The following is a 121,623-nucleotide window of genomic DNA, read 5'->3' as shown; positions in this document are numbered from 1 at the left end:
AGAACATGAGATGAATGAAAAAGACCCGAGTAGACTGGATGGAACCCAAAATGGCTTCTTGGTGGTGAGTGCGCCAGGCCTGGGGAAGAGGTGGTAGAGGGCAGGGTCTGGAAGAAGCAGGAAGCCACTGTGCTGTAGAAGCAGGTAGGCCCGGGGAATGGTGCAGTGAGGCTGGGTGCACAGGAGGAGAGCCGAGAGCCCTCGTCTGGTGGCTAAATTCAGACAAGAACCTGCTTTACTGCCTCAGTTCCCCCACAGCCAGCCCTAGGCCCCGTGATGAGTCGAGCAAAAGGTGGACCAGTGACCCAAGCCCGGAAAAACTGAAAGGTCATAGTATCCACGTCCTAGCCTCTGGGCGGGAGAACCTGGAGTCTTAGTCAGCGGCAGCTGCTCCAGACGTGCTGCTGTCCTGAGTCCACAGCCACAGTCCACGGCGGGTCAAGCTCTCCGCTGCCTCCTCTGCGCTAAGGTTGTCCTAAATCGTGGCACAGGTCCTTCTGTTAATTGTCCCTAAGGCGGTGACCTTTGGCAAGAAAGAAGGCCGGAAATTACCACCCAGAGAAGCCTAGAGGCAGATCTTCAATTCAGCTACTCAGAGCCCTCAGACCCAGCCGCTGTCTCGGGCTCCTCCTGACGTGTCTGCCTTCCTGTGCCAGCTGTCTGCCCTCCCCACTCTCTACCAGAGCCCACCCCCTCACTTTCTGTGCTGGGATTTGTCACTGATTGACAGTGAAATGTCCAATTCCTCCAGGAAAACCCCAGCCCCTACCCAGAGCTCTCAACCAGTAACTGGAGACCTCAGTTTGTTTTCCAGAATCTGGGTCATTCACTGGCCAGGAATAATACACGTGTAGGCTGTCAAAGCCCAGCTCAGGTTGAGCAGAGTTCCGTGCAGTTCGGTCCAGTCCTCTGCAACCACTTCCTGCTGAAGAAAGAAGTGGGATCTCCACATCCCTCTGGCCAGCTTCACGGGCCCAGCCCCCCACCTCCTGTGAGCACCTGTTTGGATACGAACACACTGTCTGTCTCACACACACGGTTGTGAGAATAAGTAGTCATTTTCCAGGACTGGTGCAGCTACCCTTTCATGAAAGAAACATACTGGCAGAGATGCAGCAATGTCCGCTTTATAGAAAAGGACCCTTTCTAATGCCAAGCTTCTTGAGCTCCTTGGAGCTGCAGCACCTCCGAACAGTTTCAGAAGAGGGTCTTGGCTTTTATATCACTAAAAGAATCCATAAGGTAATGCTCTTCTCTGGTCACAGGGCTGGATTGCGTTTCCTGGGCCCTCCTGGTTGGATGAGGCCACGTGAGGCCATTCCGGCCGATGAGTTGTCAGCCAGAGGGAAGGGGATCAATTCTGGGCTGAGACAGTTCATTGCTGGGGGTGCCTCTCCCAGTTCTGCTTCTCCTAACTCTGCTGCTGTGGAAGCCTGTGTTGAGATAAAGCTTTGTCAGGCCTTGACAGCCCCCCACCAACCCACGTTGTACATTTAGTGGGAAGTTTGGGAATTTGGGGGGTTTTGTTACCTCCCATCACCTAACCTAGCTGGACTGATACACCACACCACTCCCATTACCACCCTTCAGCCATCTCTGCAGGAGGAATTTAATCCAAGCTCAGAGCCTCATTACGGAAGTCCAGCTCTAAGGGGGACGATCATGGGAAATCTTTCTGTCGCTTACATGTAGCCTCAGAGGTCATGGCCTTTTCCTTGTTACTTTAGTTTTGATAATAATAGTAATAGCTGCTATTTATTAATTATTTACTGTGTGCCAGGCATAGGGCTTGGCTTTTCACATATAGTATTTCATACACTCTTCTGGGCAACTTGAAGACTGCACTCACCAACGTTGTCAATGACCTAATGGCTAGCCTGAGGGATGTTCAGTGGTCCTCCCTGATACCTCTGTGGCCTGTCTTCCCAGTGACCCCAACTTCTTTTTTCTCCTTCTTTTCCGTTCAATGTGCTGGGTGCTGGGCCTGGTGCTGGAGACAGTGGTGAATAAGACCAAGACAGCCCTGCCCTCGTGGAGCTTAAAGTCTAGTTGGGGAGACGGATGAGTCAGCAGATGATTACCACTTGGTGTGATAAGAGCTAAAATAGTGCTAGATCAGGAGGCCTAAGGAACTTTTGGAGGGAGCCCATAACCCAGCCTGGGGGGTCAGGGGCCTGAAGAAGGGTAGGTGAAAGTGAGAAGAAAGAATGGTCCATGGGTAAGAGACAGCATTAGCAACAGTGGGGAGATTGGAGCCTGGTCCAAGGCAGTAGATAAGTATGGCTAGGAGTTGAGCAGGGAATGTGGAGAGATGAGGCTGGAGGGTTAGGCCAAATCAGATCATGTGAGAGCTAGAAAGGCTCCAGTAAGAATTGGAGCGCCATCAAAAGGCTGTGAGCAAGAGAAGTAACACCTTCAGATTTGCAGTTGAAAATGATCCCTGAACCTCTTTCCTCATCTATAAAATGGGATAAGAGTAGCACAGTAGAGCTGTCTGGAGAATTAAATGAGATGATGCATGCAAACAGTTCTTGGCACATAGGTTATTATTCATTCAGCTAAGAGATCCCTTCCATCGTGACGCCTTGCACGTAGCTCTGCATTGGCTGTAATTGCATTCTGTTATAACTATTATTTACTTATGCAGCTCTCTCTCAAACTGAGAACTGAAATAATCAAGGGAAAAGACCATGTCCCAATCCTGTCTATGTTTCCCGTTCCCAGCATATAAGCCTAGCACCTGTTAGGCTCTTGGTGAGTGCCAGACAAGGACTGAAGGGTGAAAAACACCTCAAAGGGGAAAACGGGAGGGGTGGAGGGAACAGGACTTACGGCGTTCGACCACAAGAGGGCGCGCTATGTTCCCACGAGAGAGCCGGGCTGCTGCTGGGCAAGGCTGTGCTCTCGGCCTCCAGCACAAATCACCGCAAAGGACCTTTCTCTAAAGAAGCCCAGGGCAGAAAAGGTTGCTTTCTCAGGTCAAATGAGTAGGGAGTAATAAAATAGAAGTGTTTTGAAAAGTTTATTGTAGCCGCCGCTAGGCGTTAGTTAGGGGGTTGGGTGTTTTTTAACTGGAAAAGCAAAATGCCGCCTTTTCCTGAGCGCTTAGATATTTGTGGAAGTGGGTGGATTGCATATCTATATGAGGGATTCGCGTGGGCTTGCACCCCGAACCCGAAGTTAGCAAACATTCACAGTCTGAGTCACTCATCAGGACTGGAAACCCACCAGACCCCCTGAGGGAAAGCAGGTGCGTGGAATTCAGGACAGGTGAATCAGACCCCTTTGGGAGGAAAGGAATGCGTTGAAAGCTACCCGGACAATCTCAGGGAAGGCAAGTGAAGGAGATTCAGGGAGGGAGCGGGGAAAGGAAGGAGTGTAAGAGGAAAGGGAATAACGGGCCTCTGGGGAGGGAGGGGTTAACCCGGGCTAGGCGCAGAGGAGGAAAGCGCGTGGTGACGCCCGGGAGGCGGGCTCTCGGCGAGGCCTCTCGAAAACACCAGGCCGCTCCGGGTAAACAACGTGTTAAGGGGGTGGGCCCAGGGGCAGCCACGTGCCGGGGCGAGAGGCTACTGGCTCTCCCGGAGTTGTTTGTGAGCCGTCATTGGCAACGTCGGGGCGCCGCGACGAGCCGATTGGCCGGGATTCGGAGACCCGTCAGGGCCAGGGTGGGGTGTAGGCGGCTGCTGCGGCGCTGGGCCCACCTGGGCCGAACGGAGCGCCAGCGCTACCCGGGCGGGGACCGGAGCCCGAGCCCGAGGCGCGGCCGCCGCCGCCGCCATGCGCTGGGTCCGCGCGCTGCTGAAGAATGCGTCCCTGGCAGGGGCGCCCAAGTACATCGAGCACTTCAGCAAGTTCTCCCCGTCCCCGCTCTCCATGAAGCAGTTTCTGGACTTCGGTACAAGTGGGCGGGAGGCGGCTGGCAGCGAGGGCCCGCGGGGGGTGGAGGTGGAGTGAAGGAGTCCTGGCCATGAAGGATTAACGAGGAGGGTAAGGGAGGCCGAGTGACAGGGAAGGTTTGCTTGCAGGGGTCCAGACAGGAAAGGGTTAACGGGGAGGAAGGGGCCGGCCGCCGGGCTTGAAAGGGTTAAGGGCACCGTTACTGAAGAGACTGAACTGTTAGCAGGAAGGGGGGGGGGGCACTGAGAAGGAAGGGTCCAAGATGTCTTCCCGGGCTTTGTGAGGGGTCTTGGAGAGGAAGGGGCAGTGAGGCGGTGACGTTGGAGCAGGAGGGTGTAACCAGGCACTAAAGGGTTACTGGGGGTTGTCCTGTCGACTCTAAAAGTGAAGGTCAGAGAGGAGATGAGGGGGATGCTGGTGGGGGTAACAAGGCAGCACTGGGAGGCGCAGCCATCTGGAAGGAGACCTGCGCGGGGGTGGGCGCGGAGGGGTCGTTTGGGGGAGGGGGCTCTCTCAGATGAGTCAACAGGAGTGAGGCCCTGGCCGGTCCACCTCCGCGCACTGAAGGAGCTGGCTCCCAGCTGTCCTAGAGGGCAAGGACACTTGCAGATCACATCTGCTGTGGCCTGGCCGCCTTACCCCAGCTGGGCAGGGGTCCGGGGCACCATGAGATGGAGCCAGGTAGCTTGTACCTACCCATCCTTGGCTGCCCCCCTGGGATCCTGGGCCAGGGTCGCCTACCATCAGTGTTCTGGGGGTGGCAAGGCTGTGCCAACGTCGGGACTGAAACAGGCATTGTGTGGACCCTGTCTGTTCACACATGGTGCCAGCTGGAGATCAGGGGGGGTTGCCCGGGTCTCTCAAGAGTTGAGGAGACAGAGCGTGGCTTAGGTTACAGCTGTGTCACTGGTGGGACGGGGCGGGGAGGTGGCAGCCATGATACAGGGCATCTGTTCCCCAAGACTTGTCCGCCTACCCCCCTCCCTGTTTGAGCTCCGCCCATGTAGGAAAGCCTCCTGAGCCCACTCCCAGCCCCCAGCATCTGTCCAGTCCAGACTGGACCCCAGTTAACAGAACTGTCACAGGAGGGAGGGGCTCACAGTAGAGTTTGGTCCCCCACTTGGAGTTCAGTGAGGGAAACAGACCTTCAGAAGGATGGTGACATGCACTGGATGACAGTTAAAAGCGGAACCTGGACTTAGAACCCAGGTTTCCTGACTCTAGGCCATGGCCTCATTCAGTCCTCTACTCCCTCTTCATTTTCAAGCCAGACCAAGGATCAAAGTATTTGGGCCCCGGTTCTCAGGCCCTGTCTACCTCACAGGTGGGCGGGCATTAACATAGGGCAGCTCTACAGTGGGCATAAAGACCAGCTGGGCCAGAGATGACACTGGGACCCTGCAGCTGCGGTGGTCCGAGCATAGCTCCCCTCAGCCAGAGGGAGCTCATCCCAAGGTAGGGATGGATTTCCCAGGCCCTTCTGCCCACCTGGATCAACCCCCCCGAAGTGAGTATCTACTAGGAGGGAAAGAAAGAGAAGTGAATAACTGGGGCTGGAGGCAGCTCCCTGTGGGCCCAGGGTGGCCCTTTTCCCTGTGGTTGAAGGCAAGCAGGGTTCAGCTGGGGGTGAGGAGAGGATGCAACCTCTCTAAGGGTTAGGCTGGGTGGTGTGGTGGTCAGTGCAGGGGGGGGGTCAGGAAAGACTCCTTGTCCCATGCCTCCATCTCTTCTCTTCTGAACCCTCAAGGAAATAAAGGATGTAGTGACCTGACCCCGCCCCCACCCCCAAGATGTCCTCTGGCTCCAGTGCTTTGTAACTCTGTGAGCTCACCCTTCCCTCTCCCACCAGGGTCCAGCAATGCCTGTGAGAAAACCTCATTCACCTTCCTCAGGCAGGAGTTGCCCGTGCGCCTGGCCAACATCATGAAAGAAATCAACCTGCTTCCCGACCGGGTGCTGAGCACACCCTCGGTGCAGCTGGTACAGAGCTGGTGAGACCCCTGAATAGGTCCCCGCACCTCCCACCCCATTGTCAGATGCCCCCTGCTCCCAGGAACCTTGAGGGAGGCGGGGAAAGAGGAGAGGCACAGGGACTCGGAGAGGTAGGGGGGTTCCTGCGGTCAAGTGGGAATGTTAGGCCAGAGCAGGGACTCAGATCAAGCTCGTGGCCTCCATGTCTAGGGGACACAGCCCTATACTCACCACCCTCCGTTCTCTGGAAACACAGGATCCACCTAGGAAACCATCATTTTCACAGCCCCAAACCCAAATCAGGCTAATGTCGGCATTTGCCACCAGCCCTGGTCCTGAAAATCTGGCACCTGTTGGGTAGTATTTACCTGAGGCAACTTTGTGGGAAGCAGACACCGGAAGAAGCTAACCTTCAAATTATATAATCCAAACACGTCAGCGTGTTTTGGATGTTGGAAAACACTGGAATAGATGCAAGGATGGCTCAGTACCAACTCCAGAGAGCTTTGGATGGGCAAAGACCAAAGGTTTATTGCACAGAGCAGCAGTAGCAGAGAGAAATCCTCAGTAAAGTTTACTCAGAAACTCTGTCCAGGGATAAGTACCTGAATGCCATTAGCCAGAGGCCAGTCACATGGAGAAGGAGCAAGAATTTGCTGTGTAACTGGGTGTGTAAATGCGTCATCATGGCTGATCTTCAGTGGCGTGTGTGCAGAAATCTTGCCCTTGCTTCTGGCGGTGGCAGGTGTGGTGTGACTGTGGTTTCCTTTCGGATTCGCGGCATCCGCACCTACTTCGAGCCCAGTGCCGTGTTAGGTTAAACAGGCAGCAGCGGCCCTCAGGGAGCCTGTGATCGCACGGGGGGAGTAGAAGAGGGCAAGCTAAGAGCTACACAGTGGCAGGAGCAGGAAGCCGCTGAAAAGTTAGCTCTATTTAAATTAAAAGCGAAGTGTTATTTTAAAATAACATTGATTGGGTTTTTGCCCCTCGTTGCGGAAGTATGACATGTTCACGTTGACACCTGGAGAACACAGAAAAGTAGATAAAAGGGAATGCCAACCACTACCCTCCACCCCTTAACCACACACTGTTAAGGTTTTGTAAGTGCCCTTTATTGGTGCCCTTCCAGCTTTTTTCTATGCATGAATATGCATATGCGTGACTTACTCTAATTAAATGAGGAGAAGGTAAGGAAGGACCAGGTACATGATGTGTGCACAGTGAATTTCAGTTGAATCAGAAAGTTGTGGGGCAGTTGAAATGGACGCAGAGAGGAGGTGACGTGTCACTTGGCCTTACAGGGTGCCTAACTGAACCCTGACCTAGAAGGGAGGGAAGGGCATTCCAGGCCAAAGGAACTGCTTGTGCAAAGGTGCAGAGGCCGGAGAGGGCCCGGCTGGGGCATCTGAGCGCTCACTTTGTGGATACAGTGCTGTTACTGCAAGCGGTGAAGGTGGACGGGGGGACAGAGGGCAGAGCCTGATTTGCACGTGGCCCAACAAGGTCACCCCTCGCTGGGCCCTGTCCCTTAGAGGTCCAAGACCTCTGAGCCAACTGGCATTTCCTGCCATCGGGCAGTGTGGAAGGCATGGGGAGGGACGGAAGGTACCATCTGTTCTCCCCAGCCCTCCTCCGGCTGAGTCACCTGGCTGCCTCTCCAGCTGGTCCCTGACTCCAGGCCCCTCCCTGGACACCGTGTTCCTAGAAGAGTCAGGGGATGTGGGGAGGGAGGGCAGGGAGCTGCTGAACTGCCCGCGATGCCCCCGAGGCCCCCAGAGTCCCTTCCTGAAACGCGGTTACACATGTCGGGGGGCTTGGCCTGACGTTTTTCTTCCCTCAGAGCTGGGAAGTAATGTCCAGCAGCAGCAGGAGGGAGTGAAGTTAGACAAAAGGGAAGACTTCCCAGTGCATGACTCACTTAGAGGGGAGCAGGCCAAGGTATTGCTAGAGTGTGCTGTCACACTGAAGAGACGGCCTGCTGAGACTGTTCCCGGAGAATGGGCATCAGCTGCTGCAAGAGAGACTGTGGTCTGAGGGAAGGAAGGACTCTCTGAGGCGGCTGCCTGTGAGAGAGGGCAGACCTCCCTATCTGGGGGAACCCCCTTGCCAGCTTGGATGATGGAGGCGGTGGAGGTGGGTAGAGTTTGCAGGAGAGGAGGGGGACGACCTATCAGAGAGCCTGGCAAGAGGCCCGCTAGCCTCAGAGTCTGATGAGTGAGGAGCAAAACCTCCCCTTTGGAAATGGACAAGCCCTGAGCACCTGCTCTCTGGAGGAGCAGAGGTAATAGTTAATCTGTGGCAACAGCTAATGGAGTTTCTATTCAGCTGGGGAAAGGTTCCAGGCAGGAATCACTGTGGGCAAGTGGAGAATTCCTGGCTCTAAACAAACCTGATGTATTATTTCAACCGGACAGACTTGGTGTTGTGGGAACCTGTTTTGGAAGTGACTGGAAGGTAGAGGAAAGCCCTGGGTGGTGGCGCCGGCATGCCTGACTCTGAGGCTTGGCTTTGCTGCTTGCTAGACACTTAATGTTTGGTCAACCACGTGGCCCCTCTGAGCCTCGGCTTCCTCATCTGTAAAATGGGGATCCGTTCTGTTGCTAAGGGTCAGATGCCACTGCTGGATGTGAAAGTACACGGAACTCTCTAAGCGTGAGTGATGTCTGCGAGCTTCTGGCAACAGCACCTCCGGGACAAAGACGATGTGCTGTGGCAGAGGTTCTCTTCACAGCGTAGTAATAATAATGATGACGATGACAGAAGCAGACATGCCTGGAGCCGTTCTAAGCGTGTCCACGTATTAACTCATTTAACTTCACAACAGCCTGATGAAGTAGGCCTTGTTCTTATCCCCATTTTGTAGACGAGGAAACTGAGGTTCAGAGAGAGTAAGAAACTTGTCTGAGCTCATTCAGGTAATAACTGGCAGAGCCAGGATCCCAGCCCAGGCTCTGTGATCTGGAGGCTGCGTTCCTGAAGGGAAAGGAGAGAACCGCGTTCTGGGACAGTGACCAGGAGTCAGAGATTTCTAAGCTCGCAGAGCAAGTCAGTGGGAAAGTAGATTTTCTTTACAGAGAGGGTTTGATGGCTAGTATTGTGGGGGCACAGAGGGGTAACCTTGCCTCCTCTCAGGAGAGAAAGACAGCCTGAGGAAGGGCGTGGAGTCGGTGGGGATGTACTTTGAGAAAAGGGAGGGTTGAGTGATGACTGCAGAGTAGAATCAAACGACAGCGAGTCCCTCCTGTCACCAGTAGAGCCTTGGCAGGGCTGCAGGGAAGGGGGTGGCAGGGGGTATCACCAGCACCTTCTATGAACTTCTCTTGCGTCAGCAAGTATGTAGACCCCAAACCCAGTCCTTGCCCTTGAAAAGAATGACCACCTCACAGGTTCCGGGCGCCCAGGGCCAAACCCTGCCATTGAATCCCTCAGCCACCACTTAGGTAATCAGAATGGAGACCGGGCACCAGCATCGTCTCCTCTAATCCGCGCCTGCTGCTACGAAGCCCACTTCACACACGGGAACCTGAGTGGCACCGCCAGCAATGGGACCCAGGTCGGCCTGGCTCAGGGCCGTGCCCATCACCCCTCCACAAACAGCTTCCAGATAGATGGAGGACACGTCTGCCCCCCTCCCCTCCTCGCAGGGCCTTTGCCTTGTTCACACCCCTGGTCCCCAGCGGCTGTGGACACTAGTACGTGGTGCACACACACCCGCAGGCGCCCAGACTCACACATGCTTACCACTCCTCTGCCCCCACGCAAGGCTGCACACGCCTCCTCCCCAGCTGCCGGGCACTCATTCCGACACCCACGCTCACACGCTCACACACGCGCGCACACACACACGCTCACACACGCGCACCCACACACACAAGCGCACACGCACACACATGCTCACACCCACGCTCTCACACGCGCGCGCGCACACACACACGCTCACACACACACCCACGCTCACACAGACGCGCGCGCGCACACACACACGCTCACACACGCGCACCCACACACTCACACACACACACGCTGTCTCGCTCCCTCCTCTCTCCGTTTTCCACTCCCAGCTCCTAAATCCAGGGCTCTGGAATGGCTGGAAAGCCCCAGAGGCAGGGTTTGGGGCTTCCACATTACCTCGGTGGAGGGGAGGGGAAGGAAGCTCTAGATCTCACCCAGGAAGTCCTGGGCGGCCTTGTTTACTGTTGGGGTCGGCAGGCCAGGCCTTCCCTAGGGCGTCACATTGGCCCCACTGCCTGCTCTGCCAGGCCCGGGGCAGGCTGCGCATCTGTCATTGCACCACTGGTCCAGACCAGTGTCCAAGCCCAGCTCTTTCTCTGGCCCTCGGGGGTGGGCAGCCCAGGAGCCAGCGTCACTCCTTCCCCAGCGTCTTTCCCTGTTTAGGACCAAGATCTGGCCCAGGGCTGAGGTCTGGTCTGCCAGGCCCTTGGGGGGCTTCAGGCCAGAGTCAAGGTTCCCCTGGGAGAATCTTTGTCATCCTCTCCTCTTCCTTCCAAGAGTACACTCAGGACCACTGCCCTGAAGGAATGGCCCTGCGAGGGGGGCAGGCAGGGATTCTAAACCCTGCTTCACAGTCAGGAGACGGAGGCCCGAGGCTGCCGCTCTCCCCAGAGCCCTGCCCGCAGGCGCTGCTCGTTGCCAGTCCATCCTGGTGCCCTTTGTTCTACTTCACTGGCCACGTGACAGCGCCCTATGGTTCATTAGGCAGCCCCAGAGGGGCGGGGCCCGCAGCGAGAGCGCTCACCCTACCCTCGCCCCCGCTCCTGGCCAAGCTGGTCAGGGGCCCCTAGCTCTCTCTGCTTACCCCAGGGTCTTGGGAAGGGGTTCCAGGGCCCCCACCCCTCAGCTGGTCTCCTCGCTCTCCTCTCTCTGCCTGTCGCCACCATTGCATACTCGCAGGTTCTCCTCCCAAATCCCCTCTCCCTCTAAGAATCCCATGAGCCTGACGCTTTCTTCTGGGTGTGGTCAAGGAATGAGGGATAACACAGGCCTGTGAGAGAGGATCCCAGCTCTGCATGTTAACTTCCTCATCTGTAAAATGGGTCTAGCGGTAGCACCCCCCCAACACACAGGGTCACTGTGGAGGTCGAAGTAGGGGAACACAGAGCAGAGCCCTGGCACAAGGCCGGCGCCAGTAGATGCTGGGCCGCCTTCACCATCAGCATCGCTGTTGGGACCGGTGTAGACAGTGAGCACTTGACCGTGTGGTGTAGACTTGGCATCAGACAGACCTGGGTTGGAATCCCAGCGCGAATGCTTACTGTGTGGCCTGGGGCATATTACCTGCCCTCTCTGAGCTGGTTTCCTTGTCTGCAAAAGGGGGGAAATACCACATGCTCATGAAGGCTGCCGGGAGATGAGAGACCCTGTGTAGACTCTGAGCTCTAACAGTCACTGGGTAAGTGTCGTCTGTTCTTATTCTCCAGGGAGCCTGCGGTGAGGCCGAAGGAGGGCCGCTCTGTCTGCTGGGGCTGCGGGGGTACTGAGGGGGAGCTGATCTCCTCTGCTGTCGGCTCCGCCTACCAGTGACTACGCCACCTCTTGCCAGGCGTCGTGCCGGGCCCTGGGTGGGGAGGGCAGGCAGGCGCAGCAGGGCGAGCACGGCCCCATTCCTGCCATCAGTGGCCGTCCAGAGCGTGACAGATTCAGACATGGTGTGATTCCGAGTCTTTGCCCAGTACAACCAAGAGAAGTGTGTCGTGTGCCGCCTGGGGACCCAGAGGGTGCACTCAGCTGTTGACAGTGTCTGAACCACTGTTCGAAACAAGAGCAAACGTTTAGAGAGTGCTCACTGTTTGCTGGGCACCGTGTTAATTATCACATTTAATTCTCACCAGAAAGCAGTGACAGCAGTAGGTCCAAAACCCTTCCTTTTCTGATGAGGAAACTCAGGCCCAGAGAGGTTCCATGACTTACCCAGAGCCACGCAGCTCAAAGTGGAAAAACCCAGCCAGGAACTCGGCAGAGCCAGCTTCAAAGCTAGCCCTTTTACCCTCTTCTCTACTGGTTTAAGCAGCAGAGGGGAGAGTAGCAGCTAGTGGGTGGAGGGGGCAGGGCACTCCAGGCAGAGGGAACCGCAGGCCCCACGGGCTGAGCACTTCGAGCAGCCAGCACTGTACAGTGGCAGGTGCGCTGGAGGCCGGTCTTCACTATACTACCTCCCAGCTGTGGAGCTGCTTCAGGCCTCAGTTGAGGAGACTGTGAAATGGGGCTAATTACTGCCGTTCTTACCTGTCAGGGTCAAAGCACTGTGTACCTGGGAATGCTTCCGACTGTGGTGGGGGCCTCTTCTAGAGACACTGTTAGGCCCCGGGGGCCCTCCCCCCCCCCCCCCCCGCCCTGGTCAGAGCTCTCGGTGGCCCCTCCTTCCTGCCGGCTGGAAGTGTTTCTGCCGGAGAGAGGCTCAGCTCTCCGCCTTCCCCAGGAGAATGGGCTGTCGCGGGCTGAGGCGTTAGCAGGGAAGCAGTGGCATCCTGCCTCGCAGTAGGGGCGGGGGGGACAGTGGCTCCAGGTTGGCACCATCTGGGCAGCCCGGGTCGCTTCAGGCTCTCCGTGGGCCCCAGCCCTACCCAGTGTCAGAGCTGGGCATGCCCACCCCACCCCGAGTCCTTCCCACCCACCATTTACAATCCAGTTCCCTAGGAGCCTGCACAGCTCCTGGTGCCTGGAGTCGGGAGTATAAGGCTGTCATCTTCCTCCCGGAACCCCTGCTCTGGGAGAGCTCTGGGCCTCCCTGAACCCCTGCTCTGGGAGAGCTCTGGGCTGGCCACTCTGCCCCCGTGCCCGTGGGATGCAGAAACAACCCTGCGGGACAAACACTAAGATCTGCTTCCACGACGGGCCCTGGGGAGCTAAGTGCCTCGCCCCAGCCTGCCCTCACTGCTGGTCTCGGGCAAGGCCCCTCTCCGGTCTGGGCCTCAGTCTCCTAATCCGGGAGACCTGTGGGTGGGGTGGTCACCAAACCCCCTTTGAGGACTGGTATTCTAGGATGTCAAGCAGAGGCGCTCTAGGTACCAACAAATTAGAGACTTTCTTGCATAACTCGCGGTGTCGTTGGGGAGACTCACGTACGGAGGGAGCAGAGTGAGAGAACCCACGCGGCCCAGCTCTGGGCGGCGCCCACTGGAGGCGCAGGACAGAAGCAGGGTCAGCAGAGTCAGGTGTGCCGGGGCCCGGCCTGGGGCTGAGGCGTCCCCCGCCCCCTCCCGCACACAGGTATGTCCAGAGTCTCCTGGACATCATGGAGTTCCTGGACAAGGACCCTGAGGACCATCGGACCTTGAGCCAGTGAGTGAGGCCTCGGCTGGGGGCGGGAGGGCAGGTGTGGGCCACGGCCCCGGGGGCAGAAATGCCAGCGGGATGAAGGAAATGCCCCCACCCTCAGGGGTGTCCAGTCTGAGGGAGCAGACAGCCCCCGATCCTTGGTGTGCCCTGAGTCTGATGGGGGGACCCAGGCCCCGCCCCTGTGGAGCTCCCAGGCCGTCAGGCAGGCGGTGGGAGATTTGGGGTGGGCTTCCGGAGGAGTGGGCTGGGGAGAGTCGAGTGGGTGAAGGCACCATGGAGAGAAGCGGGGTGCTTCTGAGGGTGTCCCAGGGCTGGGGCAGGGTGAGGGCCAACGTGTACCCCCATCGCAGGTTCACCGACGCCCTGGTCACCATCCGGAACCGCCACAATGACGTGGTGCCCACCATGGCGCAGGGCGTGCTGGAGTACAAGGACGCCTACGGCGACGACCCCGTCTCCAACCAGAACATCCAGTACTTCCTGGACCGCTTCTACCTCAGCCGCATCTCCATCCGCATGCTGATCAACCAGCACAGTGAGCGGGCGCGGGGCCAGTCGCTGTTCGCATGTTTACAGAAGGCAAAACCGCGTCGCCTCTTTGCGCGGCGTTCGTAAAAGTCTCTTTACGTTAGGACACAGGTGGTTGTCTGGTGTTTCTTACTCCAGGAGTATTAACTATGATTGTTGAGAAATCGTAGCCAGTCATTAATTACACAAGAAGGTAAAAATTATTTTTAAATGTCTAGCAAAAGAGAAGACTAAATATAACGTACAATGTATGGGGAGGAAACTTCTGAGAAGACTTGCGTCAGGCCTACAAAGGTCCAAGACTGGCCTGGGCCAGGGCTGGAGGGGTCAGGGGTCAGGGCGGAGAGGGTGGGGGGGTGTGGCATCAGGGTCAGAAGTGTCAGAAGTAGAGGTGGAGCACTGGAGAACGGGGGGGGGAGGGAGCGCTGGGGTTGTGTGGCCCCGCTAACCACGCCCGCCCTCCCCGCCCGCAGCCTTGATCTTTGACGGCAGCACCAACCCAGCCCACCCCAAACACATCGGCAGCATCGACCCCAACTGCAGCGTCTCTGAGGTGGTGAAAGGTGAGCTGTCCCCACCGTGCCTGGCCCACCGTGGGGCCACCGTGCCTGGCCCACAGAGGAGCCCCACAGCCCACAGTGATCCCCCAATCTTACCTGGCCAGACGGTGACCCATTCCCCAGTGGGTGGGGGCCACGTCCCCATGGGTTCAGTGTTGGTGCCAAGAGGACTGCCTGCTGGGGAGAGGTCACCCCATTCCCTGATGACCCCTCTCTTCTCTCAGATGCCTACGACATGGCCAAGCTCCTGTGTGACAAGTATTACATGGCCTCACCTGACCTGGAGATCCAGGAGATCAATGGTGAGGGAGTGAGGCTGTGTGTCTGCCTGTCTGTCTGTCTAAGCGCTGGGCACATGGGAGAGGAAAGTGAGGTGGGACTCAGGAAATGAACTGTTACCTGGATGAGGGAGAAGCAGAGCTATTATTGTATTATTATTATTAATTTATCTGGTAAATATTTATTAAGCAGTAAACACAACAGTCAAGGTCCCCGTTCCCACGGAGCTTACATTCTCGGTACTGGGGAGGTTGGGGAATGGGACCTTTAACCAATGAACAAATAACAAACAAGATAACTTCAGGTCATGATAAGTGACAGGAAGGAAACACAATGGGGTAACGTGACAGTGATGGATAGGAGCAGTGTATTAGGTGGGATATGAGTTTGGCTGTCTTCCCAAAATGCAAAAACTGGTTTAATTTGAGAGAGAGGTTTCCGTCTCCCCAGCCCCTGGGGTAGAATGGTGAAAGCTGGCTACCCACCCTCATGTCTCAGTTCCAGCCTGGAGAAGGGGAAAGAGGATGTAGAAGGCAGGGCCTAAGAGCTGAACACAGCACTTTCCTACGTCTCCCAGCTGCAAGGGAGGCTGGGAATTTAGTCTCTAGCTGGGTAGTCACGTGCTAGTCAAAACTTCAGGGGAGGGAGGCATCTATTACTAAAAGGAGAAAGGGAATAACGGATACAAGAGGATGGCTACAAGGGTCCTACTTTGGATGGGGTAGTCAAGGACCAGAAGGAACAGTGTGGTGGGGTTAGGAGATTAAAGGGGTGATGGGTGGGAGAGAGGCTAGGCATGCAGGGCCAGTGGACCACAGACAGGAGCTGGGATTTTGAGAACAGCAGAAAGCCACCGGAGGTTTGAAGCCCGGTGATGACAGGATCTGAGTAACGTTCTAAAGATACTTAAAGGGGGCTTCCCTGGCGGCACAATGGTTAAGACTCCGTGCTCCCAATGCAGGGGGCCCAGGTTCGATCCCTGGTCAGGGAACTAGATCCCACATGCATGTCGCAACTAAGGAGCCTGTGAGCCGCAACTAAGGAGCCCACCTGCCAAAACGAAGACCCAGTGCAACCAAATAAATATTAAAGAAAAAAAAAAGATATTTAGAGGTTGGAGGAGGCAGGAGAGGACACAGGAAGACCAGTTAGGAGGTCACTGCAGATTCAGGCAAGGGGAAGGGAAGGCAGCAGAGAGGAAAAGAAGGGGGTGAACTGGATAAATACCTTGGAGGTGCAGGGGTGAGGAGGATCAGGGCCTCTACCCTCCCCTCCACCCACCTGCTCCTCAGCCACCCTGGCCTGTGGGCCAGAAACCTGAGGTGTTCACGCCTCTGTGCCTGGAAGTCGCACTGCCCACATCCTAGTCTTTCCTTAAGACCTGGATCAAGTCCTCCTCCTCTGAAAAGCCTTCCCGGACTTCCCAGGAAGAGTTAGGCACCGCCTGCCCCAGGTGTGCCTCTAAATTGCTCTGTTTGAATCACTTGGCAGAAACCAAAGGGCAGAGACAGGCCGCTTTACTTCAGGATCCCTGGGGTCAAGCCCAGGGCCTAGCACACAGCTCTGGGCACAACACCTAATGTGAAAGTCAGTTGTGCGTTTCTCTGTCTAGACTTGAATTTCTGAGAGGGTAGGATTGAATTTTATGCAACTTTATGTCTCCACTGCTCAGCACAGGGCCCGAGTTTCCTTCATTCATTGATCCACTCACATTTACTGAGCTGCTGCTACATGCAAAGCTCTGTGCCAGGCACCAGGAGGAGACACTCAGTCTATAAAACCAAGAAAACTCTCCAGGATAGAGTGATTCTTGGGAAGTAGGATGCTGGTGTCAAAATCACCTGGGCAGCCCCCTCCCCTCTCCTCTGGGTGAAAAGGCTCTACAGGGGATTCTGGTATCAAGGTGAACGCTAGTAGGCTACATTTAGGATAGACAGATATTATTTGGGTGGATGAATGATGGATAGATGGGTAGATAAACAGTGGATGAATGGAAGGATGGATCTGTACTTTGAATGAATGGATAGATGGGAAAGAGATGTTTGAACAGATACATAGATCGAGGGACAATTGGATGGTTGGGTGGACATTGAATGGGTAGATAGAGGAACGAATAGATATTGAATGGATATGACTATGAATGGATGGATAATGGATGGCTGGACGGACAGACAGACACTGTACAATGGATGGATATTATACAGAGAGAGAGATGGATGAATGGACACTGAATGAATGGCTAGACGGATGAACGAATGAGCAGATGGATGGACGATGGAGGGACAGTGGTTGGTGGTTGAGTGCTGGGTGCTGGATGCTGGTGAATGAATGCTGAATGCTGACCTCCTGACAATTTCCTGATCTGTGGTTTGGACTTCCCTGGCAGCATCCAACTCCAAACAGCCAATTCACATGGTCTGTGTCCCCTCCCACCTCTACCACATGCTTTTTGAACTCTTCAAGGTGAGGAGGCTGGGGGATGGTCCTTTGTGGGGGGTGGGAGTGGTGGGGTCTAGGTTGCTCTCACTGTGTCTTACCCCTTTTCCACCACAGAATGCCATGCGAGCGACTGTGGAAAGCCATGAATCCAGCCTCACTCTCCCACCTCTCAAGGTCATGGTGGCCTTGGGCGAGGAAGATCTTTCCATCAAAGTATGTGACCCTTGACTTTGGGGACCAGAGAGCAGTGGTGTGGAGACTTCCCTCCTGCCAGGACATGGGCTGAGGGAAGCCCCTGGGGGTGAGGAAGATCTGAGAAGGTCGGGTGGGGTGTGGAGAGAACGGAGGTCTGGAGACCCTGACGTGCCCCACGCCCCCCAGATGAGTGACCGAGGTGGGGGTGTTCCCTTGAGGAAGATTGAGCGCCTCTTCAGCTACATGTACTCCACGGCCCCCACGCCTCAGCCCGGCACCGGGGGCACCCCACTGGTGAGACGGCTTCTCTCTGGCTCCCCCCACTGGCCTCCTGAAGGATGCCTGTTGGCCTTCGGGTCTCTTATCAAATTGTCACTCTTGCCCATCTCTCGCTTCCCTACCTCCCATGGTCCCTCCGTCCTTGTGTGGCTGTGTGTGAGTCTGAGTCTGGGCCTCCCTGCTCTTCCTGTCTCTCCCAGCCTGTACCTACCTACCTATCTGTGGGTGTCTTCTGTCTGTCACTGTTGCTCAACTCTCCCTTCCCCTCTCTCTCTCCACAAGTAACTACCTCTCTCTTGGAGTTGTTCAGCTTACCAACACCTCCCTGTCCGTTCCCAGCAGAGTAGGCAGAGCTGGGTGTGGGAAATTGAGACAGAGAGGTGCCCCGTGACCTGCCCAGACCCCTGGCTACCAGTCCCGAGCCCCTCTCCCTGCCCTGCTTACTGCTCCCCACCCGCCCCATGCTCCGCAGCCTTCCTCCCTCTGCCAGACCGATTTCCTTTATCCCACGGTCCCCACCTTGCCTCAGAGCTGTCCCTTTCTCATGTCCCCTCCCCACCCCAGTTCTGGGAGTCCCCGTGCACGACCCCAGCTTGGCCCTCCTCACTCAGCACATCGGGTCCCTGCAGTTCCAGGAAGCCCAGGGCCAGTGTCTCCTCACGCTCCCTTCTCACCCCCTTGCAGGCTGGCTTCGGGTATGGGCTCCCTATTTCCCGCCTGTATGCCAAGTACTTCCAGGGGGACCTGCAGCTCTTCTCCATGGAGGGCTTTGGGACCGACGCTGTCATCTATCTCAAGGTGAGTGCCCCTGCCTGCAGAGTCTGGCTGGGGGAGTTTGCTGATAGGTCGGGCCTGTTATTAGGTTTCTTTTCCATCCCTCCAACCTTTTCCTGATTCCAAACTGAGAATCAGAGCGAAGCTATAGTTCCCAGCCACCAGGCACTCCTAAGTTGGCAGGCAGTTTCAGGGAGTCTGTGGTTTGCATGAGTAAGACCCTGTTCTGGGAACCCTTGACTTGCTAGACTCAGAAGGAAACAGGGTGGGGGGGCGCTTCCCTGGTGGCACAGTGGTTGAGAGTCCGCCTGCCGATGCAGGGGACACGGGTTCATGCCCCGGTCCGGGAAGATCCCACATGCCGCGGAGCGGCTGGGCCCGTGAGCCATGGCCGCTGAGCCTGCACGTCTGGAGCCTGTGCTCCGCAACAGGAGAGGCCACAACAGTGAGAGGCCCGTGTACTGCAAGAAAAAAAAAAAAAAAAAAGGAAAGGGGGGACCACAGATAACTCCTGATTCAGCTCAGGGGGAGACTGAGGCCCAGAGCTGGTGACCTTGTTCAGGGTCACAGAGCCTGGCCTCCTTCCTATCCCTCCCTGACCTTTAAGTGAACAGCCTTCTTGAATGGGCAGGAGCGAGCCACGGAAGGGACAGACCCTCTCATGGGTCTTTCCGGGTTAGTCATCTCAGCCCGTGTTTGGCACTTGGCTGGGCTAACATGTGGGCCACAGTCAGTGGCCACCAGAGTGTACCGGGGCAAGGCTGGAGTGCCGAGGAGGGGGCAAGGCGCAGGGAAGCAGGAGAGGCTGACCCTGATGCCGTCCAGGCCCTGTCCACGGACTCGGTGGAACGCCTGCCCGTCTACAACAAGTCAGCCTGGCGCCACTACCAGACCATCCAGGAGGCCGGCGATTGGTGTGTGCCCAGCACAGAGCCCAAGAACACGTCCACGTACCGTGTCAGCTAGAGGCCGCCCCACTCATCTGCGCCCAGGAGGATGGACTGCTGTCTCTGCATCCGGCCACCATGGTGACCCTCCCTGTCCCCACCCCAGGTTGGGGGAGGCTCTCCCTGATGACCAGCTTCTTGTCTCTGTGGAAATCACTGCGGTGACCGGTCTGTGGTGGCCCCTAAGTGCCAATCTCTGTCCCTGTGGAGACTCCTAGGGGATCTCCCTGGGTCCAGTCTCTGTGGGCAATGCCTGAGGATTGGGGGATGCCTCCACCCTGATAGGGTGTCCCAGAGATACATGTCCATGGCATTCTTTCTCTCTGAGCCCAGAGCTGCCACTTCTCTGCTGGGGGTCCTAGGTCCCCCTCACTGCCTTCCACAGCCCTGGCCTTCCAAGTGGACACCCCTGCTTGCCTTATTCCCTTGGCCCGTGCCGGTACCCTGGCCCTGGTCTGGTGTCAGTGTTAGGAAGGGGCCAGGTACCCGCCACATCTGGCATAGTGGGAGGGGACCCTTGGTTGGGGACCTGGTCCTACAGTCTCTTCCTCCACTGAGTTTAAGGTCAAAGTTAGGGGGGAGGGGTTTCTCACCTGGGGCTCACCCCTAAAGCCGAGGAGCCTGGGAGGACCCAGAGCTTGGCCGTCCAGCCAAGCTGCTTGAAGCCTGCAGGTGGCCCCAGCGATGTTTCTGCCGCCGCCCGAGCCCTTCCCCTGCATGTCCTCACATGCGTCCACCTGCCTGCCACACACGGTCCCCCACCGAGCTCCAGACCCCAGTTCCCACTGTGCCCGCGTGTGCTTGGGGTGGCTTTCTCCCTAGAACGTTGTGTGTACATAGCTAGTTTTATAGCCCTTTCCCTTAGCACACAGGGGGTTAAAGTTGTGTGCTCCTCCCAGTGGCTGTGATGGTGACAGTGACATCCACAGTAAAGAGGAGATCAAATGAGACTGCAGCCCTGCTGCTTTCCTGGGGGAGGGAGATCCTCACGTATAAACGCATACAGACTGCAGCCCCTGTGACCAACACATGACGCGCTCGGGACACCTGATCCCGGCTCAGGACATGGTTCAGTGCGTGCCGAGTGTAACAGCGGCCACAGCTGTCCATTCAGAGCACTTGACGGTGCGGCACCCAGGGACGGGACTGTGGCCTCCCACATTCGGGGCCCAGCCCAACCCCCCAGCTGGGGCAGACAGAAAGGTCACTGGCACGTCGTAAGTGTTTATTGAAATAAACTGAGTACCGCCTCCCCCTTCACATGCAGGTGGGCACCCAGATAACTCCTGATGGCTTCAAGGACCTGGGAACTTTTCACCTTCCCCACTGGCCCCTCCTCTGGGCCCAGATGGTACTGATGCCCCCATATCTCAGTCCCCTCTCTGAAGCTCCTCTCCCGGCACAGATAGCAGAGAGGAGGAAAGGACTGAGACCCAGGAATAGGGGTAGCCCTCAGGCCACAGCGCCTGGGCTGGAACGAGGGGAGCAGGCATGCATCGGGTCCTGTCCACCGCTCCAGACGGATGGGAGGAGGAGGGAGGTCTCTAATCAGAGGCCGCTGGCCTCATTGTTAACTCCGGCCAGCGCTCCAGAAGCTGGGCTCGCCGCTGGCCAGCACCGTAGCCGCACGCTCCCTCCCTACAAGGACAGATGGCTTGCTCTGGGCTGCTGGGGTGGACTCCGCCCCCACCCAGGGAGCCGGCCCCACCCCTCCCTGTGGCCCAGGAACCGGAGCCCGCGCTGTCTGCCAGTTCTGGAACCCACTGAGGCCTCGCTAGGGACCAGGGCAGATGGGGGACGGCTGATGGACCTCTCCAGTTTAGCAGCCTCCGGGGGACCTCCCAGATTCTGCCTCTCTGGCTGGGATGAGGATTCGCCAGTTCAGGACCATCTAGGCATTGGTAGGGGGTGTCTTCCGTGGCCACCAGCTCCCAAGTTTGCTCTGTCCTCAGGGAGGGCCCAGGTGGCCCCTGAGGGAGCAGCAGAAGTGGGCCCAGCTTGGAGAGTGGGTCAAAGACCAGGCTTTGGGCCTCAGGAGGGGCAGACCTGCAAGGGCATTATCTCAACAGAGACCCACAGGACAGGGACAGGGAAAAGGAGGAGCTTTGCCTCCTCCCTTCCTTCTGAAGTCCTCGCAGAGATGATGTGGGGTAGTCATGCTGCTTTCTCTGCCCTCCTGTTGAGGAGTGCAGACTGGGAGCCCACCTTGCATGCAACGTGCTGCAGGCCCACCAGCCTCCCTGCGGAGCAGAACGGGCTCTCCTGACCCAGTCACCTGGGAGAGCTGGCAAGGAGCTGCTCTATCTACCTGCTCCTGCAGAGATGCCCGGCCCACCTGAGCCCAGGGCTTCTGGTAGGTAAGCAGGCCGCCTAACTCACTGCTGGTCCCAGGACCACCACGGCCTGAGGGCAGAGGGTCGGAATGACTCAGGCACTTCTGGGCTCCCAGACTTGCTTCAGCCCTGGCTTCTCTGCCCATAATCTGCCACTTCCCCCAGGAACCCTGTGCCAGACGAGTCCTTGAAATGGGGTTTATTACTGGGTCCTCCCCCTGGGGTCTCCCTTTCTGAGGAATCTGGGTCCAGATAGAAGACAGGGTGAGAGGGCTGTTCCTCCTGAGAGCATGGGGCCAGGCCCCACTTCCCCGGGCGGCCTGTGCCCTCAGAGCCCAGCAGCTGCCCGCCCGTGTCCCTAGCTCCTCTTGGCCGTCTGCTCCCTGCGCCGGAGCTTCTCACGCTGCCGCGCAGCCTTCTCCTGGGCCTTGCGCTCCTTCTCAGCGGCCGCTGCCAGCTCCTTCAACTTCCGCTTCACTAGCGCCCGGTCATGTGAGTTGCTGAGCCCCAGGCTCTGGGGGAGGAATCCAAGGGTGAGGGGAAGAGCCCCGGAGCCACCCAGGCCTGGCCAACCCAAGCCCCGGGTTCTCTGTGCCCCAGGTGTATTCTATCCGGAGCTCTTGCCAGCCCTCAGCCTCCGCCTCCCAGACTTGCTGATGGATCAGAACCCTCAGGGCAAGAATTTGGAATGGGAGTGACTGGGAGAGATGAGGGTAGAGGGTTGGCTCCCATATTCCTCCACTCAGGATTTCAGCCTTGGCATGACCCTGCCTGATCCCCTGAGGCCCAGAGACGGGGAGCAAAATGTCCAAGGTCACACAGCTAGTCAGTAGCTGAGTCCCCTCTCCATCCCAGAGACTTCCTGGGGGACTCTTTGCACCACCGCTTCCCCAAGCAGCTCAGCAGCGGGTGCACAACAGGCCAGAAGCCCCCTGCCACCGCCCCCCACCCCCCCGCCCCGACTCGTTCCCTCCCACAACCACCAGCCTCCAAGATTCTTAGTCTTGGAGACTAAGACTCCAAGAATCAGGTGAGATGACCGCGGGAGACTGATTAGAGTGAAGAGTCAGAGGATAGGCTAGTCCTCAAGGTCAGAGGTCAACCTGGAGACTTGGGCTGGAGCTTGAAGGTCAAACTGAGGAATTGGGCTGGAGTCAGACTGGGAACCCAGACTAGAGAGCGGCGATCAGGCCGGGGATCTTGCCTAGAGGTCAGAGGCCAGGGCAGTGGTCTTAACGGGAGTGGAAAGGTCAGGATGAGGGGATCCTAATTCTTGAAGGTTGCCTCAGGCTCTGGCTGGGTCGTGGTCCTCGTACTCTGACCCACCTTCAGTTTGCTTCCATCCAGCTGCAGTAGCTGCGGCCCATCCACCTGCCTCGCAGCAAACTCAGCAGCGTACTGCTCCAGGTTGAGGCTGTGCAGCCACTGGCCCACCTGCTGACTGGTCCAGTGGTAGATGGTGGGGAGAGGTTCATCCAGAAACTGGGGCGGAGACCAAGGAGCGTGAGGGGGGAAGGCGTGGCCCGTGGCCCGCACACCTGGCTGCGTCAGACGTCAGGGCCTGCTTACCTCATCCGAAGACTGGGACAGTGTGTGGTAGGGGTAGGAACACTTGGCCGCCTGCCGGGGACCACTTGGAATCTTGGGGCTGCTGCTGGGGGGTGTGGAGTCATCACTCAGAGTGGATTCCTAGACAGGAGGGGGGCACGCTGCTGAGGAGAGAGCTCACCTCCAAGCGCAAGGCAGTCACCCCCGACCCTCCAGCCCCATCCAGAGGAAGCTGAAGCCCAGGGCTGGGCACCAGGAGTTGCTCAGGGCCCTCGCAGTGAGCCAGGAGCTAGGCGGCCACGCAGGGCGCGGCAACCCGTGCGAGACATCGCATCTGAGGCCTCTGGGAGGACGTGGGGCTAGAACTGAGCCAGGCGGAGTAGTTAGCAGGAATGGAGGAGGTCAGACTGGTGTCGCTTTCTAGACAGCGGACTGGGATTCCCTCGCACTGGGTCGGACGTCTCTGCCTTGTGCCTCCCCAGCATGGCCTCTAGCACCCTGGCTCGTAAAAACCTGGTTAGATGTCTTTGTCCTCACTGGACTGTGAGCTCTGTGAGGGCCTGGGCTGTGTCTGTTCACCAGGGCCCAGCACAAGGGAAGGAAGAAAGGGAGGGATCCCTTCTCCCCTGAATTTCCAGTTTTCTGATCTCTGACCAGGCTGCACATAAGGAACAGAATCACAGAACAAGCACAGGGCTGGGAGTCATAGCGCCTGGCACCTAAATCCAACTGAGTCTGTAGGCACATGCCTTCAGTCTGGGCTTGCATTTGCTCATCTGTACAATGGGGGTGAGTGTGTCTGCCTCCCCCACTTCACTGAGCCTTTGTGAGAGTAAAGCAAAAACATGCGCTCAGAGCTTTGTAGACCGCGGAGTCCCGGGGAACGTAAACAGTTGCCCGTTCTTGCTTCTGCTACTCGGTCTCACTTCTCCCACAGCTAGTGCACTTTCTGAGCACTAGCTAGGTTGGGGTCCTGTTCATCTCTGCTTCCCCCAAGCATCACCACACCACACACGTAGCCCAGCTCCTAAGACAGGACATGGGGCCAGAACTGAGCCAGGCAGGAGAGTTAGCAGGGATAGAGGAGCACTCAGGCCGGGTGTGTACTAGGGGATCCTGGAGGCAGCAATGAACGAATCAATGAAGGAGCCACTCAGCATATAAACAAGTGAATGAGCGAATGCCTGAACTCAGAAACTGGATGAATTAATGGATCACGGAATGGCTCCATGGACAGACAGATGGACTCCAGGAATGCCTGGATCCCAGCCCAAGCCAGGGGGAAGTATGTCTTCATGTCACCTGAGTCTGGGGGCCAGTATGGGAGCCAGAGGGCCACAGACTCACCTGAGAAGCTGACTTCTTAGGGCTGAAGCGCTCGTGTTTAGGGGAGCAGGCCGGGGAGGTGGTGCTGCCAGCACACGCCGAGCCCTTGCCACTGTCTGTGAACCAGGAAAAGGGCAGGAACGGGGAGCCCCCTGACCTGCCGGACCCCTCCACCGACTCCCTGTGGAGAGAGCGCCCTGCATGGGTGTGGGCACCAAGGCAAGGGCTGGGGCCCCCAGGGAGCTGGGGGCAAAAGCTGCGGCTGAGGGGCTGTGGGTACCTCTTACCTGCTGCCCATGGACAGACGGTTGCTGCCCTTCTCCTTCCGGCTCTTGCTAGTGGAGGCTCGGCGTAAGGTGACCCTGTGGGGAGGGCGAGGGGGAGTGGGACAGTGCTGCCCACTGTGCTACCCCCATCCCCAAGCCTTTGTTCTTGGCCCCTCTTCCACTCACCCCAGGTCCAGGAACTTGCGGCGAGTCTTCTTATCCAGGCCGATGGTAGGGCTGGCGGGCTCAGGTGGGCTGGCATCCCGGCTGTCATCTTTTGTGGAAGAGAAGGAAGAAAATAGCCTGGGTGGTGGCTTGTCTGCCTCTTCCAGCTGCCAGTGAGGTGGTAGGAATTCTCTCGACTTAGAATCAGGTAACCTGGCTCTGGTGCCCTTCACTAGCTGTGTGACCTAGGACAAGTTACTACCTTCTGAGCTTCCTGCATCTCAAATACGAGGATAATGACACTGCCTGTTTCATGAGACCTAATAAGATGTTGATGAAAGCCTTAGACAAACCATAAACCACGCTGAAAACGTAGGGACCACTGCTGTTTACTGTTAATTTTATCTTGTCCAACTTGTAGCCAACCTTCTAATCTTGGCTCACATGTCACTTCCTCAGAGAAGCCTTCCAGGATGCTCCCAACTGCTCCCAGGATGCTTTCACGCTGATATATGCTCTCCCACCCCGCGCACTGTTTTCTCACATAGCACTTAATACACCTTGTAACTATACGTTTAATCAATGGATGATTTGATTGTTTCTGCTCGAACCTATAAGCCCCGTGAGGACGAGAACTGCATCTGCTTGCTCTTCTGTGTCAGTGCCCAGCAGTGCCTGGCACATATTAAGGCGCTCGGGAAATGAGTGAAAGAACCGTGGTCTTTATTCCCCACCTTCCCCAGCCACCCTGCCCCTCGGATCCCGCCACGCACTTCGGCGCCCAAGGGACCTCTTGCCAGCAGGGGGCGCCGCGCCGGCCGCCGCTCACCTTCGCTGTGCGGCTCGGCGCGGGGATGGCGGCGCACGAAGCTGGGCGAGCTGTCAGACGAGGGCGCGGAGCGCGGCGGCGAGCAGGAGGCGGCGGCCAGGCCCTCGTGCGAGGCGGCGTTGTGCAGGGGTCGGTAGCGTGCGAGCGGCGAGGGCGGCGGCTCGTCCTCGTCCAGGCTGCGCCGCAACCCCGGGGGCTCCAGGCAGAAGGAGCTCCCGGCTGGGGACCCCGGGCCCGAGTGCAGAGGTGAGCGCAGCCGGTGCAGGGGGCTCCCGCAGCCATCGGTCACCTGGGGAAGGGGCAGCCGCTCACCGCCAACCCTCCTCCCCTCTTCCCGGAGGGGAGCGCGGGCTCCTAGGTCCTTCCGGGACTTGGAGGGAGGGTTTCCTCGTGCCTTGGGCCGAGAGGTGGCTGGGCAGTGAGAGGTGGGAAACGGGACTTCCGGTCACATGGGCTGGGGCTGGATCCCGCCTCCTTCACTTACTAACTGTGTGACTTTGTTAGTGAACCTCTCAGAGCCTCAATTTCGTTGTCTGGAAGATGGGGATAATACCTTCCTTGAAAGGATGAGATGAGCCGGAATTGAACTGCAGCTAATATTTGTTAGCCTTATTATGTCAGAAGTCTAGGGGTGTGGTTTCCCTGGAAGAGTGGTTTGGAGGGACTATCCAGGAGCAAGAAGGGTGGGTTGGGGTATGTGCGATTGGGTGGATTGCCCCAACCTTGCCTCCGGGCCCATCGGAGCCTTCACCATCCTCTGCAGAGCTGGCACTGTCCCGAAGCCTCGAGCGGGAGGGCCTGTGTCTCCGGCCCTTGGCCAGTAGCTGGGCTCGGGCCTTGTGTAAACTGCTGTCCAGTCTGACGGTCTCTGGCACAGCCAAGTCCAGGTCTGCAAACCAGGGAAGAGGGGCAGAGACCAGACACATGAGGACAGCAATCCCGGAGGCCCACCTCAAGTGGCCACCTGTACTCACACCCAGGCATTCAACAAATGTCTCCAAGTGCAGGGCACTGATAGTCCTATGAGATGGAGAGCTGGGTCTTTCACAGTCTCGCAGGGAGCTGGACATATCAGCTCATACATACAGTGTGTGATGGAACCTCTCACGGGCAGAGGACAGGATGGCTCTGTTTGGATGGGTTGGAGGAGGAAACACCAAAGCTGGGTCTTAAGGTCTGGATGGGAGTTTACAAGAGAGGAGGGTGGCAAAACTGGTATATGCAGTCCTGGGAGGAAGGGAAGCTGGGGGCGGGCACCTCCAGGGCAATGGGAGGGCAGGTTTGTGGAGGGAAGGACTGGAGGATGAGGCCGGAGAGAGCATGGTTGTAACTGCTACCACTGAGGAAGCGCCCACTACACGCCAGGACATACATACAACACCTTGTCTACCTAGAACAACCCGCAGGCTAGGCACAGCTGCTAGGGACATTTCACAGCTGAGCAAACTGAGGATCAGAGAGGTTAAGTCTCTTGACTGAGGCCAGCAGCTAGCAGTGGGCTGGGATTTGAGCCTGGCTAGTCTAGCTCCAGAGATTGGCCCTCCTGGGGACACTGGCTTGCTGTGCCACACTCAAGGTCATGCTCAGAGACAGCACTGCTGAGCATCTAGAGGGCTCACAGGTAACTGGAGCAGAGGGACCCCCAAAAGCCAGCGGTGGTGGCAGAGAGGAAAGCCTACAGACCCCTGAAGGCTGTCTCTCCCGTCCTGGGGTCCGTGGCCCAGGGCTAGGTCCTGGATGAGGACATGGCGGAAGAGTAGGCAAACCCAACAGATTATGCATAGACCCTCCTGCTCCAAGTTTCACTTTCCGTTTGCTCCACCAGAGAATGCAACCTTCACTCTGCAGTGACCCTGAGCTTCTCCAGGCAGAACAGGTTCTTCCCAGACCTCAGCATGGGTTAAGACCTTTCTTCACCACTCCACCCCTCATGATCTCAGGGACCCCATCCCATCACTCAAGGCCCTGCCTTGCCTGCTCCTCTTTCCCTTGTCTGCAGACACCCCCTAAGCCACCCCAGTGGCTGAACTACTACCTATACCTATTTCCAACTCTGACCCCTCCCCTGAATTCCAAGTCTGGTCACCTCAGCACCTGCCAGGGAACTTACCATGTCAGAATCACCCAAGGACCTCAAACTCAGCCCATCAAACGAACCCACCACCTTGCCTCAAACTGGTTCTCTGTCCCTGGCTCACTGAAAGGCCCCACTGTCCACCCAGTCACTCCTCTCAGACCCAGTTGGTAATTCATGTGTCCAGCTGCCTACTTGACACCTCCACTTGGATGTCCAATGGGCATCTTCAACGTATATGTCACAATTGGACACCTGACCTCCCTACCCCCTAAGCTGCCCGGTCTGCCCAGCTCAGTGAATGGCGTCTCCATCCTTGCAGCTGCTCAGGCCAAACCCCTGGAGTCACCCGTGATTCCTCCCTCTCCCTCTCACCCTGCAAACTGATCCGTCCACAATTCCTGTTAGCTCTACTTTGGAAATATATCTAGACATGCTGAAATATTTATGGTGAAATGACATGATGTTTTGGGTTAGGTTCAAAATAATCCAGGAGACTAGGAGTGGAGAGTGGAAGGGGATGTAGATGAAACAAGACTATCCATGAGTTGATGATGGTTGAGGTTGAGATGAGTACGTAAGCGTATGATGGGGTACATTGTGCTAGTCTCTCTACTTTTGACTTCCCACAGTAAAATATTGTGTATATGTGTCTATACACATGCACTTACATACATGTATACATGTGGGGAGAAGGAGGAGGGGAGAGGAAAGGAGAGGGAGAACACACAGCATTCCTGGTCTAGGTCACTACTACCTCTTGCCTCCATTATTACAGATCATCCCGGCTGGTCTTCCCTCCTCCTCCCTTTCCCATTTACGGCCTAATTTCAACCCGGCAGCCAGAGTGATCCTGATAAAACATGTCAGCCCAGGTCACGCCTCCCTCCGCTCAGAACCCTCCAGTGACTTCCATCTCTCACAGAGTAAGAAGCCGAGTTCTTACCACGGCCTCCAGACTCAGGCAGCTCAGCGACTCTCTCCCTCTTCTTCCCTCTGCTCCAGCCACCCTGGCCTCCTGGCTCTTCCTTACACCAGCTATCCTGCACCTCAGGGCCTTTGCACTTCCTCTTCCCTTTCCTGCAAGGCTCTTGCCACAGATTTCTGCACAGTTCTCTCTCTCACCTCCTTCAAGTCTCTGCTTAAATGCTTTCTCTCACTGAGAGACCACCCAATTTAGAATACCCCCCAAACCCCCACTGCTAAATTTTTTCCTATATCATTTGTCATCCTCTGGCATACCATATATTTTACTAATTTAGTTTATTGTCTCTCCACCCATTAAAACGTCAGCTCCGTGAAGGCAGACGTTTCTCTCTTTTGTTCATTGCACTAACACAGGCATAGAATAGTGTGTGTGTGAGAGAGTGTATGTGTATATGAGTGTTCTGAGCGTTTTACAGTTACTAGCTCCTTTAAACCTCCCCACAACCCAAGGAGGAAGCGACTCCAAGAACCCCCAGGGCAGCCTTCATTTGCCCGAGGGTTAGGGCTGGTGAAGAGCAGGCCAGGGTCATAGGCCTTCGGGCTCCGGCTCCAGGGCTCCGTGTGTAACCACCAAGCCCTCTCTACGTCCTCTGAGGCAGAGATGGGAGTGACTTGTGAGTCCAACCCCTCACCTTACAGGCCCTTACTTTCCTTGGAGAGGAAAGTTTGGCCCAGGGTGCAGAGGGAGTTAAGGACAGTAGGCAGGGCTCCTGGAAGGGAGCTCATGAGCCTCCTCGACCCGTCCAGCGCGCAGCTGGTGCCCAGCCGCCCTGGGCCGTGGAGAAGGGCTCTCTGCACCTGAATCTGGGCCACATCAAAACCATGGTCATCTTACCGTGGAGGGTCTAGGGAGCAAAGGAACTCCTAAGGGGCTTGGGGCTTTTTGAGGCAAGGTGGGGCCAGCCTCTCCTCTGGTCCCTTACTCTACCAGGCCCTCATCACCTTGTCCATCCCTCCCACCATCTTGCTCTCCCTCTCCCTCTCTCCCTGGGAGTTAGCCCGGCCCTGGGCAGTGGGAAGTCATGAATATTTCATCGCCTTTCTCTTCAGGAAGGCTGCCAGGCAGGCAGCTACCTCAGCAGGTCAGGGAGAAGGAAAACAGGAAGGGTCGGGGGTGGGGGAGCGGAGGCCAAAAAGCCCAAGGAACGGGGAGCTCGCCTCTGCCAGGCCAGGGGTCAGGCTGGGCCTGCGTGGGGATGGAGAGACTCAGAGTCTGAGGCCCAGAGACAGTTCGAGGCTGGGGGCGTCCCCGAGGCAAAGCCTCCATGCACAGGCCCCAGGGAGGCCAGGCCGGGAAGCAGTTCCCCAGGAGCCAGGAGGCAGCAGTTCCGGCGGGCGGCGTTGGCATTGCCGGGGCCTGTGGCAGCCACAGGGGAGAGAGAGGTGAGCGGGGAAGTGGGAGGAGGAGAGGGCAAGGAAGGCAGAGATGAGAGGCAGGGGTGGAGAAACTGGAGGCCCTGTGGCATTCCACAGCTAGGAGCCCCTCCCAGCTGAGAGTCCTGAGGGCTGCATACGCGAGCTTTCTGCCTCCACCGCGAACTTTCTGCCTCCACCGCGAGCTTTCTGCCTCCACCGCGTCCTCCACCCAACCCAGCTGGTAAACAGCCTTTCCACCCCAGTGCATGCTGGGAACTGTGCCCCGTCAGTGGTCTTTCTCTAATCCACACAATAGAAAGGCTGCAGGGGGTAAATGATGGAGTGGGGGGGTGTCCATGCACCCCAGTGAGAACACAGGGGGGTCGGTCTGGGGGTGCCCCGAGGGTGTAGATGCTGAGTGTGTGTTATGCATTTTTGATTTCCCTGCACATCCATGCAGATGAGGTCCCTTATTTATGCAGCTCGGAGGTAACCTGTGTCACCTGCGCTGGGGAATACTGGTGTACATACGGCACAGTGGCTGCCAGCAGGGAGTTAGGCAGTCTGGAGTTTTAGTCCCAGCTCTGCCACTAACTTGCAGTGTGATCTTTAAAGCAAGTCACTTCTGTGCTCCGTGTCCTAGGCATAGGACAAGTGGGCACACTCCTTAGCCTTGTTGTGAGGGTTAAATGATACAGTGCATGTGAAATGGGGGTGCTAGCCTAGTACCTGGCATGAGACAAGCACTTAATAAATGGGGACCCTTATTATCATCGTGTTGTAATTGGATATCTACTCAGATAATGGTGACAAAAAATCAGGCTGTAAGGCCAAAATACACACACACACACACACACACACACACACACACTGAAGTTACCAGGACTCCTCTCCCCCAAGGCCCGATAGCCTTGGCTAGAGATAGAGCCAAACAGAACTTACCGAAAACCTCATCCGCAGGTTCTCGGAGCTTTGAAGAAGCCATGACTCAAGAGAGCTGGGAGGACAAGAGGAGAAAGAGGAGAAGAAGACCATGGATAAGAGGTTCAGGTTGGTGCAGGCAAGGGAGCTGCCAACGGCTACCTGCTCCTAGCCTTCCGGCCCTCACCTCTCCTTACAACTCTTTCTCTGGCCCCTGAAAGAGAAATCATCTGAACCACAGCCCAGATGGTTGGGGCAGGCAGGAGGTAGAAGCGAGTCCAGGGTATAGACACAGGCTGTCCTGCAGCCCGGGTCCAAGCTGATTTGCTGAGTGCCTGCACACGGGTCACTGAACTTCTCTCCCCGTCACTGTCTTGGGCCCTTCCGTCATTAGCATTCCCTAAAAGCTTTTAATCATCATAAGCTGTCCAATATCAAATCTGGGAGAAATCTTGGAGACTATTAAATCCAATCCTCTCATTTTACAAATAAAGAAACAGACAGGAGAATGACTGATCTAAGATCGCATAGTAAGTTAATGGCAAGATCAAAATGAGAACCCAGGTTCTTCCATCCACCCACCTACTTACGTCCCTACTTATCCATGCATCTACTTGCCTATTCACCGTCCACTCATTCACCCATCCATCAAGATAGATAGTCCAAACATCTATCTTTCCAGCCACCCATCCATCCACCATCCGCCCCGTCCAACCATCCACCCATTTTTACATCCGTCAATTTATACCATCCACCCATCCATCTTCCCATCCATCACCCAGTCCTGCCTCCCCCCACTCTCATCACTGGTGCACTCACCACCTGTCTTCCTGAACATGAGCTGTTCAGGAAGCTGGCATCATCAACAGGGCCACTGTTCTTGACAAAGTCACAGTTCTCACAGTTCAAGACAGACTCACAGATGCAGAAGGGTATAAAGAGTACCCATAGCAGAACAGTGTAGAGCAAAATCTCTATGATGCATCAGATAATGTTCTGGGAAGACATATGGATGGACAGGGGTTTGGTTTTGTTTGTGGGAAGTAAGAAAGGGAGGGCAGGTGGGAAAGCAGGATATATGTAGCCGGAACAATTTGGGCAGGCTTCCTAGCAGATGTAGGATTGCAGCATCCCTAAACCAAAGCCTGGGTGTCAGAGAAGCAGGGGAATATCAGATGAGGGGAGAAGGAGGAAGCTCAGGGTCAGGGGCATGCTGCATGCCTGGGACGTAATCTCCAATTACTTCTAACACTCAGGTCCCCATGAGAAGGGCAGAGCACTGCATTAGACCACCCATTTGACGGGTGTGGGAAAGCTACCTCATGCCTGCTTGGTCTTTTCCGATTCTCCTCTTCTGTTATTACATAGATTCATCGCACTGTGAACTGTCCAGGCTCGGGACTCTTAGTGTCCCCACTTTACAGATGGGAAAACTGAGATGCAGGAGCTAAGAGGCAGAACTCGACCTTGACCACAGTCTCCTGCCCCTCAGCTCTATCCTGGGTGGTGATCTGCAGTTTGGGAACCTGCTCATGAGGAAAGAACACTGCTGGGAGAAGGGACAGGGGTAGAGGTAAGGGAGCTGGTCCATAACCGCTAGGACCGGATACGCTTCAAAGCTACCTCCACCCCAGGCTCTGCGGGTGCTTGGGGCTGCAAGCAGGAAATGAGGTATGAGAAGGAGCCAGGGATGTGGGCCCTCCAGGAACCCTCCTGCCATTCTTCAACCCTGGGTGCTAGTAACAGAGAAGTTCTAGAACCTCTCTTCCTGTCCTGAAGGGGTAGATGGGAAGAGAGGCTGCCCCTAAGAATGAACTAAATTCCCTCCTTCAATCACAAAGCTCATCTGACCAGGACCTAGCTGCCACCTCCTCCAGAAAGCTGTCCCAGATAGCCCTCACTCCTCTCATTTGTCTATATAATTTCTAAATCCACTCTTCCCCACTACTAGGAAATGAGTAATTTTTCATACTTCGTTGATTCCCTAACTGGGTCATATCTCTGCCACATCAGATGGGAGCTCCTGAGGAGAAGGGGCAGTATTCCCCATCAGAAGAGGGAATCTCTGAAGATAAGAACTGCCTCTCCCATCAGAATGGAGGTTCCCTGAGGGTGCTTCCTCTCTTAGACCACCTGAGAATGGAGAGCCCATGTGCTCTTTATTCAAGGTCCCAGTTTAGGGTGGAGACCCTCTTGTGGATGCCATCCTCTTTCAGGTATGCTCTGGGGTGGGCTGGGGCCTCCAGCTCACATCAGTGCCGAATGAATTCTGATTCAGCACAAACCGCTTTCTTCAACTAACTCCCTGGGGGGTGTATGGGGGACCCTTCCTACGCTGTCCCTTGGGGAACTCTGGGAAGCATGACATAAGAATGTCACCAGGCCCTTCCCACCCCCCCTTCCAACACTGAACCTTGGTAAATTAGACATCCCCCCCATTTACACTCCTACAACATTACACTCCTACACACACACACACACACACACACACACACACACACACACGCCACACTCATACATGCACATTCAAACCAGGTAACCACTACAAGGTAGAAATGAACCTGTTCTCTGGATGCAGTCTGGGCTCTGACTCTACCAGGCCACTCCTTCCTCCCCAAACTTCCCAATTCCCGGAGAAGAACACCAATAACTTTTGACCCTTCCCTATGAGAAAGGGAGGCAGGTGAACTCTAAGTTTCCTGGGACCCAGGGGAAGGAGAAAGACAAAGAAAGGGTACACAAGCCCTGGAGAGGAAATGGGGAGCAGGACAGAGACAGGTTGGTGGAGAGTCAGTCTACAGAGCTGCAGAGGAAGAAAGAGCAAGAAGGAGATGAGCCTGAGAGCAGCGGCGGCAGCGGGGCCAGGGGAAGAAGCAGTAGAGACAGGGCTCCAGCAGCCCTGAGTGAGGCCCAGGGGAGGGGTGCAGAAGGGCAGAATCGGCTGCCAGGAGAGAGGCGGCCCTCAGTGGGGAAGGAAAGAGGAAAGGGGCCCTGGAAGAGGAGAAGGAGCCCGAGAAAGAAGTGCAACTGGGGAGGGATGGTTGGGAGAGGAGGCTGGGGCAGGGGGAGGCAGTGTGGAGCTAGAGAAAGGGGCGACCCCCTCCCATAAGGCCCAAGCTGGGGGCATCCAGCAAGCACCGCTGGAGATGGGGTGGGGGTGGAGGACAGGGCACCTTCTGCACTCTCGGGGCCCCTATTGCCCAATCAGAGCCAAGTGGCTAGTTCTGTCCGATCCATTAGTCCAACTCCGCACCAGGCAAGAAGGGGTTAAGCTCTCCCCCCTCCCCCAACACCAGTTTTTTAAAAAAATTAATCTCTCCGGACCTCGGGCAAAGGGAGAGGATTAGGGACACAAATCCTATCTCCACCCCATCTCCTAACGGCCCAGAACCCTAGCTCTGTGCGGGCCGCCCTAGGGACAGGGGAAGAAAGGTCCTTGTCTCTTCGCCCTATCCAACCCCACTCGGGTTCCCACCGCAAGCCGGAGACCCCCCCAGCTCCGCTTCCCCGTCCAACTTGGGGCTCTTGGGGTCCCAATACCTCACCTCCAGCATCTGTCATCTTCAGCGTCCGGCGCCTCAGAATCCCCTCAGGCCCATGGTGTTTGGGGCTGGGGCCAGGCGGGAGAGGGGCGGGGGACAGTCACCCCGGCCTCGGGGGGCTCCGGGCTGGCTCCATCCGCTCCATCCCGGGAGTAGGGGTAGGGGTCAGCGAGGGGGGTCTTGGAGCCGGAGGGAATGTGGGGGTGGGGGTGGGGGAGTTCGGAGAGAGAAGGAGAAGGTTTGCAGGAAGCAGGAGGCACGGCGGGAGGGGCTGGACCAGGAGACCTGACGGGAGGATGCTCCGTGCGTGTGTGTGCGTGTGTGTGCGAGTGTGTGTGTGTGAGTGTGTGTGTGTGTGAGAGAGAGAGAGGAGAGGAGACGAGAGGAGACGAGAGGAGAGGAGACGAGAGAAGAGAAGAGAGAGGGAGGGAGAGAGAGAGAGAGAAACCGTCTCCCCGCCCCGCCCGGCTGGACGCGGGGTCCCCCGCCTGGCAGGCGGATACTCTTAGCGTCGTGTCAACGGGGATCCGCGGGGGGTCCCCAGGGAAGGGGCGATGAGGGGGCGCGTGGCGGGGAGGCCGGGCGCCCGGGAGACAAAGAACGGGAGGGAGGGAGGGAGGGAGGGGCGGAGGCAGCGGGAGCACGGGGGAGGGAGGAGGCGGCCCCGGCTGGCGGAGCCGGGCGAGGGGATTCTAGTTACCGCTACTTCTCGGCCCGCGGGAGTCGGGGCGGGTGTGAGCGGACGGAGATGCGGCCCCACCTTAGGACCTACGGGGCTTCTGCCTCCTTTGCAAGGCCTGTGAGGGCTCCTGATTCATCCATTCAACAGAAGCCCACAGAGCAGTCGGATGCGCCGAGGCCCGAGGGGACCGTGGAGAGCAGAGCCGACCCGGTCCGGGCCGTCGTGGCTCTCGCAGCGTTGTCAGGGGGACAGACGAGTGGGGAGGCCCTCAAGAGAGCGGGTGCTGTGAGCCTTGGTTCACAGAGGACACTTCAGCGCGGGGAGAGCACACCAGAGGGAGCCAGGCCTCGCCCGGGGGCGGGTGAGGACCGGGGCGGGGGGCTGTGTGTGGAAGTGATCCAGGAGGATTCCCGGAGGAGGTGACCTGTTGGCTACTTCTGCAGGCCAGGCCAGGGTAGAAGTGCTAGGGGGACTTGTGGGGGTGGGGAGGAAAGGAGAGGAAGATGAAGGATGGGGGGGGGCTTGCACTTTATCCTACCAGCCACAGGGGAAAAAGTAACAGAGGAGTGAGGGGCTCTGATCTGCATTTTAGGAAGAACCCCTCGGCTCCTTTGGAGAAGGCTGCCTGAAGGCTGGGGCACCGCTCATGAGGCTGTTGAGAGGTGACGGCAGTGGGCACGAAGATCAAAGATCGTGATGAGGAAGATTAAGGATGTAGAATTGAAGAAACTGACAGGATTTGGGGACTGGCTGGCCACAGAAGGAGAAGGAGGGGTCTAGATGACTGCAGGCCTTGGCTGGAGGCCCCGTAGGTGGAGGGGGCGTGGGGGGATGAGGTCAGACTTGGACCTGGTGAGCTGGAGGTGGTGGCAGGCCAGCCAGGGGAGAGAATACGATAATCAACAGCTAGCTACGGTCCCGAGATGGTGCAGGGGATGCCAGACACTGTGCTAGGCACTTTTCTCAGATGATTTATGTCACCCTCACGATAAACCCATGAGGTAGGTGTTTCTGTTACCCCCTTTGTCTGTTCAAGAGCAAGTGGTGAGGTTGGGCAAGGGGGTCCAGAGCCCAGGGGAGCAGTGTGCAGTCTGTAGGGATAGAGTTCCCCGATGGCCAAAGTCTCTGCAGTCCCAGGTCTCTGAGGGGCTCTGGGAGGTGGCATGTTGAGCCCGGATGGTCTTAGGACCATGGGTAAGGACAGAATTCATAACCTTTAGGGGCTGAAGATCCAATGAGATCGTGGGAGTTGTGGCATCTCTGGGTGTCTTTAGAATCTGCTGGCAGCCATGGGTTGCTGGCTGGACTGTGGAGATCTGGGGAGGGAGTGGTGACTCTGGAGGTGTTATCGGGGCTGTGTCTGGGAAACACAGTTTGTGGGCATTTGGTGAAATCTGGGTGGTAGGCTGGAGTGAGGGATTGACTATATAGCCCCCGTAGGGAGTGGGGAGATGATAGGTATGTAATGTCAATGTTGGGGGCACATTCTATGGGAGGGTGCCTATAGACCATAAGACTCAGGAGGACCCCCTAAATTTCTGGGAGCTGGGAAACTCCCCTCATCTGATTTCCCTCCCTTATGGCGAATGTTGGGGCTGTGGCAAACCTACGCAAGCTCCTAAGAACTGGGGAGGGGGCAGGGCAGGGCTGGGGTAACGCCTCACACAGGCTTGCCCATGGCTACTTGACATAGCTCACAGGTGAGTCACCTCTCAGGCCTGAGGAACTCGCAAAGCCACACACACCGTCCCCAGCCACGCACCACACTCAGGCTTTGACTTGGGCTACTTTCCAAAGGGATTCCACCTTTTGGAACATACGGGGTGCAAGCCCCTCACCTAATACACAGGACAGACGGGGGCAGGACCCCACCCTGGATGCTCTGCTCTGGTCAGATCAACAGAAGCCCTCATCACAACCCCCGTGTCTGCCTCGCCACCCAGGAAGATCCAGCCACTTCACTCCTTGGGACCTTTTTTTTATTTTAATGAATTTATTTATTTTTGGCCGCGTTGGGTCTTCGTTGCTGCGTGCGGGCTTTCTCTAGTTGTGGCGAGTGGGGGCTACTCTTCGTTGCAGTGCGTGGGTTTCTCATCACAGTGACTTCTCTTGTTGCGGAGCACAGGCTCCAGGTGCGCAGGCGTCAGTAGTCGTAACACGCGGTCTCAGCAGTTGTGGCTCATGGGCTCTAGGGCACAGGCTCAGTAGTTGTGGCGCATGGGCTTAGTTGCTTCGCAACACGTGGGATCTTCCCGGACCAGGGCTCGAACCCGGGTCCCCTGCATTGGCAGTCGGATTCTCAACCACTCTGCCACCAGGGAAGTCCTCCTTGGGTCTTCTTGGCCAGGTTGCCTGAGCAGGGCCCAAGTCACCTGTAACTCTGGAGATATGACCTGTGACCTTGTGGTTTGGTGGTTTCTGATCCTGGGATTCAGCCACCTGGATTTGTCTTCCCAGCAGTGTTCCAAGGAAGATCCACTTGTAAGAGAAAACGCCTAGAGGCATGGCCACCATCTCCAGGTTCCCAGGTGATCTTAGGTGGGTGGCAGAATTGGACTGGTTATATATGGCCCTGAGGTGTAGAACTAGGATTTTTGGAATGAAGCTATGGGAAGCCAGAATTTGGCTTGACATGAAGGAGACTTGTGTGACAGAGCCATCCAGAAGGGAGTGGCCACCCCAGGAGCCGACTGCCACTGGGAGTTCTGGTAGAGGCCACTCGTCTCGGGTTTGTCAGGGACCCACCAAAGTGACTTTGAAGGGCCCTAATGTTGGGACTTCCATTCTTTAGGGCAAAGGGGACTGTGAGAATCCTCTTGGTGGCCGGGCCACTGAACACAAGTGTCTTGTACTTTTTTCTCACACATAGCACACAGCTCCCAGAGCAAGGAGAGGCCCCACTGCCCCCTGCTCTCATCTCTGTCTGGGATTTCACTGAAGTTTGTCCCTGGAACCCTGGCATCTGGACTCCCAGACCCGTTGGTATTAGAACTGGCGAGTTAGCAACCAAACCTGCTGGCACAGAGCAGAGGTCTAGGACTACTTAAGGCCTCTCTGGCTACTGCCAGAGGGAATCTCTAGAACCCAGGCGACAAAATTGCTCTGACATATCATCTCCCACCCCCAGCTGCACCTCCAGAAAACTAGGGGCTGGGTATCCCCATCAGGTTACACTTCTCAGGGGAGGGACTCAGGGTTCACCTTACTATATCTAACCCATCCTTTGAATTCCATCAGAGACCTTGAAAAAGAGGAAAGCGATGAGCCTAAGGAAAGCTCTAGAAACGCCAGCCCTGCCCGGAAGGGATGGGGGGCGGTGGGGGGATGGTGGCAGATGGAGTTTGCGGGAACAAGCGTTCTCAGTATAAAGATCCTCAGGGTCAGAGGTAGCACTAGCGGGAGACCACTGGGCTCAGACTGGCATCTCTGCCCCCCACCCCCTCCTGCGAATCAAGAAACCAGGCAGCAAGGCTCTGGGGGCTGCTTTTATGGGGACGACCTGACAGAGGGCATGGTCCGTACAAAACCGGGAACAATACATACATATATATATTATATACAGAGACGCAGTCCTGTGGAAGGCGGGACAGAGGTGGCCCCGGCCGGAGAAACCAGAAGCACCCCCCCACGGCCCCGCCCACCCAGCCCCGCCCCCTCCATCTGCTGAGGCCGAGGAGGTGAAGTGCACGGGCCCAGGCACTGAGACAGCCAGCTCCTTCGGGGGTAGGCGCACGTCTGGGGGCAGGAAGTGGGTGCTGAGAAATACTGATCGATGGCATGGTCTATTTACAGGGGACGAGGAAAAGCCAAAATGGATGGAACAAGCGTCGTTTTTTAAAAAAAGAACAAAAACCCAGGCTGAGGCAGGGGCATGAGGAAGAGGCAGAATGAGAGATGTCATCTGAAAGGGGAGGGGACCTGGGGTGAGGGTCTCACCTCCCTTGGTCCAAGCCCCAATTTGGGGTTAAAGTGGGGAAACGGAGTCGATTTCACTTAGAAAGCAGGCTGCCAGCAGGGCAGCCCTGGTCTCCAAAAAGATGAAAAGTAGTAAAATTTTGCCCTCCAGTCAAAACATTGGAAAACTGTGGGTGTGGGTGGGGTGAGGCTGAAACTCTGCCATGTTGGTACAAGGCTTCCAGGTGTGGCCCTGCGTAGGGCAGGACAGGGCCTGGCTCTCCAGTGACAAATGTTCCCCTTGCCTAAAACCAGGCCCCCTAAGCTGACCTCCTGTCCTCCCGCTCATTCCCAAGCTTGGCCAGGAAACCTGGTCCCCAAAGAGGCCGCAGAACAGTTCCAGGAAGAGGTTATGGCTATTTGGCACCTGGGGGAGGGGAGGCACAAGGAGAGACTGAGGGCTGCTGCCCGGAGCAAAGAGGGAGCTGGACATCAGGTGTCCCGGACTCTCCCCTTTTCACGCAGGATACGTGAGAAATCAGTGCAGGGCCAGGCCCAGCCTCCAGGCTCTGGGTAGACGCTACCCATCCTGGGAGGGCAGACAGGGATGGGAGGAGAGGTGTAGAGGCAACCCCTCCCAGCAGGAGGGTCAGGATGCAACAGAACAGCACGATGACGGGGGAGCGGGGAAGGGACAGGAAGGTAGACTCAAGTCAAGAGGCCCAGGGGCCGCCTAGGAGCCCCGTGAGCAGGGAGCAGCCTCCAGGTGGTGAGATGCTGGGAGAGCCCCCGGCCCCTTTCCAGTCCAGAGACAAAGGCTGGAGGTTGTAACGTCTGGCAGTTTGGTCTGCAGGTCCTCGTGTCCATCCACCACCCAGGCCAGCCCGTGGCATCCCATGGCCTCTGTGCCTCAGCCCCAAAGGCTAGAAGGAGGCCATCCTTCCAGCCACCTGTCTGCCCGGGGCCACCTTAAGGGGGCCTGTAATATGGGCCCTCTGGTCCCTGAAGCTGGGGGAGGTGGGGTGGAGGGGTGGGGGAGTCGGGGCACCTGTCCCCAGGCTGGTAGGGGGCGGGGTGAAGTATTGAGGACAGGGGAGGGAGGAGGACAATGGGAGGGGATTAATTATTGTCCGGTCAAGGAATGATTCCTGTTAAGTAGAATTGGAATTCCTCAGTGTTTGCAGGTTTCCTTCCAGTTCCGAGATCTGAAAAACAAAGGGGAGAGGGAGTCAGGCCTGGGCGCTGGGCATGGTCCCTGCCCTTCGGGCCCCCCTGAAGGAGACATGACCCTGAGCTCCCAGCCAGCAGCATGACTCCTCTCTCTCCCTGCAGGATCCACAGGGTGGGTGCCAGAGGGGGGCTGACCTGCCTGCCCCTAGGGCACCCCTGGGCCTACCTTGTCCAGGAGCTTGTCCATCTCTTCCTTCCTCGCCAGCTCTGACTCCTCTAGAACCCGGCGCTGTGCCGTCTCCTTTTTCAGGAACTCAATCTCCCTGGGTACCAGTGGGAGACAGACAGTGGGTAAGGGGGTCTGGTCTAGCTTCCATCCAGAGCGTCTCAGGGTCCTCGGCCCCATCCTCGGCTCCACCTGGGCCGCTTTTGCCGGCTCCTTGTCCTCAGGGCGGGAGGTCCCAGCTCCTCCCAAAGCCTCTGGGGCCCAGTCATTACAAACCCGGGCATCCCCACCACAGGGCCCTCCAACTTCTGTGCTCCTTGCCTCCCGACTTGGCTGGGGTGGGGAGGGAAGGCCACCACAGGCCTCTCAGCCCCCCTAGGCCCAGGAAGCCCAGCCCCAGCCACGTACTTCTGCTGGTAGTCCTTGATGAGGCGCTTGGCCTTGCTGTACTTGCGCTCCAGCGCCTGGTACTGGGCCTGGGTCTCCCGCAGGTGCTCGTCCACGGCCTGGCACAAGCTCTGGGCCTCGCCCCAGTAGCCCTCCAGTTTTTCCATGCGCTCCTTGTTCTCCTCCACACTCTGCTCCAGCTGGGCCTTCTCCAGCCGCCACCTCCCCTTCTCCTGCTCCAGGCTCTGCAGCTGAGAGGAAGAAACACCCCTGGGTTGGCGGGGGCCAGAGTCGCTGGATGATTCCCGCAGATACGGAGCCCACTGCCCCCCAGCTACTGACTCTCCTTGGCTGGGCCTGAGAACCGAATGCTGGAGAGGGACGAGGTGGGACCACAACCTCAGCCTTCCCAGCCAGGGGCCCTGACACGTGCCACACTCCTAGAAGGCCGGAGGCCCAGGATCATCGCTGATTAGCTCGGGGCCTTGGGGTAAGGCCACTTCTGTCTTAAGCCTTAGTCCTCCCATCTGTAAAGCAGGAGTGATTCCTTCCTTGCCAAGCTCACAGAGGCTGCAGTGAGATGGTGGAGGTAAAGGAGCAGGGCAGGTGAGGGTCACCATTGCCCTCTATCCCCTCTCTGCAGCCCTGGCTTCTGTGGCTTCCTCAACAGTCCTGGCTCCTCTCCCAGCTCCCTGGCCACCCCAGTGCAGACCTCCCAGCGCCCACAGCCCAGTCCTGGGGACTCTGTTCTCTCTCTACTCACCTCCTTCACCACCTCTGTGTACTGAGCCCCGCACCTCCAGCCCAGATTTACTCCCAGCTCCTCAGAGGCACCCTGCCCCCACCCACACAAACCTATTCCTCCTTTTCTGACTAGCCCACCTCCATCCAAAGGTGCCGTCATCTCACTGCCACCCCAGGGCTCAGCTTCAAGCCCCACTGCCTGCCCCTCAAACCTCGTTGGCTGCAAACACCCCTTGCCCTCTGTGTCCCAGCCACACAGGCCTTCGTGCACATCCTCAGACCTGCCACATTCCCTCTTGCTGCAGGGCCTTTGCCTCCCCGTTCCCTGTGCCTGGAATGCCCACACCTACCCTCCCACCGCCTCGTCATTTCCCACTAGCTCACCCTTAGGCCCTCTCCTTAGTGCATCACTTCCCTAGAAGTCTCCCGTGATTCCCCTCTGACAGCACAGCCCACACACAGCCCGGCTGCATCAGGCTCTGCTGGCTCTAGCTCAGCGGCCCTGTCCTCTCCTCTAGAGCCCGGGTCAGCTTCTGTGATACCAGTGTCGGTGCAGAGACTCTAAGCCGCACAAGGGCAAGGATCAAATCTGCTTTCGCCCATCACAGGTCCTAGATGGCGCTGAGCACTTAGAAGGCGCCCAGCAGCTCCTCCCTTTCATGCTCCGCATCTACCCAGGAACAAGGCCTGTCACCTCACCCTAAAAAATGCAACTCAAACCCGCCCTTCCTATCCATTCCCTCTGCCTGTGCCCTGGGCAGCCCTGCCCATCCCTGCTGGGACATCACCCGGGTTTCTAACTGGTTCGCCGGCCTCCAAGTCCTGCTCACCCCCACGCCTCCCACTTTGTCGGCAGTGACCTTCCCCCTCGTGGCCCCATACGGCCAAAGAATCAAGGCTGGAGCCCTTAGCAGGGTGTCAGGACACTGCAAGCGTAGCCCACCCTGGCGGTCCAGCTGTCTCCCACTTCTCCCCCACAGGAACGGCTGCCACAGCCTGTGGGCCTCCTTCCAAAGCCAGCCTCCAAGCTCACGCTGGTCTCCCTGCCAGGAATGCCCTTCCCCTGCCTCAGTCATCTAAACCCTGCCCTCCCCCTGGGGCTGTTTCACGCTCTCCTCTCTCCAGGTGTGCTGGTCTAAGCCCACATGTGGGAGTGCACATGTGTGTACCATGTCTGCACAGTCCCTATGTGCCCCTGCCTCTCCCTGCCACACTGGAAGCCCCAGGGGAACTGGGACTCCTAATGTCCAGGCCCAGCAGGGACCCAGTACAGACTGTGTATCAGAAGTCTGTGTATCTATGCCTGTGAGGGTGTGGGCACCCAGTGTGCTCATGTGGGTGTCTGTACATAGCACATATGTGTGTTTGTAGATGTCACGTGTGTGCACCAACTGGTAGCATCAGCATCTCTGTGAGAATGCGCACGTCCTGTGACACTCTTCTTGTGTCTCACAGCGGACGGACACAGCAGACGGACACAGAGGTATTGCCATGTGAAGCATGGGTCCGTTGTCCCCGTGTTATGTCTGAGCAGAGTGGGTGTCTCTAGGTGTCTGGGTGAGTGAGTCTGTGGGTACCACGTGCCTGGACCCCTGGATGGTTTACGTTTACCGCTGGGCTTGTGTGTAGAGGACACGTGTGGGACTGCGTGAACGTGAAGACATCCACGTTCAGCTGTTAGAATGCTGACGGCTAACAGCACAACTTTTTATTGAGCACCTACTATGTGTCAGACACTGTACTAAGGACTTTACGCGTATTATTCTATTTTATCCTCACAGTGATCCTACGGTGTTGGCACTGTTATCAACCCGTTTTACAGGTGAGGAGAATGAGACCCAGAGCAGCAAGTGAGTGGTGGAGAGATGGGTCCAGAGCTTGTGCTCTTAACGCTACCCTCCCTCACCTCAGAGCGGCTGGTTCTGCACGCACCTGTGGGTGGAGGGCAAGGGCCAGCGTGTGCAGTGTGAGGGTGGAGGGGTCGTTCCCCCAGCGCCCCACCCCCACTCCCCGCCGCTCTTACCTTTCTTTTCAGCTGCTGGATCTCCGCCTCGGTCACGGCATGCTTGATCTGGAGCTGTGGGGGCAGGGGCACAGGCACTCAGCTCGGGCTGGGGCAGGCAGTACTGCGGGGCTGGATACCAGCCTGCCCTTGCCTTCCACCAGCCCAGGGACCCCTCTGCCCACCTCCTTGAACTTGTGCACCAGCTTCTCAGGCTCCATGTCCACAGGGGACAAGGCATCCTCGTTCTCTGCCAGCTCGAACACCTCGATGGCCATCTCGCCACCTGGAAACGTGGGGCTCAGCTCCTCATCCTCGTCAGTGGCGTATTCTCCTGTCTGCGAAGGGAGACAGGCGGCTGTGCACCCTGCCCACCACAACCTCCCTCAGCCCTGAGGACTGGGGCCTAGGCCAGCAGCAGTCTGCCCATGTCAGACTGGGGGCCACCCAGGGGTGTGGTTCACGCTGCCCTCAGCAGACTGGGGGTCACCCAGGGGCATGGTTTGTGTCTACCCCCAACAGCCTGGAGAGTCCCCAGAAGACAGGGGTAATTCCCCTGTGAGACTGAGGGCCCTGAAGAAACAGCCTCTGCTTTCCCCCTCACACAGCAGGTCCCCTGAGGTCTGGAACTGTCTCCTTCCTCAGACTAGGTCCCCTCAGAGTGGGGGCTCTTAGAGGGAACTACGTTTTTCTTGTAGGACCAGGAAGGCTTTCTGAAGACAGAGGGTGTGACTCTTCCATCAGACTAGAGGTTCTTTAAGGGAAAGGTCTGCATCGCCTCCCTCAGACTGGGGGCTCCCCCAGGATAGGAGCGTTGCTCTGGGGTTCTTCACAAGGCCTGGAAAGTGGCAGAGGCAGAGGACGGCTATAATACTCCATCAAGCCACCAGGGGGCGATGACGCTGCCAGCCAGGCGGAGTCCCTACCTCCTCGTCATCCTCCCCGTACTGGGCGTATCTCTGCTCCATCATCTCCCGCTGCCATCGCTCCTGTTCCAGGGTCTGCTGAATTAGCTGGGCCACCTCACTCTGCTCACCCGGCCGCTCCCGGCCAATCATAAATCTGCGGAGGCACCAGCATCGTTCCCTTTGTCTCTGTCCTTGGCCGGAAAATGCCACCATCCTCCCCGCTGGTATTCCCCTCTCCGCATCCAGGTCCTCCCAGGGAGGTGAAATGAAAGAACTGAGTCCAGAGACTGCAGAGTGTTAATAATGAATGGGGTAGCAGGGGGCCCTTATTGGGTTTCCTTCCCAGGAGAAGCAGAGGCCCACTAGCCCTTCTGGCCAGTTTGTGGGGAGGGGAGACGTCAGCCAAACTTCAGGCTAGGCCACAGGGGACAGGAGTTCGGGAGGCGCCAGCGTAGGAGCTCTTCCCCCACCACATGGGAGAAAACGAGGCAGGGGATTGGCGAAGCTGACCCTGGGGCTGTAGACGGGTGTCTTGTGTGCACTCCAAGGCCCTGAGCTTCAGGAAGGGGCGGGATGATGGCAACTAGAGATTAGGATGGAGAGGAAATAGTGGAACTTCCAGGCACCAGCCCCTCCTCTCCGTGGCCACCCACATCCTGTTTCTCTACCACCCTTTTCTGGGGGCATTGCCCCTCTTGGAGGGGGCAGGGAGTGGTCCTTGAATGTTATGCCAGAGAGGAACGTAGGGAGCTTCTAACCCAACCCCTTTAATTGACAGACCCAGGGAGGAGAGTCTTCACAGGAATCACCAGGCTAGAGAGGAGGGAGGGATGAACTGCAATTTGGATGGCGTTCTCCCTGCACGTCTTGGATCTTCAATGAATGAGTCAGGACAGGCAGGGAGAAAGGAGAATAAGCCCAAGAGGCCAGTGTGGAGGCATGGTGGACAACGGGCCTTGAAGCCTGAGTGCTGGTGGCTAGCAGCAGTCAGGGGCTAGAGATGCGAAGGCAGACAGGGCAGGGGATAGGCACACAGCAGTTCCTTCTGGCAGGGAGATGGTGAAAGCTCCTCTGTAAGTTGGGCCACCCAGAGTCTTCACTAGGCGTGGGCAGCTGGGCAAAGTGGCCAGATGAGGGCTGAGCCTCCTGTCTTCTCCCACTGCCCACCGCCCCCACCCTCCCGGGCCTCACCGCACACGGCCCTTGGTGTTCCGGAGCACGGAGGCTGCAAAGCTCTGGGTCACTCCCACCAGACTTGTTCCATCCACTTCCACCAGGAGATCATTCACCTGGATCCTATGGGAGGTGACACTGGTTAGGGGGGGTCACGAGGCGAACTGTGGAGCTGGGGTAGACATGGCCCCCCTCCCATCAGTAACTCAAGGCTCAGTCCCCACAGGGACCTGGTACTTTGTCTGCCTGCATAAGATGCATGAGGCCGGAGGACCAGGTATCAGCCAGGCCCATGGGCAGTGAGACCAGGCATCCAGGACCAGGAATGGTGGCAAGCACACTTGCCATGACAATCACGAGCTATTTCCCCTCCTCCACCACACTCGGCGGACCAGTGCGACACCCACAGAGCTCATCACGGCCATGCACACCAGCAAGGGCCTGCCGCGCACACGTAACACACAGCCTTCTTATACGTCCATTTCCGTGCAGACCCGAGTCCGCAGATTTCCTCCCAATGCCTGAGACCTGTGTTCTCACACAGCCCCACAGGGTCACCCCCTGCCCCCATACAGGTGCACAGCCCCCAACACGCCCCAGCTGTGGTGCTGGAAGCCCTTGTTCTCCACACAAGGAGATGGGGGTGGTCCAGACAGGCCGCCGAGGGGGACGAAAGCGTGGGAGGGACCCTCGGCCACCTCCTTCCTCCACTCCCACCTCCCCCCAGAGTGCCAGGCCTCCCCGCAGGGCTCCCACACAGAAATGGAGGAGACAGCCTACTGTAAACAGCTCACACCAACACGCCCCGTGTGGGGACACTCTCACATGCACACACACTCCCCACCCGGCCAACGAGAGACCATGGGAAAGGCTCTGGAAAGTTCAAATGAGGGGTAAGTGAAAGAGCAGGGATGGCCTTCCTTCCTTTTCTCTGACCCCCCAACCCCAGCCCGCCATGCCACCTGGGCTGCAGCAGACAGAAGCTCCCTGAATGAGGCAACCCCACCTCCAGCATCATGACCCCGGTCCTCACAAGGACACTCACTCACCTCTGTCACGTGGAGGGGTCTGTGCTTAGAGGTACCACAAGGTACCCCTGATATCAGCCTTTAACTTACAATAACCCAGGGGTGCCCTACAGCTGTTCCCGCTCCCCCTCTGCAATCCACACACAGTAGGGAGGCTCCAGAGGGGTCACTGGGCTGCCCGTAACTCCAGGGGGTCTTCCTGAGCCCTCTGACCCACAGAACTCACACCCTCCAGCCTCAGAGGCCAAACACAGGCACACAGGCAAGAAGCAGCCTCCTCCCTGGCATGCCCCCACTGGCTCTTCCAGCCTCACCGCACACCTGATCCCTTGTGGTCTCTAGCTCCAGCTATACCTGCCTGCTTTCGGTGCCCTGCCTGCAATGCCTTGCCTGCCCCACTCCCTCAGCCTAGCTAACTCTTGCTCATGCTTTGGGTCTCAACTCCAACATCACTTCCTCCAGGAAGACTTCCCTGATACCCAGAGAGGTCAAGCCCTCCTGTTTTAGGGTTTAGTGGCACCCTGTATTTTTCTCTGTTTCACCATTTTCTGTGTATCCACTACTCATCCATCTGCCTCACTACACTGCATGCTTCCTGAGGGCAAGCCCTCAACACTGACTCCCCAGCGCCTGGCACCAGCCCTACAACAGGGTCAGAGGCTCAGTGTTTGCTAAACGAAAAAAAAGCTCACAGGTACTCTGCTAGGACAGAGCCTCCACACCCGTGCTCTCCTCCCCATGGCCCAACACACACTCAAAACCAGGACACACACCACCTACACACAGCCCCCTAGCATGCACGTGCCACGAGGGCGAGCACTCCGCCTGTTCTGTTCACTGTACCCCCAGGGCCTGGACCAGCACCTGGCACAGCAGTGCTCCACGAACATCTGAGCCCACACAGGTAGTGGCCCGCCCCATACATGATGGCTGATCAGGGAAGGGGAGGCGGTACCTGCCGTCCCGATGGGCCGCACCGCCTTCAGTCACAGTCTTAACGAAGATGCCCAGCTTCTCCAGGCCCATGTCTGCCCCGGCCCCCATGCCAATGATGCTGATGCCCAGGCCCTCGGAATCTGCGAAGCAGAGGGTGATGAGAAGCAGGTAGGGGGGTGGGGTGAGGAGCTCCAGCCTGGGGCTTGCAGGGGACAGAGTGAGCGACTCCCCATCCCCTACCCTCACGCTGAGGTATGGCCTCACCTCAAGAAGCAGTCTCCACGTGGGGGTGTCCCACACCTGGGGAAGGGACATGGTTCTGGCCACCTCTTCTCTGCCAACTAGGATGCTCTTGGGTCACTGCCTGCCCTCTGCCCCATCCAAAGAACAGACGGGCAGCAGAGGTGCTGAGGGGTACTGTCTGGATGCAGATGCAGGTGTGTGGTGGCCACAGGACCACTGAGGGAGCCACGATGGGGATGATCTCCCCCCTCCCTAAGCAGTCTCATCGCTGCTCACAGCCTTTACAATTCAAGACCTCCCGCTTTTGTCTCCCCCTAGACCCACTCCTCTCTCCACAGCTGCTGCCCCCGCCTGTCTAACGGGCTTCTGACATCCAAACTCATGATCTTCCCCCACAAACAGGCTTTTCCTGTCTGCCACTCCTTCATGGGGCCTGGGAGCCACCTGGATTCCTCCCGCCCCCCTCGTACCCTCTGTGGAAGCCAAGTAACCACCGACTCTTGCCGATCCCACCTTCTAAGAAGCTCTCAAGTTGTTCATCCACCTCCCGCATGGCCATCGTCTTGTCCACACCGCAGTGGCCCGTCTCCATCCACTTATAACCCTTCACCCCACAGCACAGCCTGGTGTGGTCTCTCTAGAATACCTTTCCCAGGCCTTGCAAGACTTCCGGTCCATCTTAGAAAAAAGTGGTCTACAAGGCCTTGTTTGCACACCCTTCTCCCCCCACCCTCTGAATCCACCAGGTCTCTCCTCTCTCCCACACTCCCCTGATCTCCTCTTCAGGGCTCAACTCAAGCATCACTTCCTTGGGGATCCCCCCGAGTCTGGTCAGGTTTCCTGTTAAATGCTGTTATAGCGGCCCCTCCCTTCTTTTCCCGGCCCCCTCACTGTACACAAGGACGTAGTTAGATGTGACCATTCCACCCAGGCCTGCCCCCCACCTCCACCGTCGCTCTCCCATCAAGGCTTGGCCCACACAGCCCAGGACCCAGCCCCCAGTGCTCCCGGGGGGCCTGATGACTTCAGAAGCACATAGTGCAGCATGACAGGGGTGGTGGCGGTAGGAGCTTGGGCTGGGCTGAGTCTGTGGGGCCGTGGGGCGCTGACAGAGGCCCAGTTAGAGGTAGAAGCAGAACGTGTCTGTGGAAGCGCCTGAGGGTCCAGGGTGGAAGCTGGCACGGGGGAGGAGGCGCAGGAGGCCCGGCTCACCCTTCTCCAGCTCCACAGGGAACAGCTCCAACCTCTCCACCCGCTTCTCCAGCTCGTACTCAGCAGAGGCTGCCATGGGATCCACGTCCTCGTTGCGGCGATCATAGTCCTCGTTGGAGTAGGTGCTGAACACCTGGGGAGGAGGCCGCCTGTCAGAGGAGCCCGCAGGAGGGCGAGCGCTAAACCGCTGAGAGGGGGCCCAACGGGCAGGCTGCGCCCCCCGCCGCGCTCCCCTCCTGACACAGGCCTCCCCCAGCCCGCAATGACCCCAGCTCAGAGTGGGGGCCCTTCTGGTTCCGGAACTGTGGGGCGAGAGAGAAAGGGAGCCAGCCTTGCCGCATCCACACCATTACTCCCCTGCAGCTCCGACCACATGAGCATGGCCAACTGGAGTAGGAAAGGAAGGTCAATGCCGGAGAAACGGTCACACTCAGGAACCCAGGTCCCCAGGTCACAGAGAGATGGACAGACAGCCCCTGTCCCAGACAGAGGCGAGGGTGGGCACGGACACAGACGGCAGGAGAGAGGAAGGAACAGGATGAGTGGAAGAGGGGAAGAGGTGGAAGAGGGGAAGAGGAGAAAGAGTGAAGGAGATGCTGGAGGATGCCACATTTGGGGGGTGGCGGACGGGAGTGGAGACGCAGGGAGGGGGAAGGGAGGAGAGAGAGCGGTAGAAAGAGGCAGAGGGGCACCCAGGACCCAGCTGACCTGAACCTGAAGTGGAGGCCAGGGTGGAGGAGGGAGGCAGGAAGGACCACCTCTACCCCCATGGAGAGAGGGCAGGCCAGAGGAGCCCCTATGGCCTTGCCTGCACAGCCAGGCCTCAGTCTCCCTCTAGAACCTCAGCTCTCTGAGGTACGCCCCTATCCCCAGGGCACTAGGAGGCCTGGGCAGAGGTCCTGGGCCCAGTGCCCTGCAGAAAGCAAGGAGAGCGGGAAGGTGGCAGCCTCTGACACTGTCCACAGCGAACCCGGCCTTACTGTCCCCCGTACCCCTCTGCTGTCTCTCAGCAGAAAGGGAAATTCCCCAGCCTGACCCTCCTCCAAAGAGCAGAGAAGTTAGGACAAGGGCTCTGCAGGAGTACCTAATTCTGGGCCCAGGCAGGGTGCCCCTGGTGGGAGGTTAATGAGCACCATTTGGGGTACCATGACGTGTTCCTGCTTCACTGCCTGCAGCGACAGGCTGGTACCACTTGGAGCCAAGCGGGGGCGACGAAGGGTGGCAGCAGCTCTATCAGATGGCTGGGCCTGAGGCCTGAGCAGCTGAAGTGGGGCACCGTCTCCCCCAAGGCCCCTGCCAGGGCCCCACTCCTCCAGGAGCAGGCTCCACGGGCACCCAGGCCGGCAGCGGCACTCTCGTGTCCCAGCCTTGGTTTGGTGTCACCCCCGCGAAGCCCCACCACTCCCACAAGGGGGCTCCTAGCTGGAGGAGTCCATGTGGTCACTTAACTCACTGCCCTCAACTTCACAGCATCAGAGAAAGTTGAACACAAACCCTTAAAAGCTCCTTGTGGATTGTGCAGTAGTCGGGCTGCCCCCCTGACATCTGGCCAGCAGCCCCAAGCTCCTGGGAGGGACGGGCTACCTCATCCACACATAGTGCAAAATGCCAGGTCCGCTGCCCAAGGTCACGGGGGTTAGCCTGTGACAGGGCGGGATGAGACTGGAGGGTGGGTCACTGAGACTCTGTCCCCTTTGCACATATGCCCCAGGCCCTGGGACAGGGGCTGGTGTGTGCCTAGACCTGGCAAACTGGCTTTGGCCCCCTTTTGTACCTGAGTCCCTTTGACCCTCACCCTCTACTCCAGCAGAGATGGTCCCTTCATCCCTCAGTCTATGTGGTGGCCTGGGTCAACAAAACCCCCCCATTGTGTAAGCACACGCAAACACACACACACACACACACACACACACAGTGACCTCCATAACACCCTCACAGCGCGCGCGCACACACACACACACACACACACACACACCCTCCATAACACCCTCACAGCCTGTCCTGGGCTTCGCACTCCCCTCTTTTCTCAGCGTATCAAATCCTGCCCCCTGCAGGAAACCCAGGCCTCAGGCTCAGAGGTCCCAGACCACCCCTCACCACTGCCCACCACCATGTGCCCGGCCTACCTCAGGGCCCTGGACCCAGTCCCCCCTCTCCAGGTGACAATCTGGAATTGAGCTCTCTGTCCTCAGCAGAAGCCTCCGTAAAGGCAACAATTGGGTCATCCAAGGGGCACAAGACCTGGACTTAGTATCAATGCAGGGGGCGCAGCAAAGAGAGGGAAAAACTGGGGGGTGGGGGGAGGAAATTCCCAGTAAGGTCAAACGTCAGACACGCACAGGCGGCACCCCACACCACAGGCTCCCACACACAGGCGAGCAACAGTCACCAGGGAGTCAGAGAGCACTGTTCCAAATCATGTGCTATTTTCTACCCAAAAATCAGGGTAAGGTGTCAAATATAGACAGTCAGAGGCCCAGGGCTGAAAGACCAAACTCCAACTGAGGGGATCAGACAGCTCAGAAAACTGCCGGTGGTGGTGGGGGGGGAGGTCCTGACCGCCTCAGTGGTCCCCACCTCTGTCCTCAGTGTCCCCAGAAACACCCATAATCTTCAATTCTCTCCCTCCAGGATGCCAGCACCTTCAGAAGAGGAGAGGGGAGGGGAAAGGGCCTGTGAGGTCACAGCTGGGGGAAGGGGCTGGCCCAGGCGGGGAGTAGCACTTTTCAGGCCCCCTGGGGTGGAGGTGGGAGAGGAACAGAGGTTAAGATGCTGGGGCAGGTGAGAGGAAACTTGGGCAGCTTCAGTGTCCAGGAGTAGTTATGGAAACTTCAGTCAAACAGATGAGGGTTTGACTGGTGAGGGGTAAAGGCTGGACTTTCCTTGGCCTGGACACCCCCACGAAGCAGACTTGGAGTTGGGCACAGCTGAGCCTGGCGTGATGAGAAAGAGCCTTTAGGCTGAATGTGCCAGCCGAGAATGGAGGGTAGTAGGAAAGGCTGTGGTGGTAGGAGGGCTGTGGTTCTTAATTCTCCCAGGGATCTCACCATCAACATTCTCCTGAGGATCTCAGGGCACTGGCACAACCCACAAACCAATCACCAATAGTGTGTGTGTGTGTGTGTACACGCAGCTGAGTCCCCAAAAAAGAGGGCACCCAGAGAATGAGGCAAGAGCGCCTGGGCCCTGCCAAGGCCAAGAGCAAAAGCACCTGGGGGTTTCCCAGCCTCACCCCCTCCCTTCTCCACACCCCTCAGAAGGCCTAGTCTCCTCAAAACCCACAGAAAGCGCCTGCTCCCCGTGGAACCCTGTACCCCCACCTCGGGAGCTGGCCCAGCACACACCCCGGGGAACAGGGCCCGAGTCACATGGCCCCAGCTCAGCTCAACCTCACAGACCTGCTTCCCTCTTTCAGTTCTGTAAAGTTGGGGTGAGGGCTACAGACATTGTGGAGGAAGGGCTGCAGGCCACTGCACGTTCCTGCTCCTCCATCCCCCCATGCAGCTCTGGTGCAGGGGGAAAGCAGGGGTGTTTCTAAGCTCCCCAGGCTCCTCCAGCCCAGAGTGGAGTAAGGACCAAAGTGGGGAGGCTCTCCTGAGGACACAGATACACACGCACACACACATACACAGACACACCTTCCCACCACCCAAGCCCACGCCTCTGGCAGCCTCTGGAGGACGAAGGTCTGGGAAAGGAAGGGAAAGCAGGTGTCCCAGGACCCACGCAGGGCAGGGCAGGTGAGCCCCAGAGCTGGGCGGGGCAGCGGGCTCAGGAACCTGAGGGCAGGTCAGAGCAGGCCACCCCGGCTCAGGCCTAAAAATCTTCCCCCTCTGACAAACAGCTGGAAGTCCCCCACGCCCCCCTTAGGGTGGTAACTTCTGGGAAGGGGGCTGGGTGACAGGGCTTGACTCAGCCTGCCAAACCCGGCTGGCTGGCGAGGCGGGGGCGACTGCGTGCACGTGGCAGGGGCGGCGCGGGGGCGGGGAGGGGGTTCACTTACTTGGATGGGCGCCGTGCTGAAATGGATCTTCCGGCTCGGGGCCGGGTCCTCTTCTTCCGAAAGCCCCGGGATCTCCACACACCCCGACTCGGGCTCGTAGGGGGGCTCACCCTCCTCCTCATCCTCGTCGTCGTCCTCCTCCAGGGCACTGCCCCCAGAGTCCTCCCCCAGCCCACTGTAGGCGCTCACGTCCACCAAGTCCGCCTCCGAGAAATCCTCCTTCTTGGACTCGTCCACCTCCTCGGGGGCCACGTCCGGAGCCCGGCCATTGCCCACCCCTCTCTCAGGCGCCGCCACGGTCGCCGCCTCCTCCTCGGGGGCCGCCTGGGCCTTCTGCTCCTCGGGCGCGGGGCTGGCGGTGGTTGCCAAGGCGCTGCCATTCTCCAGGGCCGCATGGACCGTCACCTCCGCCTGGATCACCTCCGCGGGCGCCGCCTCGGCCTCCGACTCCCCGCTCTCCTCCACCTCCACCGGCTTTATCTTGCGCACCTCCCGAGGCTTGGGGGGCGGCCGCGCGGGGGCCACTCGGTGCTGCGGGGGCTGCTGCCCTCCGGGGCCGCGCTCCTTCTCGGCTGGGGCATCCCCCGACGGGGCGGGCGGCGGCGGGGGCGGCTGAAACACCCGGGACCGCCTGCTGACCAGCTTCGAGTTGACCTGGGGCGCCCCGGCGGCCGCGGCCCTGGGCAGCCCCGGCGCGCGGTGGAGGCCGGTCCTCGAGTCGGCCTTCTCAAAGACGGCGCTGAGCTGACTGACCGTCGGCGACACGGCGTCGGCGTCCAGCTTGTCCAGCGCCTCGGTGCTGCCGTTGAAGCGCACCACGACGTCCAGCTTCCGGTCCTGCAGGCCGGCGCGCTCCTGCCTCAGCAGCCGCCGGGCCGCGGCCTCCTTGTCGCCGCCCGCGGCCGCCGGGACGCTCCGTTCGAACAGCTTCCGCGTCTCCTGCAGCCGGGACGGCGGGTGCGGCGGCGGCGCAGGCTGAGCGGAGGGCGCGGGCTTGGAGTCGAAGCGGCTCACGCGCTCCGACACGCTGGTGCCCAGCTTCAGCAGGGCACTATGGTCCACGTTCTCGTTTAGGCTGCTGGCCCGCGGCAGCGACAGGCGCACGCCGCGCTCGGGCGCCCGCAAGGCCTCAGTGGGGCCCGCGCCGCCGCCCGCCTCGCCCGGCGCGCCCGCCGTCGTGCCCATCTGCAGGAACATACTTTTGATGCGGTGGACGTTGGAGCCATATTTCTTGTGGTGGGCCGCCTTGGGTGCCTCGTCTGGCCCGGGCGCGTCGGGCGGCTTCAGAGCCTGGATGCCCGCCTCGTAGGCGCTGCGGTGCGGGGAAGCGCTCCGGAGGGGACCCCCGGGCCCCCGCGGCTCCGTCTTCATCATAGTGGGGGGAGCCGGGTTCTCATCCCCACGCTTCCCGCTCCCCCCTTCCAACAGGCGGCTGGCCAAGTCGGGACCACCGCCCCCTCCCCCAGAGAAAAGGAACCCCGAAAGGCCTTTTTTAGCCTTCCCCCAAAACCAAGCTGCTCAAAACAGTTAACCTCGCTTTAAAAAAAAAAAAAGGGAAAAAATATCTCCGAGAGCCCTGTGTGGGTCGCCTCCCCCAGTCAAGCTGCCAAAGACAGCCAGCCCCTCTACCAAAGACCGAGCGGCCTGGAACGGTCGCCCCCACCCAAATTAGAAAAGCGGCGGCCGGGGCCGGTGGGACTGCGAGCCCTGCCCGCGAAGCAGCAGCGGAGGCGCCGGCTCACATCGTCCGAGGCGGTGTCAGCGGGGCTGGTAGCCCCGGCACCCCCAACCCCGGCCGGGGGCCTTGGCTCTTGGGGGGCCCGGCACCAGGGCGCCCATGGCTGCTCGGCCGGCCCGGGCCGCTCCGCCGCTGCACTACCCTCCCTCCCTCCCTCCCCCCCGCGCCCCGAGCCTCGGTCTTTCTCTGGCTCTGCCCGAGCGGCGGCTGCCGGAGACCAAGCGGCTGCCCTTCTCGCAGCCGCCGCTGGGGACTGGCACCTCTGGGTCCTAAAGGGATCGGATTTCCGGGGCCGGAGCCTGTGAGCCCTCCCCTTCCCCTCCACGCGATTGTATTCCCCTCCCCTGCCCGTTCCTCGCCACAGCCTTCCACTGACCCCAGACGCTGGCTTGTACACTTCAACCCTTCCATCCCAACCTCTGACTGTGGCTTTTCACAACCCACATAACCGCACTCCCACTAAATTTTGGGGGTTGGCAAGCCAACCACTGTGGTCTCAGTGTGGCCCTCCTCTACCCGAGGTGTGGAGGGAGAACAGTGGGGAGGGGCAAAGGATCATTTCCTTCAAGGTCCTCGGAGCTTCCTAGTATAGTTCACTTTGAAAATTTTTAAAATTCAGACTGCCCTGGAATCTGCATTTTAACAATTTCCCATAGGGAACATTTTGCGCCCTTTAACGCGTGAAACCTTGGCCCAGTGTTGCTGGCCTTATGGTGGAGGAGGAAGGGGAAGAGAGAAAGGAGATGGTCCTCATCACCCAGGTGGCAGTCCGAAGCTGGCTTTTGCCCTCTGCCATTCCGAAGAGGGTGTCCTGTCACCTGCCTGCACTGCACCCAGGCTGGGAAAGAAGGGGTGGTATGCCTGTCCTCGCGGCCTTACTAGAGCACTCCTGCCTCTCAAACAGGAAGAAGGAGTTTTGGAGGAGGAATTCTGGAGGCCTCGGGCCAGAGTTTCACCAGTGAGAGCTCTAGCTTGGATCTCTACTCTAAAGGATTCTGGCCACTGTGTGCAAGTGTGTGTGGGGAGGGAGGGGGAAGGGGGGCAGTGACCTATACGTTCCCTGTCCTGGCAGCTGTTTTGATGCTCCCCCCAACCCCCACATACACAACAAGGGGCCTGGGGTTGCCCTCTACCCTTCCCCGGATGCCAGGGCCTGGGAGTGAAGGTCCACCCCCTAGACCATGACAGATCCAGATGCACGGCTTCACTCCACAGATCCCAGAAAATGATGAACATTGTGGACCCTAGGACCCAGAGAACAACTCAGGCACAAAGCCTCCCCCCACTCCCAGCTGCTTCCTGCATCTCGGGCCTTCCGGCAGCCTCTGCCTCCTCCCCCGCCCTCTTCCCTTCCATCCTCTTCCTCTTCTCCCCAATCTCCCACTACCCACTGCCCTTGCCTGGAAGGGCTGTCGAAAGGAATCCTCTCACCTCTCCACTGTTGGGATATGTGTGGGTTTTGTGGGATATAAACTGGTTAGCACGTGCAAAAGAGCGTGGGGGATGGGGTGTGGGAAGCCGCCTGGGAACCCTGAATATTGGGACAGGGAGGGGCGAGGAACCACAGGACTGGATCTTGAGGCTGGCAATCCTGAGGGTAACGGAGAGGAACGATCTGGGTTCTGAGCAGGAGGTTTGGGACTTGGGTTTCCAAGCTCAAGTCTGGGATTTGAACCTCCCCACCCACAGCGCCCCCGCCCCCGGCCCCGCCCCCGCTCAACCTCACTATAGAAGTTGGGTGAGACAGAAGTCTCACCTAGTTGGGGGTTTGGGCGGTGTCCTCAGAAGCTCTTGTGTGGATTGGGGGAGGGCACAGGCCCCTGGGTGTTCCGCCCAGAATCTCCCACACCCTTTGGTGAGTCATTCTAACTGGTCCCAGCCCAAGGGGTCAGTGCCCATGCTTCTGGCCAGGTGGGGAATCCAGCTTCTAAAGGACGAGAGGAGGAGGTGGGAACCAAGTCAGGCCCAGTGGACGCTCCCCACCCCGACCCCCAACAACATCTCCAGCAGCAGCTTGGAGTGGACTAGACTCGGGATGCTTGAGTCCCCCTTGTCCTGAGACTTCCAAGAGTGAAACTCTTTTAAGTACTTCGGGATGCAGGACAGTTGGAGCCAGCCCAGAGCTCGGAGGACTGAGGCTAACGAGGGGGATCGTTATTTCCTGGGCGACACCCCCTGCCAGTATTCCCGAAGAAGCTGTTATGGAGCAATGAGTGCTTTAGCACCTCACTCCTTCCCCGGGGTCAGGCGCCAGGCCGGCTGGCCTGTGAGAGGAGTGGGGAATGGCTGTTATCTTCTCCACCCAGTCCCTGCCTGCCTGAGGCAATAATCACACCTGCAGGGAGGGTGAGGAGGGCGGTTACTTTGGGGAGGGTTACGCCCAAACTGAAGGGTGTGAACCTAATTTTCATTCCTCAGGCTGTGATCCTCAGATCCTTACTTATCTCCCAGGGTAATTTAGCCATTCTTTCTCTACTTTTTCCTTTGTGGAGCTGCCTGATGGTCTTTGAATGGAAGTTCCTTCCTTACCTCTGACGTGGAATAGAGTGGTTCCCAAAGCTGGCGCAGGAGCCAGGCTGCCAGAGTTCAAATCCTGGCTCCACCACTTACTAGCTGTGTGACGCTGGACAAATCCCTTAGCCTCTCTGTGCTCTGATAAGGGTAAACTGAGGTGAAAGTGTGGAACACAGAAAATAGGGTGTGTGCCTTCCCCAGTTCTTGCTAAAAAGCCTGGAGGCTTCTATAGGGAGAGGTAATCTTTATTCTCCAGATAAAGCTCCTCCCTGTTTTCCCACCTACCCTCAAATCTGATGGGGGCCCTCTGATCCCAGATGCGCAGGACACGCGGCCATGGCTCACGGGCCCAGCTGCTCTGTGGCATGTGGGATCTTCCCAGACCGGGGCACGAACCCGTGTCCCCTGCTTCCGTAGGCGGACTCTCAACCACTGCGCCACCAGGGAAGCCCGAGGCTTCATAGTTTTAAACACCAGGTGTTAACTGCAAAGACAGGTGATGAAGGTGATGAAGGCAGGGACAGACCTGATTTGTGATAAATCCCAAGCTCTTAGCACCCTGGGCTCACATCCAGGCTGGGTGCCAAGGCTGCCTTCTCTTCCCAGCCCTGGGGCCTTGAGACTCAGCCTCGGAAAGTGGTGTTTCCGTGGCTAGGGTCATCTGAGCAAAGACTGGCCTAGACCCCGCTCTTTGGTCGTTTTGTAGTGAGCCAGTGGCCCCTGCCCCAATCACTCTCCTTCATCTGTCCTCCTTTGCCAGGGACTTGGGCTAATCCAAGGATGCTGGAAAGGCTTGCCTATGCGTACATGTTTTATATACAGGAGAGCTCAAATCCAGGATGTCAGTGTTGAAGGGCCTTTAGCGGCCCTTGGCTGACCCCTTCCCAGGGGGAATGAGGAAGGCTGAGACTTGAAGGGGGAAGTGACTTACCAGTTTTGGAGGAAAGAGACCAGGGTTCACAAGGTCTGAACCGAGCGCTAGCTCCACCCATTTGCTGAGTGACCTTGGGCTAGTTGTTTCCTCTCCCTAAGCCCCAATTTCCTCAACTTGCTCAAATTTGAATGTCTGAGTGTGTCTCCCGAGCATAGGTGATCCTGGTTGTTCCCAATTCTGGAACAGAGCAGAACATGGGCTTTGCAGCCAGACCATCTTTGTTAGAATCTCCAACCTGCCACTGCCCAGTTAAGGGACTTCAACAAATTTCTTCATGTGTAAAATGGAGATAACAGACCAACCTCATAGTGTTGTGAGAATTAAATACATTTAGAACAGCTCCTGGCACAAAGTAGGAGCTTGGTTGTTATTGATTACATGTATATCTGAATGTGTATGGGTGTGTGTGCACACGTGTACACGTGTGGGGAGGTACGACTGAAAGTGGGCATCGGTATTTGCATCTCCACCTGTGTCTTCATTGGACTATAGGGCCTCTTGTTTCCTTTTAAGGTCTATTATATGAAATTCTGAAATATAAGCACCCCCTGCCTGCAGCTCCTCCAAAGCTTTTGGGATCATCCCTGGAGTGAAGGTGACCTTCCTTCTCTACCTCCCAAAGTGTTTTTCATTCCTTCCTCTTAGTGTCTCAAGTCCCCCAGTGCCCCTGCAGAAAGAGTGCCCCTTGGGGTCCTCCCACAGCTGGGAGACTGGCTTGCCTGGGTCCCTCTGCTCTGCCCCGCTTTCTTTCATCCACCCTCCACGCTTCATTCTAGTGTCACTTGGAAAGTTCAGATACCTCTTAGAGATTCAGGAAGGAGACCAAGAAGGAAGAGTCAGGGTGTGTGTGTGTGTGTGTGTGTGTGTTGGGGGCAGGGAAGGGTTAGGACAGAGGAAAGATTTCTCCAAATCATCAGCTGCTTTAAAAGAAAGCCTATATTTAGCTAAGCTTAGAGGGCTTGTAAATATGTATTTTGCAAAGCAGACAGCCATAGCCGTCGGAGCTCCAGAGATATGCAGGGAGGTCAAAGAAAAAAAAATAACTGGAAAGATTGAGCAATATTATTTTGTCATCAGCAGATTCGTAGAACTGCTCCAACTGCTATTATTACACATTCCTGTGTTTTGATGTTGGTTTCTGTTTTTCATCTGCTCTCTGGATCTGCAGTGGATGCCTGGGGAAGAGACTGGCTCTCAGAGTCACCTTCCCACCAGCCTTTGCCTCACCTGCCCCAGGTCAAAGGAGAGAGAATCCTGGCCCTGCCAGCTCCCCTCCCAACTGGTTCCACCGGGCTCGGCCAGGCTGCATGCGCCTGGCCTAGGTACTGTCTGCAAAGCCAGCTTTCAGGCTCCACACTCAATCCTTTGCACTTCAGGTGGCCTTGAGGGCGAGGGTTGGGTGACAAATGTTGCCACTTCAGGGCAGTTCTACTTTGGAGAACTCTTGTTTCTGAGAGAAAAAAAAAAGAAAAAGAATGTGCACTTACTTTTTTACTTTTAGTTTGAAAAGTTTCTTTAAAAATAAGAAAAGTTCAGGGAATTCCATGGCAGTCCAGTGGTTAGGACTTGGTGTTATCACTGCCATGGGCTCAGGTTTGATCCCTGGTAGGGGCCAAAAAAAAAGAAAAGTTCAGAGAATCACATAACAAACAGAATTTATAAATGCTATCAGAGACTTCCCTGGTGGTCCAGTGGTTAAGACTCCACACTCCCAATGCAGGGGGCACAGGTTCAATCCCCTTTCTCTTTTTTAAAATTAATTAATTTATTTATTTTTGGCTGTGTTGGGTCTTCGTTTCTGTGCGTGGGCTTTCTCTAGTTGCGGAGAGCGGGGCCCACTCTTCATCGCGGTGCGCGGGTCTCTCACTATCTTGGACTCTCTCGTTGTGGACCATGGGCTCCAGACGCGCAGGCTCAGTAGTTGTGGCTCACGGGCCCGGTTGCTCCGCAGCATGTGGGATCTTCCCAGATCAGGGCTCGAACCCGTGTCCCCTGCATTGGCAGGCAGCTTCTCAACCACTGCGCTACCAAGCCCCAATCCCCTTTCTCTTTATCCCCAGTCCTGTTGCCCACCCTACCCACTCTCACAAATTTGGAATGCATCCTTTATAGCCCATAATCTTAAAAATTAATTAACTAATTAATATTTTGGCTGCGTTGGGTCTACGTTGCTACACGCGGGCTTCCTCTAGTTGTGGCGAGCAGGGGCTACCATTGCGGTGCGCGAGCTTCTCATTGCGATGGCTTCTCTTGTTGCAGAGCACCGGCTCTAGGCGCGCGGGCTTTAGTAGTTGTGGCACGCGGGCTTAGTTACTCTGCGGCATGTGGGATCTTCCCGGACCAGGGCTCAAACCCGTGTCCCCTGCATTGGCAGGCGGATTCTTTTTCTTTTTTTTTTGCAGTATGCGGGCCTCTCACTGCCATGGCCTCTCCCGTCGCGGAGCACAGGCTCCGGACGCGCAGGCCCAGCGGCCATGGCTCACGGGCCCAGCCGCTCCGCGGTATGCGGGATCCTCCCGGACCGGGGCACGAACCCGCGTCCCCCTGCACCGGCAGGCGGACTCCCAACCACTGCGCCACCAGGGAAGCCCGGCAGGCGGATTCTTAACCACTGCGCCGCCAGGGAAGTCCCTAGCCCATAATTCTTAAATTACCATTTTTAATTGTCAGATATACATAACATAAAATTTACTATTTTAACCATTTTAAGTGTACAGTTCATTGGCATTAAGTACACTTGCCTTGTTATGCAACCATCGCCATTATCCATCTCCAGAACTTTTTCATCTTTCCAAACTGAAACTCTCTACCCACTAAACAATAACTCCCCAGGCCCCACCCCCGAGCCCCTGGCAACCACCATTCTACTTCCTGTCTCTATGAATTTGACTACTCTAGGTACAGCATATAAATGGAATCATACCGTATTTGTCCCTTTGTGACTAGTTTATTTCGAATAGCAGGATGTCCTCAAGATTCACCCACGTTGTAACATATGTCAGAATTTCCTTACCTTTTAAGTCTAGCCCATAATTTCATACTTTCCCTACACATTTAAGTATTCATAAAGCAGCGTATGGTAATGTTTTCTGTATTATTAAAATGTATATAATGACCATCATGCTGTGTGTATCATTTTGCGTCTTTTTTTCACTTGAGGTGTTTTCCACGATGCAGCCACATTAATACATGTGGCTTTGGTTCATTCATATTAACTTCTGTTTTCTATTTCATCATATGAATAAGCCACAACTTATTCATCAGTTCCTCTACTCATGGGCCTTTTAGTTGTTTCTGTGTTTTGCTGTTATAAGCAGGGCTGCGATGAACACCCTTGTGCTTGTCTAACCCATCTCTGGAGTGCACAGCTCGGAGCAGGAAGGCAGGGTTGCAGGCACCCTGTCACCTAGACTAGTACTGCCAAGCTGCTCTCTAAGCCAGTTTATGCTTTCACCACCAGCATTTGTACAAGATGTCCTATCTGACCACATCCTTGCCAACATCTGCTCTTGTTAGACTTTCTATTTTTGCCAATCTGATGGGTGTGAAGTGGTATCTCATTTGAATCTGCATTCCCTGCCTCTGAGGTAGAGCATCTTATCATGCTTATTGGCCATCTGGGTTTCCTCCAGGCAAATTGCTTACGTCCACATCCTTTGCTCTCCAGTGCAGCTGTTGATACAAGTTACAGAAAGCCCAACTAGAAGTGGTTTAAGCAAAAAAGGGAATTTTATTATCTCACATAACAAGGAGTCCCAGGTTTGGTTCATTTAGAGACTCAACTATGACATCAAGGAAGAGGTTCTTTCCATCTTTCTATAAGACCCTCCTCATGTTGTTTGCTTCCTAGACTGGCCCCACCATGGTCCATGATGGCTGCCTCAGCTCCGGGCGTCTCATGCAGACAACAGTGTCCAGAGGCAGAAGAAAGTGGATGCTTTCTTCTCAGTGTCTTTTTCCTAGAGGCCCACAGGAGCTCTTCCTTCTGGTCTCAGTGGACAGAACTGCATCCAGGTCCACACCTAAACTAATCGTTGACCAGAAGAACTGTATTATCATGCTCTATTTAGACCAATCACTGTTCACCTGATGCAGATGGGGAAGGCCCAGCCTCACCCAAAGCCTAGACCCCTGACTTTTGAATCAGGAGTCTGTTAGCAAGGAATAAGGGAAAGACTGCCCTTTGGGGTGGCACTCAAAAGTTCTGTGCTTGCTTTATTGATTTGTAGGAGCTCTTTACATATCCTGGATACTAACTTTTTATCTGCTTTATGTGCTGCCGATATTATCACCTAGGCTGTTGCTTGTCTTTTAACTTTGTTTATAACGTCATTTTCATAGAAGAAATCTTTTTTTTTTTTTGGTGATGTAATGAAATCAATCTTTTGTGAGTTGTGTCTCTCATCTAAGAAAACTTTTCCTGCTCTGAGATCTCCTACATTTTCTTCTAATTATTTTAAAGTTTTGTTTCTCACTTTTAGGTCTTTAATCCATCTGGAATTAATATTTATGGATGAAAAGTCAACTGTCACAACACTTTTTATTGAGTTGCCTATTCTCTCTCATTACGTTGCAATGCCACTGCCATCATAAATCACATTTCCACATATGCTTGGGTCTGTTTCTGGGCACTCTATTCTATTGATCTCTTTGTCTAGCCCAGCACCAATACCACATTGTTTTAATTACTATCGCTTTCAAATAAGTCTTCGTTTCAGAATTGTCTAGTCTATTCTTGGTCCTCTGCTCTCCCATATGAATTTTAGAATCATTGCTTAGCTCTTTGAAAAATCCTGTTGGAATATTCAGCGGACTTGCCTTGAATCGACATATTTTTATGGAGAGAACTGTCTTAGTGACATTGAGGCTTCTCATCCCTAAACTTAATACATCGCTCAATTTATTCTTTTTTTAGCCTATAGTTTTTATGGTTTTATAGCCTATAGTTTTTCTTCACAAATATCTTCAGATATCTTTTCTAATATTTTTCTGGGTTCTGTACAATTTTAATTTTATTGTGAATTATTTCTTTTTAAAAAGATATTACAGTTTCTAATAAATTATTGCTTGTGTATAGAAACACTGCTGAATTTTGTATTTTATTTGTATTTGGATGTTAAACTTTGTCCAGCAACCTTGCTGATCTCTCTTAATAGCTCTGACAACATGCCTATGGAATCTCTTGGGTTTTCTATATAATCATACCATCTGCAAAAAAAAGTCTGAGTCTTTTTTTCCTTTTTTTTTTTTGGTCCCAAGGTTTTCGGTGAAAATATTACAGCACAGCAGAGTCAACTGGCTCCATGGTGTTTTGAAATTCATCCCAGCTGTGGGCTGAGTGACCTGCAGGTTGGACAGATTGCCAAAGTTCAAGAGCTTCAGCATTTCCTTAGTGTCAGGATCTACTTCAATGATCTCCTGATCCAGGGCTGAGACCTCAGGCACATAATTCTCTCTCCTCCTGCAGCTTAATGGAGACACTTCTCACTGGGCCTCTCTGAAACTGCTTCATCAGATGTGTGACATAGCCTGCTTTCTCCCTGCGAAGCTTCTTGCTGGGAATAATGGCCACCTCCTCGCACACACGCTTGTTGGTGCAGAATTCGTTGCCCAGGAACTTGTATTATTTCTCATTGACGACCCGGGCCACCTTCTTCACGGTTTTGGTGTGAATGTGGCCCATGTTGGCAGGTCCTTGGTAAAAGAGTGAGATTTTGTTTCTTTTATTTCCTAATCCTCTATCGCTGAGTGGTAGCTTCTAAATCTGACCTCTCCCAGCTCCTGGGCTGTGCCAGTGGGCTGGCCCTGGGCGGCTCCTGCCTTGCACTGTTATAAATAAAAGACCCCTTACTCTCTCCAGAGCTTTACAGTTTACAAAGCACTTTTTCTTCCGTTATCTCGTGGACCCACATTGCCCCCACTTTACAGAAAGGGAAGGGCTGTAAGCTCCAAGTGCAGCAATCGAGCTGTGCGGAACACTGCGCTGTGAAGCCTCAGACAGTCCCCCTCCTTCTGTGTTTCTCCTCTAAGCTAAAAAGTTTGGCCAGGGATGGTCTCTGGCATGCTCAGACTCATGATTGATAGCTTTGGGCGGCCACGAGGCTCAAGGAACCCCTCTGAAGACTGAAGTTCACCGATAAAAGGGGGGTAAGATTCTGGGTACACTTAGGTCCTCAGGCTGGTGTCCCCAAACGTCGTGGGGGTGGGGAAAAATGGAAGTGTTTCAAGTCGGAGAAATGATATAAATGATGGAGAGAGTGGGAAACAGGGCATTGTCTCCAGTGCCCTGCCTCCTCGCGGGTTCTCCTCCCTGTTTGGAAGAACATCCTCCGGACCCGGAAGGGGAGGACGAGCAAGGGCTAGAGGCCGTGGGTCCCCTCTTCCGTCGCCCCCTCTAGCCGCCGAGCTTAGCAAGCACCTCTGACGCGTATCCGTAGCCTGGGGCGGGGCTCTCTGTTGCCATTCCAACGGGCCACCTGGCTCGGGCCCCATAATGCGCAGGCGCAAGTCCGGGCCTGAACTGGCGAATGCGCCCTCTCGTGGCAGACCGTCAGATCGCACCCTTTGTTATAGTGCTGGAGGCGGCGAAGAGGATGCAGGAGAAAGATGTGGGTGGAGTCTGGGAGGCAGATGCGACAGTCAGATCACAATGACGAGAATCCCTTTCCTTTGTCCCTCATGCCAACATCTAACCCTCCGTTTTAGATGCAGATGAAGAAAATATGGCTCTCAGAGATCAAGAAACAGGTTCATAGAGACGGAAGTGGAATGAGAGAGTTGGGGAGATGATATATTATTCAATCAATCATTCATTTATTCAGCAAACATTCATTGAGATGGGGAGAGACAGGGACAAAGGACCCAAGGGATTAAACTGAGACACTGACGGGCCAAGATGGGGCAGAAAGCTGGGGAGACAGGTGCGGAAGGCAAAGCAGCAGGGACAGAGAATCAGCTAGCTGAGGTCAGGGCTGGAGTAGCAGGAGTAAAGCAGAGGCATGGGAACCTGGGCTGGGCTTTTGGAGACAAGGCTGAGAAAAACCCAGGTGCAGAACTGACCCTCCAGTTCACCTAGATGGGTGCTTCAGCTGGATAGGACAAAATCAGGAGCTCAAGATGGGCTCCTATGACCACCTATGAAGTGGTCTTGCCAAAGAAAGTGGAATATACACCTGATCAGGACTCTCGATCCAACTACAATTTACAAGAAAAAACAATGTCCAGGAGATACAATTTATAAGAAGTCCAGAGGTCAGAGGACTATTTTAAAGAACACAGTAGAGATGCAATCAGCAAAATCCAGACTTGGAAATTACATGACAAATGACCTGGTTACCCCAAGGGCAGAGAGAGACAGAGAGTTAGTTGGAGGGAGACTCCAAAGATTTAAAGAGATTTCAAAGAGACTTATCGATCAGTTGCAATGTGTGCATCTTATATAGATCCTGATTCAATCAAGTACATTGTAAAAAAAAAAAAGACATTTATGAGAAATTGGAAAGTTGAGCACTATAGATCTGATATTAAGGAATTATTATTAACCTTATGGTAAAATAATGTCATTGGGTAGTTTAATTGTGATTATATTTTTAAAAAGTCATTATCTTTCAAAGATTCACACTGAAATATTGACAGAGGAAATTAACTGGGAGGGCTCTAGATGAAATGAGATTGGCCATAAGTTGATCATTGTTGAAGCTGGCTGATTGATATACGGGGGCTCATTGTATTATTCTATATATTTTAGTTTTATTTTAAAATTTCCAGAATAGGTTTAAAGACCCTGTGACACCCGCCCACCACCACCACCCTTAAGCCTCAAGGAACGGAAGGCACTCAATCTGTTATAGCAGCAGATTGCAATCCAGACAGCTCTGAGGTGGGGAGGTCATCTGTGGGGCAGAGGAGACTTTCAAGGGACTTCCAGCTGCCTCCTGGCCCAGTCCCTGGTTCCCTTGATTTTGGGGAGAGAGCGAAGGATCAGTAAGAAAGGCTGGCCTCAGTGGGCCTGGTGGCACTGGGTTCGGGCAATGCCACCTTAAGACAGCTGAGGGTGTGCTTGGGTGGCTCTAAAAATAGCAGGAGAGGCAGCAGCCAGGGAGGGAGGGAATCACATGGAGCCACTGAGGGGCTGAGGCCTGGGCAGCTAGCCAGGCTCTGGCACCTCTGCCTGCTCCCCCAGAGCCCTCTGACTTTCCTCTGCCTCCTTTCTTCCTCTTGCCCTCCATCTCTGAGAAGGCAGAGAGGTACAAAGGTGACTCTGGGACATACCCTGCCCTGTCTGAGAGCCTAAGTGGACACTCATTCTGGAATTTGCTGGCTATCCAAGGACAGGTGGGATGGTCATGTGGGGAGAGACAGGAAGGGACAAGGACTGAGTAACATGCCCACCGGTCACCCCAATCTTCAGGCCAACACCCTCCCTCTCAGGCTGACTCAGGGCAGGTCCCAGATGTCCTTGCCTGGGGCATTCGCCTCTGGGGATGAGGTGGCAACCCCCTATGTCTCAAGGCCCAGGAAGAATGCTCACACAGGTACCGAGGATTTTGGAACGCTGGCACCCACAGTCCCCTGCCTCCTTCTCAGGGCATCTGGGGAGAGTGCCCCTCTGCTTGTTCTGAATGGGTGGTCCAGGGAAAGAAGGGCACACCGCTTCCATCACACCTGTACTGAGATCCTTCGGCAGACGCAGGAAGGAAGGGGAAGTGGTACCCCACCGGCAAGGACGTTGGCGGCATCCTGGACTGAGTCAGGCACCGGGCTGAGGTCTTTACATGCATTCAGCTGTCTATAGTGTGGCCTCAGGAAAGTTATACACCCTTCATGCCTCAGTTTTCTCATCTGTAAAATGGGGACAAAGATAATACCTGCTTCATGGAACGGCCGTGGGGATGGGATGAGTTACTATATGTAAATCTATGTAAAACCTTCAGCACAGTAGCAGGCAGAGGGCAGCTGTCATCACCTGCTGACGTGAGAGCTCCACCTGAGTAGGGGCTGCTCATCTCTGCCCCCTCAGTGCCTGGCACATAGCAGGTGCTCTGTAATATGTGCTGAATTCACGATTTTGTGGATTCCTCACAAGGACACCCGGAGGAGAGCACTGTTCTTGCCACTTTGTAGTCGTGGAAACAGAGCCTAGGGAGGGCAGATGATTTTTCAAGGCCATATTCTCCAGTGAATGGGTCAAGGTGGGATTCATGTCCAGGCCTGCAGGCCTCCTTTACTCCCTGTCTCTACCTGGTTGGTTCTGTCCAAGGCTCTCTCTCTTCCCGGACCTGGGGGGCATGCTGGGGGTGCCTAGTCTGAGGAGAGGGCTGGGTGAATGGGTGCCCTCACGTGCTGTTCATGAAGCTGTCACCTCGCCCCCTACACGTACTAGTTGCCAGGCCCTGGGCTAGGTCCAGGGATGCAAAGATCATGAGATCCCAGGCCACCCCGCAACACTGTGTGGTTGGCTGTGCCACACAGGAGGGAGGACAGAAAGGCTTCAGAGAGGAGAGGATGCCTGTGCTGCGTCTTGCAAGGTGAGTAGAAGGTAGGATGAAAGGTAGGATTAGGGCAGGAAGGGAGCTCCAGGCAGAGGGAAGAGCTCGTGCAAAGTGGTGTATACTCAGGAGAGATGATCAGGTTGTGGGGCAGCAGAGGGAGGCAGGGCAGAAGCCTGGGGTAGTGTGTGTGTGCGGGGAGGGGGTAAGGAGGAAGAGAGGGGATTCTGGACAGCATGGCCAGGTACAGGCAGGGCCTGAGAGCCATCAGCCGCTGCGGAGCTCAGGGCGATGGAAGCCATTAGGGTTTTAAGGGGGGCCTCAGGCAGTCAGGTTGATGGTTTAGAAAATATACTCTGGCCCTAAGAAGGGGATGATTGGAGGGCCCTCACTCTGTGAGGAGGGTGTCCACTCTAGATTTAGTGCCTGCTCTGGGTGGGGAAGGGGAGGGTCCCGCTGGCTGAAGCCGGGCCCAGCTGCTCTGGGACATCTTCCCGTCCTTCCCCCTCCCTCCTCCCTCCTCCCTCCTCCCTGCTCCCTGCTCCTGTCTCTGTCACTCACAGGCAGGGCCAGGTTGGGACAGCCATGGCAGCAGTGCTAATCTGGATTTCTCTCCTTGTGGGTAAGTTGGGGTCTTCTTCAGGGGAGAGGTCCAGGTTGGGGGGGAGGTGAGAAGTTCCTCAGGGGAGGGGTTGGGGATCGGGGTGAGGCAAGGGCCACAGGGACTTTGGGGTGTAAATTCCACAGCCCATGGGGCTCTAGGGAACTGGGGCTGGGAGCTGCGATATGGGGTGCTGGCTGGGAACTCTGAGGGGCAAGGTGTCCTAGGCTAGGCTGGGCCTAACTGCACAGGCCCAGAGCGCCATGGGCCCTTTAATGGGCTGGCTTCTTTCTGGGTCCAGGCTAAATTTGGCCCTGGGAGAGTGTGAGGGTCACTGGGGCAGGTCCTCTCCCTGGGGCTCTGGGCTCAGGTTCCCCTTTGCTCAGCTCCTAGTGGCCTCCAGTGTGGGCCCTCTCCCCTCTGTATATTAGGGGAGGTGGGTGGAGGCCTCAGAATGGCTACCTGCCTCCTCCGAGGGGTCCTTACCTCTCCCTCCCTCCTACCCCCTCCAGCCTCCCACAGTCAGCTTGGGGGTCTTTTCCAAGTGCTCTTAACACACACACACACTCGCACACACAGACACACACTCACACACCCCACACCCCTTTCAGCCAGACATCAGTCCCTGCCCATTGTGACCCTCAATGGAGGCCCAAAATGAGGAGTGAGGGGCTTCCGTGAATCCAAAGCAAACTAAGGTCTGGGTCTTGTCACTGATTAAAGTGTGCGGCACAGCCAGGGCCCCAACCCATCCTGCCTGGGAGCCAGCAAATCCATCTGCCTCCTCTCACACATGTCTCCACTCCCTCAGGGCCACTAGGGGCTGGTGGAAAAGGGGACCTTATTCCCTGGCCAGGACTGAGGCTGGGCCGTGTGTCTGGGGGTCGTGGGTCCCCACAGGTCTCCTGGCAGGGCTGGGGCGCACCGAGGCCCAGCAGACCACCCTGCACCCGCTCGTGGGCCGCGTCTTTGTACACACCCTGGATCGCGAAAACTTCCTGCACCTTCCTGAGCTCGTCGTCTGTGAGAGGGGCCTGAGAGGCACCGGGGTGGGCTGGGGGCGCCTGGCCCAGGGCTGGTGAAGGCTCCTCTTGTGTCTCCAATCCCCTCTCCTCCCTTCCGCCAGCTGTCCCAGCCACCGTCCCTATCACCTACCACGCCCACCTCCAGGGACACCCAGACCTGCCCAGGTGGCTCCGCTACGCCCAGCGCAGCCCCCACCAGCCTGGCTTTCTCTATGGCGCCCCCACCCCAGCAGATCGCGGACGCCAGGTCATCGAGGTACCAGTAGGGGCCCCAGTGGGCTGTGTCGCTTGCAACAGGGACCCGGCGTTCACTCATCTACGTGACTCACATGCCTCTAATTTGGTGGGCTATCTCAGTCTTCTCCCGCCAGGCCCAGCCGCACCACCCGGGGTTAGGGGTTAGGTTCTCTCCTAACCCCACCTCTCAGCCCTCTACCCCATCCTCCAGGTCACAGCCTACAATCGGGACAGCTTTGACACCACCCGGCATAGGCTGGTGCTGTTGATTGGAGACCCAGAAGGTACCGCCAGCCCCGCCCCACCCCTACCCCACCAATGCCAGTCTTGGGGGATCTCCCCTGGAAGGCGGGTGTAGAGTGAGTAGTGGGGAGCAGGGCACCCTGGAAAGACTCTGGAGTTGTATTCTCGGCTGCTCTGCTGATAGACGGTGGAGGCTTGGGCGAGTAACTGAGGCTGTGGGTGTGGAGGAAGGGCGTTTGAGGCCTGTGATATAGGGGGTATTAGGGAGGAAGGAAGGGAGCTGAGGGGATACGGGGACCAGCTTGGATGGTGGGAGGCTTAGGAAGGATCCACGCAGGGCTGGGGGCTGGGTGCGGCCTAAGGTGCCCACTTGGCCCTCCCAGGCCCCCTGCTACCATACCAGGCTGAGTTCCTGGTGCGCAGCCATGATGTAGAGGAGGTGCTGCCCTCGACACCTGCCGGCCGTTTCCTCACAGCCTTGGGGGGGCTCTGGGAGCCAGGGGAACTCCAGCTGCTCAACATCACCTCTGCCTTGGACCGTGGGGGCCGAGTCCCCCTTCCTATCGAGGGCCGCAAGGAAGGGTAGGCATGCAGCCCAGGAGGGCTTCCTGGAGGAGGGGGCAGCTTGCCTTTTGTCTAGGCGGTGGGCATAGAACATGGGTCTCCCTAACTTCCAAGTGGGGCTTTACCACTTGCACGCTCACCGTGCGCATCTTTACTTCCCAACATCACATCACTGTCCACTTCCTTCTGGCCACCCCCTCATCTCCTCCCTCTTGCCCTTCCTGGGCCCAAACCCTAGTTACCCTGAACTCTGCACTTCCTGGTGCCCATAAGGACATGATAGATCCATCCATCAAAGGACATTCCTGGGGGCCAAGGCCCCAGAAGGTGGGTGCTCTGTGTACTCTCACCATAACCCCAGATCTCAGGGTGACCATAACCCTCAAATCTCCAGTGCCCAGTGATACCCCCAATTTTCTGATAGTGGTTTCTGTCTGGGCCCAGGGTATACATCAAGGTGGGCTCTTCCTCACCCTTCTCCACCTGCCTGAAGATGGTGGCATCCCCGGACAGCCAAGCTCGCTGTGCCCAGGGCCAGCCTCCACTGCTGTCCTGCTATGACACCTTGGCACCTCACTTCCGAGTTGACTGGTGCAACGTGTTGTTGGTGAGGAGGGACCCTGGTTCTAGGGGTGGGGGCGGGGCATGGCCCCCATCACGGTCTCCTCCATCCCCATCCCATCCCATTTCCGTTTCTTCAATTATCTACTCGCGCGCGTGCGCACACACATGTTCTACCTTCTTCCACAAGAGGGCAACAGAGCCCATGATCCAGACAAGGGATCACCCGCTCCTGGAGCCCCAGCTGTGCCCAACGGAACAGCTAGAACAATCACTCCCACAGGATGGTTCCAAACTCCTTTCTCCACCTGGGGCCTCTGTGTGACAGCTCTATTTTCCTCTAAGGTGTCACAGCAAATTGGCCTAAAATAAGGGACAGATAGCTCTCACCCCCATGTTATAAACCAAAGATGCTCACTACTGCTCTTTGGGATATTGAGCTGAGGGGTCTAGAGTCCCTAGAGATCTTATTCCCAGGGCTAGGAACCCTTCCTGTGACTTGACCGACAGCACAGGCAGGAACTGGTAATCAACATTCTTGAGCACCTGCCATGGGCAATGCACTATGCAATCAACATGTTTTATCCTCACAACCACCCAGGAGACAGGTACCACTATTAGCGTCCCTACTTTACAGATGAGAAAACCGAGGCACCTAGGGGTAAGTCATTGCAGCATAGCACTTGTCTGAAACAGGATTCAAACCCAGGCAGTCAGACATGAGAGCTGTGCTCTAACCGTTGTGCGGTCCTGCCTCTCCTAGAATTTCTTTCCTGGCACCTAGACCAGTGCTTGTTCTGCTCGGTCACATGAGCTGGGGGAGGCCAGGCAGGAGGAATCCCTGCAGTTGCATGGAGCAGGTTGGCCCCAGAACTCCTGCCCTGCGCCCTGAGGTTCTCTGTGTCTGGCCATCCACTCCTGGGTCAGCCCTGGGCTCTCTGAGCAGGTGGACAAGTCAGTGCCAGAGCCGGCAGACGAGGTACCCACGCCAGGTGATGGGATCCTGGAGCACGACCCGTTCTTCTGCCCACCCACCGAGGCCACAGCCCGAGAATTCCTGACCGACGCACTGGTCACCCTCCTGGTGCCCCTGCTGGTGGCCCTACTGCTCACCCTGCTCCTGGCCTACGTTATGTGCTGCCGGCGGGAGGGACGGTGAGTGTGGGGGCTGAGGGCAGGGAGGGCACTGGGGCTGGTGCTCACGTTGTGGGATTCCTTGTGGCACTGGTGCCACGTGGGGACCCAGATCCCTCAGGGAGCAGAGTCCTCAGCCAGGAAGGGAGGAAGGGCCCCTTGCCTGGCCTGGCACCGGGAGGGATTGTGGATAATAGCTAATCCCCTCCCTTGTTTTTCCAGGTTGAAGAGAGACCTGGCCACCTCTGAGTGAGTAGGGGAAATTTGGGGGCTGGGTGGGAGGTCTCCTAGACTAGCAGGCTGGACCCTCCAACCTCCATGAGCAGCAGACAAACCAAATTACTCTGGGATGATGAAGCTACCCTCGGCCTGTGCGCTCCAGCCCTCGGCTGTTGGGCGCTGGGCCCGACCTGTCCTGGCTTGGTTTTCTCATTTTCTGGTCTCCATGGAGGAGCCTAAAGTGGGACAGGAGAGGGGACCTAGCCAAGCTTCAGGGATCTGCTGCCACCCTGGGAGAAAGGGCTTGAGAAGCAACTTTAGAAAGCAACTTAAAAGGCTTCCAGCGCGTGCACACACACACACACACACACACACACACACACACACACACACACAACCACGGTTCGCTGGGAGTCAGACACTTGGGTTCCAGGCTGCTTTCTGCCACACAGTTACTGTGACTCTTTCTGGCCTCAGTTTCTTCACCTGCAAGATGATGCGGTTGGACCAGCTAATATCTGGGTGCTTTCAATCCTTCCAGCCCTTCCCAAATCTATCTCACTCTTATTTTGCCCAGGTTTTCCCCACCCATGGCCTTACCTGTCCTCTGTGCCTCCAGACCTCTTTCTGTCCCTCTCCCTTGAACCCCAGAGATTCCAGGAGGCAGGTGTGAAATGTTAGGCTCCTTTTATCCCCACTGCACTGAGCCTGTGGCGGGCCTGGCAGCCCTCCCTGCTTGCCCAGCCTTCCTGGTTAACTGTGGCAGCATTTGGCCGCCCTGCGAACCCCCTTGGCGAGCTTCTTGTGCCCCTGCTTGGAGCCCATGGGCAACCGGCGCTGCCCAGGCCGGCGCTGCCCCGACTGCCACTGCCGCTGCCGTTGCCGTCTCTTTGCCGTCTCTTTGAACTTGGAGGCATGCTTGCTGGCCATGAAGACGGAGCCTGTGGCCCCCTTGCCTGTCACCTGCTTGAGTATGCCCTTGTCCACCAGCCTCTTGAGTGCTCGCTTGAAGCGCCAGGCGCTGCGGGTCATGTTGTAGCCGCTGGTGGCGACGGCCTTCCTCAGGGTAGCCAGGGACACGCGCTTGCGCGCCCCCTTGCTCACCATGACCCCCAGGATCACTTTGGATATGTTGGGCTTCCGGTGGGTTTTGGAGGAGGCGTGGCACCCAGTCCCTCTCTTGCTCGGGAGTCCGGACGTGCTGGCCTGCTGGACTGCACCCAGGGCACTGTTTGAGGCCAAGGGCCCAGATGGGGGTGGCAGCGAAGTGTCTTTCTTCATCTCTTCCTGGGGCCAGTGAAGGGAACTGGGTGCGAGGACCTCCAGGATGGTGGCTGGAAGTCTCCCCTGAGTTACTCCTCGGTGGAGGAGGTGCGTCCCAGTTCCTGGTTCCCTCAGAGGCTTCCCTGTAGGGCTCTGGCTGGAGCCTTGCCCTCCCTGGGTGGCCAGAAGGAGGGCTAAGGATGGTCACCCACGCTGGCCTCAGCAGAGCTGTGCCTCAGGTGCAGAGGGTGGTAAGGTTATCCCTGTGGTGACCTCAGGGGAGCATTGTGAGGTCACCAGAATCTTGTGAGGGTCACAGGAGCCCCGTTGTTCCCCCCTGGGTGGGGCAGACGCCAGGTAGTGTGGGCATCTGACGTGCCAGGGAGCCTGGGGAGAAGGGCTGTGGCTGAGTGAGCCAAGCAGGTGGACCCACGGGGTGTGTATGTTCTCGCCAGCTGACTCTAGGGCGCCTTAACCCCCCCATTTTGACCCCACCATATAAATCCATTGGGTTAAACAATACATTTTTAGAATCAGAATTATACCAACATTTTTGAATTTTTATGGGGAATAAATGTTCCTGAGTGAACATCAATGTAATTCCTTGATCTATCTAAGTCGATTTAATTCCTTGATCAACTTTTTACACAAAGCAATGAAAAAGATTTGCTTTTTTTTCTGCTTTCATTTTTATTTGGTAGAATTTTCCCCCACTGGGATCAGTGATTTTCTATGTAAATTTTACAAGGAGGATTTTATTTCTCAATTTGGGGGCCTGTGCCAAATTTGATGAGTGTCGTCTCCTGCCACTGCGGGGATTCTCTTCTGGCCAGTTACTTCCACCAGGTCTGCCTTTCCTGGGTCAACTTTCTAGCTCTGCTGGTGTCAGGAAACTATGCTTCCTCCATCAGTTTCGAGTCAATAAGCAATTTTACCCTGTGTGCGCGTGCGCGTGGTATCAGCCCTTGTTGGTTTGGATTTTGTGTTGATTTATTTCTACAAAATCCTATTTTTTTTCTTTCTGCCTGTTCAGGTTCATTTTTCAAATGATCCAAAATTGTGATTCTGCTGCCTGTTTTTCACCTACATCAGATTTTATTGGTCAGAACATCCTCTAGCCCAACGTCCAGCCCAACGACCCTCTCCTGTGATCTGTGTGTCAGAATCAGGGCTCAAGGGGCTGTGCGTGCGTGCGTGCGTGCGTGCGTGCGTGCGTGAGAGGGAGAATGCCTGCCAGTTGGTTTTTCTGCCCAAGTGCTGACGTGGAAGGACTGCGGAGGAGGGCACCGCGGGTCTGACTTCTGCTGCTGCTCTGGAAAACGGTCCGCAGAACGTTTTTCCACCTGTGTGTGTTACTAGAGTAATGAGACCCGGATGTGGGGCTGGGAGTGGGGAGGAGGCCCATCAACTAAGGCCTCCCCCACCGGAGGGATCATTACCTGCCAGGCTGCCTCCGCTGCCACACGCTTCCTGCTCCCGTCCCCTCTCAGCCTCCCCTTGCCTGCTAATGGAAACTTGTGTTTTGGACAACTCTGCTTGCCAAATTCCAGACTCAATAGCTCATCTTGACCCTCCCCGGCACATTCAGTAGGAAGCTAGAAAAACTTTTCTGTAGTCTGATCTCTCAGGCTCTAACTGGAGTCTGTGTCCACGACTTGAGACACGGGCATGGGTAGGGATCATTTCCTCCTCCCAGATTTGATCAGTGATCCAGCAGTAAGTAGGATTGCTTCCACCCTGCCTGGGGCCCCCACCCCTTTAAGAAAACCAGTTCTTATTGTCCGTACTGAAAAGTCCCTGTTGTTTGTCTGACCCAGCAGGTAGTCTGGGAAAAGGTCTCCAGGCTGAGCCCACAAATGTGGGTGGGTTCATGTAAAAGGGCTCGGAAACATCCTTCCACTGGAGGCCAAGTTTATCAGTGGGCCTACTACAATAAAACAGCACCAACGATAATAATAGCCATGGAAGTCTCCCCACAATAATAGCTATCTTTTGCTGCATGCTGACCAGTAGATGTAAATGTTTTTTCTGCATCAACTCACTTACTTCATACAACAACTGCATTACAGTCGAGGAAATGGTGACACAGAGAGGTTAAGTAACTTACACAGGGTAACACAGCCAGTAAGCAGTGGAACTCACACTCAGACCCAAAGCAGGTTCTCATGCTTAACCACTGTGCTACCCTACCCTACTTCTCAAAACGAACTAAAGTTCGGACAGCAGAAAGCAAGCCCATGAGAACGTCAGATGAGAGCGAGGCTCAGCCTTCTTAGGGGAAACTGGAGCTAGAGCTCAGGTAGGACTTACTAAAGGGGGTGGTAGTCAGTCCTTTGGGCGCTGCTGGGGCTTCCAGTCCGGTGAGGGTGGGACCTCATTCCAGCCTCAAGGAGCCTTGGTCCGAAACACAGACAGGAAGCAAGACTCTGAGTGTGTCTGGAGCTAAGCAATGCTGGGGACAGCCTGGGGCAGGGTGGGAGGGGGTCAAGTTACAGAGGGAGTGGAGCCCAGGTCTGAGGGTCCAAAATACAGGCAGTCAAAGCCCAGCAGGAAAGAACTTGGGCAAATCTAGGAAAAGGTGAAGGAGGTAGATTTGCCAGACTAAGATGGGGATGACGGGGCGGGGAGGGAGGTTCGGTGCTGGGAGAGAATATTAGAAGAGGGAACTGATTGCTAGAAGGGACACAGGGGATCACCATCAGAATATAAAAACAATATAGAGCCCAGCAAACACTGGCTTCTGGTAATAAATACCACTGTAGGTATCTATTCATGTCTTAGTATCTCAGGAACTCTTACCATCTGCCAGGCACTTTTCTAAACACCCAGCCTGCATTTTCTCATTTAATCTCCAAAACAATCCTGGAGGTAGGTTCTATTATTATCATCCCCATTTTACAGTTGAGGAAACTGAAGCACAGAGTGGTTAAGCAACTTTCAAAGGACACACAGCTTTGAATCCAGGATGTCTGCACCCAGACCCCATGCCTCAGTCACTGGACACTAAGCTGACACCGTAGAACTTCCTGTTTGTCCTCCCCCACCCATCCCGTGTGTGTCTCCCCACACATTGTAGGCGGGGAAGACTTCAGGGTGGCTCAGAGATAATGCCAGGCTGGACCCCAAAGTGGGTGCTGACTCCTAGAGCTGATGATTCTGCTGGCCCTGTGTCCCCAGTATCCAGATGGTCCACCATTGTACCATCCGTGGGAATACAGAGGAGCTGCGACAGATGGCAGCTAGCCGAGAGGTGCCCCGGCCACTCTCAACCCTGCCCATGTTCAACGTGCGCACAGGCGAGCGGCTGCCCCCGCAAGTGGACAGCGCCCGGGTGCCCCTCATCCTGGACCAGCACTGAGGGCCCACACAGGTGGGTCCGGCTGGGCAGTGCCAGCCTCTTTTCTGGGAGTAAGGTGGCCTCCGTCTCAAGGCTGGGGCAGGTGAGGGGGGCGGATGGGAAAGGGCACACAGACCTGTCTGCCCCTCCGAGGCAGTGGTGGGGGGTGCTCAGCAGTGCCAGGTGTGTGGGCCCCAGTGCCAAGCACTTGGACTCAGAGGGTCAGGGTAGGGAAGGCAGGAGAACCGGGGCCTGGTCCTCGCAGACCCCCACCCTCTCTTCTCTTTGCCGCTCCAGTTCCAACCCTGGCCTCATCCTCCCTTCTCTCCCCACGCACAGAGCAGCCACGACCCATGGCCACATCCTTCCTTCCGACTCCAGCTCCTGTCCCAGTGGACCCCAGGCTTGGAATAAGCAGACAGATGAGGATGGGATGGGATGGGATGAGGGTATCTGGGATCAGGTCGCCCAGAATAAAACCTGCTGTTCTGCTCATCTATCGCTGTACCTTCCTCTCAGCAGCCTCCTTCCCAGCCCTCATTGCCTCTGCTTCCCCTTCTGCCTTGGGGGAGCCCTTCGAGGGAGCCAGGAGCTGCCGCCTTGCCCTCTGGACTCTTGGCCCTTTCTCAAATTCTCTGAAAGTAAGAGCGAAGGACCTGCATATGCAGCCCTGATGTTAATCCTCCCATGAACCTAATGGCGAGGGATATCTGGATCACCATCCCCATTTTATAGACAAGGACACTGAGTCCGAGAGACAATGAGTGACTTACCCAAGGTCACAGAGCAGGCAAGTGGCAGAGCTTGGTTTCAAACCTGGCATGTCCACCTCCACGCCGCCTTCTGGAGGGTTGAGGGGCTCTGGAAGCAGGAGATCCAGGCTCTCACCCATCCAGATCTCCTGGGGGGAGGTCCCTTTGGGAGTCATAACCTAGATATGGAGAGGGGGTTGGGGTGCAGGACCCTGAATCAGTGACCCGGATCAGCGACCCCTCCCGGTACGCTCCTCAGGGACAGGGTCGAGGTCCACAGGACGCTGCACAGCCCTTGTTGAGCTTGGGGTCACCAGCTCAGCTTGGTCCCCACGTGAGCCCTGGAGAGACTGGCTGACCAGGAAGCGGCCACAGCTTGCTTTTCTCAGGTGGCTGCAACCAAAGCAGGCCGGCTCCACCCCTGCCCCTACCAGTCAGGGCACATCCCGTCTCACATCTCATGCTCCCTGGGGAGGACAGGCCAGGGACTAAGCCCCAGAGGGGACCCAGGTAAGGAGGGGGAGGGAGAAGCAGGGCCTTTTGGCCCAGGCCCCTGACGCCGAGGGCAGCTCCAACAGAATACAGACAAGCCCACCCTGAGGCCTCACCACCCCTTTCTACGCCCCTCACACTAGGCCTGGGCCCCACCCGCTGTCCTGATGCTTAATCACCCCTTTTCCCCGTGTGTGTGTGTGTGTGTGTGTGTGTGTGTGTGTGTGTGTGTGTGTGTGTGTGTGTGTGTGTGGAGGGGGAAGGTAGGGGGGATGCATGGGAGTTTTCTCTCACCTGGAGGCAAGGGCCCAACCTGGGGGCTGAGGGGAGGCTGAAACAGGCAGGGCAGCCCCCAGTCTAATGGCGATGCCCCCAGAGCCAAGGACCCCAGAGGAGGCCGAATTTCTGAACACTGCATCCCGCTCTTCAGAAATGTATAGGCAAGGGGGTCACGAGGACCCCAAGTTGCTCTCCTTTCTCTCACTTCCCAGAATCCCCACCTTCAAAAAATGTCCTGAATCCATCCACATCTCACGGCTTCCACAACGACCTTCCCAGGCCAGCTCCAGGATCTCACCCCAGACCCCCACAACAGCCTCCCTGTGGCCTCCCTGCCTCCTCCCTGCCCCTTCAGTCTTGCCTCCAACACCAGTTGGGCCCATCCTTTAACAAGAAAAATCAGGGAGTCTCGCCCCTCTGCTGTCAACTCTCCTCTGCCTTCCCGTGACACCGAGAGTTAATCCACACTCTTGGCCAGGCGTAGAGACCCCGTCCACCCCCCTGACCTCATCACCACCCCTCCCACTGCTTGTGTGCCCCAGCCGCGCTGCCTTCTAACACAACCCTGTTTCAGGGCCTTCGACTCGCTCTTCCCTCTGCCGGGGACCCCCAGTCCCCATGTCCACACAACTTCCCCTTAGTGCAGTCATTCTGGCCTCTGCCCAAATGGCAGGTCTTTACAGAGGCCTTTCCCCTGCTCAGAGAGAGCCCTCTGCCCAGCCTCCGTGCTCTCCCATAGGATGTGCCCTGTAGGAGCGCCTTGTTGGGGTCCGCTTTGGCCCTAGAATGTAAGCTCCAGGAGGGCAAGATTCTGTGTGCCCCCAGGGGGTGCAGCACCCGCACACAGCAGGCACTCAGGAAGGTTGCTCGGAAGGAATGTGAAGGGAAGCCATCAGGTCTGGGCCACTCCGAGCTCTTAAGGAGGTTGCTGCTCCTCTCTGGGCAAAGGGGGTGAGGTGAGCAAGGCCATTGCCAAAGTTTCTACCGTTATCTTGTGGGTGCCTCCCCCTTCCCTGCTGGCCACCCCACACCCATTAGTTAGTTAATCCCAGAAGCATCTGTGGAGGCAGGAAGAGGCTCCGAGCTCGCACCGCGTATGTGCTCAATAAACGTTTGTTGGCTGAAGAACTCTTTAGGTAACAACCCCCAACCACATGGGCTCTCCGACTTCTCATGTGCAATTTCCTTCCCCCGGGGCCCCTCATCTGGCTGAAACCTGGAGCTGCACAGAATCTGCTCAGATTGGAAGCTCCACTCGGTCAGCGGGCTGTCTGGGGTGGCTCCTCCCTGATCCCTGCCCCCCACCCCGTGAGCAGGGGACCGCCCTCTCCGAGTCTCATGCTGCCACCCTGGGCCTATGCGCTCTTCCTGTGCTGGCCAGGACGGGAGAGTCCGAGGCCCGCGCCACGCTTCCCTTTGCTGCGCGACTTTGCCTTGGGATCCTGGCAGCGCCTCCCTCCCAGCTCAGCTACCAGGAGCACACGAGAGCCTGGCTGCTGGCCGGGAGGAAGTGGCCCAGACAGGGGCTGGGGGCATGGCGTGACTGCGGAGGACAGAGAGCTGTGCCTGGGCTCCCAGCTCCCGGCCACGCTGGCAGCACGCGGGGAGGGCAAGGGGGCAAGATTCCACCTGGCAGTCACACCCCAGTCCCTCACCGCCGAGGACAAATAGCTGTTGTGTTCCCCTCCTGAGAATTGATCGCCTCCAGTGCCACGCGCACGATGCCCACAGAACCCAGCGTCTCCACCTGTATCCCAAACACAGCCCTTGCGCATGGCCTGACTCTAGATGGTAGCTCACCACCTCTCAAATTGGTGAGAAGGCCCTCTGCTACCAGGGGACACAGGGACCCCTACAGCTGGCCTCAGCCCCCACCTGCACACTTCTTCCTTATTCTTGAGATATATGCACGCACACACTTAGACCCCGTGTTATAGAGAGCTCCATTGATGTATCTGCTGGGATTTGGAGCCAGAGAGAGCAGGGTTCCAATCACAGCTCTGACATTTTACTCATAGATATTAACTATAACTGTCTTGAGGCTTTTGTGAGAATTTGGGAGAACTAGGTGAGTGCCTGTCATCTGGCAGCTCCCGAGAACGGAGACTTTATGAATACAAACATGCACATGGTCACCCCAAAACCAGAGGTCTGTGAGATCTCCCTGTCCCCTAAGATCCAGATTAAATGGACTCAATTTCCGTTCTACGAAAAGTTCAAGCTCTCCCTGTGAATGAGGGTGGAGCTTGAAATTCACCTGCTCATTGGCGCTGACCTGCTGTCCAATCCCGCTCTGTCTGGTAAGGCAGCTGCTGGCCACCTGTGGCCACTGAGCATTTGAAATGTGACTTCTAAACTGAGATGTGCTGCAAATGTACTGATGAAATGATAATATTTGGGGTTATCTTAGGTTAAATAAAATATCTTATTAAAATTAACATCCCCTGTTTCTTTTTATATTTTTAATATGGCTGCTAGGAAATGAGAAATCACGCGTGTGCCTCACTTTGTATTTTTATCGGGCAGTGCTTTTCTTCTTTTTATAATTTTTAAATTAAATTTATTTTTTTATACAGCAGGTTCTTATTAGTTAATATTTTCTACATATTAGTGTATATATATGTCAATCCCAATCTCCCAATTCATCCCACCACCGCAGTGCTGTTTTCATGGTCCTTCCTGTATCTCCACTTCAGATCGACCCAAACCCAGAACTCAGGCACTTTCCAGAACACCTCCTCACACCAGGCCTCTGCATGTGTCAGAGCTTTCAGAAACCTTGAGGAGTGGCAGGCCTTTGCCTCACAGCAGTGAAGTCACCTAGCACTTGAATATGTGGCCTCCTTGGTCTAAAATGTGCTCTGGTCCCCACCCTACCCCATTTTCCTTTTCCTCCACTGTCTTACGCAGAGAAAACCCCACTCTCTCCAGCACCCATGTGGACCAAACTCACCTCCCTCCGGGCCTTGCCATGCACATCCTCCGCAAAGCACTGGACCTCTGTGTGTGTAAGGGCCTGATTACCCTCTGAGACAAGAGCCGTCCTTCTTCCAGGGTCTTGCTTCCTGATCCATGGACATCTCTCAGCCCTATTGGGTGCCCTCTGGAGCACACACCTGGGAGGAGACACAGAGACACAGCTGCTCACCCGCACTAGAGCCCTGCGGCCCTGGACTTGAGGATGGTGCCCCACCCCTCCAGCCTCTCCTCATTTCCCCCACACTCCTCTCTGCTCTACTGTCCCCCTTTCATCCTCGTCACACAGACTCTCCTGTACCCTCTGTCATGCCTATGTACACACGTCTCAAATGCCCAGGCCCATCCCTCAGGTCGCCATCTGTGTGTGGAAGCAGTCCGCACGTACACAGACCCCCCACCGTCCCCCCTCCCCCACGGGTACAGGGCCCCTTTGGACACCGATGCAGTTTACTCCTAGGTCGGTGGGCGCATTCTCATCTGCTCAGGGGAGGCCGGGGGAACCCACCTCGCTCTCCCTCCTCCTGTGGGTCTTGGCTTTGAGAGCCCCACATGCAGCCCCACCGGGCCTTGTGTGCCCCTGGCCTGAGGCGCCCATGCTCAGCAGGGAAGCCCCTCTCAACCTCAGCCAGGAATGTCTTGGGGGCACCTGGGGAGCCGACAGTTAAGGAGCTGGAGAAAAAAGAGGGAAAATCCGCCACGTTTCGGTTATAGAGAATCCTGCCAGGAGATGGGGTCGAGCCCGAAATGGACCCACGATTCCGAGAGAGAGAGCAAAAAGGTAAAAAATCCAAATGAAGCCTCCTCTCTTTCTAGAATTTTCGGTCTGGATTTGACTGAAAAATCAGCCACAGGAGCATGACCCATTCCCTCACAGAGAAGCAAGTGTGAGCCCACGGAGCAGCAGGGTGGGAAGTCCACGCTGTGCCTCCGTGCAGGCAGCGGGTCTGGGCAGCTGTATTTAGGGCAGCTGTGATGTCAGCGGGGAGGAGGGCTCGAGGTGGGAATGTGATACAATGGCCCCTTTGTCCCCCTCCCCTCCTGTCCTGCACACACTCTGCAACCACATTCTGGCCCCAAACCACATGACACAGGCGGGGCTGCACAGCAGGGCTCTGCCACCACCACCGCCCTGACACTCGGCGTCACCTGGCGTGCCCTCATACGTGCGTGTGCACACACGTACCCACGTGTAGAGTTGTGCATATGCAGTGAGAGATGTAGTCCCTCCTTTACCGTGCTGCCCAATACGGTAGCCATGAGCCACAGGTAGCTTTTAAAATTAATTACAATAAAATTTAAAATGGAGTCCTTTGGGGGCACTGTCCACATGTCATGCGCTCTATAGCCACAGTGGCTAGTGGCTACCGTACTGGACAGCAGATGGAGAATGAGTTTATCATTGCAGCAAGCCCAAGCCTAGAGCCTTCCACACCGCGGGCTGCTTGCACACAGGGCCTGGTCTGGACGTGCTCTTCCTCTCACACGTGCTCACTCCTGTTCACAGCGATGTCACGCTCCACACGCTCACCCAGAAAAGCCACCTCTTGACCTCATGGTCTCTCTCTTTAGTCTCCCGGGCATCTACACCCAGACTTGCACCCAGCCCTGCGTCTCAGCCCCTGGCTTCCGGCCTCAGCCAGCTCCTCTTGGCTTGAAAAGAATAACAGGGTGAAAACATGACAGCAAGACAGTGGCACCAATGTCTGGTCTTAAGGCTGAGATGAATTCCATAGACATGGAGAGCTTTGGAAACTCAAGTCAAACTCAGCCTGGGTTGGCCAGGAGAATGAGGGGACAATGAGACATTTGAAACCTAAGAAAGGCCTGGGGCTTCCCTGGTGGCGCAGTGGTTGGGAGTCCGCCTGCCGATGCAGGGGACACGGGTTCGTGCCCCGGTCCAGGAAGATCCCACGTGCCGCGGAGCGGCTGGGCCCGTGAGCCATGGCCGCTGAGCCTGCACGTCCGGAGCCTGTGCTCCGCAGCGGGAGAGGCCACAACAGTGAGAGGCCCGCGTACTGCAAAAAAAAAAAAAAGTTTAAAATCTCATTCTTGAAAGTTTATAAACTGTTTAAAAATGCTGTGTCGGGCTTTCCTGGTGGCACAGTGGTTGAGAGTCCGCCTGCCGATGCAGGGGACACGGGTTCGTGCCCCGGTCCAGGAAGATCCCACGTGCCGCGGAGCGGCTGGGCCCGTGAGCCATGGCCGCTGAGCCTGCACGTCCGGAGCCTGTGCTCCGCAGCGGGAGAGGCCACAACAGTGAGAGGCCCGCATACAGCAAAAAAAAAAAAAAAAAAAAAAAAAAAAAAAGGCAGGCCTGGAAGTTGAGAAGCGTGGTGCACCTGCCGGTGCGACAGATAGGGATGGGACCAAGACAGCCAAGGGCCTCAGGGGGCAGGAGGTCCAGGTGCCTGGGAGTTGCCTAGGCTGGTGTCAGGCAGGCCATCATTCAATGGATTGATCAAAGGATCATGAGGTAACTTGGGGTCATTTGCATATTGAATAAACTTTTGTTTACAAGCCACAATTTCTTGCCCTCTTTAGGCTGATTCCAGTCCTACACTTTCCTGAATGTGGTAGAAGTGCTAATGATGAATTATTAAAGGCCATAATTAACCGTCACGACTACTGAATGACAGCCAAGGTATTAGTATTGCAGACAACGGCCTCTGAGGACTGGTCCATCTCTCTGTGGACCTGAGGGAGGGATGAGGGCCTTTCCTGCCCAAAGGTTTAGTTCCTGAGACCTTGGGAGGGGGGCAGGAATGGGACAGCTGTCAACTTCTCCCCGTCTCTAGGTCTCTGGGCGCCTGGTCTGCTCCGGAGTTCTGACTCCCTGGATCCTCTATGTGCCCACGGATGGCACACTGCTGTGCCTCTTCCCTGAGATTGGGGAGCTGACCAGTCACCTTCCTTGTGGGGGCCTCAGGCTCTCAGGTCAGCAGGGAGGGGCAGACAGAGGGTGAGGGAAAAAGGAAGGGAGGGAGAGAAAGGAGGAAGAGGAAGCAGGAATTTCTAAAAATGAGAAGGAAAGGGCAGGAGGCAGGGGCTGGGCAAAACGATCTCCCCAGGCCGCCACACACCCAGGGGTCATGTTTTGGGGACTTAGAAGGCCTGTCACCTTCCTGGTAGCAGCTGATAAGTACCTGGACTGCAGCTCTCCAAGGCCCTGGGGAGGATTTCCTGAGGGCTGGTGGTTCCCTCCTTCCCTCCCAGAGGAGACCAGAAGAAGGAGGAGGAAGCAATGTTTTCTCCAGGTCTCCTCTGGCCCTCAGGGCAGGCTCAGCAGCCCTGTCTCATGTTGTATTGCTGACTGCTCCCTTGGAGGAGCTCAGAGGGGGCTAGAACGGAGAAGAGGCCAGATGACCCTAGGCATTTGCCCAGGGGGGCTCCCAGGGACTCCACCTCCCTCCACCAACCACGGGCCTCCCAGTGCCCTGACCACAGCCCCCCAACGCTGCAGGGTGCCCCCAGCAGGAGGGAGGAGCAGCGAGAGTTAATGGCATTGATGGGCATGGGCATGAGGTTTGGGCAGGGCAGGATCTGCAGGGAGGGGTGTGTGTGTGTGTGTGTGTGTGTGTGTGTGTGTGTTGTTGCACAAGTGGGTTGCCTGTCTGGCACTGTAAGGGACAAGAGGGTATGGGAGACATGCAAGGAAGATGGCAGGAGAGAGTTAAGAGAAAGGGTAAAGGCGTAAGAAAGGCAAGAGGGAGGGGGAGGGTCCGTCAAGGGTGCTAGAGGGAGAGGGGAAGGGAAGGGGCAGACGCTGAAGGAGAGCCCACCCACATCCCAAAGCTCCCTCCCCAGGACTCCCCTCCACCAACTCCAAGGAAGGAAATTAGGAGGCCACTGCAGATAGGTTTGGGTCATTTCCACATGCTTTATTCCAGCAATCAAAATAATTAAAAACATCTCAAATTATTATACACATACAAAATAGGTACAGAGTCTCTTGTTTCCTCCCACCCCTAGGGGGAAAAACTGCTTTGTGCTTTGGGAAATTGTGCTCTGAAACCCAGTGAGAGAGAACGCAGAACAGACTACAAGAGAGGCCGTGAGGATGGGATGCAGCTGACAGGGTTTCAGAGGCGGGAGAGGTCGGGGGAGAGAGAGGAGAGAGGCCTGAGGTGGTGCGAGGCGCCGCCGAGGGGGATGAAGAGAGGGTGGAGAGCAAGTGACCCTGTCTGGAGCCGGCACTCTCTCCCCCACATTAAATAGCACCTTTAGAAAATTCACGAGTCCCCATCCACGAGAGAAAAAAAAAAAAAAAAAAAACAAAGAATAAAAAAAGACTTTGAACAAAAAGGAACATTTGCTGGCCTAAGGGGGGGGTGCGTTTCCACTTCCATAGCACCAGTGATTCCCTCCCCACCCCACCCCATCACAGAGATGTAGCACCTTTGATATAAAACGGGGAGCCCCTTCCACCCTGCCCCCATCCCGCCCCCCACGCAGTTGCCCCGGTGACACACAAAGACCAAAGACGAGAACGAGGTAGTCTTTCAGCAACACAATTACACAAGGAACAGAGCAGTCTCTCCCACCCAGCTGGGTAGCACAGGGGGATTGGCATGTTTCTCAAATCCGACGTTTCTGCTCTGTCTTGGCCCCTCCTGACTTTTCTCCAAACCCGGTGGTGAAGGGCCAGTGGTGCCCCTGGCATGCTCCCCCTCAAAAACAAAGAGGGGTATGTTGCCGGGGCAACAGGGATGCCAGATGGTAAGGCTTCTTTGGCAGTCTGAGAACTCCGGGTTCCCCCAGGGCTCGGGGGTTCTGGGTGAAGGGAGTAGGCTGGGAGTGTGGGGGCCACTTCGGTGTTTCAACATTGCCTTTGGTTGCTGGGCAGACAATGCATTGTTTCCTGCGTCTTTCGGGGAGACTTAGATTCGGGGAGCAGTGGAGGGGAGGCCCCAAGAAGGCATGGAGAAAGGAGCAGAAAGGGCAGCGTTGGGGTGTCATAAGCCCAACGGGCAGAAAAGGACTTACCCCCACGTGGGTCTTCAAGCAAGTGGACCAAGCTTCCTTTTTTAAAAAGTTATTTATTTATTCTTTTTTTTTTTTTTTGGTAAGGTTGAATGCAGTTTTGGTTTTTGGTCATATTCAGTTGGTCAAAGATAAAAACTAAGTTTGAGAGATGAATGCAAAGGAAAAAAATATTTTCCAAAGTCCATGTGAAATTGTCTCCCGTTTTTTTGGCTTTTTGGGGGGTTCAGTTTGGGTTCTTTGTTTCCAGAGTCAGGGGCAAGTGGGTTGGGTGGGAGGGAGCCAGGTTGGGGTGGAGGGAGTTTACAGGAAGCAGACAGGGCCAACGTCGATGCCGAATTCCTGGTCTGGGGCGCCAACGTCCAAGGGGGCCACATCGATGATGGGCAAGCGGGAGGTCTTGGTGGTTTTGTATTCGATCACTGTCTTGCCCCAGGCTCCGGTGTGACTCTGGGGTGAAAGGGAGACAATGGGAGAGGGGTGTCACCAAGTGGCAGTGAGGGGGTGGGGGACTGAGCCTGCCCGGGAAGCCAAAGCGCAGAGCGGGGGCCCTGCTGGACTCACCGTGCAGCCGTCGTAGGTGACGCTGTAGGTGAAGCGGCTGTTGCCCTCGGCCCGGATCTCAATCTCGTTGGAGCCCTGGAGGAGCAGAGCCTTCTTGAGGTTGCCAGTCTGCTGGTCCATATAGGCCACGCTGTTCTTGCAGTGGTAGGTGATGTTCTGGGAGGCCTCAGTGGACATCAGGCGCAGGAAGGTCAGCTGGATGGCCACATCGGCAGGATCGGAGCCCTGGCCGCCGTACTCGAACTGTGGGAGCGGAAGAGCGAAGAGTGAGTGGCTGTGTTGGAGCCTCTGGTCCTGGCCTCCCCCCCGGAGTCCCCTGAGAGCATCCTAGTGAACCTTACGTCCAGAGGTGGCACCCCTTGCCCCCAGGCACCCTGTGTTTGACCCCGTATCAAGGACCCAGGTCTCCTGCCTCCCAGCTGATCACACTTAGCAGAGGTCTGGTCCACCCAGGACCTACCCTCAGGCCCTTCTGAGCCCCGGGCCAGCCCATCCCCTAAGAGCGGCTACGGGATCGAGCTCACGCTCACCTGGAATCCGCCGGTCATGCTCTCGCCGTACCAGACGTGCCTCTTGTCCTTGGAGTTCTTGCTGATGTACCAGTTCTTCTGGGCCACGCTGGGCTGAGTGGGATACACGCAGGTCTCGCCTGTCTCCATGTTGCAGAAGACCTTGATGGCATCCAGGTTGCAGCCCTGGTTGGGGTCAATCCAGTATTCTCCTGCAGTGGGGCAGAGTGCGATGGCGTCAGGGGAGGTGCGGGATGTGGGCGCCTCAGGGCTCAGCCCCGCCGCGGCGGGAGGAGGCACAGCCGGGCCAGTCCTTACCGCTCTTCCAGTCGGAGTGGCACATCTTGAGGTCACGGCAGGTGCGGGCAGGGTTCTTGCGGCTGCCTTCAGGGCTCCGGATGTTCTCGATCTGCTGGCTCAGGCTCTTGAGAGTGGTGTCCACCTCGAGGTCACGGTCACGGACCACGTTGGCATCATCGGCCCGGTAGTAGCGGCCACCATCCTGAGCCTTCTCTTGAGGTGGCTGGGGCAGGAAGCTGAAGTCGTAACCACCGCTGGGAGGACCAGGGGGACCAGGGGGTCCGGGAGGGCCGGGGGGACCCTGTGCAGAGAGGGAGGAGAGGGGGGATTACCGGGGTTCAGTGCTTTCGGGGCTGGAGGGCCATGGGCAGACAAGGTGGGGGACCACATACAGCAGGACCAGCATCACCAGTGCGACCACGAGGACCAGGGGGACCGATGGGGCCTGGGAGACCGTTGAGTCCATCTTTGCCAGGAGTACCAGCGGAGCCAGGGGGACCCTGCAGGGAGGAAGCTGGTTGGAGAAAGCCTGCCAGAAAGCACGGGCCCACCCCAGCTCTGGCAGAGAAGCCCACAACCCACTCTGCCTGGGCTCTGATTCCTCGGCCTCATTACGGCTCACTCCCACAGCTGGGCCAGGAAATTTTGTGGTAGGAAGCAGTGGGGAGGGGGAGGCGAGGGCTGCATAAGGTGGTCCAGAACCCCCTTCCCTTCTTTCATCCCCTGCCCCAGACCCTTCTCCAGAGAGGCGAGGGACCCAGGAAGAGCAGATAAATAGAAGACACAACTCACGCGGGGACCAGCAGGACCAGAAGCTCCGGAGGGACCTTGCTCACCAGGAGAGCCCTGAAGGAGAGATGCGAAGACAGTTTAGGCCGAGTGTAGGTCAAATGTGGCCAGCAACAGCCCCCCTGCCAGCCACCTTGTTATTCTGGAAGTCTAGCCCCAGGGTGTCCATAGGCTGAGACCCCTCCCACGATCCCTCGTTGCGCACCCCTCACTCTCTCAGAGGCTACTTGGAAATACCCATTAGTCTTCAGACCCCAGTCCCCACTAGGGAGGAGAAGGACGGTCCAGAGAGAGAAACCGAGGCAAAGTGTCCTCCCCCATCACACAGTAGGACTTGGGGAGATGATAAAAGAAGACAAGATGGCAGCTGGGCGCTGGGGAGGGGCTGGGCATACTCACGGGAGGGCCAGGGGGACCCTGGAGACCAGAGAAGCCACGGTGACCCTTAATGCCTCTGTCGCCCTGTTCGCCTGTCTCACCCTTGTCACCACGGGGGCCTTGGGGTCCCTAGAAGAGAGATGGGGACAGGCTGTCAGGTGGAAGTTCTGTTAGCACTGAGGGGGTGCAGTCCACATCTGGACAAGGGTTCTGAGCACTTAGGGCCAGAGCAGGGCACTTACGGTGGGGCCGCGGGCACCAGCGGGGCCAATGGGACCAGCAGGACCAGCAGGACCCTAGGGAGAGCAAAGAGAGCATTAGAGCATTAGATCCTGGTCAGGGAGAGCCCAGCTGAGGGCTGGCACGGCCTGAGCTGCAGGTGAGACCCCCCCCTTGGCCAAATCCCTCTTTCCTCTCATCTTTTCCCACCATATCCGTTCTCTCCTGACCCCAGGTGAATCTTCGTGTAAATTCAGGCCTCACGGAAGCTGGGGTGAGCACCTGGGAACAAACCCCATTCCTCGGGGGAAGCGGGACTGTCGGGAGGAGGGGTCTCAAGGCTGAGCTGTGGCTCAGTGTTTCCAGGGAGGCCAGGGGCCCAGATATCTTGCAAGGCCTCCTCGTCTCCCCTGCTTAGGTGAAGCCAGGTGTCCATCTGCAGACCCCTCGGCAGGCTGGAGAGTCCCTGGCCTGAGCAGAAACGGTAAAGCCAGAGCCCAGCTACTTACAGTCTCGCCACGATCGCCGCTCTTGCCAGCAGGGCCGACGGGGCCGGGGGCACCAGGGGAACCAGGAGCACCAGGGGGTCCAGCAGGGCCGGTCTCACCACGGTCACCCTGAGAGGGGAATGGGGGTAGGAGGGGAATCCGGGTCAGCCCCAGCTGAGAGGGCCAGGTGGAGCGGCAGGTGGGGCTGTGGCCCCAGGGTGCAGCCGTCTTACCTTGGGGCCCGGAGAACCATCTCGTCCAGGGGATCCTTCGGCACCAGGGGCTCCCTGCAGAGAGTGGGGGAAGGTGAACGGCAGCCAAGGGGAGGGAGGCTCAGGCCAAGGCCGAGACGGCCACACCGACGGCACTGGCGTGGGGCCGGCAACCGCTTACCTCACGTCCAGACTCGCCAGGGGGTCCAGCCAATCCGGGGGGGCCCATGGGACCAGGGGGGCCACGTTCACCACTTGCTCCAGAAGGACCTTGTTTGCCGGGTTCACCCTGAGGGAGAAGAAAGGGTCAGGCCAGGGATGGGGTGGGAGAGGACCTTAGGACCCGCCTCCTCTGTCCCCGCTGACCCCAACACCCCCACCCTGCGCCCTCCAAGTCCTGCAACTGTTCTCGTCTGGATCCGCAAGGTGAGGGGGCACTCACAGAGGGGCCAGGAAGACCAGGGAAGCCTCTTTCTCCTCGCTGACCGGGCAGGCCGACCACGCCACGCTGTCCAGCGATGCCCTGAGGTCCGGGAGAGCCGGGAGAGCCCTGTGGGGGACGGGTGGGGGTGAGGTGACTTCCAGTGGCCAGGGACGCTGCCCCCACTCTGGACCCGTCTGGAGCGTAGTGCACTTACAGCAGGTCCATCAGCACCAGGGGCTCCTTTCTCACCAGCGGGGCCAGGGGGACCGGGAGGACCGACTTCCCCAGCACGCCCAGCGGGGCCGGTCTCACCGCGGGGGCCTTTGCTGCCTTCTTTGCCAGCAGGACCAGAAGGTCCAGGGGGTCCAGCATTTCCCTGGTTGGGGAGAATTGGGGCCGTCAGAATCCATCGGATTCCGGAGCATTGCGGAAGCCGTAGTCGGGCCCACCGCGCTCCTGACGGCCTGTGCCCCATACCCTCCCAGACCGGTGGAGTCTCCACCACAGACACTTACAGAGGGCCCAGGGGGACCAACTCGGCCAGCAGCACCAGGGAAACCAGTAGCACCCTGGAGAAAAGGACAAAGAAGCAATCAGAGGGAGGACAGCCCCTCACCTGGCCCAGCCGCCCCATCTCCAAACGCGGGTTGGGGAGAGCCTCGGCCGAGAATCAGAGTGAGATACTCACAGGGGGACCAGCGCTGCCACGAGCACCTTTGGGTCCGGGAGCACCAACGTTACCCTGTAGGAGAGCACAGAGGCGTCACGGCTGGGCCGGTCCTGGATCCAGCCTGCTGGCAGCTCGGGGCCTAGACGGCGAGATACTCACAATGGGGCCGGGAGGTCCAGTGGGTCCAGCACTGCCAGGGGCACCAGCATCGCCTTTAGCACCAGCATCACCAGGTTCGCCTTTAGCACCAGGTTGGCCATCAGCACCCTGGGGGAGGAGGGAGTGTGGTGAGTGGAAGGTGAGCCTAGGAAGTCAGCTGAGGAAGGACAGGAACTCCAGGCAGGAGACAATTCCCCCTCCACCCTGCTTCTCTGAATCAGGCCAATGCCTCTCTCCTCATCCAGTCACTCAAGGCCCCAGGGCCTAGTTGGAGATGGAAGATGAAAGGGATCTTGGTACTCACAGGGGGGCCAGCGAAGCCAGCAGGGCCGGGGGGACCAGGCTCACCACGGTCTCCCTAGAAGAAAAGGAGGCAAATGGAGAGATGCCCTGATCTGGGGGAAGGTGGGATGGGACGGACTGGAGGGTGGGGAAGGAGGGCCTGAGGAGAACTCCACAGGGACCAGAGCAGGTGGGAGCCAAGGTGGAGGAGGGCCAGAAAGAGGGCCAGGGGCGGTACGAAGGGAGAGAAGGCTGGAGTATGGAGCCGTAACTGGCTCTTCTGTACTTACGGGGGCACCACGAGCTCCAGTGGGACCAGCAGGGCCGCTAGGACCAGTTTCACCCTGAGAGGGAGGGACAAGAGGTGCAGGGTCAGGGGCCCATGCTGAATACTCCTGGCGGATAACCCAGGAGAGTCCTCCTCCCTCCTGGCCCCCCACCTTTGGATCACCAGCTTAGCATGGCAGGAGCTGCCTCCCCCTGCAGAGCTGTGCCCAGGCTTGCTGGGGAAGCTGTGTGTTAGGGAAGAAGGTGGGGAGGCAGCCGTCTCACCTTGTCACCAGGGGCACCAGCGGGGCCAGGAGGACCAATGGGACCAGTCAGACCACGGACGCCGTCTTTGCCAGGAGCACCATCAGCACCTTTGGGACCAGCATCGCCCTAAAGACATAGGAAAGCCTGAGACTTCCAGTGTGGGGCAAGGAGGTGACCTATGGCATCCTGTTTGTGTCTGCCCTGCCCCCACGTGTGCCAAGGACTCAAGATCTCTCAGGGGAAAGGTGTCTGTGTGGGGATTCCGGGGAACTTAGATTAAGAAGCTCCTGCTTTGTGTAGAGGGATTCCTCGTCCAGGAGCCCCCCTCCCACCTCTTGTTGCCATGGTAACACATGGGCAGGGTAGGGCCTGGACTATAGGTAAGGATTCGTCAGCCAAGAGGCCAGAGAAGAAGGAGGATTAAGGAGAACAGGGAAAGACCCAAAGGAGTAGAAGGAGAGATGCTGAGGGATCTGAAGCAGAGAGAGATGGGAACCACACAGGGTTCGAGGGAGGGGGGAGTTCAACTTACTCTGTCACCCTTAGGGCCTGGGAGACCTGCTGCACCTCGTTCACCAGGCATTCCTTGAAGGCCAGGGGCGCCCTGGTTACCAGGGGCTCCAGGGGCACCAGCATCGCCCTGTATGACAACCAAGAAGATTGGAGTCTCAGAAGTGGGTCACAGCTTTGAGCCCCCTCTTAATTTCTCCTAGGCTTGGTTCTGAGGCCAAAGACAGGTACTAGCTAAGAGGAAAGGTTCACAGCCCAGAACTTCAGGCTGCACATGGACCCCCCCAGTCTTGTCCCTCCATCCCTCCCCAACATCCAGCCGGCTTTGGTCACAGCCAGGCAGCCCCCATCACAGGAAGGGTGAGACCTGGTCCCTGTGCTGCCCTTACCTTAGCACCATCATTGCCAGGGGCACCGTTGGATCCACGGGGACCTGCAGGACCGGCGGGCCCTTGCACACCACGCTCGCCGGGGAAACCTCTCTCGCCCTAGAAGGAAAGGACAGGGCCCATGAGGCGGCTGCAGAGACGGGGCCAAGCACGGGGCATGTTGGCAGAAGCAGCAAGAGGCTCTACTTACTCTTGCTCCAGAGGGGCCGGGGGCACCAATGTCTCCAGGAGCACCCTGAGCGGGAGGGAGGGACACACAGTGAGCAGAACCCACCTTGGTCCTCCCAACTAGAAAACATTCTTGTCCACCTGGGGGCTAGCCCTTGGGGTCTGTGATTGGAGACCAATCCCTTCTCAGCATTGAACCGGGATTATCCCTCTACTCCTCCTCGTGAACGTGTCACCCTCCCCAGACTTGGGGTGGAGGGAAAGCCAGAGTATTCCAGCAGCTCTAAAAAGAAGTCATCCAGGCCAGCAGCCATGCAGCTCCTTCCAGATCCTATCACACAGAGGTGCAGCTCTTTGCTCCCCTCTGTGTAGCACCCTTCATGATGGGAAGTCCTTCCTCGAGTCTAACCTTGATCCCTCTAGTTGATGGTTGTCTGATTAGCTAGGGGGCCGGACTCTCCCTCTGTATTCCCTGCACTCCCCAACTCTTCAGCGGCCTGCTACCTCTTACCTGTTCACCGGGTTTGCCTGCTTCACCAGGAGGACCAGAAGGGCCAGGGAGACCCTGTAGGTGGGAAATGGGGGAGGGAAGCGAGGGATTAGAATCTGGAAGAGGTGTTGCTCATGCCCCTCTTCCAACACCCTGACAGCCGTGAGGCCTCACCTGGAATCCGGGGGAGCCAGCAGGGCCTTGTTCACCTCTCTCACCAGCAGGGCCCTGCAAGGAGGAAATGCTGCGGTCATGGGAAAGCTCAGGAGAAGGGGGACGGGGGCTATCTCCCCTTTCCTGCCCCACAGCACCCCCTCCCCAGGCCTCCCCGTCAGGGACACTCACAGCAGGTCCGGGAGGTCCCTGGGCTCCAGCTTCTCCGTCTTTGCCAGCAGGACCCTATGGGGAGAGAGTGAAAAAGGGGTCAGGGTGGTGAGGTGGGCAGGCAGCTGAGGAGGAGAGCACAGGTAGGGGGCCTGGGGGCTGGGGGTCCTGACGCCCTGGGGATGGGCTGGAGCCTCCCGCATCCCTCCTGCAGGATGTAGGGATGTGACGTGGGCGGAGGCAGGGAGGGGACAGGGACCAAAAGGCGATACTTACAGCAGCGCCGGGGGGTCCAGGAACGCCTCGTTCTCCAGCCTTGCCGGGCTCTCCCTGTGGGGAGACAGAGTTAGGGTTGAGGGAGCTGAAGTGGGGAACCGGGGCCTCCTGGGTCCCTCCCATTTACTTTGAGTGGCATTTTTAAGGAGCTTTTGAATCTGTCAATCAGCTCTGGCCCCTGAGGAAGGCCTTTGCTGGCTTCCACTGCTCCATCTCTTGGCCTCTCCCTGAGCCCTCTCCTCCCAGACGACCCGCCCCTTAGGCCCCTCTCTCCACCCTCTTCCCTTTCTTCTCCCCATTGTATGCCTTTGGTGACCTGAGCTGCAAAGGGCTCTCATCTCTTCTGATATTTTCTTTTGAACCTCAAAGAACCCACCAAGATTTGGGGCTAACTATCATGTAAAAGGCCCATCCTATCCCCGTGTGCGTGTGCGTGTGCGTGTGCGTGTGTTTGGGGGCCAACGATACTTATTTCCAGGGATAGAGCAATGGTAGTAAAGCCAGGAGAGGTCTCTCATTTTATGGAATAGGGAGACTGAGGCCCAGAGAGGGGCAATGAGTGGCTTGAGGCCACACAGCAAGTCAGTGGCAGAGGTGGCCCCAGAGCAAGGACTCTTCCCCCCACCCCCACCCTCGCCCCAAGGGTGTCTGTCCCTGTGATACGCCTCACTGAGTACTCACAGCAGCACCTTTAGGCCCAGGGAAACCCATCACACCGGCCTGACCACGGCTACCAGGAGGGCCTGGGGGTCCGGGGCGGCCATCTTGACCAGCAGGACCCTGAGGATGGAAGGTACAAAAGTGGAGGTGAGGACAGAGGGTGAGAGGTCAGGAGACTGATGTGGGCCTGGGGGAGTGATACTTACAGGGGGGCCAGTTTTGCCATCAGGACCAGGGCTGCCAGGGCTTCCAGTCAGACCCTAGGGGGAGCAGAGAGGTGTGAGTGGGGTGGGGGATAAGGGTGGTGGAAGACGGGGAGAAGGAGAGTGGAGGCTGGGGCGGAGGACATTCTAGAAGGTGGATCTGTGGTCCTGCTCCAGAACCCTCATAGGATGGGCAGGGTCATGGGCCAAGCCGGGCAGAGGGCTGGGGTCTCACCTTGGCACCAGGCAGACCAGCTTCACCGGGGCGACCAGCTTCACCGGGAGAACCTTTGGGGCCAGCAGGGCCAGGAGCACCACGTTCGCCAGCGGGACCCTGGTGGGGGGAGTCACAGCAACAATTAGGGTCTCCTTGTCATGGGCTGGCCTCTTCTCCCTCCCGGGCTGTGGGTGGTGCTTTGAGAGGCATTGGTGGTGGTAGGAAGGTCAAGGTGAGGCTACGTGTGAAGAGAGAGGTCTGCAGCCCCAGTATGGGCACTAATGACTGGGCGGTGGGAGTGGGAGACGGTTGACTACATCTGGGAGAGGAAGGTAATGTCCAGGGAGCGGCAGGGTTAGCCTCCCACCCCTGAAGAGAGGTTACCTTGGGACCAGCAAGACCATCTGCGCCAGGGAAACCGCGGCTACCGGGTCCACCCTGTGGGAGGAGAGGAGGTCAGTGAGCTCAGACACGTGGGCACCAGGCCGGCACTGGGGCTGAGAAGGGGGTGCTTACACGCTCGCCAGGGGGTCCAGGCAGGCCAGCAGGTCCGGGTTCACCTCGGGCTCCTCGCTTTCCTTCTTCCCCAGCAGGGCCAGGGGGACCTTGAATACCAGTGGGGCCCTGGAGACGACAGAGAGGAGGGGGCAGCCTGTGGTGAGGGGCTGTCCTGGTACCAGCTCCAGAGCAGGCTTGAGGCTGGGTGTCCAGGACCAGGGGCTCCCGTTCCTCCTCCTCCCGTTCCTTGGACCTCCCCCAAGGGGCTGCTGGGGGACTTACGGGCTCTCCCTTGGCGCCAGTGTCTCCTTTGTTGCCAGGAGCACCAGGTTCACCCTGAGTGGGAGGAGAGGAAGATGAGTGGAAAGTGGGGATGCTCAGCTGGACTGGATCTTCATGCTTCCCAGACAAGGGCCACGGGAGCCAGCTCATGGGGTGGGGCAGAAGAGAGAGAGCAGTACTTACGCTGTTACCCTTGGGACCAGGGGGGCCGCTGGGACCCTGGGGTCCAGAGGGGCCTCGGGCACCCGGGAAGCCAGGAGCACCAGCAATACCAGGAGCGCCCTGCGGGAGGCAGAATAAGTTAAGCCCAGGAGTGGAGGGCACAGGGTGGGCGGAAGGTGGGCACCAGGGGCGGCTCTGAAACCTGCAGCATACTTACATTGGCACCTTTAGCACCAGGCTGTCCATCAGTACCAGGGTTTCCCTGTGACACAGAGAGAGGTGGGTGAGTGACAGGCAAGGACTCTGAGTTAGGGACAGGCACGGGGGTACTGAGGAGGTGACACTTACAGCAGGGCCAGTGGCACCAGCAGGGCCAGGGGGGCCGGGCTCGCCACGCACACCTTGGGGACCTTCAGAGCCTCGGGATCCTTGGGGACCAGCTTCACCCTGGATTGGAAGAAAGAACCTGTCAGGAGCCACCCTGGGAGTCCAACCTCATGGCTGGATGGCAGGGGGTGAAGGGCCATGACAGGAGACCAAGAGTCAGGACTCCAAGATCAGAGAAGGGGACCCCAGGACAAAGGTGTTGGGGACTGGGCTTCTCTCTTGACTCTGGGTCCCTCTGGTTTGGGGAGCAGGGAGATGCCCACCCCTTGGCCTGTGGGAACCCTGCTCATTGGAGGGTGGGGGGGTCTCACCTTAGCACCAACAGCACCAGGGAAACCAGGAGGACCAGCGGGGCCAGTGGAACCCTGTGAATGAAAGGGAGATGTTAGTGAGAAGGAAGATGGCAGCCGCAAGTCACACCCTGGGACAGAAGAGGTCCTGGGGTTCAGTCCTGCCCCTGGTATCAGACCCAAGAGCTGACACTGAGACCCCTCTGCAATCCCAGGCACTGAGGTCTAAGGGCTGTACTCACAGGGGGTCCAGCAGCACCAGTAGCACCATCATTTCCACGAGCACCCTGCAGGAGAGAGGGGAAAGCCCCGGTTACATTCACTGAGCACTGCTCAGTCCCTTTAGCTCCTGGGGAACCTCTTCCAGAACCTGGAGTCCCCCAAGGGGCCAGGAGTACTTACAGCAGGGCCAGGGGCTCCAGGGCGACCTCTCTCACCAGGCAGACCACGGGGGCCCTGACAACAAAACCAAGAGAAGCCAAGTGAGACAGGAGACACACCCCTCTCCCCAAGCCCCCATCTTGCCCTTACGTCCTGTTCCCTCTCTTCCTTCTACAATTGGACACACTCACCATCTGACCAGGAGCTCCATTTTCACCAGGGCTACCAGGCTCACCCTACAGAGCAGAGAATAGAGTTAGAAATTCATTCATGGTGGGACTGCAGGGGAGGTGGAGGACCATGACAGTCATACAGCTTCTTACCTTGGGACCAGCAGGACCAGCATCTCCCTTGGCACCATCCAAACCACTGAAACCCTAAGATAGGAAGAGGGCCAACGTGAGACCTTGTGGAGACTGTGGACAACCTTGACAGCCACCCAGACCTCAGGAGGAACCTCAGGAGGTCATCATAGCTATCTCCCTGTGTCTGAGCTAGACTAAATCCCAACTGGCCCAAGATCTCACTCCACCCCTTTATTGGGATTTCCTTCCCAATGGAGGGAAGTTCTCTTTGATGTCTACTCTCTATCCCTTGGAACTTATATAGCTGCCACCCACCACGACGCACACCAGGATCCTTTGGGGAAAGGGCTGGAATGCGATACTGGGACTTTGGGAACTTAGATGACACAAAGGTGACTCACTCTGTGTCCCTTCATTCCAGGAAGGCCAGCTGTCCCGGGCAATCCCCGGGCCCCCTGGAGAGAAAAGAAAAGGACAAAGGCAGGGCTGTTAGAAGACACCACTGTGGACACACCTCCCAAATGAAGCCCAAATGCAGCAAAGCCTGGAGGCAGCCACGCCATCCTCCTGCTCACCTGAGGTCCAGGAGGCCCGCGCTCACCAGGACGACCAGGCTTTCCAGCTTCACCCTGAGAGAAAGAGAAAACGCCATCGTGCCCGTGCCCCCTGAGTTGGAAAAGTATGGAAGGCCTGGGTCTTCCTGGGGTTGTTGAGGGTCAGGGTTAGAGGCCCAGAACCTTATCTCAGTTTAAATCTACCATGCAACCCTTGCTTGAATTTTGCGTCCCTCCAAAGGAATTTCTGTTTATTTCTGTCACCAGCATCTTAATCTCACCACGTGGAGTGAGAATCTGAGGTACCCAGAGTGGTTAAGCCTGTGGGAAGCCATTCACATCAGGGGATGGGGTTGGGGACTGCTTTAAGGTGACTGGGGTGAGGGGAGGGACAGCCACCTCTGTTAGGAAGATGGGGAAACATCCCAGGAGGCTCCTTGTTCAAGGGCAGTCCCACGAATCAAGGAGAACATGCCCTCCTTTCTCTGGGTATCACCCCCAAAGGTGGTGGGGGCACTGGGGTAGAGATTACAGGGACCTAACACATGGAGAGGTGGTGGGGGTCAGATGGTATCTCTTTACCAGGGCTACTTACATCATCTCCGTTCTTGCCAGGGGGGCCAGGGGGACCACGGGGACCCATGGGACCCTAGAGGAGACAGGAAGAGAGGATGTTAGAATGGCCAGGATAAGGAAAAAAGAAGGGGAAGGCTAGGATTGGAAGAAGGAGGTAAGAAAGACCCCAGATGGTGGTCCTTCGATAGGAGAACCCACGTATTTGTAGATGGAGTGTGTATTTGCATAGAGAGTACAAGTTGGGGAGCACTTACTGAGGCTCCAGGCTCGCCAGGCTCACCAGGGGGGCCTTGGAAACCTTGGGGACCCTGGCAGACAGGGAGAGAGGGGTAAGGTTAGAAGAGTAGGTCCCTGCCAACCTGTCCCCCATCTCACCAAGAGATCTCTGAGAACCTTCCCTGCCCTCATGCCAATATTCTTTCCAAAAGCCCAGAGCCCAAAGCGGTGTAGACAGCCTGGATACTCACAGGTGTGCCAGGGGGGCCAGGGAGACCACGAGGACCAGAAGGACCCTACAGAAGAAAAAGAAAGGGAGGCCATAATGAAGCCTCTGTAGGAAAGGTTATCTCCCATGGTTCCCATTCAGACCACCCAGTCGCCTGGCATCCTCTCTGGATTCTGAGGTCCCAAAGGTCTTCTTGAGCTCCTAAGTTATCTATGCCACCCCATATCCCTTCCCTGGCCTATCCTGTCTGGATCCTCATCTGCTCTTCTTCTGTCCTCCACATCCCTCGCTGGTGACTCACCATGGGGCCAGGCACAGAAATTCCTGTTGATTTCTCATCATAGCCGTAAGACATCTGGGGAGCAAAGTTCTAGAAGAGAGAGTACATGAGAAAGCAGGGTCAGGGCAGTGAGTTGAAAGGCAGAAGATATCACCAGTAATGGGAAAAACTGATATCACGTGCCTCCTGATGTGACACGCTATGCAGGACAACAACATGACCTGTGGCATAGCCCTGCCCAAGACGTACCACTGGAATGTAATCATGGAGACATATCCAACAAACCCAATTTAAGGGACAGTCCACAGAACAACGGGCCTCTTCAAATAATTTCAGTGTCATAAAAGACAAAGAAAGTCTGAGGAATGTTCCAGGTGAAAGGAAACTAGAGACATGACAATTAAATGCAATTCATGATCCTGGCTTGGATCCTGGAACAGGAACAACAACAAAAAAGCTATAAAGACCATTATTGGGAACATTGGTGAAGTTTGAATATGGACTGCATAGTAGATAATAAATAGTACTGTATCAATGTTAAATTTCCAAAATGTAGTCATTGTGCAACGCTCATGTTAAGAGAATGTTCTTGCTCTCAGAAAATACAGGCTAAAGTATTCAGGAGCCAAGGGACATAATACCAGCAACTTACTCTCAAATGGTTTAGGAAAAAAAAAAAAAACCAGATGATTATATTTATACACAGAAACTGATAAAGCAAATGTGACAAATCGTGGATATGTGAAAGTTCTTTGCATTATTTTTGCAACTTTTCTCTCCTTTTCTTCCTGTAAGTTTGAAGTTATTTCATACTATGAAGTATGCCATCTGCCAAAACAAACCAACCCCAACAAACTAAAAACCCCGCGGTGGGGGGGTGGGGGCGAGGTGACATAAGGCCTTCCACGAACGCCTCGACTCTCCACTTACTCCTCCGAGGCCAGGGGGTCCGGGAGGTCCTGGGGGTCCGGGGGGTCCGGGAAGTCCAGGTTGTCCAGGAATGCCATCTCGGCCAGGGGGGCCAGCGGGTCCCTGCAGCGGGAGAGGGCGGGCCGGGTGAGCGCAGGCCAGGAGCCACGCCCACCTCCAGCCCCAACAGCCGGGAGAGGGCACCGCTTACCCTTGGGCCTCGGGGGCCAGTGTCTCCTTTGGGTCCCTATGGGGTTGGGGCAGAAGAAACAAGAGAAGCGGGGTTAGAGAAAGAGAACCGTGAAGAGTCTTGGGCGGGGTGGCGAAAGTCGCGGGCAGAGGATTACCTCGACTCCGGTGGTTTCTTGGTCCGTGGGTGACGCTAGAGGGGGGGCGGGAAGAGACTCGGCTTAGAGGCAAGGTTTGCTCCAGGTGCTTCCGGCAACAGACGCCTCCCCTGCGCTGGGCAAGGGAGAGCCCCCGCCCCCGCCCCGGCCCAGGCCCCGAGCTATACCCTCGCCTTCCGGGCAGACGGGGCAGCACTCGCCCGCGGGGACTTTGGCGTTGGGACAGTTCTTGATTTCGTCGCAGATCACGTCATCGCACAACACGTTGCCGTTGTCGCAGACACAGATCTGGCAGGGCACGGGTTTCCACACGTCTCGGTCATGGTACCTGAGGCCGTTCTGTACGCAGGTGACTGGTGGGACTGGGGCAAGAGGGGGAGATGGGGGCTGTCAGCAGCGCGCGAGTCCCCCACCTCGGGGCTCCAGGTACCCCAACCCCACCGTCCCTTCCCCTCGGTCTTAGAGGCACATTTAGATTTTCCCTTTCCCGCCTCTCCTTTTTTTGTCTTTTTGTTTTTCCTTTCCCCAAATCCTTAAACGCTCATCTGCTCCTCATCAGCGCCAGTGACAGGGCCGAGGCGCCTGGCCAGGGAAGCTATAACTCTTTCCAGTTCTCAGGAATTTAAACAAAGTTTTAGGCCGGGGTTGACTTCCAACTCCAACCCCAGACCATTTGCGCTGAAGCCAAATGAAATAAAAAGCCATTCGGTGGGAGAGTGGGGGGTGGAGGAGTGGGAAGAGAAGCTCCCCAACCAGAGGGCAGGCTTGTGGGGCGTGGTCTGGGTGGAGACAGAAGGAGGGGACCGCAGGAGAGACAAGAGGTCTAGCCCGGATCCCGCCCCATTCCCGGGGCAGGTGGGATGGCGTGGGCGGGGCGAGGAGGATGGGGGAGGGGCTGATTGGCGTGGGATTCCGCCCAGAGACTTGAAGCGTACCGTAAAAGTAGGATATGCCCTAACCTCCAGCGCCCAGACATCTCAAAAGGCCTCTCTCAGTGACACCCCCCGTTTCCCAAAGCCAGCCAGTGCCTCTGGGTCACTCCTTAGCCAAAGAACCAGAAAGTCCGCAAATAGTAAATGAAGTTAGTTAACCACGCCCACCGCGGATCGTCTACCGAGACGGCCACTAGGTAGCGGGCGACACTAAGCAATTTCCCCCGACTGGCTACTTCTTCTAGAGACGGGGCTACCCTATCTCCAACTTTATTTTCCAGGTCTAGAGGTGGGGTCCACACCGGGCAACAATCCCGGTCTTCCCGCTCCGGCTCCTGCGCGGGGAAGCGCTGGATAAGGAGGCGCACTGCCCAGTGTAGATCAGCAGAGGGCGCAAGGACTCTGCCTGACCAAGTCCGCGCCGACGAATCTCTTCCTTCAACCCGCCCACGCTCCGCGCCCCCTCCCCCGCTCCGCCCAGCACCTCCGCGGCCCCAGGAACATTGTCTAGCCTGCAGAGAGGGTAAACAATCTTTCCTTATGAATCATCTCATAGCCTTTCTGATCACTCATAGCTTGGGCTCCAAATTCCCAACTCGGCGCCCCCATCCCATCTTCGACGTACTTTCCCCCCACCCGGCGATCAGACCCCATTTTCCCCGCAGTACTTCACAGTGCGCGCTCAGAACTCCTCCTGTGCCAACTCGCGCCGTGCAGCATCCTCCCTTCTCACTCCTGGGGGGCGTTCATCTACACCCTGACCCAGAGTGCGGTCCCTTCTATCCCAGGGCGCCGAGGACAAGCCCTCACCATCTTCCTTCCATTCCTGAGCCTCCGGAGCATCCCGAGTCTCAGTTTAAGTTGCGGACCCCTGGGACCAAACGCAGGGCAAGATACCAAGCAGCCCTAGACTCCCAAAAGTGTGGGACTTACTGTCTTCTTCTTGGCCTTCTTCTTGGCCCTCCTCTTGGCCGTGCGTCAGGAGGGCGGTGGCCGCTAAGAGGAGCAGGAGCCGGAGGTCCACAAAGCTGAACATGTCTAGACCCTAGACATGTAGACTCTTTGCGGCTGGGGTGGGGGTTAGCGTCCGCTCATGCGTGGCCTCACACTCCGCGTGCCTCCTGCTCCGACCCCGAGGAGAAACTCCCGTCTGCTCCGACCACCGGCCCGGGCCCCTTTTATACCATCCTGATGGAGAGCGGGGAGGAACCCTGCCCCTGGGAGAGGGGGAGCCGGCTGCCCGTCCCCCAGCCAATCAGAGTTGCCTGGCCCGGCCCCCAATTTGGGAGTGAGAACGGAGAGGGGGAGGAGGAGGGAAGGGAAGGGAAGCGAGTCCACCGCACATCTCCCCCCTTCGCAGCTCTGCCTCCCCAGCCCCCCAGCCCAGCCAGGGCCAGAGATGATGCCGCTGGGATGCGGCTAGGTCCTCAATATAGTGTGGGCTAAAGAGTGGGTAGGGGCACCTCTTCGGCTTTCTTCCTGGGACCCCCGACCTGGGGGGCGGAACTGGAATTGGGGAGCTGGTTAGGCAACCTTTCAAAGATGGAAGGATTGGGGGTGATTGGGAGAGAGTTCTGCTGGCCATGCCTCGTTCACCCTCCTGACATCGTTGGCAAGAGCTAGGGGATGGGTATGAAGAGGCCAGCTGGGCACCCCTCTAAAGCAGGAGAACCTAAAAAAAAGATGTGCCTGTTTAGGGGTGTCTTCTGGTGTGGCTGGGGTATGGAACTTAGGAATATTTGGGGAACAGGTTAAGGACTCATTTGTAGACATTAAGGATCAGATACGTGGGGATGGGTGCTAGCAAGAGGGTTTTATTTCAGGATGTCAATTCTTCTGCCGTGCCTGAGGCTCCAGGATGAAGTACAATGCTCTCCCCAAACCTCAGCATGATTGGGAGAGATGGGGCGGGAAGGCTGAGGCACTGGCTGAGAAATTTGACTACGCGGTCTCTCCAGAAGGAAGCTTTGGTGTTGAGTGATGGGGCAGCAGGGTTGTGGTGAGAAATCGCTAAAACTCTTCCACGCTGGGGGGAGTAAGTTTGCATGGGGAGGGCTGTGGTCACTGGCGACTTCGAAAAGGGTCTTGTGTTAGGGTCTGTCATGGCCAGTGGCCAGGCCCTGGTTAGAGACCCTTCTACCCGGCGCAGCCAAACTGGAGAGAACTGTGCTGGAGAGCACTTGACCAGAGCGAGGGTTCTCCTTCTGGGGGCTGCAGAAAGCTCTGTCTCTGTCTGCACCTGGACTCAGCGTTGGGGACATACGGGAGAATTTGGGTGTCTGGGGGAGACTTGCCTTGGGGATATGAAATGGGGTTGCAGGTGAGTGACCTTATTCTAGAGGATGTTTCCCACCGCCTCACCTCTTTCCTGAAAACCCAGGGCATTGCTCTTTGTCCCTGGAACCAGGAGACAATCATCTACACCCTGAAAGGCAGTGGGGACCCCAAGAACAACAGGCTATATTTGGAGGAGATGCCTCCAGAAGCCAGTGTCCTCCCTTCTCTAGGTCCCAGCCTCCTGACAGCGCCCGACCCCAACCCCAATCTATCCGGGCGGCTGATCCTGCCAAAATACGTGGACCCAAGAGAAGGCAGTGAGGATCCCTTTGCAGAGCCCCATCGACTCCAGTCCCTCCTGTGCAGCTCCCCACCCCCACCACTCCAGAGCTGCAAACGTGGAAGTGGGGAGTCCCGCCTCCCCCAAACCATCCAAGATTCCATTGCCTCCCCCTGCCCCTCTCCACGCCCTCCCCCAGCTGCTTTTGTGCAACGAAGGCAAAGGAAAAAAAAAACCCAAGAGAACAGAAGGGGAGGGAGCCACGTCGGCTGGCCGTGGGCAGCCAGGATGAGCCGTGCGGGTGGGGCAGCAGAGGGAGACTGCAGGGGCTATAATTAAAGGGAAAATATAGAGTTTCCAGAGAGGCAGGGCTGGAGACAGCAATGGAGGGACAGGCCTTCATCAATTATCCCCACCATGTGGCAGCAACTTGCGGCCCAGTATCTGCCCCCGTCTGGTGCCAGCTACTGCAGGGCAGGACTGGGGGCTGAGGGGCTGAGATGGCAGTTCCTGCCCCCTCCAGTGTGGGTCAGGGACAAGGAGCCCCCCCTCCCTAACGGGGGATGCGAGCCCTGCCCCTCAGCGCGGTCACCCCTTTGGAATGGCTGTCTGGGGTGGAGAGTCACAGGCTGGAGGTGAGGGTTGCTGTGACCTGCCCACCTCCCTGCTTGCTGCGTTTCTGCAGCCAGAAGTACTCCCACCTACAGCCCCCTCCCCACACGCTCCCTGTTCAGGCCGTGCTCACTTGACCACCTTAAAGGAGATTAAGACTCAGAGACGTGGATTGGGACGTGCTACATCGTGGGCCTGTGGTTCTGAAGAATGTTTAGGGACCCCTAGGATTGGGGGGTGGGCTTTGTGCGTATGGTGTGCGATAGCCACCACCCCAATGTCCGGTTGCAGACCTCCGTCCCAGGAGTTGTGGGCAGAAGGTTTCCAAGCATCTTTTACACGTGGCATAGAGCTGAGGCCCAGGGCCTCCTCTGCCACTTTTCGACTTGAAACGCTTGGCGGGCGCCCAGCCCCAAGATGTGTCTTTAATTTCTGCAGCATGACAGTGAGAGGAAGAATGTGCTTGGGGTCTCCTCCCAGCCTGGCTGGGCCTCCTTGGCCAGAACTGAGGGCTTGAGACTTGTGGGGGGAGGAAGGAGAGCAGGAGCTGAGGCCGGAGCGGGAGGAGACGCCACCTCATCTTTAGGAAACTCTGAAGCTCTGGCTTCTTGTGGAATGTAAGACTTTGTCTGGCATTTGGAGTGGGGGGAGCAAAAGCCAAAATCTCCTCCCCCCCACCCCCAAGAAATGGTAAAGTCATCAGCACTTAGGGAAAAAAAATTCCTCAAGAAGAAAACCAGAAGGAAGAAAGTGCTGAGCTCTGAGTTCGCTCCTTCTCCAAATTTCCCCAAGTGCCCTCCCTCAGTGCGCCTGTGCTCCCCAGCTCCCCCTCCCCCGGAGCCCCTCAAGTCCCGGTCTGGACTGCACGGTGTGGGGTAAAAGAGAAGAGGCAGCCCAGGTGTTGGTGTACCTGGTGAGCAGTTTGACAGCCCTTTCCAGCTCTCTGGTCCCCCTGCTGAGGTTCCGTGGCCCTCCTTCCCTGATCTGACCCTTCAGAATGCTCTTCCGCCCCAGACTGGTGATGGAGAGAGGGTCCCTGGGAGAGGGGTTGAGGACAGAGAAGGGGAGGGGGCGTAAGAGTGAGGCTGCAGTGAAGAACTTGGTGTCCACGTGTCGCCGTTCATGGAGCCTGCACGGTTTGTATGAGGACCCCTGCGGGCAGAGCTGGGGACAGACCCCAGGAGTGGGGGGTTCTCTCTTCTTCCTTTGCATTTGCACTTTCTGGGTCTTTTGGTCCTTAGATTCCAGGCACAGCTTTCAATGCCTCAGCCTCAACCCAAGTCCTTTGGCCTGAGATTTCCCTTCCTCTCTTCATCCTTTCCAGGTTTAGAGGGAAGATGATGAATTAAGTTTGTCCGCGTTGAGTGTTAGGTGCCTATGAGACACCCAGTCAGACACATGGAGGGAACCCTTAGGTGTCTGAGTCTGGAGTCCAGAGGAGAGACAAATGTGGGACCCCCGCCTCCATAGGGTGATGGTGTGGACGGAGTTGTCTCCCGAGAAAGTATGGAGGGAGGAGATATGAAGGGCTAGAACTGAGCCTTGAGGACCCTCAGGGTTTAAGGGTTGGGAAGGGAAGGAGGAGCCTGCACAGGAGATAGGACAAGAGTGGGAGAAGTAGGAGGGCAAGGAGGAGAGGATTGGGGGTGTCATGTATGCAGGGGGAAGATTGTTCTAGAAGGAGGGAGAGTTATATGTTGCAGAGAGACTTAGTATGATAGGGAGTAAAATGGTCACTGGATTAAGCAACATGGCAGTGATTGGTGCCCTAAGTGTGAGCTGTTTTGGTGGAGTGATGGACAAGGAACCTGGACTGGAGCTGGCTGAGGAGTGAGTGGGAGGCCAGGAAATGGGGTCAGAGTGCAGACAACTCAGGGGAGGAGTTTAGCTCTGAAGGGGAGGAGAGCTTGTAAAATGCCTCATCCTCCCTCCCTCCTTCCTTCTCTTTTTCTTTCTTTTCTTACATTCCCCCACCCCACCCTTGTCTGTCGTTTTGCCCCTGGCCTCCCTCCTCTTTCTTTCTCACGGGACTCTGCTTCTCTCTCTGCAGCTCTTTTTCAGGGTGACGTTTTCGATCTTCCTCTTCTCAAATGTCCACATCCAATCCCTGTCTTCACTTCATTTTCTTCTAGAGCGAACCTTCAGTCCGTGCTCTTAAAGAGAAAGCTTCATTTCTAGTCCTGCAGATCCCGTCACGTTCTCCAGGACCTCCCAGGCCAAGAGGGGGGAACTGGGGCAGAGGAGCCAGGGAAGGAGCTGGGACAAGCTGGGAGAGAAGGGATGGGCCATGGTCCTTAGGTGGCGTTAGGACTCCCCAGGCCCACTCCAGCCCCACCAGGTTGCAGCCAGGTCCCAACTGAGAATAATGTGCTGGATGGGGATGTCGTCAGGCTTGGGGGCCACAGTCCTAGTGTCCACTCTTGTGATCACAAAGCCCATCTTTCCTGCTGACGTGTGAGCTCCCCAGGCAGGGACCTGTCAAGGTCATCATCAGATCACTGGACCCATTTGCAGTGTCTGAAGGCTGAGTCAATTCTTGTTAAAGGCTGAGTGAGTGAATCAATTGAATTGTTATTTTCCCCTGTCTGGCTTGGTTCACTTCTGCCCTCGTTTTATCCCATCCCCTGCTTCTTTTCTTTTTTCTATTCCTTTATCTCCCCCCACCTTTTAACCTTTTTCCTCTTCACATATGTTTCTTCTTTTTCTTAGTTCTTTTCTTCCTCTCCTCTGCCTCTGTCCCATTGGTCCACCCCTCTACCACACACTCCTTCTCCCTCCCTCTTTTTTCTCTCATTCTCTTCTGGCATCTCTGGTGCTCCATCCATTCCTGGCGGGTGGTGGCTGTCTCCTGCGTGCATGCACTCCACCAGAGGAGAGAGCTTCAGCAGTCTAGGAGAGGGGGGATCAAGGTGGGGTAAGGCTTGCATCACCACCGGCTGTCTGGTTGAAGTGTTCAGGGGCCAGATGCAAAGGTTTCTTTGACCCTTGGATTTGAAAAAAAAAAAAAAAAAAGAAGAATGAAGGGGCAGCCTGTGTGGGCCAGAGGCACCTGTCCAAATCCTAATCTGACTTCACCTCACTCCCATCTTCCCACAAGAAATCCTCAGCCACAGATATCTGGTGTCTTTCCTCGTCTACATCAGCCACCAGTTCTTCCTCTGGGCAAACCTGGGATTCTGGAGTTTCCTGGATGGGAAGGTGAGCAGGGGTGGATCCCACTTTGCTCAGTTGCACCAGTTCTGGGCAGAGCAGCCCTTTGGACAGAGTCTGGCTTGGACACAGGAAGGATCCAGAATCATTCGTTCAGCATCCTTATATGCCAGGCACTTTGCTAGGCACTGGGCACTCAGTGCCTGTTCTCATGGAGCTTATGTCTAGTAGAGACAGACATGAATGAAGTCATGTAAATAAACATGTACTTGCAACTGTAAAGGTTAGGAAGGAAAGGAACACAGAGCTCTGAGTGTCAGGCATCTCAGGCAGGAGGGAGCATGGCGAGTTCTAGATGCTAACAAAATCCAGAGAAGGACAGTGTGGCTGGAGCACAGGAAGCAAAGGCCAGGCAGGCCAAGGAAGCCGTATCAGGAGTTTTAGTCTCTGTCCTTACAGCTTTGGGCCCCACAGAGGGTCTGAAGCAGGGAGGCTCACAATCAGGTCTGCATTTGTCAGAGGTCATCATGGTCACTCAGGGGAGCAGGTACTGAAAGATGGCTGTGATGGCAAGTGGCTACTGCAGGTGCCCAGGTAAGAGGTGATGAGAGTCCGGACCAGGTGGAAGAGGATAAAGATAGAGAAGGGGGTGGATTCAAGAGGGGTTTGGGAGGCAGAATTTATAGGCATTGGGATTAGATTGGATGAGGGAGTGTGGAGGTGAAGAGCAGGGATGACTCCTGTTCTTCTGACCAGAGAGACTGAATGGTATGGTATCCTGGAGGAGAGGAGGCCGGACAGGGACCCTGTTTAGGGAAGAAGATCCTGAGATTGGCGCCTATTGCAGACATTCTAGTCAATTCTATTCAGTGAATGGTTACTGCAGACCTCCTGGGGCCAGCCTTGCACTGGGGAGAGCTCTGGGACAACTTCTGCCCTCAGAGGGTGCAGAGTCAGGAAGGGGAATAAAATAAACCCCAAAATGCCTCTCACCCGAGGCAGCACTGGCTGTGTGATTTTGAGTAAGTCACCTCATTTCTCTAAACCTCATTTCCCAATCTGTGAAATAGGGTAGTAATAAGACCTCCTTATCCAGCAAGGTAAGTGGAAGCCTCCAGAGAGCTGCAAGGGAGGACGAGGATGCCAATGGGAGACAAGGGAGGTTTTCTGGAGGAGTGTGTGCTTTTGAGCTGGGCCTGGGAGGGTTTGAAATGCAAGGTTGGAATGGGAGGGGAGGCATCCCCAAACCTGGGAAGGCTGACACACACACACACACATACAGAGACAGAGAGAACGCACCTGGGGCAGAGGAGATGTGGAAGAGAAGGCTATAAGAGATGGGCTGCGGCCAACTTCTAGAGGCTTGGAATTCAAGGAGAGAAATTCATAATCAATTTGGTGGCCATAGAGAGCCAGGTACTGCTTTTGAGTAAGGTATGGTAGTGAGCCTTTTGCCAAGGACTTGTCCAGAGAACCTACACCTTGACAGCAGACGAACTCAAGTTAGAAGGCTGGGGCCCGTGGGAGGAGGAGGAGGTACAAGGTAAGTGAGTGAGATTCGTGGATCTCAGCTCAACAAGAAAATACGGCTTGGGCACAGGCAAAGAGGTAGACCAGATGACCCCTCCAAAGTTGGTGTTCAACTTCCACTAGATCCAGAACTTTATAGTTTCAAGGTGGGAATATCATAGAACAATAGATGTCAGTTGGAAGGAAGCTTTGAGCTTATTCTGCCCTGTCCTCCCTTCTTTGCACAGAGGAGAAAACCAAGGCCCAGAGAAGGGAAGTGACTTACTTAAAGTCACACAGCTAAGATTCAGGGATTAGAGGTAAGATCTCTGCTGTACTTCAAGAAGGCGGTGGGGGGGGGGAAGCATGGGGGGCAGGAGCTGGAGGGGCCAGGGAAGCAGCTGGGGTTGGGGGGTAGGTTAACATGATACAGGGATATGATACAGGGATCCCACCCAGACCTGGAGTGGGGGGGCAGGGCAAGAGAGTTGCTCCCCAACTCTACACAGAGCCATGTGGCTAGAGGGGGAAGGGAGCATGGTGGGCAGGGTGGAACTGCCACATGGAAGATGCTTGATGTGAACCATCTGGCCTGGGCGGAGTGTGGGCTGCAGAGAGGGGAGGAGCAGCAGACGGGAAAGAGGCTATGGTGGGCGGGTGGACGGCGGGTTGGGTCTGGGAGTGGCCTGGCCCAGAGGCCCCTACCTTCCAGACTGCTGCAGCCCAGATGCCTTCACAGCCACGGCCTGGCCTGTCCAACCCGCTGACCTCATTCCCAGCTCCTCTCCCTCGCAGGCCCCCCTCTGCCTGCCACGTAGACTGAAGTCTTCAGCTGCATCTTCTGCCGGGGAGAGGAAGAGCAGAAGGACACAGGCCCCTTGAGCCCAGAACTCTGCCAGGTCAGGCAGACCTGGGGAAGCAGTGGTGTTCCCTGTGTCCCCAGACCACTCTGGGCCTCAGTTTCCCCTCCCAAACAAGAGGCCCGTAATTGGAGGGGGGCATGACGGTGAAGCAAGCTGGAGTGGGCAAGAAGCAAGGGAGGCCACTGAAGCCACCCCCTGCTTCCTCAGGACTGGAGGCATCATTCTCAGACCCAGGAAGGGATGGCGCAGGACATGCTCCTCTTCTCAGACGGTTCTCGAGAAAGGGAGTTTCCTGAAGGCCGGGCGGGGGTGTCTTCTGTTCTGTAGAGCCTTCATCGCTCCTGCTTGGAGAGAGTGGGATTTATGGCCAGGATGGCAGTGGAGAGGCACCTTGTCTCCCTTCCCTCAGGCACCTCTCAGTGACCTTTCCTTCAATCCTGGCTCCAGGCTGCAGCCTCTCCGGGGCTCTGCCTCTTGACCTCCCGCCTTCCCCTCGCCTCCCCGCCCCCCAGGTCCTGGGTCCTCTCCAGCTGCCCCAGCTGAGCAGGGGGCTGTCCCGCTGCGGCTGCCTCTCCCCAAGGCGTTCCGGGCCTGTGAGTCATCGGGAGTGCCTGCTCTGGCTGTAGCATCTCCTCGCCGGCGTGGACCCTTTTTCCCATCCTCCCCCAAACGAAGGGCAGAGGGAGCCCCTCCCAGGCAGGGGGCTCTGGAGGAGGGGGAGGGAGGCCCTGTGCAAGACAGCAGTGAGGCCCTGCTTCGCCAGTGCTGGGAGGAGAGGCTTAAAGGGCTCCCCCAGACGCCACCTCACACATCACACACAGATCGAATTTCTTGTCCTTTCTCCCATTTCCCAGGTGGGGAAACAGGAGGGGCAGGTAGGGAAAGGCCAGGACTTTGGTGGGCTTAGGCTAATCCTCTCCTCCATTTTAGGGCTCCGCTTTGCCAAGCTGGGAAGCCCCCCAAGCTCCCTCTGGAAGGCCCTCCCCACATTGGAGGCTGGGTCTGGCAAGAGAGCAAGAGAGGCCGCGGCCGCTGCCGAGGGCCCCAAGGACGACAGGGCCCGGCTGAGCTGGGGAGTCCGCGTCTGCAGGAAAGGAGGGGGCCGGCGCCTGGACCCTTCCCACACGGCGCCCGCACCCTGCAAAGCTGCCTCCGGCCCCCTCCTCCCCTCCTTCTTCTCCTGGGCAGCCCTGTCTTGCCTCCTTCTCCAGCCTGAAGAAACAACTGGGGGTGGAGAGGAGCTGGAGGGGAAGGGCTGGAGTTAGAAAAGTTTCCAATCCTCTCCTTTCGAATGTGTCTGCTGCCCCCCACCTTCCTCCATCTCCCTCTCAGCCCTGGATTTGTTGTCTAGAGACCAGGCTCTAGGACTGGACTTGCCTAGTGACTTTGGGCCTTTTTTCGCTTCCCACCGCTGAGTCTCAGTTTTCTCATCTGTAAAATCGGAGTCTGGACTGAAAAAGTCCCTGCTGGTGAGGTTGGTCTACGGTTCTCTTCCCAGTCAGACACTCACACATGCACTCACCTGTACCCACCAACTCACGTGGCTCTCTCTCACACACACCCATTCACACACTCAGATACACTCCCCTTTGCACGTGCACATGGCCTCCTGCTTACTTTGGGCGCAGCAGTCCCCTGCATCTCTGACAGCCGCTTTCTTCCCTCACTCCCATCACACCGCCCTGGCCTTCCTGCCCCTTTGCACTCTCTCCTCCTGATGTCACTGGCAGGGCAAGGGCAGGAAGGAGCAGTGAGATATGAGATTTGAACCTCAGAATGTCAGACCTCTGACCCTGCCAAAGACCACTCCCACCACCCCCTCAGGTCCCTTGGCTGTTCTGAGGTTCCGTGGGAGGGGGGATGAGAAGGGAGAGGAGTGGAGAGAGGCTCCTTCTTCTCCCGCCCTGCGCCGCGCCCCCCCCTCTGCCGCCCCGGAGCTGAACTTCATAAACATTCACTTTCCAAAATGTCTGTCCCTCCTGGGGCCTCCCTGGAAGCGTGATTATTTTCGCAGCTTGCACTGGCCATGTTGCCCCAGGTTGCACCCTTCTAGGAACTCCTGCCTGAGGGAGACTGGTCAGAGCTTGGAAAGGACTGTTCCAGGGGATGAGCTATCTGTTGGCCGGGAAAGGCGTGGGAATCGTGCAGCAGAGCACAGCCCTCAGGCCCAGCTCGACTTGGGAATAACAGCAGAGTCTGTCCCAGGCTACGCCATAAGCGCACGTTTGAACTAATGTTCTGCTCACAAAACCCTCGGAGGTGAGTGCTATGATTGTCTCCAATTTCAGGAGAGGAAAGAGAGGCACAGAGAGGCTAAGTCAGTTGCCTGAAGTCACAAAGCCAGGACGTGGCTGAGCTGGGATTCAGACTAAGGCAGCCTGGCTCCAGAGCTCACTGGCTTAACCACTCTTCTCGACAGGTCCTAGAGACCCAGGATGGATGCCAAGGGGCACTCCCCACAGTGTGAAGAAGTGGCTATTTGCACAAACACATATACTTCATCTGTGTGCATGTAGGCTAAAAATCATAGCATCACATGGCTGGAAATGGACCACAGGCACCAGCTGGAAAGGACTCTAGAGATGCCATCTCCCTCCCTCTGCCGAGGAACTATTGTGAGCTGACAGCACCGCACACGTCATCCCATCTAACCCTCACAACAGCTCTGGGAGGTCAGTCTTAATACCTCTATTAAGATGGAGGACCTGAGACCCAGAAGGGTCGAGGCATTGCCCCAAACCCCCTTCCTAAAGCTCAGAGGGACCCACGTGCTCCAACAGCCTGATCAGTCTTCTTTTTGTCACCTTCCGTGTCCCTTACTTGCAAATCAACACAGCCACTAGACCACGTACAACACCGGGAAGAATTACAGTCCTCAGTCGTGTCTCAAGAGGCCCTGACAACCCCCCAAGGAAGGTTTTATACCCATCCTGTAGGTGAGGGGAAGCCCCTTGCTGGGGACCCCCCAGCGAGGAAGTGGGGAAGCTGTGACTCTGGCCACAGAGTTAACCCTCTTCGCATCGCACTACACTACCCGCCTCCCACACTGTCCCCCAGCCCAGAAGCAACCCCCCAAACACACCACATCCCCACCGAGCACACACACGTGCATGTAATAGACACAGAAAAATGCTACCCATGATGCACCCCCATGATACAGGCTAAGAGTTACCTGGCATTTTCTGTACGCCAGATAGTAGCTCACTGAATGCCTCCAACAATCCTATGATGTAGGTTCTGTTAACATCCTTATCCTCATTTACAGATGAGGAAACTGAGGCTCAGAGAGGTCAAGTAACTTGCTGAGGGTCACACAGGTAGGCAGTTGCAGAAGAGATTTGAATCCAGGCTCTCAGCACTATGCTATAGCCCATCCTCTATACTGACTGGGTACTACCCATTCAGTCAGTCAGCAGCCACTACTGAGAGACCTGTTGGGCCCAGCACTGTGCCAGGCCCTAGGCACACAGAGGTGAACAAAGTCCAGGTCCGCCTGGCCTCACCCACCTGCTCCTGCCAGTACTACATGGTAGATGGGGGCTATGGCCACTCTCGCTCTCCTTCCTTCCCAGACAGCGTCCCCTGCAGTGACCTAGGACATGTGAATCTTGGTCCTGGTTTGCATCTGACACCTAGTGAGGTGATGCCAAAGCCTGGATGGGAGCTCAGAGACAGGAAGATGGAAATGGAGTAGGCCAGCGGGGCGCCGGGGCTCGGGGAGGGGGCAGGGCCGAGGGTAGGGACGTCTCTGCTTCTATCTATTCTGTATCTCTCTAGCTCAGGCCTTCTCCTGGCATCTCTGGCTGATTCTCTCCACATCCGTCTCTCTGTGTGTATCTTTCTGTCTCCTGTCTTTCCCTGTCCCTTCACTGCTTGTCAGCTGCTATCAGCCGCTGTGGAGACAATGGATAAGGGACTTGGGCACCCATCATCAGAGTGGACATCCATGTCTGAGCCGGGCCCACTTCCATCAGCTCTGTCCCAGGACCCTTCTTAGTGGTCTTCTCTCTGCAAAGGACCACAGTCCTCTTTTTCTCAAGCCTTCTAGGCTCTTCCTGTCCATTGTCCGAAGACCAGTCTTGATATCACCAGTCTGCATGTCTAAGATGTGGCCTGCCTCCCTCTTCTCCCTGGGGGAGAAAGCAGTATCCCTCCCATTAAAGGTAGGAGTACGTCTCCTTGTTCAGACTTAGGGCTCCCTGAGGACAGGGACTGTGTCTCTCCACAAGATTGGGGTTCCTTGAGGATATAACCTGTGTTTTCCCCATCAGTGGTCCATAGGTGTTGGAGGTCTCCAAGGAAGAAAGGATGGAATTATTTTACTCATAAATTTGAATTGCAAAATTAAGATTTTCACTGCAACCCCATTATGTTCTTAGTAACTGTCACATTCTTCAACATGGTACACGATACAAGGTTTGAATTTGGTTGATCAATCTTGGCAGTTTGTCTCAGGCAATATGTTTTTAATACCCTTTATGGGTTTTTGGTTATGAATTTGTGATGTGTAGTGTCCTCAACTCAAATAAGTTAGCGGTTCAAAAGTGGCTTATTCAGTCACATAGCACAGGGAGATCAACTCGGTGCTTTGTGTCCACCTAGAGGGGTGGGATAGGGAGGGTGGGAGGGAGGGAGACGCAAGAGGGAGGAGATATGGGAACATATGTATATGTATAACTGATTCACTTTGTTATAAAGCAGAAACTAACACACCATTGTAAAGCAATTATACTCCAATAAAGATGTAAAAAAAAAAAGTGGCTTATTAAACCTGAAGAAAAGTGATGAAAATAGTAACCCAAATACTACAACTGAGAACAGGGTTACAAAAGTAAATAGTGAAGATTCTGGTTCCAAAAAAAATGTAAATCTCTAAGAACTCAGACATGTATGATGATTTCACACAAGCAACTGAGAAAGAAAAGTGTAACTAGTATGATGTTGAATTACCAACACTGGACTCCATTGGACTGGCTATCTGTCCCATCGTAATCCCCAGCGTGTTGTGTGTTATGAAACTTTGTCAAATAGTGGCATAAAGCCACGAAGCCTTTCACATCATTTTCAAACAAAGCACAGTGACCTTTCTGGTAAACCATTAGAGCCTTCTTTTTTTTTTTTTTTTTCCGGAGCAGAAGTAAAATAAGCTTTCCAGGACAAAACTGATGGATTTTTTCCCCCACTAAAGGCAGGAAGAAAAACAAAACTACGTAGGCAGCATTCAAAATTGCATTCCTCTTAGTAAAACACAGATACAAGTAACACTATCTGAGAAGCTTGTAAAACAGCTGTGTTATTAATGAGACACATTTTTCTCAGGGAGCATGCAGAGCTAGCTTTTGGCAAATTTCCTTCATCAAATGGCAGTGTTGGGCATCACATAGTATCAATGGCATGCATTATGAGAAAACAGTTTGGTTTTAATAAATCCCTCTATTTTTTAAAATAAATTTATTCATTTATTTTATTATTTATTTTTGGCTGCACTGGGTCTTTGTTGCTGCACGCAGCTTTCTCTAGTTGCGGTGAGCAGGGGCTACTCTTCGTTGCAGTGCACGGGCTTCTCATTGTGGCTTCTCTGGCTGCAGAGCTCAGGCTGTAGGCGTGTGGGCTTCAGTAGTTGCGGCTCGCGGGCTCTAGAGCGCAGGCTCAGTAGTTATGACACACGGGCTTAGTTGCTCCGTGGCATGTGGGATCTTCCCGGACCAGGGCTCGAACCCGTGTCCCCTGCATCAGCAGGTGGATTCTTAACCACTGTGCCACCAGGGAAGCCCAGTCCTTCTATCTTATACTCTTCAATAAAATCGTAAATTTTTGGTCTCCTGAGTTTAGGTTTGGACTATCACAGGTAGTGAACATATTGGCATCTAAACAAGCTGCTTGAGATCTTAGAACTGGTCTCAAGCGGCATAACCAATGACTTGAAGAAATAGCTTTATCTCATCTCTCTTTTCAAAAGAGAGGTGACCCATGTGTGTGAAGTTGGTTAAAATCAATGATGTGCAGAGTCCAAACACTCTTAGCATATGTGTAGTTCATATATCAGAGAAAAGCATTTGATAACTTTTAGCTTTATCACTTAAAGCCCATGCTTCAGGAAAAAAAGATTCCTTGCTTAAGTGATCATTTTTTTAAAAAATATTTATTTATTTAATTTTGGTTCTTTGGGCCTTCGTCACTGCACGTGGGCTTTTGCTAGCCACGGCGAGCAGGGGCTACTCTTCGTTGCGGTGCGTGGGCTTTTCATTGCAGTGGCTTCTCTTGTTGCGGAGCATGGGCTCTAGGCACATGGGCTTCAGTAGCTGTGGCGCACGGACTTAGTTGCTCCGCAGCATGTGGGATCTTCCCAGACCAGGGCTCGAACCCGTGTCCTCTGCATTGGCAGGCGGATTCTTAACCACTGCGCCACCAGGGAAGTTCAAGTGATCATATTGTGAAGCGTGATATGCATTGAAAGGATTGTTTGGCAATCACCACTGAGGGAGCATCAGGAAAGGCATTCCTCCAAGGATGAAAGAAGTTGTTCTTGAAAGCCAATTCCTATCTGTTTCCTGAACTTTCACCAGCATTTTGGCAATGCCAGCTATTGCCCCCAATATCCCTTTCCCCTTCTCTCTCACAGTAATTGTATTCCCAATTTTTAGCTGGATACATGACCCCTCAGAATAAAAACTACATTTCCCATCCTTTCTTTCAGCTAGACGTGGTCATGCAACAATGTCTGGCCAAAGGGATGTGAGCTGAAGTGTGACTTTCAGGTCCTTATAGGGACATACATTTCCACCCACTTTCCTCCATCTACTGCCTGGAACCTCATGTCTTGGTGAGCCAGCCTGGAGCATGCAGATGAGGGCAAGTCTTAAGGTAGCAGAACAGCAAGACAGAAAGAGCCTGGGTTTCTGGACAAGCTAATACAGAAGAACCACCTTCCTAGCACTGGACTACTTGTCTCTGGACTTTTAGATGGAAAAGAAATAAATTGCTGTCCTGTTTAAATTACTATTATTCTGGATCTCTGTCCTACCCAATATAGAGTTGAGGGAAATACTAAAAATTGTGACTATGATCCAATCTCGTTCACTGAGAATACTTCTCAGCATCCTATGCAAAGACAAGGACGGCAAGTTCCAGAGCCCACTTTTCCACCCTAAGATAGTCTAGCTGTGGAAGGAAAGGGTTCCCACAAGGAGTTTTGAAAAGAATGATGAGATAAAGCCATTTTTCACGGCATTGATAATGCCACTCGAGACCACTTCTAAGATCTTATATGTCCTGCTCAGATGGCAGTATGTTCAACATCTGTATTGCCCAGAAATCACCAAATTATTACATTCACTGATGAGTATCAAGTTAACAGAATTTCTTAAAACAAAACTGCATTGTGACTGCTCCATTATGAGAGTCTGATTCTTTCTTAACACTTGGTGATTTTTGTTTCTGAGCAGGAGAAAGGAATCAGTGACATATTATTAAGATTATTTAAAAACCACATCCAAATATTACATCAGAATTTAAAGAATTCTTTCCAGAGTCAAATTCAACCAAAGAGAGGATTATGGCTCCATTTGTCAGCCTCTGTCTTTCTCAAGGTGATATAGTCTTGTCTTCTAACTTCTGGAAACTTTGTACCTGTTGACCTAGTGTCCAAGAGAGTGGAAAACAGTCTTCAGGGAGAAACAGCTCTGTGATTTACAGATTCTTGTTTGGTTTGAATCCACAACCATCTGACAGCCACCAAACATTTGCTGCCATTTCTAATGACCTATAATTGTGGTTTAGGATTTTCTAATTTAGTACAAATAAAGAGTAAGAAAAGAAATTGACAGGATGTGAGAACTCATGCCACCTTATTGTCACACAGAGCATAGATACACTGGTGGAAATTTTCAGACAGTATCCTCTCTCACTGATAAGAAACATTTATCCTTCATATTACCTTTTTAAAAAAAATAAATTTATTTATTTATTTAATTTTGGCTGCGTTGGGTCTTTGCTGCTGCACACGGGCTTTTCTCTAGTAACGGTGAGCAGTGGGTACACTTCGTTGCAGTGCACGGGCTTCTCATTGAGGTGGCTTCTCTTTGTTGTGGAGCACGGGCTCTAGGCGTGCGGGCTTCAGTCGTTGTGACACAGGGGGCTCTAGAGCGCAGGCCCAGTAGTTGTGGCTCACGGGCTTAGTTGCCTCGCGGCACATGGGATCTTCCCGGCTCAAACCTGTGTCCCCTGCAAGGTGGATTCTTAACCACTGAGCCACCAGGGAAGTCCTATCCTTCATGTTACTTTTGCAAAGTTACATTTTGTATTATTTTAGAAATACAATGTTCTTTTAAAATTTGCTTCAACTTGGAGGTTGGTGTGTGAGCACAAGACCCATTAAGGGATTGCTGATACTAAGAGTGTGAGAAACATTTTTCCCTATGGCCTAACATGGCTGCATTCCACAGCAGATAAAGAAATCCCTAAAGGGAATCCATGGTGGGGGGCAGGGGCTAAGATCTCGCAGCCCTGCCTGTCCAGCGGAAGCCCCTGTGCCAGCTGGACTGACCCTCCAGCGCAGCCTCTCCCAGTGGATCACAGATCCTGCTCACACACTGTCCCATCTGCTCTACCCCAAGTCCGGTGTGGGAGTTATTAGTGTTCCCATAATAGGGACAGGACCTAGAAGCCCAGGGAACTTCTCTCCAAAGCCACCCAGCTTGTGAGGGAGCGTCTAGGACCAGAACCCAAGATCTTTTATGCCCCTCCGAAAGGCTCTTTCCTTCACAATTAAATGTTTGCAAAACAGCCTAAACTACAGAATAATAACCGCTACAGTTTACTTGGGACTTACTGAATACCAGGCCCCTGCGCCCACATTGCCTCAGTCTTCACAACGGCCCTGTGAAATATACCATGTGAGCTATATCATTAGCTCCACTTTACAGATGAGAAAACTGAGATACAGAGAGGGTAAGTAACTTGCCCTCTGTCTCATCGCCAGGGAGTGGCAACATCTGCCTCAAACTAAAATCCGACAGCCAGGGGGCTTTTAACCCCCACCACAAACGGCCATCGCACTGGGCTCGGAGTTCTCCCCGCTCTAAAATCTCTCCATCCATGGCTCAGATTCGAGCCGCCGGCTCTTTGCCTGCCTCGCCACCTCTGCGGAGCCCTGCAGCAGCCTCCCTACTGCTCTCTCTGCCCACGTCCACCGCTTCCCCAAAAGGCCGGAGTGGCCTTCCGAACTCGTGCAGGCTCCTTCCACCCCGCTCTGCCCCAGGCGCAGTGGCACCCTCGCCTGGGCAGGACCCCAGCCCCGAGCCGCCTTCCTGGGCCCCGGGCCGAGTGCGTCGGGCTCTGCGCGAGTCCAGCCCCGTCAGCCCCCACCCCCGCCGCCAACTCTTCCAGAGTGACTCTCCCACGTAGACGTCTCCCGCCTCCGCCACGTGCGCCCCTCCCCGGCCGGTCACTATCCTCAGTCACTTACCCAGACCCGTTTTTCTCGGGGTCTAACATCCCGGGCTTTTCCTGCCTGACCCCAGGCCCCCTTTCTTTGGCGTACAGTTCTGAAATGGGCGCCCGCCGCCCTCCAGGCCGGCCCTCCGGCAAGCTGCCCGCACCCACCCCAGGGGGCAGGAGCCCTTTAACTCTGATGCCCTTACAGGGCTTCGGAGGCACTGAGGTGCTTGGAGGCCTTGGTGCTGGCCACTCCTTCTCTGCCTGGAGCATCCTCCCCTCCACCTACTGTCTCACTCCTACTCCCCCTTATGTGTCTCGGACGCCTCATCCTGCCCAGACTCACCTTGGGTACCTGCCCCCATCAGGGTTCTCCCACAGGACCCACACTTCCCCTACCAGAGCCCAAGCCCAGCCTGGCTGGTTGCTCTCCCCCATCCCACCCTGCAACGGAGCCCTGGCCTGTCATCTTCATTCTGGCTCCCAGCACAGGGTCTGGCCCAGAGTGGGTGCTCAGTGAATATGCTAGAAGTAAGTGGAGCTCTTGAGAGTTTGGGCTCTGGGCTCCAACTTCCAGTTCAAATCCTAACCCCGCCTTTTCCCAGCTGTGTGACTCTGGACAACTTACTTTCCTTCTATGTGCTTCAGTTTCCTCCGTTCTAAAATGGGGCTAATAATAGAACTTTTTCGTGGATTTTGTGAGAACTTAAAGCAGTACCGGCATAAGTAAGTAATTACTAGGTATTATATAGTTACTATTAACGGTATTTGTGTTGTTAGTTTACTGTTTCCTATGTATGTCTCTTCCACTGAACAGCACACTCCTTGGGTGTGGGAGGAGTCCTCACTTCCTGACTCCCCAGAGCCCTGCCCGAAGCACGGCGTCAGGCTGTCCCTTGGCTCCTCCCTGGGAATTGAATATCTTCTGTGAAGCTCCCCTACCCTACCCCAACCAACATCTTGACCCCTGACAGTGCTCTCATCCTACTCCCCTCTCCTGAGGGCTCACGTGCCCCTGAAAGCCGGGCCCCCTCCTCATTCACTCAAGGGCAGTCCCAAAACCCAAAGGGAGAGATTCTGTCTTCCACCACACCTCCCATCCCTCAGCCCCTTCTCAGAAATTTCAGAGCTCAGAGAGCTCTGAACTTGGAGAGAGGAACCCTGTCCCCTAGTCTTGGCTCTGCCACTGAACAGCTGTGTGACTTTGGGCAGGTTGCTTTACGTTTCTGAGCCTTACTTTCCACACCTGTGAAATGGGATTAATACCAGTCCTGCCACCCTCATAGAGTTGTCCTGGTGCTCAGCTACACACACTGGAGAGAGGGTGCTTTGTAAACAGAGGCAGAGTGAAGCAATGCAAGCCACAGTTACCATGGCGCTGGAAGTGGGGGTCAGAACCAGACCGGTAGGCACCTCTGGCTAGGGCTGTGCCAAGGGTGTGACCACTGGGCTCTGAGTTGGGAGCAAGCTGTTACGAGGTGGGGTTGGTTGGGGACAAGCCTAGTGACTACTGCTTGGTCATTGTGTCCCTGCCACCTGCTCTTACCACTTTTTCAAAAGCACCTTCAAGTACCCACCCCTGAGGGCCCCAAGATTCCTAGTGAATCCTGACGCTCAGAGGCCCCGCCATGTCTGTCAGCCACAACTCTCTTCCCCCTCCCCATCCCCACAGACTCCAGTCCAGCTGAATTAGGAATTTCCTAACATTAGTCATCAATCTTTCAGTTACAAGTGCCAACAGCCTAACTCAAAGTGGCTTATGCAGAAAGTTAAATACATTTGGGTTATTTAACCAAAAAGTCAAAGTACAGCTGGATCTGTGGGCTAAAATGATGTCAGAAGGACTCAGTTTCTCTGTCTCTCACTTTTGCTTTTCTTTGAAATGGCTTTTTTTCCCCCTGGACAGCCTGGTTCCATGTGG

General features: G+C 56.2%; 6 protein-coding genes, 3 long non-coding RNA genes and 1 pseudogene across 24 annotated transcripts; 4 read left to right on the top strand and 6 right to left on the bottom strand.

The window, feature by feature from the left end:
- Window positions 1–3,657: 3,657 nt before the first annotated feature.
- PDK2 (pyruvate dehydrogenase kinase 2) lies at window positions 3,658–20,118 on the top strand. 6 transcript variants are annotated; one of them, XM_067714609.1, is made up of 11 exons: window positions 3,658–3,898; window positions 5,750–5,891; window positions 13,099–13,170; window positions 13,518–13,702; window positions 14,169–14,258; window positions 14,480–14,557; window positions 16,921–16,997; window positions 17,088–17,186; window positions 17,355–17,462; window positions 18,132–18,245; window positions 19,047–20,118. In XM_067714609.1, exons 1-11 carry the CDS (start codon window positions 3,781–3,783, stop codon window positions 19,185–19,187), a joined length of 1,224 nt encoding a protein of 407 aa, XP_067570710.1. In that variant the 5' UTR covers window positions 3,658–3,780; the 3' UTR covers window positions 19,188–20,118. The 6 variants fall into 6 exon arrangements, with proteins under 6 accessions (XP_067570710.1, XP_067570716.1, XP_067570712.1 ...); XM_067714611.1 differs by having other exon boundaries at window positions 3,875–3,990; XM_067714613.1 differs by lacking the exon at window positions 3,658–3,898 and adding an exon at window positions 4,271–4,290.
- A 254-nt stretch (window positions 20,119–20,372) lies between these two features.
- On the bottom strand, window positions 20,373–35,340 carry SAMD14 (sterile alpha motif domain containing 14). Of its 4 annotated transcripts, none has more exons than XM_067714607.1 (12): window positions 34,519–35,340; window positions 32,293–32,519; window positions 31,793–31,969; window positions 30,995–31,049; window positions 26,358–26,524; window positions 25,636–25,924; window positions 24,828–24,915; window positions 24,663–24,737; window positions 24,397–24,556; window positions 23,071–23,190; window positions 22,828–22,983; window positions 20,373–22,015 (listed from the first exon to the last, which is right to left on the bottom strand). In XM_067714607.1, the coding sequence occupies exons 4-12, from the start codon at window positions 31,035–31,037 to the stop codon at window positions 21,860–21,862; spliced, it is 1,254 nt and encodes a 417-aa protein (XP_067570708.1). In that variant the 5' UTR covers window positions 31,038–31,049; window positions 31,793–31,969; window positions 32,293–32,519; window positions 34,519–35,340; the 3' UTR covers window positions 20,373–21,859. The 4 variants fall into 4 exon arrangements, with proteins under 4 accessions (XP_067570708.1, XP_067570707.1, XP_067570706.1 ...); XM_067714606.1 differs by having other exon boundaries at window positions 32,293–32,499; XM_067714605.1 differs by lacking the exons at window positions 31,793–31,969; window positions 32,293–32,519.
- A 3,329-nt stretch (window positions 35,341–38,669) lies between these two features.
- On the bottom strand, window positions 38,670–55,015 carry PPP1R9B (protein phosphatase 1 regulatory subunit 9B). Of its 2 annotated transcripts, XM_067714603.1 has the most exons (10): window positions 53,124–55,014; window positions 49,121–49,253; window positions 47,685–47,805; window positions 45,720–45,824; window positions 44,547–44,682; window positions 43,806–43,958; window positions 43,642–43,695; window positions 40,896–41,125; window positions 40,488–40,584; window positions 38,670–40,296 (listed from the first exon to the last, which is right to left on the bottom strand). In XM_067714603.1, exons 1-10 carry the CDS (start codon window positions 54,495–54,497, stop codon window positions 40,243–40,245), a joined length of 2,457 nt encoding a protein of 818 aa, XP_067570704.1. In that variant the 5' UTR covers window positions 54,498–55,014; the 3' UTR covers window positions 38,670–40,242. The 2 variants fall into 2 exon arrangements, with proteins under 2 accessions (XP_067570704.1, XP_067570705.1); XM_067714604.1 differs by lacking the exon at window positions 40,488–40,584 and having other exon boundaries at window positions 53,124–55,015.
- On the top strand, window positions 41,121–44,696 carry LOC137211885 (uncharacterized). The gene is made up of 3 exons (XR_010937261.1): window positions 41,121–41,364; window positions 42,990–43,101; window positions 43,400–44,696. It is a non-coding gene; the product is annotated as an uncharacterized lncRNA (long non-coding RNA).
- Window positions 55,016–59,218: 4,203 nt separating the features above from the next.
- Window positions 59,219–83,504, bottom strand: LOC137211590 (uncharacterized). The gene is made up of 4 exons (XR_010937147.1): window positions 81,989–83,504; window positions 81,458–81,620; window positions 77,755–77,912; window positions 59,219–59,759 (listed from the first exon to the last, which is right to left on the bottom strand). It is a non-coding gene; the product is annotated as an uncharacterized lncRNA (long non-coding RNA).
- LOC137211589 (small ribosomal subunit protein eS17-like) lies at window positions 62,614–66,067 on the bottom strand (annotated as a pseudogene).
- On the top strand, window positions 68,273–77,476 carry SGCA (sarcoglycan alpha). Of its 3 annotated transcripts, none has more exons than XM_067714104.1 (10): window positions 68,273–68,419; window positions 69,299–69,421; window positions 69,525–69,679; window positions 69,872–69,944; window positions 70,287–70,485; window positions 70,912–71,074; window positions 71,975–72,183; window positions 72,385–72,411; window positions 76,822–77,014; window positions 77,326–77,476. In XM_067714104.1, exons 1-9 carry the CDS (start codon window positions 68,383–68,385, stop codon window positions 77,000–77,002), a joined length of 1,167 nt encoding a protein of 388 aa, XP_067570205.1. In that variant the 5' UTR covers window positions 68,273–68,382; the 3' UTR covers window positions 77,003–77,014; window positions 77,326–77,476. The 3 variants fall into 3 exon arrangements, with proteins under 3 accessions (XP_067570205.1, XP_067570206.1, XP_067570204.1); XM_067714105.1 differs by having other exon boundaries at window positions 77,279–77,476; XM_067714103.1 differs by having other exon boundaries at window positions 68,274–68,419; window positions 77,321–77,476.
- On the bottom strand, window positions 73,068–74,238 carry LOC137211588 (histone H1.9-like). Its single transcript, XM_067714107.1, has one exon. The coding sequence runs from the start codon at window positions 73,660–73,662 to the stop codon at window positions 73,135–73,137; it is 528 nt and encodes a 175-aa protein (XP_067570208.1). The 5' UTR covers window positions 73,663–74,238; the 3' UTR covers window positions 73,068–73,134.
- Window positions 83,505–85,340: 1,836 nt separating the features above from the next.
- On the bottom strand, window positions 85,341–102,753 carry COL1A1 (collagen type I alpha 1 chain). Its single transcript, XM_067716348.1, has 51 exons — window positions 102,510–102,753; window positions 100,812–101,006; window positions 100,645–100,679; window positions 100,509–100,544; window positions 100,319–100,420; window positions 99,410–99,478; window positions 99,131–99,175; window positions 98,918–98,971; window positions 98,683–98,736; window positions 98,109–98,162; window positions 97,935–97,988; window positions 97,552–97,605; window positions 97,420–97,464; window positions 97,250–97,303; window positions 97,090–97,134; window positions 96,869–96,922; window positions 96,519–96,617; window positions 96,388–96,432; window positions 96,192–96,290; window positions 96,009–96,062; window positions 95,745–95,852; window positions 95,613–95,666; window positions 95,247–95,345; window positions 95,015–95,068; window positions 94,830–94,928; window positions 94,149–94,202; window positions 93,894–93,947; window positions 93,723–93,776; window positions 93,570–93,623; window positions 93,081–93,125; window positions 92,891–92,989; window positions 92,524–92,631; window positions 92,010–92,117; window positions 91,748–91,801; window positions 91,480–91,533; window positions 91,176–91,283; window positions 91,035–91,088; window positions 90,862–90,915; window positions 90,561–90,722; window positions 90,365–90,472; window positions 90,104–90,211; window positions 89,944–89,997; window positions 89,732–89,839; window positions 89,246–89,299; window positions 89,025–89,132; window positions 88,629–88,682; window positions 88,229–88,336; window positions 87,855–88,137; window positions 87,558–87,748; window positions 87,028–87,270; window positions 85,341–86,913 (listed from the first exon to the last, which is right to left on the bottom strand). The coding sequence occupies exons 1-51, from the start codon at window positions 102,610–102,612 to the stop codon at window positions 86,767–86,769; spliced, it is 4,392 nt and encodes a 1,463-aa protein (XP_067572449.1). The 5' UTR covers window positions 102,613–102,753; the 3' UTR covers window positions 85,341–86,766.
- Window positions 102,754–105,436: 2,683 nt separating this feature from the next.
- Window positions 105,437–114,878, top strand: LOC137212687 (uncharacterized). Of its 5 annotated transcripts, none has more exons than XR_010937584.1 (6): window positions 105,437–105,658; window positions 107,180–107,295; window positions 107,843–107,943; window positions 109,653–109,724; window positions 110,200–110,303; window positions 111,198–114,878. It is a non-coding gene; the product is annotated as an uncharacterized lncRNA (long non-coding RNA). The 5 variants fall into 5 exon arrangements; XR_010937582.1 differs by lacking the exon at window positions 105,437–105,658 and adding an exon at window positions 110,780–110,860 and having other exon boundaries at window positions 106,662–107,295; XR_010937583.1 differs by lacking the exon at window positions 107,180–107,295 and having other exon boundaries at window positions 105,457–105,658.
- The last annotated feature ends 6,745 nt before the right edge of the window (window positions 114,879–121,623 follow it).

This window comes from Pseudorca crassidens, chromosome 19 (assembly GCF_039906515.1).
Source record: "Pseudorca crassidens isolate mPseCra1 chromosome 19, mPseCra1.hap1, whole genome shotgun sequence".
NCBI classification, from domain to species: domain Eukaryota; kingdom Metazoa; phylum Chordata; class Mammalia; order Artiodactyla; family Delphinidae; genus Pseudorca; species Pseudorca crassidens.
The sequence above is the reverse complement of the archived record's forward strand: the minus strand, read 5'-3'. Positions and strand labels throughout refer to the sequence as shown.

Coding starts and splice junctions, on each gene's coding strand:
- SGCA (XM_067714104.1), top strand. CDS start 68,383: ATGGCAGCAGTGCTAATCTGGATTTCTCTCCTTGTGG. Junction 68,420..69,298: donor CTGGATTTCTCTCCTTGTGG/GTAAGTTGGGGT, acceptor GGGTCCCCACAG/GTCTCCTGGCAGGGCTGGGG. Junction 72,184..72,384: donor TGCTGCCGGCGGGAGGGACG/GTGAGTGTGGGG, acceptor TTGTTTTTCCAG/GTTGAAGAGAGACCTGGCCA.
- SAMD14 (XM_067714607.1), bottom strand. CDS start 31,037: ATGGCTTCTTCAAAGCTCCGAGAACCTGCGGATGAGGTTTTCG. Junction 25,925..26,357: donor CCGATGGGCCCGGAGGCAAG/GTTGGGGCAATC, acceptor CCCCTTCCCCAG/GTGACCGATGGCTGCGGGAG. Junction 22,984..23,070: donor TGTCCCAGTCTTCGGATGAG/GTAAGCAGGCCC, acceptor TCTCCGCCCCAG/TTTCTGGATGAACCTCTCCC.
- PPP1R9B (XM_067714603.1), bottom strand. CDS start 54,497: ATGATGAAGACGGAGCCGCGGGGGCCCGGGGGTCCCCTCCGGAGCGCT. Junction 41,126..43,641: donor TCCAGCAGCTGAAAAGAAAG/GTAAGAGCGGCG, acceptor TCTTCCTCTCAG/CTGCAGAGCCTGGAGCAGGA. Junction 40,585..40,895: donor ATCAAGGACTACCAGCAGAA/GTACGTGGCTGG, acceptor ACTGGTACCCAG/GGAGATTGAGTTCCTGAAAA.
- COL1A1 (XM_067716348.1), bottom strand. CDS start 102,612: ATGTTCAGCTTTGTGGACCTCCGGCTCCTGCTCCTCTTAGCGGCCACC. Junction 92,632..92,890: donor CTGGCAATGATGGTGCTAAG/GTAAGGGCAGCA, acceptor GTTGTCATACAG/GGCGATGCTGGTGCCCCTGG. Junction 92,118..92,523: donor CAGGCCCTAAGGGTGACAGA/GTAAGTTGAACT, acceptor CTATGTCTTTAG/GGCGATGCTGGTCCCAAAGG.
- LOC137211588 (XM_067714107.1), bottom strand. CDS start 73,662: ATGAAGAAAGACACTTCGCTGCCACCCCCATCTGGGCCCTTGGCCTCA.
- PDK2 (XM_067714609.1), top strand. CDS start 3,781: ATGCGCTGGGTCCGCGCGCTGCTGAAGAATGCGTCCCTGGCAGGGGCG. Junction 17,463..18,131: donor GCACCGGGGGCACCCCACTG/GTGAGACGGCTT, acceptor ACCCCCTTGCAG/GCTGGCTTCGGGTATGGGCT. Junction 18,246..19,046: donor ACGCTGTCATCTATCTCAAG/GTGAGTGCCCCT, acceptor GATGCCGTCCAG/GCCCTGTCCACGGACTCGGT.